We start from the raw sequence: 123,116 nt of genomic DNA on the forward strand, positions 1-123,116 counted from the left end.
ACGATATGTGCTTTAAGTGTATGTAGCTGAGGGAAAAAGTAGTCCCTCATTTGAAAAATTTGATCTTTATACATCCCTTCAAAATACCTAAAATGTATATCTACCATAACAAAGGTGAACATTTTCATAGAATGGGTGGCTTTTCCTCCAAGCTACATACACTTTAAGTACATATCATTAGATTTATAAAGTTTACTTTACTTCGAGGACTGGTAAATGTCAAAAATTGCAATTTTTAATAATTTCCCATAAAATTTGTGAATTTCAAAAAAATCTAAATTATTGAATAGCAGAAGGACATCCCTCCTATTCAGAATACATTTTGATGTGTCAGATGTGCTCTCATGTCCCACAAAAATACTATGAAAATGTTGCTATCCGATCCCTTACTATTGACTTTGAAATTTAAGCAGAAAAAAAAAACACTCCCAAACTGGGCTAAATTTGAGAATACATATTTCTTTGACTTACCTCTTCTATACATCCGTTACACTTTGACGAGACGCAAATCGATATGTGGTCATTGATGTCGGAATCTCTAATACTTCTTAAGAAACTGAAAAGATAATCAATCAATTCATTAAAGCAAATAAAAACGATTCCTTAATTAGAGCAGAATACTCTGGAGGGCGCAATAATGAATCGAATAGAAAAAAATGTAATCATACTCTTTATTCCTAGAAGATTAATCGAGGATAGAGTTTTCAAAAAAATTAATCTTGAACACTTTTTTCGTAAGGAAGCAGATGACATTTTTTAATTACCTGCTGATAGTCCCGTGTTTCCTAACATCAGTTAATAAAGCAACATTGAAACAATTGAATGCAACATGCTGTTTAAATGCATGAAAGCGTTCGTTCAGTGGCACTAAATTTGGAGACATATTCGCCTGTAAATAGAAAAATATTATAAACATTATGACAACGGAAAATTAACTACATTTACTACTTCAGTATATATATTGTTTTTATTATACATCATAAATATTCAGGAGCTATCGCCCAACGACGAGGACCATTGTCCCATACAACCTTACTTATCCACATGGGCAATGCTGAGGTAATACAGTGTATATCAAAAATGATTGGTACCCATCAATATCCAGTGAGTACGCATAACATCCACCTTAACTGTAGGTTTGTGCATTGAAAGGACATAAAACTATACAAAGTTGTCATTTTAAGAGGATCCAATGATGAACTTGGAAGAAGGGTACCAATTATTTTGATACACCTTGTAAAACAGATACTAATGGTTTATATTGGGAACATAAAGCAACTATTTTTCCATTGGTTCTACCCCCACCTCCGATTTGGGGTGATAGGAGTAGTCAGTACCTCAGGAAAAATAGTTTGCGGTCTTTTCCTCCTAACCATGTACAAATGTAATATGTGACCGTCCACGGCGAATGAGCCGTAAATTCTTCCCCGGTCAATTTTGTTTTATTTCGTGTTTAAAAAATAAACATCATGAACTTAAAAATGGTATATCATTTGACTTCAAACGATATCCAGAAGTGGGGTTATGGTTTGTTAAACTTTCCTCCTTCAACAAAATTATAGGTTTTTACGTTTTTTTTTTTTTTGTCTCTTTTCCACATTGTTGGCAATAAATATCAAACAGTCATAATTGGCGGTCATTTCAAATCATCCCCAAGTCAACGAGGTTTAAGAAAGTTCTCTCATTGTTAATTGTTGGTTATGCATACCTGTACAAAATACAATGCCTGGTAACCCACCACTTGAACAGGATTTAGCAATATAAGCAAACAAAGACCAGAGCTATTAAAAGTTCTATAGCCATCTAAGGTAGAAGCTTATTATCCACTTCAACAATAGGATTATCGATTAGTTTTCGACTATCGAAATGAGACGGATGTCGGGACAGCTTAAGTTACCGATGAATATGACCTTCGTACACATTTTACACCGTAACTCAGAATACAATTTAGGGAATTTACGGCTCATTTGTGCTGCCGGGTCACATATGGTTGAGTTTGTCTCTCAAAATTTAGCATTTTCATGCATTTTTGGAGAGAATATATATATATTTTTCTTAAACTTGGTCAAAATTAAAAATGTGTTTGTTATGCTGTTCAAAACTATTTTGGGTCAAAATCATGCTTTTTATCGTTTTCTCCAAAACTGCGTATGTTTAATTACATAAATCCAAGATAGCAGCGGATGGATTAGTCTCTTTTTTTTCATTCCAAATAATAACCTTTATGCACTTTAGGCCAACAATATTACTGTAACATGTGTAATGAGGTGCAAACGTTTCAGTGTTGACACCAACCTTAACTTCCCAAAATCTTCATGCTCTTAGGAAAAGTGTATTTGCAAAACATTTTGTGGAATAGTTATTCTTAAAACCCATATACAACACATTTTTGTAAAATGCTGGAAGATTATGTAGGATAGAATCTGTGTACAAATTGTATCAAACTAAATAAGAGTTATTAATATAGTTTGCACAAATATTAGAGAGAATTTAATTGGCTTAAATGTAACTAACCTCAATAAGATGCACTCCTAGGTTATCATCTATAAGGAAATCCCATCTCATGATTTCATAAAACATGCCGCTGTAGAATCAAAGCACCAACATACATGACAATAAGTACCAGACATGAGTCCAGTTATCATGGATAGTATGTGTAGTTCACTGATTAGAGCATCGGTCGCACAATCCGAAAGTATGGGGTTCACAGGCAGGTATGTCCAGAGTTACCTAGCTATTCATGTTATATATCTTATGTCAAGAACAAGAGATTGATCTTGATTATTGCTTTTGGCAATGTCTTGAACCACGAATCTGGAATCACACACGTCTAAGGACACAGATGAAATATACACGTTACGCAAATTTATACTTAAATCAGTCTTATTCATCAATCAAAATAAACAATACACACAAAAATAAAGATCACTGTTATGTAACATTCTTTTGTTTTTGTTACTATAAAGATTAAACCGGTTTCTTGAATTATTATCAATGTTTCAATCTTAATCATCTGTGCACAGAGAGAATTTGGAATACTAGAAAGTATTTTATGACAAAACATGTACATGTACTAGTTTAGATTTTCACAATCTCACAGTTTGTGGATACAATGTTTTCCTTGTCACACGTTGTCGTCGGATGTAGAATTCAGATGTTGGCTTAATTCAGATGCCACAAGTTCATATGCGTGTCTTGATGTAGACCAGTTAGATCGTCACAGACATCATACTCTCACTGAGAAGAACCATTCAAAGTGCCACACTTTTACGGCTGTATAATAAAAGTACAAATATGAACTTTTAAAATACCAATTCATCTAGTATTATTTTAATTGAAAGCTCAATTAATTAGGAATTGAAAGCTCAATTAATTAGGAATTGCAAGATGCTTCATTAAACAACAAAGTAGTATTTGCTTCATCAAATCCACAGTTCATATCCACAATTAAGAAGAAGTCTATTTGGATAACCAAGATTACTGATCATGCTGAGTAACCAGAAGAATATTGATCGAGTGATTGAGATCATGAGATCATCTCAAATCCATATTAACAATGGGCAATGTTAATTTTCATTACCATATTTCTATTTTAGCAGAAGATTTTTATAATGCCAAAACATATTTAAAATATCACAATTATCGAAATACAACTGTATTCATCTTATGATTAGCATGGATGAGCACAATGTTTGCTTGAATACCTAATCATACATTACTATCAATTTCTAAACAAATTGGAGGAATTAATTTACTAATTTCTGTCTTGCTTTAACTTGCATAAAACCTTTACATAGACAGATGTTAAACCTTTACTACACTTTAATCCTCCACATAATAAATTTGGGTATTTTACACTATTATTTCCTTTACAAATTATTATGAAATAAAATTAACACTTACACGAAATATTTCAATTTGACATCCAAAACAACTACCCAGTAGTTAGGAGGAAAGCTCTGCTTTCATGACACAAACGTCAGCTTATAAAGATGATAACAACTCCAGCACCACTATCCTGGCAAAGTATTTGGCTACAACAAGTTACACTGGCGAGGCAGCGCAGCAGTTGAGAAAGTTCTGTTTTAACTTTCATAAAGAAATGCAAACATGCAGCCCTGTCTATACTATTCCTGCACATGGATTTAGCGCATTAACATGGAGTACAACAAGTTAGGTGTCAACCCTCCTCTGTCTTGTATTTGAATGACCAGACCAGATATCTCCCACTCCTGAACAAGGGACCAACTCATTTGCATAACAATCTGAACCCTATGTGTAGAAGCTAAGAAAATCTGCCTATCAATAAGAAGAATCATGATGCATGACTACTTGTCATAAACAACCAGCTCACTTTAAGGTGAGAAAAACATAAATCCTATTGGCCTAAAGTTATCCAAGAGGGAAAATCCATATACCATCATGACATTTCACTCCCCCCTTAAGATAAATGTTACCTTAACATTTACCACACCTTAAATTTTCACACTTGGAATAAGATCAAAACTACACACCGATCCATGAGTGAAAACTTACTAACCTGTCGACCTGCTCATGTAATCAGCACCAACGTTATCCTTGCCCTTGATCGCTATCATTGTGAAGTGATAAGGTTGCAACGCTAACGCCCATCGCATTATGCGCCCATTTGCTACCTTGGATCGTTGCATGCATAACAATGGCCGATGGTCAGTTTCCAGTTGAAATTTCCGTCCGTACAGAAATGGTTCGAACTTCTGAATAGCCCAAACTATGGCATAACTCTCTTTCTCCATCACAGAATAGTTCTTCTGTGCAGTCAGTAGTTTCTTGCTGGCATACGAAATGGGGAACTTTTCTCCATCAAACTCTTGTAGTAGAACGGCTCCGACACCATCATCAGACGCATCTGTTCGGAGAATGAACGGTCTGTTGATGTCTGGAAGATGAAGAATGGGAGATTCCGACAACTTTGCCTTCAAAGTTCGGAACGCTAATTCCTGGCTGTCACCCCATTCTATCTTGGTTGGTCTTCCTTTCTTAGTCTCATCTGTTAGTGGAACCGCTACAGCAGCAAAGTTTGGTATAAAGGCTCTGTAGTAATTGGCCAAACCAAGGAATGAACGAAGTTGAGTTTTCGTTTGTGGTCTTGGCGCATTCTGAATTGCTTCCAACTTGTTTGAGTTTGGTTGCAGCATACCCTGACCTACGACATGGCCAAGAAATTCTACCTTCTCAAAACCTATGTAGCACTTCGTTGGTCTTGCCGTCAACTTGGCCTTTCTTAATCTCTGCAGCAATTCTCTCAATGTCTCTATGTGTTCTTCCCAAGATGCAGTGTGTACTAAAATGTCGTCAATATAGTTGTCAACACTTTGCAAACCTCTCAACAGTTTCCTCATGATCCTGTTAAACGTAGCTCCACTGTTTACGAGTCCAAAGGCCATACGTGTAAACTGGTAGAGTCCATCATGAGTTATGAATGCTGTTAGGGGTTTGGCATGTTCTGTTAATGGCACCTGCCAATAACCTTTACTAAGGTCGATCTTAGTGAAGAAGTGATCATTTGCTAACTTTGCGAATATTTCACTTTGATCAGGAGTTGGTTCCGCATCGAAGACGGTGACACGATTAATCTTGCGCATGTCACAGCACACGCGATTACTTCCATCTGTCTTCTTTACTATTACCAATGGAGCAGCGTAGGGACTTTCAGATGGTTCAACAACACCCATGTCTATCATGGCTTTCACTTCATCCTTCACAGTTTCACGAAGCGCATGTGGTATGGGGTAAGGTCTGCTACGAATAGGTGTGTTATCTGTGAGCTTGATATCATGATGACCTAAGTTGGTGTCACCTGGAACATCAGTCAACACGTCCTTGTAGTTATTCAGCAGTCTCTTTACCTCATGTTGCTGTTCATCTGACAAGTTGCTACATACCTTGACGTCAGATGCGAACTCCTTCTGTTTGAGTGCGGGAATTTGTAGCAGATTCTCATTTGATTTCAGCTCAACGTTGTCCTCAATCTCAATGACGGATGTACAAGCCACATCAAGAAGTCCTGCAGTCACAACCATTTGTGGCTGATCTTCTTGTCTCCTGTAATACTTCTTCAGAAGATTTGCATGGAAAGTTTTCACATGGTGACCAAAATCTATTTTGTAATCCATAGATCCTACCTTGTCAACAATGGGAAACGGCCCTTTCCAATGCATGAGGAGCTTGTTGCGATCAGTTGGAAGAAGTAAGAGGACTTCATCACCTACTTTGAATTTCCTACACTTGGCTTTCCTATTGTAGTAACTCTTGTACTTACTCTGTGATTTCTGCAATTCTTGTCGTGCCAAATCACAAGTCTTCTCTAGTCTATCTTGTAAATCTAACACATACTGATACGTACTCTTAGTTTCAGGTTCCTCAATCTCACCAGTCCACAGTTCCTTCAACACAGTAAGGGGACCTCTCACCACTCTACCATAAAGCAATTCGAAAGGTGAAAATCCAATACTGGATTGAGGAGTCTCTCTGTATGCGAACAACAATGCATTTAAATACCTGTCCCAGTCAGTTGGACGTTCTTCACACATCTTACGTAACATAAGTTTCAAAGTTCCGTTGAACCTTTCTACAAGTCCATTACAGATCGGATGATAGGGAGAACTGGTTAAATGCTTGATTGAAAGAAGTCGACTTACCTCCTTCATCACATCACTAATGAACTGAGATCCATTGTCTGTCAAAATTTCACGGGGAATACCTACTCTTGAGTAAATGTCTAACAATGCTTCAGCTACAGTTTTTGTGTCTATGTGGGCTAATGCAACAGCTTCCGGATAGCGTGTCGCATAATCCACAATTGTAAGTATGTACCTGTTCTTACGATCAGTGCATGGGTAAATAGGTCCTACCAAATCAATTGCAATGCGCTGAAATGGCGTGTCTATCAATGGCATGCTTCCAAGCGGTACTTTTGTAACGCGTCCTTTCGGTAACGTTCTTTGGCAGCTATCGCATGATTGACAAAATCTAGATATATCTGAAGTCAAACCTGTCCAAAAGAAATTGCTAAGTACCTTGTCTGTCGTCTTTTGGATACCTTGATGACCTCCAAGGATGGATTCGTGCGCCAATTTAATTACCTGATCACGATACTGTCTTGGCACAACAACCTGTTGGAGTTTCTCACCAAATTGGAAAGTTGGGGATTGGAATTCTCGGTAGAGTATTCCTTTCTGTAAAACGAACTTAGACTTACCACCATTACGAGTTACCTTTTCTTCTCCTGAATAAGCCATCTCACGAAGTTTATCTAGGGTAGTATCACCTTCCTGTGCCTGGATAAGCTTCTCAACAGTAACTATCTCACTCATAGCTTTTGGTACCTTAAGTTCTCTTAGAGGCTTTTCCTTAGCTACCTTTTGAGCTCTAGTCTCAACCGCATTAACTAAGTCTGGTGTGTCTAATTCTAACTCACCATGTTGTTCACAATGAACATCTGGTTTCTTCCAAGAAGTATCTGGTTGTGATGGATCACGAACACCTGGAATGTTACCCAATATGAGGTCATAGACAGGATTGTTCATACATAAGGCAGTGATTTCACCAACATAATATGGTGTATTCACATCAATAATGGCAACTGGCACTCTTCTAATAGTCCCATCTATGAGTACACATGTTTTATACTCACCAGTCAATTGGCTATTTGACACTAGGCTTCTACGAACTACTACAGTACTACAACCACTATCACGTAAGACAGTGACTAAGTTATCATCTACCATACCTTGCGTAATTGGCATCTTCTTTACACCGTGTGCACTACACGCAGCACTCATCACAGGTAACCTGTGTCCACAGGACAAAGTGACATAACCATCATCTGCTTCGGAGTCTGTACAATGTGGATCCCTAGTTACCACCATACAAGCACCTAAATCTGTAATACCTTGACACTTGTCACAATCACAATTTGTACAACTTTGATTACCTGCAGAATTTTGGTTTTTCTGTTTACCTGTGTTAGTTTTTGATTTAGCACCCGTCACTAATCCTGCTGCCTTGAGCACTCTGGATCTATCAGGACAGTCTTTCGCCATATGACCAGTCTTATTACATATGTAGCACCGAGGTCGAAATGTACGATTGTCATTTGGCTTACGATTGTCATTTGGCTTACTTGTATTACTATTACTACTATGATTGGGCTGAGTGTGGGATTTCTTACCCGAAGACGATTGTCCTCTCTGACTAGTCTTACTATTGGCTGCTAAGCCCCATCCACCTCTAGCATCAAGAAATTGTGTAGCAATATCAGTCATATCTTTACAAGTCTTAGGATGGCGTTCTTTAATAAAAAGAGCCAAGTCTTTAGAACAAGCACTTAAAAATTGTTCCTTGAGATACAAATCTACAACACCGTCAAATGTTTTGGAGTTTCAGATAATTCTATCCACCTATCTAAATAATCACGAGTACGAGCTAAGAACTGAATAGCACTTTCATTAGACTCTGGTTTAGCTGACCTAAACTTGTCCTTAAAACCTTCTTCAGTGAGTTGATAAGCCTTAAGCAATTCTGGTTTTAAAACATCATACTTGTTAGCTTCAGAAGGAGCTAGCCTATTGTAAGTGGAAACACCTTTCCCTTGCAAAAGCGCACTCAGGTTAACAGCCCACTCTTCTTTTTTCCAATGTCGCGCATCAGCGTAGCGTTCAAAGCGTTGAAGATAAGCGTCCATATCATCTTTATCTTCACAGAATTGAGGTAACTTAGGAGTATTAGCTTTTGGACGGAGTATATCTAAAAGCGAAGGACTAGGAGCCTGCTCAGCTGTCCCTTTCTTCAATTTTTCTAACTCAATTTGCATGCTCAAAACCTCTTTCTCATGATGTTCTTTTTCTTTTTGAAAATCTCTTTGCATAGCCCTCAAATCTCTTTCACTTGCTCTTTCCTCTTGAATAAATTTGTGTAAGTCAGCCCCATCGAGACCTAATTGTTTGCCCACCTCTGTTATCTTTTCTAACTCCATGCTGAGGAATAATATCACACCTAAAATTTGAAATGGCAACGCCTAGCATATGCGACAAATAATAGCACAGTGTAACATGTAACGGAGCAGAATACGAAGCGAGAACAATAGCAATTTGCTGACAAATTAATTAAAAATATCCAAAGATGCAGATCCTTCACTGAACCTACCTACTAGTATTTGTAACAATATACATCATCTATTTCACGAAGAAATGTATGACCCTCATGACAGTGACTCAAAGACATATTCGTTATATTCCTTCTCTAAGAAATATTCATTCCTTTTTCGGAACGTTCCCGGACGAGCCCCCATAAAATGTCAAGAACAAGAGATTGATCTTGATTATTGCTTTTGGCAATGTCTTGAACCACGAATCTGGAATCACACACGTCTAAGGACACAGATGAAATATACACGTTACGCAAATTTATACTTAAATCAGTCTTATTCATCAATCAAAATAAACAATACACACAAAAATAAAGATCACTGTTATGTAACATTCTTTTGTTTTTGTTACTATAAAGATTAAACCGGTTTCTTGAATTATTATCAATGTTTCAATCTTAATCATCTGTGCACAGAGAGAATTTGGAATACTAGAAAGTATTTTATGACAAAACATGTACATGTACTAGTTTAGATTTTCACAATCTCACAGTTTGTGGATACAATGTTTTCCTTGTCACACGTTGTCGTCGGATGTAGAATTCAGATGTTGGCTTAATTCAGATGCCACAAGTTCATATGCGTGTCTTGATGTAGACCAGTTAGATCGTCACAGACATCATACTCTCACTGAGAAGAACCATTCAAAGTGCCACACTTTTACGGCTGTATAATAAAAGTACAAATATGAACATTCAAAAATACCAATTCATCTAGTATTATTTTAATTGAAAGCTCAATTAATTAGGAATTGAAAGCTCAATTAATTAGGAATTGCAAGATGCTTCATTAAACAACAAAGTAGTATTTGCTTCATCAAATCCACAGTTCATATCCACAATTAAGAAGAAGTCTATTTGGATAACCAAGATTACTGATCATGCTGAGTAACCAGAAGAATATTGATCGAGTGATTGAGATCATGAGATCATCTCAAATCCATATTAACAATGGGCAATGTTAATTTTCATTACCATATTTCTATTTTAGCAGAAGATTTTTATAATGCCAAAACATATTTAAAATATCACAATTATCGAAATACAACTGTATTCATCTTATGATTAGCATGGATGAGCACAATGTTTGCTTGAATACCTAATCATACATTACTATCAATTTCTAAACAAATTGGAGGAATTAATTTACTAATTTCTGTCTTGCTTTAACTTGCATAAAACCTTTACATAGACAGATGTTAAACCTTTACTACACTTTAATCCTCCACATAATAAATTTGGGTATTTTACACTATTATTTCCTTTACAAATTATTATGAAATAAAATTAACACTTACACGAAATATTTCAATTTGACATCCAAAACAACTACCCAGTAGTTAGGAGGAAAGCTCTGCTTTCATGACACAAACGTCAGCTTATAAAGATGATAACAACTCCAGCACCACTATCCTGGCAAAGTATTTGGCTACAACAAGTTACACTGGCGAGGCAGCGCAGCAGTTGAGAAAGTTCTGTTTTAACTTTCATAAAGAAATGCAAACATGCAGCCCTGTCTATACTATTCCTGCACATGGATTTAGCGCATTAACATGGAGTACAACAAGTTAGGTGTCAACCCTCCTCTGTCTTGTATTTGAATGACCAGACCAGATATCTCCCACTCCTGAACAAGGGACCAACTCATTTGCATAACAATCTGAACCCTATGTGTAGAAGCTAAGAAAATCTGCCTATCAATAAGAAGAATCATGATGCATGACTACTTGTCATAAACAACCAGCTCACTTTAAGGTGAGAAAAACATAAATCCTATTGGCCTAAAGTTATCCAAGAGGGAAAATCCATATACCATCATGACATCTTATTGTGATTAAATGTTATATTGTGTTAGTTTGCGATACGTGGTCCTTTTCCCCCTATGTTGTTGAGTAACGGTTATAACGAGCTATAACGCTTGGTTATAAACCTCATATAAACCTCCACGAATAAATAGAGTGGTCTAGTTTGACCTACTTAAAGCCGTAAACGTATATGGTCAAATTTGTTTGTTATTCTTTGCCACAAATTATTACATAATATTAGCAACAACTGTCAAGGAGGTTTTTCGGTCATTTAAGCCGAAATAACGAGGTAAAGTAAAAGATAACCACTTAGCCGCTTAACCGTGGACATCTATATGAGAGAATTGATGAATACATCCAGGCATTTTTTAAACTTCTATTTTTATCACAAACGCTTACATTTTACTGTATTTAAAGCCCTTCAGAATTAGCCTTTCACGGGGCATTTAAGTACACACTCGTGCAGAAAGTAGAAATTCGAAAAGTAATTACATCTCTAACACCTGTCTCATTTATTTGCGTTGAACATCATGTGTGCCACAAATCCATGAACATAAAAGTATCGGGGAAAATAAACTGTATATTGTCGAACTTGTCTGAGAAGATCGTGTACATATTGAAGAATAAAACTTACTACAGTTTTAAGTTTCTCCTATCTTTTGGAATTAGTGATGCCAACTTCTCGTCCAAACGCCCCTCTCTTGTAATAAGGATGTCTCGAACCGCTTCGTATATTTGTTGTCTGACATAAGAAGAATTGGCCCCTGAAATATACAATGTATGGAGTATATCGTCTGGTAGTCAAGAAAGTGGCCATTAGTTTCTAAAACCATCTAGAATCCAGGCCCTCGTTATTGCCGCGATAATAAGGCGCTGCTTGTAGTTAACTATAGGCTATATCATGACATAGTCAATATGTTCGTTCGGACATTTGTAATTTTTAAGGTCCTATGCACATTAATTAGGTGAAAAGTGGTAAATAATTTATACTCAAATAATTTACAACTAAAATCATATTTGGGTAATTTTTATTTTTAATAGATGCATTATCTAAATACTGCACATTATGATACCCCATATATATAGAATCCAATGTGACCTCACGAAGTTCCGAGCATTTGATTAGACGCAAGAGACAACACAGATTCTTCAGTCAAACTTGAATTTAAGAAGTTTTTATTTCATTTCTCTCTTTTCTGTACTTTTCACAACTTTTATCTTATCTTACTTTCCAGTTCTTTTGTTTCAGTTTCCCTTTTGCTTTTGTTTTAAATTTAAATTAAAAAAGGGTACGCATAAATTGGTCATCCACCACTCTCAAAAGAGAAGTCTAGTCCGGAAATTTTGAATACGGCTGTTGGTCCCTGGACTGGACTGGACCTTCGTCTGATCAAATGCTTGCAACTTTACTTCTTGAGGTCACATTGCATTCAATGGGTTGTCATAATATCGAGGATAGAAATCTATTAAGAAGATAAATTTACCCCTGGCCAGTATTATCTAGTTTTAAAATTAAGGTATTTTTCGAAGTGTAGGGACACTTTTTTGGCGCAGTGAAGTTCCAAAGACAGTTAAATTGTCGCAGACATGACCGTTCTATGTATATCGAGTAAGATGTTTCGATGGCGCAGACAAGGACTATAGTTTCATTATAATTTCTGTCAGACGCTGCGTAAAAATGTAGCCCATATTATAGCTTTGATTATTTAATGCATTCGTTGAGTCAAGTAAATACGATAAATATACATGTACTATATAATACGATGACTTATTAGTTTCAAGTTGCACTTGAAATAAGAATGTACCGGTAGCATTTAATTTTTTCAATGTTGCTTTATTGAATTTAATGTAAGACATCGCATGAAAAAAGCACAACAAAACTTAACAGATGTTAATAAAAAATAACCAACACCACTTCTCTGGTAGCCAGAGTCAGAATTCATCAACTCAAATTTCTCGGCCATATACTGCGTCTTGAAGAGGACTAGCCTGTGAAAGAATATGTCCTTTATATTCCACCACATGGGAAGAGGAAACCGGGACGACCGCGCACACTGTACTTACAGTATGCCCAGCACCTCCTGGGAGATACTGAAGGTATACTGCATCCAAACAAAATGATGATGATGATGAATAAAAATAAAAAAGAAAATGGAGAAAACAACAACAAAACTTACCCGTTTCCTGAAAACGCATTTCTAACAGTTTATTGTGTTTGTAAGCAAATCGTGTGCGTGGTTCGTCAAATCTAGGTATCTGTCAGCATGGTCAGTGGAGGCAAAATAAATTAAAAATAATCATAATGTGATTTAAAACACCACGGGACATTCAAACCCAGCGCTATTGGTGATTAGATATCGACCACAATGTAAGGGCTGGGTAACTTAATTGGGTTTGTAAAGCACTGGACTCGTACATACATCAGCTGAACATGGTGCGACCAAGTATGTCATAAGGATTTCAACAACAGTGCCTCTGACTATATACTTTTCACTGTGATACTTTTCAAGTTGAAGATGGTAATAATTAACTACGGTGTACCATGAGGGACATGCAGACTTCAATCAGTTTTTGCAGACTTCAATCAGTTTTGCAAACTTCAATCAGTTTTGCAAACTTCAATCAGTTTTGCAAACTTCAATCAGTTTTGCAAACTTCAATCAGTTTTGCAAACTTCAATCAGTTTTGCAAACTTCAATCAGTTTTGCAAACTTCAATCAGTTTTTGCAAACTTCAATCAGTTTTTGCAAACTTCAATCAGTTTTGCAAACTTCAATCAGTTTTTGCAAACTTCAATCAGTAATAACGCGCTTTCAAAGGAGCTTCATTTGGCCGGTCGAATCACATTTAATAACCACGGGTAAGCATCAGTGCAATGGTCCAATAAGGTATTCCATTGAAATCCACAAAACCCTTTGCCATTAGACATGACCTTCATCGTCCACACAGAGCGTGTGAATTTTAAATGGGTTACCTAAATGAGTGACTACATTTTGAAAACTATACACCATATATTTTCTATAAGGGGTGTGTGGATATCAAATGGAAGAGCCCATATTCCTCTAAGTTTTCAGCAGCAGTCTTCTTGACCTCTTTAGTTCTCTTAGAAATTAATAATAATTAACATATGAGGAATCAGTACATTAGATGACTCTGTTTAGTCCAGCTTTCCAGAAAGTGACCTTAACTTGTGGTAATTGGTCGTTGACAATAATTGTCAAAGTAATAGTTTTTTATTAACAGGATTCATGCTGGATTCATTTGTTTTGTACTCATATCTTACCTCGTGTAATAATTTATTGTCGTCGATATCAGTATTATACGTTGTAACATCTGTGTAATTTCCATGTTTATACTTTTCGAACAGAACCGCAGACTACTGGTAGAATCAAGAATGTACGCCCTCAACGGATTGATAGATGTGAGCACAACATAAACACCCATGCTGAATTTGTACCCATCGATCAGAAATGGGTTCGGAACATATTCTTGAATGAGCATCTTTGAATCCAAATTTAAATCTGAAAAGTCGTGCCGAAGTACGGACAAAATAAACTTAAATTATGACGTTGTCAAAAGAATAACAAAAGGCAAAACAAATAAAAAATCAGAGAAATAATCCCAAAATGTCTTTACAAACTCTTGCCAGTGTGATTTCCCGTCTCTCATGGAAGTAATTCTAAATTCTAAACAAAGATAAATAATCAAATTAAATTACTTAGGGCACATCACAGTTTACTGCTCGTGATCATTATATTCTTACCTTTGGTATCAACGACTTGGACTCCTCTGTGATCCGTATTTTTTCTAACCCACTTTCGGTTTTTATTCGTAGTGCTATGTATCTGATACAAACAACATTGATACAATCATAATCTTTAGATTTGACTCGTTAACACAAAACACGTAACATATTATCGGTAAAAATACTTTGGAGAAAATGCCTAAAATAAAATAAAAAATACTTGCCATTGAATATTGCCTGAGTTCTAAAATAAATAATTGGGAGCAAATCTTTGCTTAATTCTATGATTGCATTTTCTCTAAATAGACCATTCCTATAATTGGAACTTTTCTACTGTTGATGGGATGAACATCAACACTCCCTTCTTGCACTCGCTTTCGTTATTTTATAGTATACAAAGCCCAAGGTGATCTCAAAACAATAACTATGCCCGAGCCGTAGCCGATATCACCGCGGGCCTATACTTTTAACCTTGCCCCGAATAGAAAGCAGTCAATATTTGTTTTATATACCAAATCTTAAGATTCTTGTCATCTGTTTGGTTAAAAGCATCGATTTTGGGAAGAGAAAATAATAGTTTCAATGCGAACGCACATATTACAATCTGCGATTTCTGCGTAATTTTCCCGCGCGAAATCATTAACGCGTGCGTAATATCATTATACGCTGGGAACAAGCACACGCAGAAATATGCCCGGGAAATAGTTACTTTTGCGGCCATAGTCAAACTCATGCCCGCGCTTTAAATCTATTACGAGAATCTTTATATGAGGTATATAATGGGTGGCGTGATACCCTTCTTGTCCACGTTTTAGTTATTTCACAATACGTGATGCCGATGTTCTTCTCATCAACGGCAGGAAAGTACAAAATATAGGAATGGCCTGTACCTTGACAAATAATACAATATAACCTGATGTTGTGGGATTGAGTCACGAATACTATAAAGGCAATGATTTAATATCTGTCTATGTTTACGTATGGATTATCATGATTACGTCGCGAGTTTTTAAATAATTAGATAAATAGTTTATAAGACTCACTTCCGTCAGAAATTCATTTTTGTCTTCAGGCAACAGAAAAGCTTGAGGAATAAATTGTCCACCTTCTCTTACCAGTGTTGATTTGCTCCCGATCCACCCAATTCCAGGAAAGTGGTTTATCTGAAAGTTCAAGAATTGTAAATCCATGATACAGACACAAATAACCATCGCAACCAGAAACACATTGAGTCCACGATTGTAGAAATGGTAATAAGAGATTACATGAAATGAGGAAAAAATCATTTGCATAATGATAATTTACTTCCATTGGGCCCAATTCAAAATAAAAAACAATATAATTATTGTACATGTTAACGCGGCTGTGTACTCTAGCCATTGTTTCTTTCTCAAAATTGAGTTTTTATGATATGTTTGTACCTTGTTATGTTTTTTATAAATACAAGGAATGAAAATCCAGATTTGTAAACTCCAACTGCAATATTTTAAGGATTTTATTTCACTATTCCACTCGTGTTTGAAATTGAAAAGGAAAGAAAATCTTTGTTGTACCAGCAAGGTACACGCGCGCAACAACTCATCGCGTTGCGTATCGCGCAATTTGTTAACGCACAAATACGCGACGCATACGCGACGCTTATCTGCATGCGCGGCGCATCTTATGGAAACACCACGGAAGCACTGATTTCACAAAAACCTAGTGGTCAAATATGGCTCCGTTTTAGCTGATAAAATGTGGGTTTTTTGTTTTTTCTTTCCCCGATTTAAATATCAAGTTATGAATGGATTTCGCTCAAACTTCTCAAGGGGCTGTGGATTTACCCGATGTTCACGTAATATAAGTTACAAAAACGAAAACTGTCGCATTCTCATGTGAGATTCGATGAAAGTGCAAAATGTGACCACTTTAAACTTCAACGGCCATTATTTCAATGTTCATTTTCTCGGTAAAATGACGATTTAGGTACACGATAACTCAATAAATACAGCATCTATAGGTAAGCAAATATGATCATCGTAAAAAGCATGATCGACTCAAGAAACGGTTTTCTCATTTTTTATATTTTGGTCTATTTCCGATTTTGGGCATCATTTTGTGCAAATAGGCGTTTTTGAATTTTAAAAAGTTCATTTTGAAGACTTAAATAATAAAAAAATAAAAAAATAAGGCCAATATAAAAAAAATAAAAAAAAACGTTTTTGGAATGGAGCCTCAAGATTGAGCTAAAACCAAATAAAATATTTTGGAAAGAGTGTTTTTTGTTATGATGTACCTAACAAATATTGCCAAAAACTCACTTTTTGTGATTTTCTTCAAAATTGTTGTTTTTACCCCAAATCTGTATTTATATTAAGATTTATTGATGTCTTGCCTTCATAAAAATGTATACTTTTATATGTTTTGCGCGAATAATTACAAAGTTATTGCACTTTTACTACATGCATGTCTGAGAGTACACAGCCACCTTAAATAAAACCAAAAGAATTGATGATTTGTTTCTGATTGATAAACTCCTTACCCGTGTGACCCGCTCTGACAAAACCAGGAACAAGTCGCATTTTTGACATTTCATTATAGTAAGCTTTAAAATGTTACCAAAATTGTATAAATAGGATCAATACTTTTCAAGATATGGATAATTTTGTAAATGATACCTTGATATTTTTGCCAAATCGCTATTCTGAATAATGGACCAATTAGTTTTCTGTCTTAACACAGGATTGAATAGGGATTATCATAGTTAAACAGTTATTTATTGATTAAATAAACGTCTTTTAATAAGTACTTTCAAGGATTTGAAAGTCCGCTTAGTTCCACAGTTAAGAGCTCTTGAACATAATTTTTTAGAAGTGGCTCTATACCTCAAAAAATAGATTTTTCTGATATTTTGTGCAATGATGCATGTTAGGGTGTTGACTACTTGTGTGACTAAAAAAAATTCAAAAATCGGCTCGTTGCCATGGAAACGGCCAAAACCAGATTCTGTCATTTTGGGCCAAATTGGCAGTGAAATTAGTTAAAAAACATGTTATTTCAAGTGTTCGCTGCAACTAAGCCTTATAATGCTGGTACATTACATTAAGTTCTTGTGAAAGGACATCTATTCATCTGATGATCAGCATATTTAGAGGTCAATAAGTTATTCTTAAGGGTACGTGCAGAGCCCATCTGTCAGGTGTATTTTCACTTTTTCATAAAATGTCATTTTAGCACCTAAAATATCATCATGAAAATCAACAACCCGGTGTTGCCAGGATTTTGTCCATTCTAGTGTGGGTAGTACAAGCTAGGTACTTTACATTTTAGTAAAAATCAGCTTGGGCAAATGTTACTTCTAAATACAGTGTTGCCAGAAAAACCGGTATTTTTGCAAATTGACATTTTGTCAAATTACGCTTTTTTGTCACAATTATGTGCATTTTGACAAATACTTTCCTTCAAGGTGAATCCAAACAACACTTTTTTGTCTTTGTAAATATGTAAATACTGAAAATTCAAAATTAGTGTTGCCAGAATTCTTGATAAAACACCCAATATTAGTATTTTACTGATAGTATGATTTGTTGTTGATGGTTTGGTTGGGAAATGATTATTTCTAATTTCCATACATCGAATGTACATAGTATAGATTGTTATATGAATTTTTAAACACCTGAGCACAAAGTAAGTGTTGCCAGAATTCTTGATAAAACACTCAAAATCATAATGCCACGATCCAGTCCTCTCACGCTAAAGTTGACAACGTCAAAATTTGGTTTACTATCATCAATAGCTAATTGTCCTAAAAAGTTTTGAAAACCCCACGGTTCTAGTATTATCTAGTGCAAAGTTATAGTCAGGGTAATTATGGGTATTAATTTTGTTCTTTGTTTTCTATTGAATTTTGAACTGGTCACTCAAGCCTTACTGGACTGGATCAATAATAATCAAAAATATTGATATCAATTTCAGCAATAATTAAAAAATATATAAATATCGTTATCAATAATAAACAAAATTATTATCATCAATATCAAAAATATTAACATCAATAATATCAATAATAATTAAAAATATTAACATCAATATCAATAATAATCAAAAATATTAATATCAATATCAATAATAATCAAAAATATTAATATGAATAATAATCAACAATATTAATATGAATAATAATCAAAAATATAAATATCAATATCAATAATAATCAAAAGTATCAATATCAATAATAATTAAAAATATTGATATCAATTTCAGTAATAATTAAAAAAAATATAAATATCGTTATCAATAATAATCACAAATATTAACATCAATATCAATAATATTATCAAAAATATTAATATTAATATCAAAAATAATCAAAACTATAAATATCAATTTAAATAATAATCAAGAATATTAGTATCAATTTCAATAATAATCCAAAATATTAATAACCATATCAATAATAATCAAAATATTAATATCGATATCAATAATAATGAAAAATATTAATATCAAAATCAATAATGATCAAATATATTAACATCAATATCAATAATAATCTAAAATATTAATATCGATATCAATAATAATCAAAAATATTAATATGAATATGAATAATAATCAAAAATATAAATATCAATATCAATAATAATCAAAAATATATATTAATATCAATAATAATCAAAAATATTAATATAAATATCAATTTTAAAATATTAAGAGAGTTTTGATTATTGTTGATATTGATATTAATATTTTGATTATTATTGATATTAATATTTTGCTTATTATTGATATTAATATTGATATTTTGCTTATTATTGATATTAATATTGATATTTTGCTTATTATTGATATTGATATAAACATTTGTGATTGTTATTGATATTGATGTTAATATTTTTATTATTATTGATATTGATAGTTTTGATTATTAGTGTTATTGATATTGGTATTAATATTTTTTAAATATTATTGATATTGATATGAAAATGTTTTATTATTATCGATATTGATAGTTTTGATTATTAGTGTTATTGATATTAATATTTTTGAATATTATTGATATCGATGTTAATATTTTTGATTATTATTGATATTAACCCTAGAACTACGAAGTACCACCCCAAGATTTCTTATCCGTCATAAAAAAAAAATGTGCGCATTTACGCTCCGACCTAAACTAATAGTAGATCCATTCTTTGCGCTCATATTAGTGTAAAAATGTTTACCAGCACCTTACCTGGGGTAGGACCGACTGTCAAAGATGACAATAGAGAGGGGGTGTGTTGGTGAGGGCCACCAACGGTTTCTACAGTAAAATAAATTATTTTCATTTCGCTCATGTAAAATTATTATAGGCTATTGACTTTTTACTTGTTAGTTTGAGGAGAAAATTCAGTCAAAATCGCATTTTTTGTAGAATTTTTAGCTGAAAATCAATTTTGCCAATACTTTTGTACATAGCTGAAATTTTCCAAATTTGCATGGGCGCCCTCACATTTATGACGTCATAGCGATATTATGAGAGGAATGTTTGTACTGATTGGTATCACTGGGGTAGAGGAGACCCATAGCTATACATTGATTCCAAATATAACGGTATATGACGTTTATAAGTGAAAATTAGGGGGTTGCAACCCCCCTTCGTAGTCCGTGTTACAAAATATGGCTCAGTAGTTCTAGGGTTGATGTTAATATTTTTGTTGATTGTTGATAATGACGTTAATATATTTGATAGTACTCTTAATATTATTGATGATAGTAAACCAAATTGATGCTAATATTTTTGATTATTATTTATATTGATATTAATATTTTTTATTATTACTGATAATGATGTTAATAGGCCAATAGACCTACATTGATATTAATATTAATATTGATGATAGTAAAAAAAAATTGAAGTTGGATCGTGGCACATATAAATATATATATATGATTTTGGGTGTTTTATCAAGAATTCTGGCAACACTTACTTTGTGCTCAGGTGTTTAAACATTCATATAACAATCTATACTATGTACATTCGATGTATGAAAATTAAAAATAAGCATTTCCTAACCAAACCATCAACACAAAATCACTAAAATGCTAATATTGGGTGTTTTATCAAGAATTCTGGCAACACTACTTTTGAATTTTTAGTGTTGAGATATTTACAAAGACAAAAAAGTGTTGTTTGGATTCACCGTGAAGGAAAGTATTTGTCAAAATGCACAAAACTTTGACAAAAAGGCGTAATTTGCAAATTGTCAATTTGCAAAAATACCGGTTTTTCTGGCAACACTGTATTTAGAAGTAACACTTGCCCAAGCTGATTTTTATTAAAATGTAAAGTACCTAGCTTGTACTACCCACACTAGAATGGACAAAATCCTGGCAACACAGGGTTGTTGATTTTCATGATGATATTTTAGGTGCTAAAATGACATTTTATGAAAAAGTGAAAATACACCTGACAGATGGGCTCTGCACGTACCCTTAAGAATAACTTATTGACCTCTAAATATGCTGATCATCAAATGAATAGATGTCCTTTTACAAGAACTTAATGTAATGTTCCAGCATTATATGGCTTAGTTGCAGCGAACACTTGAAATAGCATGTTTTTAAACTAATTTCACTGCCAATTTGGCCCAAAATGACAGAATCTGGGTTTTGGCCGTTTCCATGGCAACGAGCCAATTTTTGAATTTTTTAGTCACACAAGTAGTCAACACCCTAACATGCATCATTGCACAAAATATTAGAAAAATCTATTTTTTGAGGTATAGAGCCACTTCTAAAAAATTATGTTCAAGAGCTCTTAAATACCATAAAATTAAGATTTCAAAAATTTATTTCTTTTATGGGAATGTCATCTTTAAAGGCCTATAACTCCAAAACATGTCTGGTGTGATGTACCCTGTATAATTGTGTATCATGAAATAGGGGAAGTTACCTTTATAATCATGCAATAGTTTGTTTATTATTACATCTAGGGGAAAACCCAGATGAATGCAATAACAACATCATTTATCAAGACTATTTATGTCAAGGGGAAATCCCTGAGACTGTAAAGAAAGATGATGACATCGTGGGAAAAACCCACAGGAAGTGATGTAATGTGAAATGGCAATGTCTATTATTAGAACATTGGGAAAATCCCAGATGGGGGATAAAACACAATGCTAATAGTAATTCTAGGCAGACCTGTGTCGATGTGATTGTAATATGTGGTTGGTGTAGTTATCTCTCAAAAAAGAGATCAATAATAATTAAGCTGGGTACTCAGAGAGTATTACAAAGTGTGGCCATGGAGGATTCCTACAGTGCTACAAGTTCAGCCTTGACTGAAATTATGATTATTATTTCGGAGCTACAAAAATGGACCAAAGTAAGACATCAGGGTCTACTGCGGATTGTAGAGGCGACTTTATGAAATTTTGTTACAATTATTATCATCTGGATACAGATCTGACAGGCTGCAATAGCCTTTATTATTGTCACAGTTGATAGTGTTGATCTGGGCTATGCTTACAGTCCAATTCCTTGAAAGAAAGGAAATTACAAACCAGAAATATTTTATATAGTCAAAGTGCTACTATTTACCAGTGTTGTCGGAGAAGATCTAGAATACGTCAAAGAACGTTATTCTTCCAAGAAAGGAAATATATTCTTCTGTCGACTTGCTGAAGTCTGGTATTTTGATTCAACGCAACTGTCAAAATAAGTGGGGACAACTGCATCGCAGTCCTGCTTCCTGAAGATATTGTGTGAAAGGTGGAAATAGCACCAAGTTTGGAGAAAGCAGCGCAAGGAGTTAAATTTGGAGAACTGCGCAAGGAGTTTAGCATAGGAGAACGGCGCAAGGAGTTTAGCATAGGAGGACGGCGCAAGGAGTTTAGTATAGGAGAATTGCGCAAGGAGTTGTAAACGTGTTTGGAGAACACCAATTTCGTGTAAGGATTTTATACGCAAGGAGTTATCAATGCAAGTGTACAAAGGACTTCGCTGATTGTCGCAGGACAAGTGAATAGGGATATATTACATCAGTCGTCCAGAACATTACAAGAACTTTATGATCACCAAGAAGAAGAAGAATGCTGGCTAAGTACAAAATAGATAAAGAGTGATTATATTTGATTAATGTATATGTGCATTTGTAGTCAATATTGTACCAAACGAAACTTGCTTTCAATTAAAGACTTAGATTTTGTTAGCTTAAACGAACAGTGTATTTGTGTTGTGCATTCGTGTGAGTTCGGGTAAAGGTGATTTTGGCCTTGAGTCAAGTACGACTCGTAACATTGGCTACTTGTACCGAGCTGGTTCCGAGCTGTAGGAGCTGGTCACATAATTATAGAACGTAATAGTTGATTGCGGACAGATTACTTACCTTATGGTACGTTAAAAGCAACTGCCTTGGATAATCCTGTGTCCAAACCAAATCAAAAACGGTGCTTCTTTTGTTAAAATTAGGTACATGTTCATGCCGATATCCGAGACGATTGAAAATCTTTAGAAGAGAGGTGAAATGTTTTACTGGTACCTTTAAACGAGGGTGACAAATTATAAAGATATTTGCAGTTTAGAATAATTGTAGTTAAATTACAATCTGGCAATGAAATAAATACATGCTATTAATACTTTGAAAATAAAAAAAAATGTGCAGCCCATGCAGTTTTCCATTGGTTATTTCTAAACCGGCGTACTTAAAAGATGGCCTACCCCTGTGTTAGATTGCGATGACACTCTTATCATAAATAAATCATAAATATGTTCATATCATTCCCAGTCAAATAAAAAACAAACTACAAAGATTCAAAATGTTTCCCTTGTTCCTGTGTGTTAATTACTTAATGTATAGTATGACTGGCTGTTAAATGCTAAGCTATTTAACAGCGTGGTCTTAAAATAATTATGTATATTAAAGATTAATATAGATAGGTGAGTAACAAATGGCCAATTGCCAATTCATAGTTAATTAAACCATATAATTAAGGACACTTATAGTTTTCTTATTTGCCTAGCACTTACGTTAAAGGGAGTGGATGGGTTCAGCCTCCTGACGAAAGGACTTTCGAACACAGGAGTTCATCGAACCTTTGGGGGGTTTACTTAGAGAAAAGGCTAATGAAGGATATGTTAAAAAGGCCATGAGGCCCGCGCTCTTGCTATACGCCCCTGGTTTTGTCGCTAATTTACCCCCATTTTATCAGACACAATCAATAGTTGATGTTCGTCATTACTTGATGTTGCTATTTAATATACCAATTACACACACGAAAAACCAACCTTTTGTCCTGGGTCTATGAAAACCACTGGCATTGCAGAAGGCTTTTTACACTCGATGTGAACTGACTTTCTGGTGGCGGCATCACAGCCAATTCGAACAACACTGACCATGCTGATGTACGTCGATAGCAACAGAAATACAATTGTAGCGCAAAGTAATAATTCGATAAAAATAAACAGCTTTATGGCATGCATGCACTTCATTTTGACTATATAGCTACCCATCTTTCCTTGCAATATTGATAATAATACTGTATTCCTTTTATGCAGATAGGTATAAGGTCAATGTCAACCTATATAATTATACATGTACAGCTTTTGTCCCTTAGCTTTTGTCCGATGGTGTCATTGGCCCTTTTTTGTTAAGACTAAATCCATAGATAGACGATCTAAATGACCTGCATTGAATATGAAGAGAACAATAGGCAAAATGAAAAGTTCAGGTAACAATAAATTAATAATGCATAGTACTTTACAACAGAAAAGTTCTCAACGTGTTCTACAAACATCTTAAAAATAAACAGAATCTAATGCACAGCCTGATATATAACACAAGATAAGAACAATAAATCATTCAAGACAAAATAAATAAACAAACATGATAAATGCAGCTTTAGAAAACCCACCAACATAATAAGAATATACCCCATACTCCATTTATTGCAATTTTTTTTTTTTTTTTTTGGGGGGGAGGTTAAGAGAATTTAAAAAAATATAATTTATCTGAAAACACCATAACAATAAGAGAATCTTCTTCCATCCCGAGTTTTAAAAAGTCAATTAAGACCTATCTTTTTCCATGATGTGTTTTACTTTGTTTATCTTTATATTTTATGACTTGTATGTACTGTATAATATTTTTGTATCAGCCCTAGGTACCATGTTGTTCGCAAGCTGCACGTGTTATTCGGTAGATTCATGATCTAAAATTTTCCTGGTGTGTTAAGGGATCTAAAATGAGCGTTTCGACAGTATTTTTTGTGGGACATGAGAGCACCTCAGACCTATCGAATTGCATTCTGAATACGAAGCATGTCTTTCTGATATCAAATTTTTTTTTGAAAATCACAATATAATACAAATTTTATGACAAATTATAAAAATTTGATATTTTTCAAATTTTGATATATAACAGTCCTCGAAGTAAATTATATAAATCTAATGATATATTCTTAAAGTGTATGTAGCAGGAGGAAAAAGCCGACGGTCAATTAAAAGTTTGACCTTTCATATTGAAGATATGGATTTTTTCCCAAAAAGGCCTAATTTTTTTTTTTTTGGTGTTTTGGGAAAAAAAATCCATATCTTCAATACGAAAGGTCAAAATGTTCAATTGATCGTCGGCTTTTCATCCCACCTACATACACTTTAAGTATAAATCATCAGTTTTATAAAGTTTACTTCAAGTACTGTTAAATATCAAAAATATCAATTTTTAATGATTTGCCATAAAATGTGTATTACATTGCGAATTTCAAAAAATCAAAATTATTTGATATCAGAATGACATTCTTCGTATTCAGAATGCAATTCGATATGTCTGATGTGCTCTAATGTCCCAAAATAAATACTGTCCAAACGTTCATACCCCCACCCCTTAACTGTCAAGCTACACACCAGTTTATTTTGAACGTGAACGGGTATCTAATTAATGAGAAATTCGTGAAAAAAGCAAACTGGCTTTTAATGAGCACAATGTACATTATTATAGCCCAAATACACCTAAACACTTTGGCATCTTGGACCATTGTTCTATTATAGTTGCCGATATCTCTCTCCAGTGGGTGCATTACCTGCATGCCACGCTTTATAGCAAGATCAGTCATGAAGCGAAGGGGTTTAGACTGTTGGGTTGTTTATTGGGGGGAGATTATTTAACATTGATAGTTATATTCTATACAGTTAGCAACCTGGACAACATATTCTTTTGTTATGCAAGGCTCACTCAGTCATTTAATGTGGCAATACAAACGATCGAATTTGGTGTTGAAACGAGCTAAATTTTGAGTTACACCTTTTCAATGTAAAATTAATTTTCTCGGCCAAATGAAATGCAATCATTTTCATTTTTTCAGTAAATGTCAGGTCAAATTGTAGTGCTTGATACTTATTTTTTTTCAAATCCTAGTGTTAAACTTAGGCGTGAAATTCAGTCATTTCGTGTAAGATTTTCGATTTTGATAGGCTTAAACTCTGCCCGCGAGCCTTTTCTTGGATCAACCTTTTAGCTTTTCAAAGTAATATAGTTCGCTAATGAAGGATTTTTCCCAACTTTCTAAAGCACATCACCGTGAGCGATATATCATAGTTTTGTCAGAATTTACGTTTTGATTTCACCATTTTTCACCGGCTGAATTTTTTCAAAATCAACGCGTGAAATATAAGGCTAATAATACTAGCATTGTGGATCGATATCCCTGGGTTTAATAGGAATACCGGCATGATACAGTGTTGCCAGAACTTCAATATAGCAACGAAATTCCCAGGCCTAATAGCGCTCCTATTATACTGATCATGTTTATAGCACGATGAGGATATTTCATCATCACGTGAGTGATTCGGACCAATGTGTTGAAATTTGCTTCTCCTCAAAACAACTTTGCCCGAAGGCTTACATGCAATTGGGCAATATTTTAAACAAAACTTTTTTTACAAAACATTATATTACGCTGTATGTTTTATGATCAAGCAAACTGTTTGGAACACACTTCCAAAGAAATAACCTTCGTAACGCCCCGGCGTAACGCCCCAGACTTTCTTTATTTAAACGCCAGAAATAGATTATCCTTATAAGAACCATCAGAGATTGTGGCTTATAAGAACCGTTCATTATCATTGTTAACTTAAACAGGTTTTTGTTTTTAAATATCTTTATAAATTGATTGTTTTATGTTTGTTTGTAAATTTCGTGCTTTACGCGCTTTGAGTTCCTCATCAGAGATTGTGCCTTATAAGAACCATTCATTTTCATTGTTAACTTAAACAGGTTTTTGTTTTAAACAAAAACCTGTTCAAGCAATTATTTAAAATTGCTTGCCTAAAACAGAATAACTTGGATGTTAATACTTGACGTAGTGTTTCAATTGTCATGAAGGTGACTGGGTATGGTGCCTTTTGTTTGTGTTTGTTTGAAACTGCTTTTGGAAACCCACCGAAAGTCATAGGCCCTAATGAAGCAGCCCAAACAATACCAGGTTAAACATGGAAGTTTATAAAACTTATTAAATAACCTTAAGGAAAAAAAAAAACATTTGTGGCAACAATAAGCTTTGCATTGAAAGTCATGGTTAAAGTGTGTTGATTACCATACCAAAGTTTCCCTACATACACCCCCACTACCCACCTCACACACCTCTGCACCCACCCCACCCTATAGGCCTACATGTACACGATATTACATAATAATATATAGCATAGCTATACATTTAGGTATAGCGCTTAATTATGACAAATATGGTTAGGCCTATATATAGGCCTACATGTCAAATTAAAATCAAACCCGAACACTGATGAATCTCTACAGAAACCCGAACACAAGTCTGAAGGGTGTAATGAAAATGGCAACCCGCGATGGGGGGGGGGGGCAGGGGTAGGTCATACAAAATTCACATCGGAGATAGGAGGGACAGAAGATTTAAAAAAATTTAGGTTTGGACCGTGGATTTTCATGAACCTCAAGCGTGCGTCTCTTAATACGGACTAACCTAGGTAAACAAACACACAGACAGACAAAATGGTTTTCATAATCATGGAATCCATATAAATTGAAATTGCAGGCTATCACGGGAGCAAATTTTTAAAATTCACCTCATTTACCAGAAAACCCAATTGGGGATTTGGGCTACCAAATCGCTAGTCGGGCAATCTTCATGATCTTTGCTTTTCAATGGAAAATTGCCCTGGATGACAACAATGAAAATATCGACTATTTCTGCTGGTTGCTCACGAGATAAAAGCACCGAGTTTGACATTTTCAGAGCATGAAGGGAAAAAGGGTAAAATAAAAACGGAAATTCTGACAAAACTATAATATATAGACCCACACGATGTGCTTTACAGAGGTGGGAAATATCTTTCTTTAGCAACTATATTAGTTTGAGACGCTAAAAAATCAATTCCGTAAAAAGCTCGCAGGCGAACTCAAGGCCTATAAAAATCAAAAATATCACACTAAAAGATACAATTTGATGCTTAATTTTAACACCAGGATTTTAAAAAAATGTATATCCAAGCACCAAGTTTTTAACTGACATTACTGAAGAAAAAAAAAAATATTGCTTTATATTTGACCGAGAAAATTAATTTCATAGCAAAAGGTGTATCTCTGAATTGTGCTGATTTTAACATGTATCGATCGACTTTTAGCGCGACTAAGCATTTCTAAAGAATCGGTTGTCCAGGTAGGTGACTGTATAATAATAAATTCACTTTAAGGAAAACTTGCGTGTGTCAAGGTCGAATTTTTATGAAAAGAATTAATGAATACTTAGGCCTATATATGAGAGCATGCACCCTAGTAAAACATTACTTAAAATCAGGTACAACAAAAAATCTTAAAAGGTGAAGTGTATGATGATACACTTGTAAATAAAGTAATACTCAAGTGATTGAAGTGAAAGTGAAAAATGTTTATCATGATACCCTTAAAACAAAAATAAAGAAATACTCCGGTACACGACCATGATAATGTGACCTTAAGGGCGTACACCACTAATTATGCATCCCATTGAAATATAACGGAACCTCTCTTGGCAAAGAAAAAAAAAAAGAAAACTTTATAGGCCTACTCCAAGTATTTTAACTCTTATCAAGTTTATCCGGGAATATCGAATATTGACTGCTACGAGGCTGTTAAAATATAGGCTCAAGATTATAATATAAAGCTAGCAGTCAATAAGATATTAAAAATGATTTATTTTATATACCATAGGCCTAAAAAAAGCTTTTATTTTTTCATCTAATTCGTTAAATGAACTTTTTTCCCCGTTATAAGGACCTTAACGCAATTTGTGATGAACAGTTAGTAATTTTACAGGTTTCAAAATGTAAAAAATACGGCCAATTCAGAAAGAAAATCTTATTTATCGTTTTCACTGACGCATGTCTAATATTTTTAAGTTATAGATATTTCATAACGAGGTGCCATGTGGAAAGTTGATAATATACTTCTACTTGCTTTAAACAGAACACAAGTATGGACACAGTATAGACGATTGAATGAAGACAATTTATTTCTACTATGATCTCATTTCATATAACTCAGTATTATATCATTACCTCATACCCAATAAGACAATATTGTAAAGTTCATAAATATGTTCTCGAAGGCCTCGGTCGTTTAATAACCTTTGGAACATTTCACATGCATACTGTTTGTTTCAATGCCTTCGGTACGGTCAGCATATATATACGAGGGGGTATCCAAAAGTTTTTGACATCACCCAGAAGGAAAAGAGATATATCGATGAAATTTTGTCAGTGTATTCACTGGTCCTTATGTACATTATAGTCCAAAAATGGTCTCATAAGTATGTTTACTTTTTTTACAGGTGACGCTAGATGGGCAGTAGGCGCATAACCTTTTCATGATAAGATCCTCCACTTTTTTGAGTTTATTCACTGTGGCCGCATCATCCGTAAGCGATGGACGTCCACTTTTTGGCTCATCTGTGAGGGACATGTGGCCAGTTTGGAATTTTTTTTTCAAAAAACAACAGTGCCATATGATGGGCAATCGTCACCGTAGATAGCTTTCATTTCATCATAGATTTTCTGAGCATTGTAGGCCTAACCCTTCAAATGCAGGAATTTAATCACGCTGTGTGCCTCAATTTTCACCATCTTGCAGGTTATGCGCCTACTGCCCATCTAGCGCCACCTGTAAAAAAGTAAACATACTTATAAGACCATTTTTGGACCATAATGTACATAAGGACCAGTGAATACACTGACAAAATTTCATCGATATAGCTCTTTTCCTTCTGGGTGATGTCAAAATGTTTGGATACCCCTCGTACATGTATATTGAATACAGTTGAATTCCATCGCATCAATTTAGAGCTACACACCTTTTGAAACTTGAAATAAATTTACTCTAACTCCTTGTAAAATGTAGGGTTTATTAAAATTTGGTACATATACTTGTGATTAATATTTTACGAATGGAAGTGTTTAAGGACTCTATCGCCGTAGGTAGATTCTGGAAGAAGGTTATTTTCAAAAGGAACATGTCAACAATAAGTGGGTGTGTAATATAGTCTAAATAATCAGAGCAGTTGGTGACTTCTTTTATTATTGAAAAAAGGAACTTTTTAATTCAGGGTTAGGACTCTTGCGTGTCAATATTCGTCCCGCTTGTGTGTGTTACGTATTTTCAAAGGGAGTTTATTTTTCAGAACGCGAGGCTGTTCAAAAATTTCACTTTTGAAAAAATTGCCGTAACATTTGCAATGTATGGCGATTTAAAAAAATCACAATTAGTTGATAGCTGTTAATGGTGAAAACAATTCCTCGTATTCTGAATGTATTTTGGTATCTCTGATGACCTCACAAGGCCCACCAAAATATTGTGTGCATAGGTGGGCCTGCGAGCTTTAAGAATGAGAATAAAGGTATTTTTAGCCGCTGTCGTGCAAATATCGTCTCACAAAGGCTTAAAAATTACTCCCCATAAAATTACAACCTTTATAACCGACATCGGTTTCTTGACGTATTTTTCCACAAGGACACGAACTTACGAAGACCGTGACAATTACGGCACCGTGATGGAAGGCCAGGTAAAATATCAAAGGTTTACGTGACTTCGAATTCAACTTGTATTTTGTTTATCTCATATCTGTCACTCATTTCCTATATCAAATTAGAAGAATATTTGGAAAATAAATGTCTGCTGCCTGCTAATGGCATCATAGTAGTTTGACCTATTTTCGTATGCCACGACCAGTCGATACCTTACCGGATTTTGTAGACCGCAAAATAACGGATTTCATTCGCATAGGTTTGCGTTGCTAACTTAAGGGATATCAAATAATGTTCAGTTTTTGAAATTCATGATATAATACAAAGTTTATGACAAATTATTAAAAGTTGATATTTTCACATTTTTGATATATAACAGTACTCGAAGTAAATTTTATAAATCTAATGATATATTCTTAAAGTGTATGTAGCTGGGAGGAAAAGCCGACGATCGATTGAAAATTTTGACCTTTCTTATTGAAGATATGGATTTTGTTCCCAAAAAGACCTATTTTTTGGTGTTTTGGGAAAAAAATCCATATCTTCAATACGAAAGATACAAATTTTTCGGCTTTTCATCCCTGAGACGAATATACCTAAAGTTTCATCCCACCTACATACAGTAAGCAAAAGAATTAAGGTAGTAGTTGTGTTCACCCCGTATATCCTAAATGAAGACAAATGTGCTAAAATTAAAACAAGCAGCCGATGTCTGTACTCTTTAGCTCTGATTTAAGATCTTATTTGTTGAAATTGGTTGAGAATTAAAGAAACGGGAGTCCAAAACCTGATGAAGATACGAAATAAAAAGTTGCACTTTTGTATAATCAATTAAAGCACGACGCTAGTTTTTCGCGCTAATCCATGAAAGCACCAGAGCATGCAATGTGGCAAACTGCAACTTTTATATTTGCATCTTCCTTGGGTTTTTGGATCGTCGTGTCTTTATTTCTTGAACAATGTCAACAAATGAGGTCTTAAATTCCAGCTAAAAGATGCAGCTATTGGCTGTTGGTTCCCATTATGACATGTCTGCTGTTGTTTAGGATATATATGGGGTGAACGTATCTGGTACCTTAAGTTTTTAAGGCTTACTGTACAGTACTGTTAAATATTAAAAATATCAATTTTTAATGATTTGCCATAAAATGTGTATTACATTGCGAATTTTAAAAAATCAAAATTATTTGATATCAGAAGGACATTCTTCGTACTCAGTATGCAATTCGATATGTCTGATGTGCTCTAATGTCCCACAATAAATACTGTCCAAACGTTCATACCCCATCCCTTAAAAACGTGAATTAAAAAGTCACCCCAGGTAAACGCCAGAAGTGTGACAATGAGCTCTTGAAGCTTCTTGAGTTGTAAGCAAGGCGTGTCCTGTGAAGTTCAGCTGTACAACCAAGGCTTGGGTTTTAACGGAATGCTGTTTTCAAATATTTGTATTATATTTTAGTTATTAAACGTTAATTTGTTTATTTGTATGAATCTGAACATGGACGGTTCAGGGTTTTCAGACTACTCTGTGCATGAAGCGGAGACAATGTGGCCAATACTAGACCATGGATTCCGCCCGTAAAGTACATTTTGTTTAGTTACAGCAGAGAAACCAAAACCGAAGGCTAGTTGTCTAGCTGCACCAATAAGGGTCGGCAACACATTTTGCACGAAACCACGCCCTGGTGAGGCGGTTGTTTGGCGACATGTGCGAATCCTCTTCTGCATTGTATGACATGGCCGCCTCCATTGTCTGAAGAGAAATAATATCAAAAAGATTAGAATAGTATTTATCCGAATTTGGGGACCATATCTTTTTATAAATAATTATGTTAACCCCAGTTTATAACTAATTTAACGTTGATTTATAAAGAAACTTTGAAAAGACTCACTGATAACAAGAATGTCACATGTTTGACGTGAGAGTGTGCATGGTGTGACTACACATGCAAAATTTATACCAAGCTTTTAGATGATGTCTGATTTGTTGGATTCCTTGTCAAAGACGATGCTCAGTAAAGCCCAATAATTTTAATCCAATCATTTTACACTAAACGTGTCCAGCGAGGAGCGTGTTGTGCAAGTTGAAAGTAAAAGTTGGGCACCGATATATTAGAAGAATCGGTAGGTTGATGTTGTTGTCATATTCCTAAGGGCTTGCAGTGTCCAGCAATTGGCAGAAATGATGGGATGGTACGATAGTATAGACGAATCTACACCACATTTCGCCATACTGCATTTTAGAAACGCTTGCTATTAGAATAAGAGAAATTTTAATTGTAATTATTGCACAGGTCACGGCAGCCCTGTGACCTTTCCGGAAAAAGCCGAGTGGCAGGTTTTTCAAATAAATATTTTCTGTGTAAACACTGTACCATCAGATAGGTAATGGAATATATGAATATTAACTGTACATCTATCATAACAATCGTAACTTGCGTCACAATTGATCTAGTATAGAAGGTAGAGAATTTAATTCAATCTTATATAGGCCTACGCCATTTTTTTTGGAATTAACTGAAAATAAATTCTGTAAAAACGGTAATTTTTTTATGTAAAATTGACATTAGACCCTACAAAAGATTACCGCTTTGTTGTTATGATAATCTAATCTTCTGATTTTGTAAATAAAATTAGGGGTCTAATGTGGATTCTGGATCCAATCCAATGCCTTGTCAAAAGCATTCACTTCAAAATGGAATTCGGATGCAGTTCGTAATACAACTTCCGCCAAGAGCACGTGGCCGAAATCAAAATCGATTTTATGTATTGTGTATGTATCATAGGACGCTCGTATTAATTGTCTATATGCGCTTGAGAATTCAACAATATAAGTAATGGTAGCTCTATTATAATACACATTAATGTTTTAAGCAGATTCCAAATATAATACGTTTTCTGCCTTTGCTTGTCACGTGGTAGGCCTATGTTGAAGTTGAGATCATATGTTCAAATAAGTTTCAAATGGATAACAACAAGACAAGTGGCCGAGTGGTCTAAGGCGCTAGTACTAAGCGGTGCGCCGTGAGTTTGAACCCCGCCTCTGCCACACTTTAAAAGAAGTAAATTAAAATTTTACTTTTTTTAAATTTCATATTTGGGAAATGTGACTGGGAGAATTTATGTATGGCGTGGAGTGGTGTGAGACGAATCTATATGTGATGAATGAGCAGGATGCCAAAACAAAGAGATGGTATGACGGCATATAGTAGGGAATGGGATGTTCACAAACATAACGCGTGATGAGTAAAAATAAACAATGTGTAATCGAGCTTCAGACCTTGGCATATGTGTCGCACTTAAAGTTTGCTCATAGAGTCAGGCAACGTGTGTTTTGTTTTGTTGTGAACGAACGAGGTAACATCTTCTAAGTACACATTCCACCTTTGCTTGACCCTAGCTTCTGGTCAGCCTTTGTCCTAACATGTATGGGTAGGGTAACAGGTTCCATGCCAACATGGCCAAGATAAACAGAGTATTGCTAGTACTAAATGTAATAATTATCAAGTCATTTTGTTTTTGATTTATTGTAAAACCAAGATGGATGACTTTATAATGCTATAACGCGACCAATTTGTGACATGTCAATCTGTTTAGTCCACTGTAAGAACACCGTACAAGTACTAAAATCTGTCAAATTACACGGAAGGGATGCCTGCTGAGTTGAGATGTACAGTTATCATTGAGGTACTGCCAGTACAAAGAGGGTTGGACCTAGGCTGAGCCTTGTGGAACTTCTAATAATAGTAGTGAAGACCAGGAGTGAGTGGCTGAGTGCCACTGACGATAACACATTGCGCCAGAATTCTTGTATCAAATTTGGTGTTTCCCTCTAGAAACGACGGTGGTGCAAGGACAAGGGCATGATACCAAGGGCCCAAGGCGCTAGCTCACCAGGAGCATGAGATACGATGAGATGCGATACCCGGTACATACAATGTATGTCATACACCCCCCCCCCCCCCCCACACACACACACCCACCCCCACATCACACACCCCATTTCATTATATCTATTCATTACTGGATTTGCATTTTTTTGTCTGCTAATGCGGCGAGACATGCAGATGAAAAGTTAAAATATGAGACCTACCGTTTCTTCTGGATACACCCGTCTCATATTTTGTCGATTGATGTGTTCAGCATATGCTAGTTTTAACATATATATTGCATCTCTTGACATACAATGCGTACAAACAGAACAACCCTGTCAGAAAAGAACAATAAAAACATAAACAAAAGAAAACTCACAAAACCATAATAATAAACCATAAAAATAATAAATAGATTTGAATGAGAAGATGCTACTAGTAGGGATGCCCACTGTCGTGCAAATATCGTCTCACAAAGGCTTAAAAATAACTCCCCCATAAAATTACAACCTTTATAACCGTGACAATTACGGCTCCAGGTGCAAGCCCTATAACACAATGCATATGTAATATTCTTTATCTGTGGCAATAATAGAATATTGATTTCAACGGAGTATTGAGCTGTATGGAAAAAATATTTATAATACAGGGTGTTGACACTGTGCACCATTCTGTGCATCGGGTGTTGAAACGCAATTATATCCGAATTTGGATTGATTCAGACAAGCAAACTTACACTCTCATAAAATTCAACTATTTTTGAAGACAAAATGTACAGGATGTTAAGAAATTAAAGAATGCCGAAACCCATCTCAAATTACGAACTCCTGATCACCACGTCCATTTTAGCTATGCTACATCATGGCTTCCATGCACACACAGTATATTGCTCAATGTAGTAAAGATAACCTTTGAGTTGGAGCAAATTTCTCAAAATTGGTAGTGATTAATGTTACCAAACTTATATCATGATGAAATATAATCATTTTTGAAGCTAATATGTGCTGACCTTAAAAGATTGAACAATGTTTAAGACTGCCGCTATTCATTTGAAAGAAGGCACTTATTGTCCAGCTCCTCTATGGAGATATTTTCCATGGCAGCCATATATGATCATACTTGAGATTCCACCAAACAAACCATGGGGTTTGAGGTCTTATATTTTTTGTTGTATGTCAACAAAATCGTTTACATTTTCAGGATGATCTTATTTCATGTGGTTATAAGCAAATATAATGTTCCAGATAACGCTAGTTAATAAATACATTAAGAAAAAGCACCTTAAAATTGTACTTTCTGTTAGTATTCCATTTTGGACTTAAACTTTTTAACATGTTCTAGCAGCCCTATATAAAACTGTGACACTCGAAAGGCCATATCTCTGGAATGAAACGTCCGATTAAAATTATTTAAACGCCAAAAATGTTTCTTTCATCAATTCCCAGCCAATAAGTTAGGTCTGAATCAATTTAAAAGTACTAAAATTTTTAGTGGACATGCCTACTACTAGTTTAGTGGGGAAAACATTGATGTGTTTTAACAACGCATTTATGCGTTTCAGTCCATTTTCATATTTGCATCCAAGGACATTGGCGTGTTAATGCGTATTGTATTATTTTCTTAATATTGACTTTAAAATTTAAACAGGAAAAAAACGCATAGTGGAGTAAATTTCAGAGTGTATTATTGCTCATTTCTTTGATTTACCTCTTCGTTACATCCATTACACTTTGACGAGACGCAGATGGATATGTGGTCATTGATGTCGGAATCTCTAATGCTTCTTAACAAACTGAAAAGATAATAACGCAAATAAAAACGAGAGACAATTGCTGAATGGCAGTAGCTCTAGCCGCCACAATAATAAATTGAACAAGCAAGAACTAGCACAATCTTTACATAATAGCCTACTGCGCCCTATTTTGTAACACGGGCTACGAAGGAGGGGTTGTTGCAACTCCCTTGATTTTCAATTATAAACGTCATTATACTGTTATATTTGATAGCTAATGTATAGCTATGGGTCTCTTCTATCCAGTGATACCAAAATAAGTACAAACATTCCCGCATAATATCGCTATGACGTCATGATGTGAGCGCCCATCAAAATTTGGATATATATACAAAAGTATAGGTAAAATTGATTTCCGCGTAAAATTACTACAAAAAATGCGATTTCACCGAATTTTCTCCTAAATATGAAAGGAAATTACTATCTACAACTAACTAACTAACAAGCAGCTTTTGGAATAATTTCACAAGAGCGAAATAAAAAAAATCACTGGGCCTCACCAACCCCTGGTTATCTTTGATGGCTGGTCCTACCCCCGGGTAAGGTGCTGGGGTAAAAATTGTATCAGCAAAATGAGCGCAAAAGATGGATCTATGGTAGGCTTAGGATTAAACACGTGCGTTTTTGACGACGGATAAAAAACCGTAGGGGGTTGGCCCCCTTCGTAGTTCTAAGGTTAACAAACACTAAAATACAATCTCAAACTTGCCTCAGTAATGAATCAATCAAACCCATAGATGATTATTTTACTCATTGGTCACGGATAGGATTTTTGATTAAATAAATCGCAGTTATAGGCTTAGACAGTATTTTGAATTACCTGCTGACAGAGCCGTGTTTCTTAACATCGTTTAATAAAGCAACATTGAAACAATTGAAAGCCACATGTTGTTTAAATACAATCATTTTTTCGTTCATCGGTACTAAATCTGGAGACATATTCGCCTGTAAATACAAAAGTATTATAAACAATTACAGAACACTATATTTCCTACTAGAGTATAAAGATATTTTTATTATACCTTTAGTACCGCAAATTATGTTACTTAAATTGTAGAAAAGAATGTAATATATGTCATTGATCATGAATTATGCCTCATATTAATACATTGACTTTGTTATACTGTACCGCGATCAATATTAATCCAAAATCTGGTTAATTGTGACTATTTCAAGGGTATAAATATATGCTTTTCATAGGATTTTGGCGATCATTTTGAAAAACGTCTTCAACTGTGACATATTGGTACCTTCCATTTTGGTGCTTTGGTACCTTGACTTATTTATAATTTATAACTGCCAATACTAATACAAAATCTGGTAAATTATACCTCATAAGTGACCTTTTTAACCATATGGATTTTGGCGGCCATTTGGAAAAGCGCCTTAGCTGTAACCTCCAGGTAACGTCCTATTAATACCTTAACATAGTTATACATTACTGCCATAAATACTAATCCAACTTGTATCTATTAGATGACTATTTTAACCGTATAATTGGCTTACACTGGATTTTGGCGGCTATTTTGAGAAAAAAAATCACATTTTTGAACCTGGTCTATAGGCCAATCAAATTAAGGAAAGTCAGGGCTTAACCCACCACTAATTGTAACAGAAATGATTTAATCACCATTCATTTTAGAAAAGTATATTAAAGAAAATATCAAAAGTCTCCAAAAGACCAAGTAGTGGAAAAGTGCCTAATTTGCATAAGTCCAAAGTGGTCGCTTATGCAGCGGTAAAATTTCAAAGTAGGTCAAATCTTGCCAATTACCATGCTATGGTAGATAAATTAGTGTCTTTAATGCTCTGCGTGCTACCATACGCTTCAACGGAAAAAGTTCAAGTTTTGAAATTTTTTCTCGAAATATCAAGAGCTATCTTAAGAACTACTGAACCAATACTAGGCTTGTTTGTACTCATTTTAATGCAATTTTCATTTTGATTCCAAATATGGTCATGTAAATTTACATTTCCGAATTTTTTGAGAAAAAAATTGAAACATGTCGTCTGCAGTCGACACCCGCATGAAGAGAATTAAGAATATTTTTGTATTAAGTGTACGGATACTATTTATGCGCAGTACACGAAAGACCCTATGTACAAATTGTATGAAAAATAAACAAGACTTAATATAATTTGCACAATATCAAAGATAATATAATTAGCATAAATGTAACTAACCTCAATTAGGTGCACTCTTAGGTTTTCATCTATAAGGAAATCCCATCTCATGATTTCAAAAAACATCCCACTGTGGAATCGAAAACACCAACACACCTGATCATAAGTGTTATCAGTGATATGTATAGACCTTTTCAAATCAAGCTCGGAAACGATCGGAAACCACAGTATTTATTCAGTAAGCTAGGGGGTCAAATTGGTGCACAATGAATCAAGCGGACTCACGTACCCCTTCTGAGTGAAAATACAACGTATTTAGCCAAAATCAACATGAGTCATCCCGGAGAAATATTTTCTAAAGGTATTGAACTAAACACTTCCACTATTTGGCACTTCACAGTGTGACAGTAAAAGAAAGAAAAATGCAATGTCGTCTGCGGCAAATTTGATTTGGTCTTCGTGTGGTCTTGCACAAGCCATACCCAACACTTGACCGTGTCTTTCACGCATTATTTGTGTTCAGACGTAATAGTTGCGTTTGCGTTAGCGTCGATGACCCGGAATTGTAAACGGGGTCATCCATAACAAAATTCGGAAAACTTCGATATAAAAAGATCTATAGCTCAGTGGTTAGATCATCAGACGCGAAATCTGAAGACCCGGGGTTCAGCTTATCTTGCTTATGCATGTTATTTTTCCATTGTAACCCTCTTCTCTTGTGTATCAAACAATATACATAGTAATGTAACTTTTATATCAACATGTGAGTGAATAGGCAGAAGATGTTGCTCTTTTAGAATAAACATGGTAAAGTTTGTGACAAATTTGAAATTTTTTCACACATATCAAAAGAAAGAATTCAAAAGTTGTATTGTTTGATGAGACATGTCACAACACAAAGTTCACTTCAACAAAATAAACACGCTGGAAAATGCAGTCAAGCAAGACCGAGCATAACTAGTCAAGCAATACTAGTCAAGCAACACCGACTATGAAAGAGCTATTTGGGCGACTAGTTTAGGCTAGTCGCTAGTCCATCTAACTTGACTAAGTAAAAGCTAGTCCAAATAGGCACCGCCTTGACTAGGGTTTACCTAGTTGGACTTTTCCAGTTTAGGTTTTCAGTGTTGAGCCACAAGTCTGCTATAGGTCCATTGCCACAAATATATCGTACAAATAAACTGCATATTGTCGAATTTGTCTGTAAAGATCGTATGATCGTAAAGAATAAAACTTACTATAGCTTTAAATTTCTCCTATCTTTTGGAATAAGTGATGCCAACTTCTCGTCCAAACGGGCTTCTCTTGTAATAAGGATGTCTCTAACCGCTTCGTATATTTGTTCTTTGACGTAAGAAGGATTGACCCCTGATGTATACAATGTATAGGTAAATAAATTGTTTAAATCGTATCTTATCCCATAGATTTTATGTTTATTTATTCAATCAAGTAATTTCAGTAATATTAGTGTCAAGTTGAACTTTCATATTGATAAAAAAAGGAGTATGGAAAAATCACAACAAAACTTACCCGTTTCCTGAAAACGCAATTCTAACAATTTGTTACGTTTGTATGCAAATCTTTTGAGCATTTCGTCAATTTTAGGTATCTATCAGTAGAGGCAAAATAAATAAATAACATCATAGATTGCAGTATTAACCAGAACGTAATTGCTGGATAGCTCAGTCGGGGTTGGTAGAACACTGGACTCGTCAATAAACTGCGCCAAAAAGTGTCCTTACACTTTAAAAAAAAAAAATCATCACAATTTTAAAAAGAAACCATAAATTATTTTTAATAGATGCACTACTATCTAATCCTGCACATTATGACATTGTCCTTGGCTGGATCACTTTCTTGGAGCCTGATCCTATCAAGACCTAAGCTCGGTTAAGACTGGTTAAGACTGGTTAAACAAACAAACACCAACTAATTTTGTTACACGATTGTTACACGCTGCTGTATTTGCGACATAATCGGTGATTTAAGGTTATATGAGGTATTGTTGGTCGATTTTTATTATCTGAATCAATATATTATTGAAAAATAACACTTTGGTGTTTTGCAAAAGTTCGTTCTACAAATCTTATACTTTGAAAACGTGCTTAATTTATTGTTGTTAATGAGTTATATACGTTTTACAAATGTGATTGATCGGGATCAGGATCGGTATAGTAAACTGGTTAACAAAGTTCTTTGTATCTGATCCAGAATGTTCACTTATACCTTTCAACAACACCTGTACAGTTGTCTTTATCAACACTTGATGGATAGTGACTGCTACTGACAACCGACGCTATAAGTACTTCCAACGTTGATATTGGAGTTGCCAGTTGATTTTCCTCCAAGGGATTTTTTAGATCCCTGTTTCAGAAAGTCATCAAATATGTGAGGTAGTTGGTACTGTCCTTCATCTCTGTTCATGGTGGTGCCAAGGTAGCCTTCCGTTCCTAGATACGCTGATATTGAAAAAAAAAGACGACGGCACTGTAAAGCTACTGGTCTATCGTAAGCCACCACATACAGACCAATACCTGAATTGTCAGTCTCATCACCCGTTACATCAAAAACTTCGTGTGATACGCACATTGTACAACATGAAAGACAGAGAAGAGGAAGACAAAGTGGAAGAAGAAGAGAAAGTCAACGAAGCCCTTAGAACATGCGGATACCCTGATTGGACCTTTAAAAGGTCAAAGACCAGTTACAGTGTGTCAAACCCAAGAAAGTAAACAAAAGACTGATGACAAAACCAGAAGTAAAGGCATGGTTGTGCTTCCCTATGTTAAGGATGTTACAGAAAGAATTTCCAGAGTCATGAAGAGTTACAACATTTCTACTGCGATGAAACCGCACAACATGCTCAGAAAACAGCTGGTACATCCTAAAGACAAACCCGATCCTAGTAACACCACGGACGCGGTATATAAGATCCCCTTTTATGAACTGCGAATTGTCCCACATAGGCGAAACAGGTAGAAAGTTTGGCAAACGACTTGAAAAGCACAGAAGTGAAGCAGAGAAAATGAGCAAAACGGTAACCACCAGAGCAGGTAGAAAGGAATCGCTGTCAACTACACACAAGTCGGCCATTACTGACCACATCGTCGACAAGAATCACATCATTGGATGGGGAAGCTGAGGACATCGGCACTCGCTGGATACAGGAGGCTATAGAAATAAGAAAGAGGAGGGGCACCACCATGAACAGAGATGAAGGACAGTACCAACTATCTCACATATTTGATGACTTTCTGAAACAGGGATCTAAAAATCCCTTGGAGGAAAATCAACGGCAACTCAAGATCAACGCTGGAACTACTTCTAGCGTCGGTTGTCAGTAGCAGTCACTACCCATCAAGTGTTGATAAAGACAACAGGTGTTGTTGAAACGTACACAGGTAAGTGAACATTCTGGATCAGATAAAAAGAACTGTGTTAACCAGTTTTACAAATGTGTTTTTGTTTCAGCCCTCTTTACTACATAACTCAAGAACCACAGGACCTACAAAAGTATATCTGTGATATTTTAATTCTTCTACACGCTCGCTATGAATTCTACCATTCGCAAGATGCTGTGAACTACATTTTTTTGCTGCTTCGACCAACAATACATCGTATACCCTTAATAGGACCCTTTTATCATATTGATTGGAATTCATGAAGGAACATGATATATCTAATATCTCATCAATCACTTTGTGCAAATTTGTCAGACATCTTACAATATGCCTAGTTGCTTTAAATCATTTCTTACCTCGTGTGCTGATTTATGATCATCAATATCAGTATTATACGTAGTAATATCTGTGTAATTTCCATGTTTATATTTTCCTGAACAGAAGCGCACACCGAGGGTAGATTCAAGAATGTACGCCCTCAACGGATTGATAGATGTGAGCACGACATAAACACCCATGTTGAATTTGTACCCATCGATCAGAAATGGGTTTGGAACATATTCTTGAATGAGCATCTTTGAATCCAAATTTAAAGCTGAAAAATCGTGGAATTACGGATAAAGAAAGTGATTAAAATTTAATATTGCCAAAAAGAAAAACAAAAAGCAAAACAAAACAAAAATGCTGAGAATTCAGACAAATATTCGATTTCTTGTCGAGTTGTCGCCATAGGATGTTATTCAGAACTCAAGCTGACCAAAAGAAGTTTGGCAGACCAAAATGAATTTCAGTAATTTCATTGTTGGAATGCATTATATCATGCTATATCATCGTATTATAAATATTTATTAGTAAGTGAACAAAGCATTTTTTTTTATCTTTGTTGATATCGGTCAAAGTTGATATTTCGGGCTGGAATTTCTTACATTTCACACAATACGTTTCCTGGTATAGGATTATATCCGCCTCCCAGTAAACAACGGTGAAAGCACTTTCATTAATTTTACAGGAAATCATCGAACTTTATCAGAATGAAGTTAAATTAACAGTATTAACTGTTATTAACCAATATTAACATATTTCAATTGCAATGAATTGATCTCAATCTCAATTGAGATCAATGCCTTTGTATTGACCCAAAAAGGCTCTCAGAAAATTTGTTGGCAGTCGGACCTTCGTCGCTCTTTGTCTTCATTGCTCTATTTCTTTATGATAATAATAATAATAAATTATCATTATTATTATTTTCATTATCGCTAGGCAGCATGATTAGGCACTTGACTAGGCACTTGACCTGGATGATAATGATATAGAAAGAGCTCATAGAACCCCAACGCATCTTACGGCCCCAGAGCCAATCCCAGGCCAATTCATGTGGCATTCCACGCCTTTACTGTGAGACAGAAAGTGATTAAGGCGGCTCATCTGTTAAAACCAATCCTTATCCCGATGGCGAGGCTCAGCGTAAACTTGTGATTACGGAAGACGTCACCCCCAAGCTGCAAATTGAGCGTGCCAAGTTGTGGAAACTTCGCAGAAAACTTTTGGAGGAGAATCCAGCTAGAAAGGCCTTTGTAAATTACCCATCGTCGCTCAAAGTAATAGAACCAGATGGATCCGTAAGGCGGATAAATGCAAAGAACATCGAGTAATTGTTTCCAATATGATTCGGACTATCCGGATAAATACTGCATGCATGCAGAAAGGTAAACTTTAGGAAAACACAGGATTTGACTTTGTTTACAAACAGTTAACTGTGGTTTCGCGGGTGTTTTTACCATCTTAAGCCTGCATTAATTTGTTTTTTTTTGTGTTTTTGTTTGGTATGTTTTGCAAACTTCTGTTTAAGAATCCTTATCTGTGTGTTTTTTGTTTTTTTTTCAACCCAAACAATTTCAAGATTAAAAATCGTTACCTGATATATGTTTATTTAAAAATATTTTCTGAATTTTTTTCATGATTAATCTAAGATTTTGTACATACAATGCCAAAGGCTTAAGAGATGGTAAGAAACGTTCCACTGTGTTTTCGTGGCTGAAGAACAAAAAACTTAATGTTTACTTTTTGCAAGAAACGCATAGCACTCGTTTTGATGTTAATGCGTGGAGTGCACAATGGAAAGGCAGGCGCGGATCCAGGCATGGGCACACCGGGCCCGTGCCCCCCCCCTTTTCGAGGGTCCTAATTTTTTTTTTTTACAATTTTGTATGAAAAAAATAAATATAACGCCCCGTGTTTTGCTTTTCATTTTTACAGCAACGGCCTCCCATGCCAGTGACGGAGCCATGCAGGGGCACACCCGGACCGTGCCCCTTTCATGGTCCATGAATTGGCTTTAATTCGGCCTTTATTGTTAATTTTTTTCCAAATACTGAGGGGTCGCATCCTCCCTCAGACACCCTCCCTCCGCGTATGGATAAAGAAGTCAGTAGGCTTCTATTTTAGACCAGGTGCGGATCCAGTGTAATATTTAAAAGTTTGCAAATTGAGTTCGGGACCTTTTTTTGTTTTAAGCAATGATAAAAGTGTAAAAATGATGCACCAACTTGAATGACTTAAGACCTTCATTTTGCAAAATTTCTGAGGGGAGATAAACAGGGGACCGTTTTCACTTCTGTTTTGGACATCTGCACACTGTTTTAACATGTTTAAGCAATAATTAGGCCTACAGTAATAGTGAATAATGGTCTATGAGTGGCTTCAATTCAATCGTGCCTTCATTTTCATGTTGCCATTTTCACCGATCTGCTTTGGACACCGGGCCCTTTATTTTTCAAGCATTAATCATGTTAATTGACACAATATTGAAAGTTTGTTGACGAATTACTTCAAATAATAGTAGTATTAAAAATTTTCCACCAAATAGTTTCAATTGGACCTTCATTTTTCAAAATTTTCCAACTTCTCAGAAGGAACATTCCCCATCTGCGTATGCATAAAGAAGAGCTAAGAAGTTGCCATTTTCACTTCTGCTTTGGACACCGGTTTTATGTTTAAAGCAATAATTTACACATTAATAGTGAAAAATTGTCGACGAATAACTTCAATTGGCTTTCATTTCACAAATTTTCGGCTTTTACAAATTAAACTTTACACAAAAATAGTGCCAAGATGATCCACTAAGTGCTTCCAGGAGGGCACATCCCCTCAGCTCAGACACCCCCTGCGTATGCATAAAGAAGTGAACCTTTTTCGCTTGTTTTGGACACCCGACCCTTTATGTTTAAAGCAATAATTTAAACTTCTCGGCAAATGACTTCAATTTTCGCAAATTTTCGGCTTTTTCAAATTAAAATTTTACACAAAAATAGGCCTAGTGCCAAAATAGTCCACCAAATGGCTTCAATTGTGTCTTTATTTTGCAAAAGTCTCTCACTTCTGAGGGTGGCACATCCCCTCAGACACCCCCTGCGTATGCATAAAGAAAAATAACCTTTTCGCTTCTGACACCCGACCCTTTATGTTTAAAGCAATAATTTACACGATAATAGTGAAAGCTTGTCGACAAATGACTTCAACTTTGGACCGTCATTTCGCAAATTTTCGGCTTGTTCAAATAAAAATTTTACACAATAATAATGCCAAAATGGTCCACCAAATAGCTTCAATTACATGTAGGTCTTCATTTTGCAAAAGTTTCTCACTTCTGAGGGGGGCACACCCCCCCTCAGACACCGCAAGCGCGACGTACGTCGCTGTCGCGCCGATGATTCTAAGTTTGTGCCCCCCTTTTCAAAAATCCTGGATCCGCCACTGTGGAAAGGCACATCAATATGGAGTCATGGAACTTCAAATAGCAGAGGTACTGCCATTTTATTTGATGAAAATTATGACTGTGACATTATAAAAAAACTTGTCGACCAAGATGGGCGTTATATAATTGTGGATGTTAAAATTGTTGATGTTATATATACATTGGTCACTGTTTATGGGCCAAATAGAGACTTGCCGCTTTTTTACAGAGAAGTGGACAATGAACTTTATAATTTTTGTTGTGACAATATAATTTATGCCGGTGATTTTAATCTTGTTTTAAATGTGGCTTTTGATAAGAAAGGTGGTCGCAAACAAACAAATTTTAAATCTCAAGAAGAGATTCACAAGTGTATGGCCCAAAGGGATCTGGTTGATATCTGGCGTTTAAATAACCCTGGTAAGATGATGTTTACTTGGAAATCAAATCACCAACCACCTATCATGTGTAGATTGGATTTTTTCCTGATTAGTACAGGTTTAAAGAATAAAGTTAAAGATTCTGGGATTCAACATGGTCTAAGATCAGATCATTCTTTGGTTACGCTTTCTTTATATGGAAACGAAAGCAATCATGGTAAAGGAATGTGGAAGTTTAACACCTCCCTCTTACAGGACACTGAGTATACTAATTTGATACATGACGTAATTAAGGATATTTGCTCAAACAATTCAGAGGCATGTCCTGATATTCTATGGGAAACTATGAAATGTGTTATTAGAGGTGAAACAATTAAATATGCAAGTCAGAAGTACAAAAATATGAATCAAGCTGAAAAAAGTCTTGAAGGTGAAATAAATGATCTTGAGCATGCATATGTTAATAATCCAAGTGTTGATCTTAGGAATAAAATTGAGACCAAGAAACATAACCTGGAATTCATCTACGAAGAAAGAGTTAAAGGAGCAATGGTCAGAAGTAAAGCAGATTGTATTGAATATGGTGAGAAAAGATAGAAGTTCTTTTTCAATCTTGAAAAATCACGTGTTAAGAGGAAATCTGTCGAAAAAATTGTGTTGGATGATGGTTCCATTATTATGGATGATAAAAACATTCTTGATGAATTAAAAAAATTTATTCAAACCTGTTCTCGACAGAGTGTGAGGATGAAAACTATATTGATACAGGTATCTTAGAGTTGGGAATACAGCCTGAGGACATTCCTAAAATCAGTGATGACCAGTGTAATTTATGTGAAGGTATTCTTTCTCTGCATGAATGTTCTGAAGTGTTGAATGATATGCAGAATGGTAAGAGCCCAGGCTCTGATGGTTTTCCAATTGAATTCTTTAAGTATTTTTGGAATGACATCAGCCAAATTGTCGTTAACTGTTTCAATTACTGTTTTGAAAAGGGATGTATGACTGATGAGCAGTGTAGAGGAGTCATCTCATTAATTCCTAAAGAGGGTAAAAATCATGATCAGTTGAAAAATTGGAGGCCGATTAGTCTTCTCAATGTAGACTATAAAATAGCAACCAAAACAATTGCAAATAGGTTGAAGAAAGTACTTCCTTCTGTAATCTCTAATGATCAGACAGGCTTTTTAGCAAATAGGTACATAGGTGAGAATATCAGGCTGGTGTTAGATATTATTGATTATGCTGATATTAAAAATATTCCAGGCCTACTCTTATTTTTAGATTTTGAAAAGGCATATGATAAGTTGGAGTGGAATTTTGTTGAAAAATGTATTAACATGTTTGGGTTTGGTGAGAGTTTGAAAAATGGATTTCTCTTTTTATAAAAATATTCAAAGCTGTGTTATTAATAAGGGTTTTGTCTCGCCATATTTTGAATTAACACGTGGTCTGCGTCAAGGATGTCCCTTGAGTTGTTATGTTTTTATTCTTTGTGCAGAAATTCTTGCAATTGCCATTCGTAAAAATGATAATATAAAAGGAATTCAAGTTAAGGATTCTATTTCTGTCAAATTAACCCAATTCGCAGATGATACTACCCTAATTTTGGACGGATCTGAAAGCTCCCTTCTGAGTTCAGTGGAGACCATCAAAAAATTTGGCAAAATTTCCGGTTTGGTTGTTAATTATTCAAAATCTTCCATTTTAAAAATTGGTTCTTCAAAAATGAAGACGATATCTTGATTCCTGGCACAAAATTTACTTGGACCAAAGGCCCAATAAAATTTCTTGGTGTGAATATTTCTTTGGATAAACAAGAGATGTTTAATTTAAACTATGAAAGTCAATTGCATAAAATGAACACAGTTTTGAATAATAGGCCACAAAAGGGTCTCACCCCAATTGGCAAAGTTGCCATTATTAAGTCGCTTGCAATGTCCCAGCTTACTTACCTTCTTTCAGTGTTACCTAACCCCCCTGATGCTTTTCTTAAGAGAGTTGAGAAACTATTTTTTAAATTTATTTGGAATGGTAAACAAGATAAGATTAAAAGAGAAACAATGTATAATAAAATTGATGATGGTGGTTTGAACATGACTAATATATTTCTTTTTAAAGAGGCAGTTAAAATATCTTGGGTTAAAAGGTTCATGAACCCAGATAATAATGGCAAGTGGAAATTACTTTTTGCTAGAGAACTTGACAAAATTGGTGGGTCCGTCCGCTACATTTATAGGTGCCGGGTCAAGGAAAAGCCTTTGAGCATTTTTGTGTTTACATCGTGGGTCAAAACTTTTGAGAAGTCAGAGAGGTTTATTGCTAATAGAAATAATAAGTTTGCTAAGCACACGAAAAAATGGGAGCCTTTGATAATTTGATTTTGGAGCTGTAACCTTTTATTTTATTAATTCAGGAACTGTACTTTAAAAAAATTATTTTTGGGGCTTTTTGTCATGTGTTGTGTTATTTTGTTGCAAGGTACATGTACATTTTATGTTGCATGAATTATGAAACTCTTGATTTGTAATTACATTTTATGAATACAGTCTATAGTTAAAGTTTGTTTCCTTTATATTATAAAGTGCTTTACTGATTACATGTATGTATCTTGCTTGTTATGTGTGTAGGGTTTGATGGTTTATTTTGTATGTTTTTTCCCCCCATCAAACCCAAGTACAGGGAATAAAATACGAAAGAAAGAAAAAAAATGATTAGGCACTTGGTTAGGTATGGTTATTTGAACCTGATCACATCAGGACCCAAGTTTGTCCCGGCCGCGTAAACAAAAAACATATTCCTTTAATTTAGCATCTTAGCATCATTAAAAGTTCTCTGTTCGTGATCATAATATTCTTACCTTTGGTATCTACGACTTGGACTCCTCTGTGGTTCGTGTTTTTTCTAACCCACGTTCGGTTTGTATTCGTAGTGTTATGTACCTGATCAAAACAACATTGATACAATCATAAGCTTTAAATTTTATGTAACATAATTATCGATAGACATACTTTGGAGAAAAAGCCTGGAATAAATTAGAAACCTTGCCATTAAATATTGCCAGAGCTCTAAACTGTATAATTTTTGAAAGGTTGTTAGATATCAAAGCATGGAGTTATTTTTAAGGTTCAGGTTATTAAGGTTTATAGCAACTATTTTAAACTGTTGCGATTTGGTAGTTCACAGCATCTTGCGAATGGTAGTGAGCAGTGGCAAAAATGCATTGATCATTTCATAGCGAGTGTGTAGAAGAATTCAAATATCACAGAAATACTTTTGTAGGTCATGTGGTTCTTGAGTTATATTGTAAAGAAGCCTGAAACAACAACACTTTTGTAGAACGTACATAACTCATTCACAACAATAAATCAAGAAAGTTTTTAAAGTATATGATTTGTAGAATGAACTTTTGCAAAACATCAAAGTGTTATTTTTCAATTATATATTGATATAAATAATGAAATTGGTTGTTTTTTGGTTGCTGCGACTAACAATGCCTCGTCTACCCTTAAATCAATATTTGCCTGCTGACCTGTCACCTGTTGTTAATTCCTATTAAATACTGTGTAATTTGAGCAAACCTTTGCTTTACTTCTGAGATGACATTGTCACTGACACTTTATTCAAGACTATTAGTGGCTTTTTCATACTGTTGATGGGATGAACATTAATACCACCCTTCTTGTTCTCGCATTCGTTACTTTATATTCTTAGTCATTGGTAATGGTCTATTACCATGATTATGTAGACACATAATCTGATTGGACAATCGAATGATTTTGGGTGTCGTCTATCCGGCAGTTAGACAACCCGACGTCATCATGAGTGTTGATAACGCGTAACACGCTCATAGAGGTGCGGGTATGTATCGCATTGTATGCGTAGACGCAGTGCGGAATACTCGCGCAACAACGATGTGAAGCTGTAAACAAGTTTCGTTCATTTTTTATGACTGTAACTTAATTTTTGCTTTAAAAAATAGTTTAATATTACTTAACTGACTAAGAATGAGAATATAAAAGAAAGGAGTTTCTATTTTGACTATCCTCTGCCTATGATAGACGACAGGCAGATCCAACATTTTTTATCGTAGTGGATACCGGCTGCGCCGGCATTACTCAAAATATTGGACCTGCCTATCGTCTTTCACACGGTAGAGGATAGTCAAAATAAAAATTCCGATCGTTTATTCTCTTAATACGTAATATCGATGTTCATCAAATCAACGACAAGAAATTACCAAATATAGGAATGATCTGAAACGTTAATTAGGGGTTCATTCATATATTTTCATGACTAAACGGTTGTTTATGCCCGAGGGGCCGCTTGGGCATAAACAACCGTTTAGTCATGAAAATATATGAATGAACCCCGTTCATACATACCAGAACATTTTGTGATACTTATTTCATCAAAATAATAACAAAAAATTACAAGTAACATTATTAAAAATCATGATTTTCCTTCATTTTTCCTACCCGGCGATCGCACAACCGGGACACCGGATATAAACGCTGTTTATGCCCGGCTCTCCACCAATCACACGCGCCGTTACATAGCGTGTATATATGAACAAATTGTACTATATTTCTAAAAAAAAAAAAAAAAATTGTGGTACCAAACAGTTTTTACTATGTTCCTGTTGTTGTGGGATTGAGTCACGAATGTTATAATGGCATCGATTTCATTAATCTGTCTATGTTTATGTGTGGATTACCATGATTACGTCGCGGTCGTAGACTGTTAAAATAATTTTAATTTAAAAAAACATACATTAGTTATAAAACTCACTTCAGTCAGAAATTTATCTCTGTCTTCAGGCAACAGAAAAGCTTGAGGAATATATTTTCCACCTTCTCTTGATAGTATTGCTTTTGCCCCGATCCACCCAATTCCAGGAAAATGGTTTATCTGAAAGTCCAAACATTATTAATCCATGATACGCTGAGCTCTAGGTACAATATATTTCCGAAATGTAAGCCTGCAATCTTAGAAACAATTGTTCAAGCACTTTAAAGGTCTAATTGGACATGGTCCGCCTTCTACCACCGTACAATGTTGTAATGCACTATGTGCATTTTCACCATATCGTCTCCCAATATTTATTGTTGGAGAACAAAGGGATGAGTCCGGTATTTGGAAGATGAACGTTGAGACAACACAATTATTATTCTTAGTTTCCACTAACTCATATAGTATACACACAGCGGCAAGAAGAACGTGGAAATTAGAGGCAATATTCAAACATTTTTTTCTAAGATTGTAGATTAACAGATCAATTGTAAGAAATATAGAACAAATCATTTGCGTGAATCAGCGTGATGATAATTTCCTTAGGCATGATAGACGCATCAACATGTGAGATAAGTACATGCATTTATTATTACTCTCTACAATTTTAACTTATGTTTAGCAATTTAAAACCTTTTTACAATTCTGGGTTCATACAAGATGCACCATGATCCTGACAAAAGAGCGTGACGAACCTGGTTTACAATGTAATTGGTTTCAACACGTAATTAGTACACATACATCAATGTTAAGTCACATAAACATACAGATCGAGTGTCCCTGAAAGAACTGTATCGTCAAAAACTGACCATTTTGGGTATTTTAACGTATAAACCAAACATAACTAAATAACGATGTGGTTGAGGAATATATCAGCTATCACATATTTTTTTGATTTTTTACAATTGACCGCTCCGTTTTTGAAGTACAAGAATTTTACGAAACTACCTCTTTTTCATCCCTTTCCACGGAGCCAACTATCTATCAATGATTAGCACTCCGAATACTGATCATCGATTCATATTTGAATCCGTGGAAAGGTTTGAAAATGAGACAGTTTCGTAAAAGTCTTATATTTGACCAACGGTGTAGTCAATTGCCAAAATTCAAAAGTACGTGATTGCTGATGTCTTCCTCAACCACACCAGTTATGTAGTTATGTTTAGTCGTGGTGTTAAAATACGCAAACAATTAAGTTTCCGACGATACAGTTCTTTCAGGGACACCCTGTAAACATAATATAGAACGTAACATTTGATTGAATAATTCGAAAGAATAATCACCTTATGGTAAGTTAAAAGCAATTGTCTTGGATAACCTTGTGTCCAGACCAAATCAAAAACGGTGTTACTTTTCTTAATGTTAGGTACGTGTTCATGGCGATATCCGAGGCGATTGAAAATCTTCAAAAGATGGGTGACATACTTTACTGGTACCTTAAAACGAGAATGACAAAATGTAAAGAAGATACTTCCATTTTAAAATTATAGTTAAATCACAAACTTGCAATTAAATTGCAACTGTTTATAAAGTAACCGCTCGCGCTCTTGTCCTTCCCATGTGGGCTAGGGGAATTGGGCAGCCGAGTTGTGTACTGGCGTAGAGTGGTGTATCTGCTATTTGATATTCAGACGATAGATCTTTGGATTTTCTATTTTTTTTTTTTTGGTTTCTATAAAAACAATTGTAATGCTTGCACTTGAATATATGTGTTGAAAGAACATGATAGTCTTGAGTGTGCGTATTGAAAACCAACTTTGCGTTTTGATTTCGGATTTTATATTTGCTGAACAAAAGATGACTGCTGTCCTCGTCAACCCTCAGGATTACGGAGCATAACACATTACTTCTGGTGGAGTTAGTCTAAAGCAGATTACGTACCAGGCTCACTGACATCTACAGAGGTCAGTGACCAGGCTATTGTCAATAGCTTTAGTCGGAGGTTCCTCTGCCTATAGTCTCAAAACCATTAAACAGGTCAGAACAAAATGGCCATGCGTTGCTGTTGAAGAACTAGTGGATTCGACCTACCAACAATTCGATAAAAATAAACAGCTTCAAAACGTGACTTCATTTTCACTATATAGCTACTCACTGTTTCGGGCAATATTGTATTCATTTTACAAAATGACGGATAAATAGATGAAGGCTAGTTCAACCTATATACAAGGTATAGCATTTGTCATTCAGACCGTGTCAATGGTGTCCTTACACAATTATATTATTTTCTGTTAGGATTGTATCCTTGCCCGATCCATATGACCCTTATTCAATTGATTGTAGAAGAACAAAGGCTAAATGAAAAGTTCAGTGCTGCATATTGATATGAATGCAAAGTACTTTACGACAGAAAAGTTCTCAACGCGCTTCACAAACATCTTTGAAAAAATTAACCCGAATCAAATATACACATAGCAGGATATAACAAGATAAGAACAATACAATAATTCAAGGCAAAACAATTATACAGGCATGATAGCATCGATCTTAGAAAATCTCCCAACATATCGAGAATGCACTCGATACTGGGGAGTAAGGGAATTTCAAATAGTTGTAATGGATTTATCTGAAAAATATTGTGAGGGCATGTGTGAAAAAACTGCAAAAACTAAAAGGGCGAAAAGTAATCCCTTACATCGTGAAGAGGAATGGTATAAGAACATCGGGCAAACGATTGTCTGTGTATGTGCAGCACTGGTATAACAGGGATTGTGTGTCGGACATTTTACCATTAATATCAAATGGGCAAAATAGTGATCTGTCGCTAATTTACCCCATTTTACCAGACACTCAATAGTTGATATTGGTCATGTTACTTTTTAACAACGGCTCACCTAATGTTACTATTTAATACACCAATTACACACACGAAAAACCAACCTTTTGTCCTGGGTCTATGACTACCACTGGCATTGTAGAAGGCTTTTTACACTCGATGTGAACTGACTTTCTGGTGGCGGCATCACAGCTAATTCGACCAACACTGACCATGCTGATGTACGTCGATAGGAACAGAAACACAATCGTAGCGCAAAGTAACAATTCGATACAAATAACCAGCTTCAAAATGTGAGTGGGCTTCATGTTGACTAATAGTAATATCCACCTTTGATGCCAAAAATAATAATTTCACAAAATGCAGATAATACTTGTATAACCTAGTCATGCAGAACTTGTCTTTGCCCTTAAAACCGTGTGCTTGACTGATCCATATTATGCATAGAATACATTACAATAGTATTTTTCCTTCCATATGACCTTTTTTTTTTCACGCCAGTGAACGTTAATATCACTTGCACCCACATCCCATATGCACAGTTTATCCCTTACATACCATGTGTCTTGAATAGCTATTGTAACCACCAACCCTGTGGTTAAGAGGCTAGGAAATAATTCCTAATATCTCATACCCGCGTTTGTGTGCTTTTATCTAATCCTGCTACCCATATCAATGACTATTTAGCACATTTAATCCTAAGTGAGACTGCTCAGCGTAGGATCTTTTTAGCCTTTTTTATTAAACATGTTTACACATGCTGATAATACATATATATAACTGATTGGTTAATAAAAGCCAGCCAGGTCCCTATGTAGCTATAATGTATTTACTTAGTGATTAGGCATATCTCTGTATAGAAACCTCTTCAGCAAGCTGAAATAGGCGATTTACTTCAGAAAATAACTACCCTGCACAAAATTAAGTCCATTCTCTATAGTTAATTGAATGTTTATTGACTCTTGTAATGTGTGTATCAAACATATCCAATGTATATACATTGTATAATATATTTTCTGTTTCAAAATAATAAAATTGGTGTTCATAAAGCTGGGATATGAGACAAATATCCCTGGCAAAATCTAGCAAGACCACAATGCATTGTAATTTGTTTACTTTAGTGATAAGGCATCTAGCAACTGTATAGAAAACTATTCAACAGAATAATTTGACATGCAGTGTTCCTGAAACACATTAGGCGATTTGCTTCCAAATATAACTTCTTTTAAAAAGGAATGAGGCGTCCAACGGGAAATACATCTGATGCATGACGGGCTGATATAGTAGACATTTTCATGTAATTTTCTTCGTATAATAGCCAAATTTGTTTCCTGTAGGTGGCTTAAAAACCTAAATGAAAAATGAGGTTTTTTGAAAATTATTTTCCAGGGTCAAGATGCAAGTATCATTTATACCTCAAATCACTGATTTATTGTCAAATCAATGCAGAGTAGGTTAGTATATGAATATTGAAAGTTAGACCAAATTAGCTCAAGGTACCTGTTCCGTGAACTTTGTCTTTTTAAAGACAAATTCTTGTTTTATAAAATGCTAACTAATGGGCCATCTCTCAATAGCCCATATTTTCTCAGAGCACCCAGCTTCTCTCCTGCTCTGGCTGAGACGTTAGGTCAGCTTGCTGTCGGTTGTGACTCACTGGATCCCCAGCTCTCCTTTCTCAGCCAATTTGGTGGTACCAAACATAAGATTTCGCTTGGTTGGATTCCTCTTTTTTGATATTGTCATTGCTTTACATTTCGATGACTTTCCCCGGGGACTTTCCATCTGCCTGCCCATATCCTCCTTTTCTCCAGGTCTCTGTTCAGGGTAGCAGTTACTGTAACAGCTTCGGGTTTGTCTCTGGACAATTATTGAAAAAGTTTTTTATTACTATTACGCGGTAGACTTGGAATAAATCTTTACTTAGCATACGGGCATAATACACCAAAACAATGGGCCAAAAGTGCAATGGTGGTGAGTAAAACCTGACCCGAAATTAAAAACTAATAACGGTTTTACATGACAAAATGTCCGTTTTAATGGAGAGCTGATTTGGTGATCTTCGCCCTTATCTGAGCTCATGTATAACTGCCGAATTCCTCCGTGGTACAGCTGGCACTTGACCTTGAAAATTACATGTATGGTCATGCGTCTTGAATTTGCCATCCAAAAAAGGAGGCGATGTTACGTTTTTACAAAGTCGAATTAAATCTCTGTCAAGCAAGAAGTTATTGTCATGCTTGTGGTCTCATTTCATTGCTAAATAAAATGCACTTTCAACCCTGTAAAAAGAAATTATTTAGCCTTTTAATACTGACACTGTGCTTCATAGAATTCAGCATGGGCAGGGTGGCGGAGGTGGGGGATGTGGAGGTGGGGGATGTGGTACATGTACACACAAACTCTATGGGATTGATATTTATAGTGTATAATTTGCTTCTGTAAAGGCTGTAAATTTGAGTTTGACTCTATTAAGTATCTAAAAGACTCATGACCTTACAGCTAAACAATTCTACTAATTGTTTTTAATCACTTATGATTGGTTTAGTCTAGAAAATACAAACTTTTCCATACAAAACTACCAGTTTTTATATTAAACACTTTTTTTTCGTACATCATACAATTTGTAAATTTTGACTTTTTCCGTTTTTCATAATCAAACACGGAATAAAGCAAAACTCATTGAAAAAAAATGATTTTAAACGTATGCGTTACAAATAATTATGATGTACGAAAAAAAATAATCGCACCCGGGACTGACCGGGCAGTTGATAACAGACGGGCATGGGCACGCATTTTTTCCCTGGGGTTTCAGTACTCAATTGCCTGGTTAGCTTGGTTTGAGACTATTGGCCGGAGTTTTAAACACAAATACTGCCCTGTCGGTAGGGGAATTGGCCGAGAGTTAGCCGGGGGAGTTTTAACATTTTCAAAATTAAACCCTGTCATAAGTCCCAGTCATGACCCCCCTCCCCCACTGGTAACCTGGCTAGGGGCTGGGAATTGACAGCTACATATTAGCCATAGCATTGATAACATGGATAAAAATTGAAAACATATGAAAAGTCAAAACATTTAAGTCAGAACTTGCTCATACTTTGATTTGCATGAGCGTGGGGCATGAGCCAAAATGTCTATCTTCAACTATACATAACAGCATTCTTGACAAAAAAATATATATTGCAAAACACATTATGCATTTGCTTCTTGTAAAAACAAACAACAACTTTATTTTGTCTGAGGTAATTACAGACTCCAGTCCTCCCATACCCTAACCCTAAACCCTACACCTGTGCCATAACCCTAACCCTGATCATAACCCAGATCTAACCCTTATCCTAGCCCTAACCCTAACATGCCTAACATATCCTAACTGTATCATACCCTATCCCTAATCCTAACCCTAATCATATAGCCTAACCTTTACTGCATGGATGATTTGTAAATTCAATATATTTCACACAATATGAATTTTCTTTAAAATGTGCTAGAAAAGTGGACTTAATTTTGTCCAGAATGAAAGTACACATATTTGAAGTTTAACAAATGCTAAATGAAAAAAAAAAAAAAAAAAAAACCCATTGTATCAAGCATTGTGGTTTTCCTTCTGATATCCTACGGATCCACCGAAGTGACATGAAAGAAAAAAAAATATCTCGGGGTCCGACTTTGTAAGTCGGCGTCCCGAATCTACTGAACAAATAAAAAATTATTGCTTTTCATTTGATGGAAAGGTGTAGCTCACAATTTTACTCACCAAATTCGATCGTTTCTAATGCCTAATTAAATGACTGGGTGATCCAATGAGTGACTAGTTTTCTGAGTGCATGAGCTTGTAAAAACGTCACAAAAAATCATGGAAGAGCTTTCTAGTTTAGTTGGAAGAAAGGGCCTGACTAACCTCGAAAAAATCGACGTCTGCATATCAGAACACGTAAGTAGAAAACGATAAGCTATGTTAAAGAAATTTTAAAGGTGTCCTTAGCGGTCAAAGGAGTCAAACTTCATACAACAGGGTTGAAATTTCAAAATAGCTCTGAGTTTGGGGATTAGTCGACAGAACTGGAAACTAAAATTAAATTTCAACCTTTGGGCGGGTAGGAAATCATTCCTTTATTCGCAGGTTTTTAGATTTTTCAAATCGTGAGCGAAATGTATATCAAGTTATGCAAAGAAATTCTGTGTATTTGTTTTTTTGGGGGGGGGGAGGGGATTTCTTTTGAACCCTGTATTTTGTATACAATTAGTGGGTACGAATAATTTATTCAGTTTAACTCATTTATATTGTTTTAATACCCTTTGACCTATTTTGGCATATATCTCATATACTGGGCATCTTGGAAATATACGACCGTCGACCCTTATATTCCTTGGGACAAAAGGAACTGCATGTCAGATTTTATCATATTAAAGCATTTTAAAATTTTAATCCCCTTAATTGCTCAAGGGTACCCACTTAGCTTCCGGTGGAATCTAAAACTAGATGCTTTCCTTTTTTATTTGAAACAAAATTATTCCAGTAGTACGCAACTTCACGCTTATGGTCTCTACAGTCACCTACCTGGACAACCGATTCTTTAGAAATGCTTAGTCGCGCTAAAAGTCGATCGATACATGTTAAAATCAGCACAATTCAGAGATACACCTTTTTGCTATGAAATTAATTTTCTCGGTCAAATATAAAGCAATATTTTTTTTCTTCAGTAATGTCAGTTAAAACTTGGTGCTTGGATATAAAATTTTTTAAATCCTGGTGTTAAAATTAAGCATCAAATTGTATCTTTTAGTGTGATATTTTTGATTTTTATAGGCCTTGAGTTCGCCTGCGAGCTTTTTACGGAATTGATTTTTAGCGTCTCAAACTAATATAGTTTGCTAAAGAAAGATATTTCCCACCTCTGTAAAGCACATCGTGTGGGTCTATATATTATAGTTTTGTCAGAATTTCCGTTTTATTTTACCCTTTTCCCTTCATGCTCTGAAAATGTCAAACTCGGTGCTTTTATCTCGTGCGCAACCAGCAGAAATAGTCGATATTTTCATTGTTGTCATCCAGGGCAATTTTCCATTGAAAAGCAAAGATCATGAAGATTGCCCGACTAGCGATTTGGTAGCCCAAATCCCCAATTGGTAAATGAGGTGAATTTTAAGAATTTGCTCCCGTGATAGCCTGCAATTTCAATTTATATGGATTCCATGATTATGAAAACCATTTTGTCTGTCTGTGTGTTTGTTTACCTAGGTTAGTCCGTATTAGGAGACGCACGCTTGAGGTTCATGAAAATCCACGGTCCAAACCTAGAAAAATTAGCGTGTTATTATAGGGGATTTTAATCTTCTGTCCCTCCTATCTCCATGTGAATTTTGTATGACCTACCCCCCCCATCGCGGGTTGCCATTTTCATTACACCCTTCAGACTTGTGTTCGGGTTCTGTAGAAATTCATCAGTTTTCGGGTTTGTTTTGAAATATGAACTGTTCCAGTCCATATTTCACCATATTTGTATACTATACACTTAGGGCCTATCGTGAGAGTGATATTATGCATAATGGGTCTATCGTCACGTGGATGTGTGATAGCGTAAGGCCTATCGTGACAGTGGCATACGATATATTTGTGACAGAGTATACACATTGGGTTTATCGTGACAGTCAGTCGTTTCAAATATTTAGTTTTAGTTTATCCATTGTTTCAAAAATAAAGGGATTAAAAACTGGAGCAGAACTGGTCTGTCATCATAACACTTCTGTGCTGGGAGAACAGCAGGGTATATAACCATAAGTATATAATGGTCTATTTTAAGTACATGTATAATTATTATCGGATATCTATCACTGCGGGCGGTAGTTAATTGATGTTCTATCAAATCTGATTTAGTCTTACTTCAGAGACGCTTTTAACGAAGTCTGTCCGATGTGGTAGGCGGTCTACTTTCATGTCACCGTATAATTAATCAGTCCCATAGGTTTTAAGTTGCGTAGAAACGAGATTCTGATTATTATTAATTATCAGTTAGGAGGGGGTAAAACAATCTAAAAACGTTTTGACATACAGGCACCGATGAAAACATACAATTCACTCCGATCATAGGGCAAATTAGTGTAAAATACAATTTTGTGAGCGCTCATATTGTCACAATAAAGTCCTTTCATCTCGATGATGGGCGAAAATAGTGTAAAATACACAATTTTTGCGCACATTGTCCCAATTTAGCCTTTTGGGGAGCTCGAATACATGTACAGTCTCTCTAAAAAACAAAACCGCTGTATAAATTATATGATGCAACTGCAATTTTTTTTTTGTTTTGTGCCCCCGAAATTTTATTTTGCCACCCATGACCAAGAAAGCTGGCCAAGCCCCTGGTTTACAACATTATGGCTACCAAACAAACCCTCTGATTAACGATTATTCTCTTAACGCAGGTTTTGCTGCTTCTCTTTAGTAAGAGGTAACCCTGAGGTTTACAACATTATGGCTACTAAACAATCCCCAACAGGTACGGCATTACCACCAATTACCATAGCACCCTTGAACGACTTTAGAGCTAACCCGCCACAACTATTTTTCCATCGCACTCAGAATGATTCATATGCTCCAGACCCAGAAAAGTCGAATTTTTGCTACACCACCGGAAATAATGAAAGGTAATTTAATATAAGGGGAACAAAAATACTGCTTTTAATTATATAAAATCTTCATTGGCATACGTAAAGAGTTGCTAGAATATTCGAAACCCTAATTTGCACTACCATTATGTCCATACGGTTCCATTTGTGTGCCATGCACTTCTATTATATTGGTGAGTTGAGGTGTTCATCTCACGTTTTTCGCTCGCATTGTCAGCGTTGACATGGTAGCTCCAAGTGAGTGCAATGGAAAATTGACTATTGCAGTCGAACGGAGTACATGAGTCTTTTTGCAGCCGACACTACTAACAGCAAAAATGATCAAAATTAATTGACCACCAAGCAAATGACGAGAATATTTTGTATGAGTTATATAAATCAAACTACAAGATATCTTTTCCTGGTGGAATCCATATCAATGCAATTTGATGTTTTATTTGTTTTGATGATTATCGGTGTAAAGAGAGTGTTTACCCCATCTCCGACTAACACGTGCCAATTAGAAGAATAGTATACAGCATTTTTAACAACGTTAGATAAAGTTTAAAAACGTTCAACTTAATCTAACGCTGTTTCAACTATGTACAACTCGACAGTGTTAATACCTACCGTAAAGCCTCGTCTACAAGCATATATAGTGTTTCTGATAAAAGCTTAATTAATACGAAACAAGCGTAAATATATCAATACAATAGATTGGTCTTACAATAATACTTGTTTGTATATGATTGGATCTGTTATTTATTTGCTCAAACTCCATAATGGCGCCCGGAAAAAATTAGCTTTCATCAGAAGCACTCTATATGCTTGTAGACGAGGTTTTACGGTATTAGCAAACAGACATTCCATTTAATTTACCACAAGATATTTTACCCAATAGTAAAGTTGTTCAACGTTTTAAGAGTGTACAAACTACAGGAATTTTATGTATTATATTTCAGTGTACTTAGAGTAAGCAACGAAGAAGAATTAGAAAAACTGTGCAACAACCTCCTCAACTATCCTATCTTCTTTAATGTCAAATTCGACAAAGAATCGTGGACGGTAATCCCTTGCCCATTTGTGACTTACATTGGAAGAAATTATGTTAAGGGTAAGTAGTATCCTGTTTCCTGTTAGAGGCTGTTCATTAATTATATATAATTATGTACTCCGTGTAAATAGGAAAAATGGTATGCCAAAATATTGCATATCTACCCGTCTTTTACTTCCACCCTCCTTTCGTCTGACAAAAATATTGACTCTGTCCCTCTGGACATGAGAATTGTGCTGAGCCAAACATCCAAACCTCAGATTGTCTAATTATATTATTCGAGTTTCTGAGTATATAATCCCGTATATAATACGAATATTTGATGCGTATTTATATAGACTGTTCTGTTTGAAATTAACACACCCTATGTTGAAGGCTACTCGGTTGTTCATTGCGTGTGTTATAATTTCATCAATCATGTTTCATAGTTGGGGTGTAAATTTAAAATGAAGTGACATAAAAAAAAAAACCTGATTCTTGTAGGAACAATCTTTACATTTATAAAGCTATACCGATGTGAGTAAATTTTCCATGTTAGGGATTTGACCCAAGATACATTACATCAAAATTTAGCTTAAATTCATAGGCGTATAGCTCCCGGGGATTGGGGCAAATATTTTGCCAGAGGGCATGGTCCATACATTCATCCCCCGAATGTTGACGCTTGCGCCTGTATGTGGGTTTCTGACCAAATTAACCATATATTTGCCCATTTTATTCCCAAAAGTACCAACATTTGCGAAAATCGTGCGTAATTAATCCACTTTTGCACCACATTTCATCAGGTTTTTTTTCAACCCCATTCCCCCGCCCCTATGTCAAAAAAGAAATGTACGCAACTGCTTAAATTCCGTATATATACGGCCATGATTTACACGACTGGCCTGGACCTGGATGTTGGAATGATGCTGCAGGCTGCATGGGTCTTTATGTGAAGGAAAACAAATCGTAAATCAAAATGATATAATGATAACCATTTTCAACATCAAAGATATACAAATAATAAATAATAAATTTATGCCCCACTAAGTTTCACCATACTGGTTTTCATCAAGGTACCTTTAATGATGAAAAGGAAGGGGGAAGTGTAAAAAGTAGGCCTGCAATTACGATAAAAGCCTAAAGCCAACTTAAGGGGTGGGTTTGGAATGGCAGGCTGGTCAGGGGTGAAAAACAAATTGTCGCCTTTTTGACAAGAAGACATGTGTATTCATAATGTACAGTAAGAACAACAACATAGTAATACCTCAAAGTATCTTTTTTGGGCCAAATCTATAAATCCCGGTCATGAGGCACCCCCCCTCTGTTGTTAAAAATGACATGCGTTTGTTTATCATCGCTCGGCAACTGTCGCTAGAGAAATTGATTGACAGACACGCAAATGATTGACAGCATATATTATCATAATCATGATAATGGGGTCAAACACACCCCAGACACACCCCCTGCTTTTGGACCAATCAGAATTGGCGATTCCCGAATGTTTGTACCGGGATCGAAGTTTACACGTCACACATCATGGCTGCGGTAAATGCAGGCCGAAGAAATGCCAGGCGGCAAAATATCCAGGTCAAAAGGCAGATTTTTATAGAGGCCATGCGAGAAATAGGGTAAGTTTATGGGGGAAGAGATACACACGTATCCTCCTTTCTATTTTTCCAACATTGAAACCCCTATACAAATGTTTAAGCTTAAGCTTAACAATGACAATGTGTATTCCACATACGCATACGATACGGGACCTGAGTTTGAGATAGTGCGTGATGATAGAATGGGGGTGAGGGGGGTGGGGCAACAAAGCAGTCTTCCTACTACAGATAAGTCAATTATATTTGATATATTTTAAAGAAGTATTTTGTTCTCCTAGCATCCTCTTTGTATGAAATTAATTTTTCCGTGCATATCCACAAACAAATTCCAAAATGATTCTGATTTTGCTTTTGATAGTTATGCATGATTATGTGTATTACACTGCTCCATCATGTCCATAGACAAGTTGTTGTAATTTCGTTCTGGTGTATCAGAACGTAATTCAAATTTGACGATATTTTTGGTAATGAAATTAATTTGTAAGTAATTTTGTGTACATAAACATTATGTAGCCTGAGCTTAATTCCATGGTATAAAAATCTTTTTTGGTTTTTTTTGGTTGAGAAAAGTGGGCCAGGTGTGGATCACGAAATGTCATTTTAAGTAAGATATAAGCAATGCAATATTCTACAATCTGGTAGCATATCTGAGCTTCTGAGGACTCCATGTATGATTGTCATTCTAAATTCATAATGGATCATTTTCTTCATGTTTATACATGTGTGTTCATTAAGGGGGTACTACACCCCTGGCCAATTTTGTGCCTATTTTTGAATTTTTCTCAAAAATTATAGCGCATTGGTGACAAGTAAGATATGTATAAATAGGGGCAAGGACTACAACTACTGCACTTGAAATTTTATTTCAGCACAGACAACAGTTTTGGAGTTACAGTAAAAAATGAGGGAAAACCAATATTTGATCAATAAATCAATAACTACTTCCCTTGAGTTGCTGAATTTTCAGTGCAGTAGTTGTAGTCCTTGCCCCTATAATATACATATCTTACTTGTCACCAATGCGCTATAATTTTTGAAAAAAATGCAAAAATAGGCACAAAATTGGCCAGGGGTGTAGTACCCCCTTAAATACAGCCCGTTGCAATAGTCATCAAAAGTGTATTTCTTTATTGTTCAGATACAACCAAATGCAAATAAATGCATGGCTTCAGGATCTAGTGAACCAAACAGAAAGGCACCGCATGATGGGGCGGTCCCATCGTCAAATAAGATGGGCCCAATATTGTAACTGGGCCCACAAACTAAAGGCAGGTTATATGAAGTAATTAATCAATGACTTCCAACCACAGAGGCACATTGCACAACATACCACTGTAACGTCATGCACTGAAAGTGTGGGATGTAGGGTGTCCACTAACATGTATTACTTACATGACCCCAAGCAATTCTGCGTCATACACAAATATGTGTATGAAATCAGCACTATAAATATTAATATCGCTAGAAGCTTCAGAACCCCATCTCCCATAAAGTGAAGTATTAATTCACTCCGACATTGAATTCAGCATACTCTGCACCTCAGGACCAACTCTTTCTTTTTTAGGTACTTTCTTTCATCATCTTTGCTTTAATCTTGCTTCATCCTTCAATTGCTGTTTTTAATTGGTGTAGCACATTTTCACATCACTGTCACATGTGTTGAAAAATAAATCACTACAATCTTTTCAATAATTGAATCTGTTTTTGTTGGCAACTTGTCTTTCTTTGTCTGAAGCCTCTTAAAGTCTTAGGGGCAGTGATTTCAGTGATTTCGTCAATCAGTGAAGCTAACAAATCACCAACAATTATCACAGTTTGTATATGTTTGTCAAGATATTGTGTGCTAACATATAATCTCTATTCAAATACAAACATAATGTTAACATGACACATTTGACTGAAGAATGTTTTGGGAGTTTGTCAGTAGCCACAATCAATGTGTGACCATCCAGCACAACTGAGCCCTGAAGTCGCCAATCATCATTTTTGGGATATTCAACCAAAATATTCTGCTTGAAATTAGCTTTAAAATGATGTATATCATGTCTGTAGTACTTGACATTTAAGTAGTGAAAAATCAATAAAACAGTCAATCAATCCTTTGTTTCCTATTGTTTATTGTTAACATCAATGGAGCATATCTCAATAGTGGCACTGGCGACATCCGGGCTCAGTTGTGGTGGATAGTCACATATAACTTCATATTTATTAACACTGGCATTTTTCCTTCTTGCCAATTATTCAGTTACATCAAAAAGTACCTTAATGCTTAACGACATATGTTTTTCTCTTTTATCTCTAGGATGCACACGTGGGAGACGTGAACGATTACTTTGGATTTCCAGCTATTATTTTGGATTTAATTAGGGCTATGTTTCATTTGAACATTGTGGGGGAGATTCGTGAAGGTGCCCTCCCCATTTCGTTTCCTTTATTCTGCCAGGTCGTTGTTGGGCCCATTATACCCTGATTTTAACATATTTAATTTGTGACCTGGCAGTTGTTTCTTCCATTTCAGTGAATTTATCTTCATACACTTATGTCATAATTTCTGTATGATTTAATTTTATATACATGTCCTGGTGTGTACGTCCATATCAAAACTGCTACATCAAGGCTGGTACATGTGTCTCATTTCACATAATAGTTAGGAATAAATACCAGACTCATCTCCGGAATGGAGGTCATTTCAAATCATCCCAAATCACATGGTTTAAGAATACAGAGAACATTCCTAAACCATGTAACTTGGGGATGATTTGAAGTGACCTCCATTTCGGAGATGAGTCTGGTATTTATTCCTAACTATTATGTGAAATGAGACACATGTACCACCTGATAAGTGCATCATTTTGATATGGACGTACACATATATGATTTATCGAAGTAAGTCAAAAGTGGAAAGAGATATGACAGCCAAAAAACATTTACTGGACCACAGTTTATTGTAAAATGTATTTGGTTTTATTTACACACATATTACAGTGAACACATTTTTTCAATACACAACATAATATTTCAGTAATTGGTATCATAATAATAATAAAGTACTTTTTTAAACATGTAGTCCGGCAGCCCGGCCCTGATTTGGTAAAACGATCTAACTTGAAATTTGGACATTTTGAGATAAATCCATATCATGGGTAATGTGAGGGTGCTCTTTCCATTGGTGACATCCTAAAATCACCACCATGCCACCAAATAATGAGATTTTTATGTTTTCTAAGACATTAGATCTGTTAAATAATTTATTTTATTCAAAAAAGAAAAACGTCAAGTGTTCAAACTTTAAAGCTCTTTTTCTCGAAACAGCGATTTTCATTTCAAGTTAGATCATTTTACCAAATCAGGGCCGGGCTGCAAGCCATTGCTTCATGTGCAGATGGTTTTAAGTTTTTAGTTTTCAATTCAGCATAGGCTTTAACAAAATGTGACCATCTTTTAATTTTCACCCTTGTAAAACTTTCACCTTGGATATCTGAAATTGGTTTACAATTGACATCCCCTGAAAATATGTTTTTGCAACACCCATAGAATTCTAACAACAAAGACTACAATTTTAATTAGCAAAAACAGCCTGTACACCTTTTTCGTAATTGACCACTTTGTTGTCGTTGCCTATAATTAGGCTGTAGTTAGCGAAGCGGAAAACTGAAAGCGAGGCTACAGATTTCAAATGAGACTGGGTACATGTGTAGTACAAGTACAATAAAAGTATATTGTGTTTAGCATGTCCCCAATTTTAATGTGTATAATTAATTAGGGTTAATTTCTTGAAAATAATTAAATGAACTCTAATAGCCTTTAATTACTTATGCAGATTAAAATGAGCAAAACGCTACACATACAATTTTCCTTGTACTACACATACCAAGTGTCACCTAGATAGTCCTTATAGTTACTTATGTAATTTGTATGTAACTTACATGTACATCTTTAGCCTTTAGTATGTAACTTACATGTACATTTTCTGCTTCACGAACTCCGTCCTAATTGGAGTCAGCACCGCCAGTTAGCATAGCCAAATGCCGCCAATGGCAGCAAAGTGGTCAATTACGAAAAGGGTGATTGCTTTGCCATCGGACTATTGGGCTATTCCACTTGAAATTCATGTTACCCATATAGAACATTTTTGAAATATCATAGGGGCAGAATGTTTTCAAATTTAACTTGTCAGGCTTAATCATTTGCAAACTCATACTTCCCTGTATTCTGGCTATATCTTCCACAACTGGAGTGGGTATTACAAATTTATGGAATTTACCCAATTGTTGATTATATTCAAAACTCATACTCCCTCTGTGGAAAACTTTAGCTAAATCTTTAGGGGTAGTGTGGATTTTAAATGGAATAACCGAATGGTTGTCAATATGTCATCAAAATGTGTTGATGGAGATAAACTGTTTTCAATGCCTTTCATTCATCTAATAATTCGCAGCACTCAGATCAAAACTTCAGTATCATAATGAACATATTGAAATGGCAACTGAATGCAAATATATGATGTGATCAAAGAAAATCAGTCACAACTCTGAAATTTGACATTTTAACTTTCTTATAGGTAACAAGCATTTATAAAGCTGCATTTTGCGCAAAATTCCAATCAAATTCAATGACCAGTTCCAAAGATATGAGTATTAAAGAATTTCCAAAACAAGAGACTGATTGTGCTTGATCGCATCACATATTACCACACATCGTCACAGGAAGTTCCAAGTCTATCATGTACTGTCATGCAGTCATTATCCATTTCATGAAAAGTATCCAAAGTATTGAATTGTAAGTTATCGCATACCAAAGTGAATAGAAATTGACCAAATGACACAAAAATGATAGACAATATGCATTCATGAAGTTTGATAAGAAATGGTTTGTACTTTTAAGCGAACCCTATTGCATTTACTCATAAACAATAACAGGAGTTATGTACTGTTTCAATGACTTCTTGTAATACAGCATGTATCGCCTAAAAATGTTCAAATTTCTAAATAATTGTTTTCATCTGTTTAAAATGTGATACACAAAATGAGTTTTTATTATGAAACTATCATGTCACTAATCTATAAGCAATCCTTAATTGAAGTTCTTCTTTCAAAGTAACAACTGATTAAATGAAACATGTTCAACTGTATCAAATTTCAACTGTATGACTATGTATATAAATTGCCCAATAGGCCTAGGCAATGTAACAATTATTGATCATCCCATAGCAAACATACATGATATGGCCCAATTTGGATTCTTTACATTAAATGAGCGTAACTTTCGATGGACTATGCTAAAATGATAATGATAAATAACATGACGGTAATTGCCATAAAGGGACAGGCATGCAGGCAGTGGTAGCATTAAGGCCCGAAAGTTGGGGGGGGGGGGGTGTTTTTCACTCCCGAGCTTGCAGAAAATCCAAATACATATATGGGGTGAAAATTAAATCTCGGGGTGATAAATATTTTGCAGTGTAGTCAGGGGTAGGAAGGAGTAAGGTCCAAAAGTAGAGGATCAGAGTTCACCCCCGAGCTTGCACATTCCCAATATATGGAGGGTGAAAATTAATATTTGTTCAATTTAGGGGCTCATTCACCCCCGATCGGGGGTTAATGCTACCCCTGCATGCAGGGTCACTGTAAATGGGAATCTGTATACATGGTTAATTGCATAGTAATTCATCAAAAGTAATGCTGCTAAGCACATACAAGTATACATTTTCAAAACGAAAATACTCTAGTGCTGGCAATATACATAGTATCTCCACACGGAAAACAAATTGGCATAGAAAATCTAAAGTAGGAGTTTTTTTAAACAACTGCTCATTTCGGAAACTCGTTTTTTGAGAAAAGTCCCAGATTTAATTTTCCATGCAAATTTTTCCATGTAGGGTAGATATTCTGTATTTTGCACACACTATTACCTTATGAAATTTGTATGACATTTATCTTCAGGCCTACTCATTGATGGTTTCCTACTGATATTTATTATTGGATTTTACATTTACAAGCTGTAATTGCAAAGTTAAAGCCTGAAATTATTTCCTTTCAAAATTTTGTCCAGGTATGCTAAAAAGTAATGACTGCACAAAAGTAATGCAGTGCAGTCCATTCAATCAAATGTTGTCATCAACCTATTTGATCGTAGTGCAGGGTTATGTGTGTGAGACGAACTGTCACGGTAGATTGCAATAATGCTTTTGTTGAATGCATTTGAGTAGTCCGGCATATTTACGGGATGATACGTCACATGCAAGGCCTCTATTGCTTTTCAAATGTCAATACATGAGTTGTTACCCTTGATTTGGTTGAAAAAAGAGGTGAAAGGACTGCAACTTAATAAACCCAGCAAAATTCAAAAAGTCTCCACTAGTTCCGTCCCCATTTAATCAGAGTCTGATGAGTTTATGGCAAAATAATTTATATAATAGTTTTCTATACACTTTCATTCGAAAGTTGATACCAAATTTGATATCAAAAGTTTAATCATCGGGACCATAGGAGCGGTTCTTTGGAAATTCGTGCAATTTGAAAAATTTCAAATTACGAATTGACCACGCAAAAGCCAATGCATTGTATAGCCTTATCATGTGGCCTGAAGCAACCCGTACAGGGATCATTGTACACATGCCTGTGCACAATTGAAAGAGCGTGGTATTTGATTTGGATTTTGACATGCATGGGTACACCTTTAACCTGCCGGCCTATTTAGGCGACGTAATTGTTGGCACTCACGCTAGCTCCGCTACATGATACAGTTACCTATGTTTTTCAAATTGCACAAATTTCCAAACAGCGGTTCCTATGCTCCCGATGATTTAACTTTTTATATCAAATTTGGTGTCAACCTTCGAAGGAAAGTGTATATGAAATTATGATATGAATTATTTTGCCATAAACTCATCAGACTTTGATTAAATGGGGATGGAACTAGTGGAGCCTTTTTACTTTGACTGTGTTTAGTTTCTAATCACATAATTAACACAACTCCTACATGTAGAGTACAACAAAACTACTCATGGTATATTGTAATACTGCTCTGGGTATCAGTGTGAATAAAATTATGTTTATGTTTTTTATACATGTACATTACAGTGTGTTTTCTTTAGAGTACCATATTACCGGTAATACATTTTCAAATATCTTCATAATAATTATTTTTATTGTCGCATTACATTATGTGATGGTGCTTGCTAAACACCTCTACCCTGCAGTCATACACTGTAATGAAATGGGGTGATACTAAGTCATAAAGTAATAGAGGATAGTTTGGTACATGGATTTTCAATCTACTTCAGCAAGGTTGTGTCCTGTATCGAACAACCTGCATAAAGAAACAGTCATGAACAATATTAAGGGGGCACTACACCCATGTGGTAAATTTGTGACTATTTTTGCATTTTTCTCAAAAATAAAAGGAATCCAATTACTACACTGAAATTTCATTGACTCAAGACAAGCGGTTCAGTATATATGGTAGGAAATGAGGTACATCCTAGCGGTACCTTATTTCTGATCATAAATAACAAACCGCTTGTCTGAAATTCCAGTGTAGTAATTGGATTCCTTGCCCCTATATATACATAACTTTTGTTACCACTGTGTTATTACTTTTTGAGAAAAATGCAAAAATAGACACAAATTTATCGAGGGGTGTAGTACTGTGACACATTTCAGTGGTCCCAACACAGAATGCCGTATATGAAGGACAAAATATGTTTCTGAGAAAAACGTTTTTGAAGGATGTTACTATAAATATTGGAGTCGACTCCACTGTTACCTCTCAGTCAATTCCATTTGAAATAGACGTTAAAGATTCCAACTATTAAACTGTATCTTCAAGAAAAACTTTAGATATCACTAGCTCTACAGTTATGTCACATCACATGTGAAATGGAAATATTTTGAACAATCACTCTACGCCACTATATATGTTGCGACAGATGATTTGTTGTGCATCTGTGGAAACCCTGAACAAATAGAATGATTACTTAGGGGTACTACACCCTCGATAAATTTATGTCTATTTTGCATTTTTCTAAAAACTAATAACACAGTGGTAACAAAAGTTATGTATATTATAGGGCAAGAAATCGAATTACTACACTGGAATTTCAGTGACCCAAAACAAGCGGTTCGTTATTTATGATAGGAAAAGAGGTACCGCTAGAATGTACCTTATTTCCTATCATATATACTGAACTGCTTGTCTTGAGTCACTGAAATTTCAGTGTAGTAATTGCATTTCTTGCCCCTATAATATACATAAGTTTTGTTACCACTGTGTTATTATTTTGTGAGAAAAATGCAAAAATAGTCACGAATTTACCACAGGGGTGTAGTACCCCCAAAAATAACAAATAATGAAAATAGCAATTACTAATAATCATTAATTACATATACCATGTCCACATCACTTTGATTATTACTCGCCATTTTATGGAAGACTTTAATTTGTCAACCGTCAGATGTACTCAGCTACTGATGTTGTACTGGCTACCTGATGAATACTCGTGATAGTACAACTTCAACTTATGCATCAAAAGGAAGATGCTTTTACACTTCCAGATATGCTATAGACCATTCCTATAATTGTACTTTCCTGCTGTTGATGGAGTGCACATCAATATCACATATTACAAAATAAGAAAAGCAAGGTGAAGGATATTACATCAATATTTCTGTATTTTATAAACGCATGATACCCTTATTGACCATGCTTTGTTTCTATATAATTATGTGATTTTGATGTTCATCCAATCAATGGCAGGAAAGTGCTAGTTATAAGAATGGTGTATAATGAGTTATAGCCATTTTAATAGCAAGTACAACATCAGTAGGTTTGGATATCTGATCCAAGTAATCCAAGTTATGTAGACAAAGGTTCTTTTGACTTTACCATTATATAAAATTATATATTTACATAGTAATGGGAAACATTCATTTTGAGGCAATGTGGTTGCTGATGTGAGTATCCAAGTATGGCATGGTAGAAGAAAAAAGTAATTGCCCTCAAGGCACACACAATATATACAGATCATTTGCAAGTATGGATTTCAACTGAAATAGTCCATTACAAAAAAATCACACAACATACTAGTGTATGTAGTATAAAAACCTTAGTTAACAGAAAGCCAACATAAGCAGTATTTTGTGATGGTTGCATGCATTTACTTCTTCCCTTAACCTTCTATATATAATTATTAATACACATCTTGTATGTTTACATAATAATAACTTGAAACTGATATAAACGAAGGTAATGCTACTCCCTATTCCAGAGAAATACAAAGCTAATTTTTTACGATTAAACAAATATTATTGAGTTCTGCCAATTTGGTACTAACTGGAGATAAAAGAAACAGTGCACTATTTTGCTAATTTCATGCAAAAAGAGCCAAAACATTACATTTTAAATTATACTTTGTACAAGTCTTTAGACTTGATTGTCACAGGATGTGAAAACACCCCAAAAATGCATGTTTTTGGCCCTTCATTCATAAATTTGGCCAAATAGTGAATTTTAACTTTTATTGCCAGTTAGGACTAACTAAAGCATTACTGAGGATAATATTTTGTAATTCAAAAACTTAGTGCTGTAATGTTCTGGAATAGGGAGTAGTCACTCTCATCTTCCTACTTGGAAAACTAGAATGCAAGGGCCAGTAAGTCAGAGACATGGAGGACGAGGCTGTTGATGAGTTGGTAGCTTCTCTTTGAGGTGCCCTCAATTGATGGCACATGGAAGAACCGGGGTTTAAAGAATATTAATGAATTGCATAGAACTAAATTAAGTGTTTGTTTAATGCAAATAATGATAATAACATATCAATATAATTTTATTTTGTTGTTATTTACATTTAAAAGCAATGCAAGTAAGTCTAAGTTTTGGTGTTTTGTTAAAGGACCTAGCCAGGCAATGGAGGCATTTGGACTTACAATGAATCTGACTTATAGTAGATACATGATAGAGTATTTCTCCAACCTTTAATAACAGAATTCGTTAAAGAGGAATGTGTCGGCCACATCATGTCCCAAATATAACATGGGGGGATATTAAACAATTGTATAGTGTTGTACAACAATATTGTACTTCACATGATATGTATATATATAATAGGATATTTTGTACCAGAGTAGATGCGCTGCAAAGATTTTATGGCAAAGGAACCTGAAGCAGCGTCAGCTGCTTTTGTGACTCATCTATACCTATGCTGGGGACCACAGTCACTGCCCTGTCTGGAGACACCAAGTTGTTATTAGGGGCATAACCAGAGGAGGGGGTGCACTGAATAATCAGAAGGCCTAATTTTGGTGCTGTGAGTTGCAATGGCTCACTTCCAGCAGAATCCCTAAACAAAATATTTCCTGGTTATGCCCCTGTTTGCATTGACGTACAGATGGTCACATTTGCAATCGAAGGTTAATTTCATAGTCTAATTTTGATGGACATAATTGTGTACATCCATATCAAAATTATGCACTTGTCAGCTGCTGCATGAATCTTATTTCTTTATAATAATTAGGAATAAATTACCAGACTCATCTAAAGTGCAGATAAATTCAAATCATCCCCAAGTCCCATGCTTTTAGGATTTTCTCTGTATTCTAAACCATGTGATTTCAGGGATGATTTGAAGTCAACACCACTTTAGATGAGTCTGGTATTTATTCCTAGCTATTATGTTAAAAGAGACACATGTGGCAGCCTACAAATGCATCCTTTTGGTATGGATGTACATAATTAGTTGGGTGTGATACAGAATAGGCCCAAATTCAGTTGAAATGGAAAATGGCTCCAAAAGAGCAATACAGCTCTGCAACACTTTCATTCATTCATACATAAAACCATTCCTTCATTCACTTGTTCAGTCAATACCTAAAGAAAAAAATCTTCATTCATTGAAGAAGTAGTAAATGAATGACATAGCAAGTGAATGAATGAGTGAGTAAATTAATGAATGAATGAATGAATGAAAGTAAGAAAGAATTATGAACTAAAAGCAAGTAAGAATTTGCAAATAAAATGTTATAACATTTGAAAATAACCTTTGATTGCTTCTGTTGCAAGGTTGGAGAATGATCAGAAGACACTCTTGGACTGAATTTGTGTAAGGGATGGGGTGATTTTCACCTTAGGATTGATTGAAATAAAATCTGAAAACTATATTTCTCTATCATGTAGCTGCTCAAATCACCTGCAGATTAAGTAGCTGTAATGAATTATGCAGAATGAACATAAATATATTTCTCTTGTTAGATGTGAAGTAATGTCAAATGTTACAGATGTAAACTGTCTGCATTGAATTATCATTAGGAATGGAAGATGTTATTTCCGCAAGTCATAAATTCTTCACCAGGAGGTGAACATATCGGCATGGAAGATCGGCAGCATTCACCCTAGGCTACTTAATCTGTCAATGACCTTATTTGCTGCATGTATACAATGCACAAGTTTTCCAAGTACACCTATATAAAGTATTCACCCAGTTTTATAAGCTGCCAATGTTCACAAGTTGTTCATGCACTACAACAAAAATCCTATACCTTTTGTTACAGGATACGTTTTCTTGAATATGACACCTGAAATCTGCATTCAGAAAGTTTGTTATTATCCAAATCAAAAGTGACACTTGATAAGATTCCCAATAGCATATCACAGCAAAGCTATTCTGGGTAAAATGATTACATGCATGAATGTAGACCCATTTTCTGTTGTATAATTAAGAGGCTAATAACTGTGCATGGGTTATTCGAAGGGCATTGTAACAAATTTAACATTTTGCCTTTGGAACCGAGGAATATCCCGAGGGGCACATCCCCTAAGGGTATTCCGAGTTCCAAAACAAAATGTTTAGATTTGTCACAATCCCCTCGTAACAACTAATGCGCAGTTATTAACCCATAATTGATAATTTGCTGAAGCATCCTTTTGGATTTGGACAATAACAGGCTTTGGGGAGAGATCTCCTTTGCATCCTGCTCAATTTCATAAATGGTGTGTAAAATTATGTAGACATCTTCTGTATCTAAATTTACTTGTCTTAATTGTTGTTTCCTTGAAGGACTTACGAACAATGGCAACTGAGGAAGAGTTGTTACTTAGTATCCTAGGTGTAGAAGAGAATAAGCGGGGGTGACTTTGCTTTAAAAATTGACATGATCATGGTGCTATAAATTACAGATTTCTTAACAAGCAAACCATCATGATTTTCAATGTGCTGACAGGAAAATTGGCAGACACATTATGGGACATTTCAATGCAAGTGAAAGACAATATCAGCAGAAACCCACAAAGCCGAGAAACTACCCATTTTTGGGGAGAAATGGTGTGGCTAGGCGAGAAAGGACCAGGAAAGGCAAGAAAGCCTATTTAAAAATGTGAGGAATGGAGATGTTAAGATAACTAAATTAAGTCTTGCTCAGATCATGGGCAAGGTTAGTTATCCAGCAGGTAAGGCGAGGTACAACCACCTGCCACAGACATTTTGTCTGGAATACGACGCAATTAACACCCATTGTTATCATGTTGACTCAATTGGTCATAACCAATTTATTACACTCAACCAGAAAGCCCAGGAAGATGACCAATTGAGTCAACATGATAACAATGGTGTTAATTGGGTGCTACTTCAATTCCGGATAAAATGTCTGTGGCAGGTCTGGATGTGCTGGATGTACCTCCCCTTTCCTTGCCATTTCCTGCCTTTTCTCGCCAAACTTGACCAGGATCTAAGCAAGACTTAGTTATCTTAAACTTGTCATTCCTCACCTTTTTTTAACAGACTACCTCGCCTTTCCTCACCCTTTCTCGCCTAGACTCGCCACTTCTTGCCAAAATGGGTACTTTCTCGCCTTTGTGGGTTTCTATTGATAAGAGCAGCAGAAATTTAAGCATTACAGGACTTACCATGACCTTTCATTGGGGCCCCGCATGTGCGGCATGTTGGCATCTTGCGTGGTCGCTTAGATGTAGAGCCAACATGATAGCCACCAGACAAGTATTGGCTATGGTCCGAATGGCGGAAAGCGTGAGCGGTTCGCTCTAAACGCTTCAAGACACGCTTTCTCTTATTTGTCAGTAATGCTTGGGCTTGAGCTGCTCTTATCCTGAGTTTGTCTTTACTTGCTAAAGTAAGCTGGGAAGAAGTAATGCACTCATTTCCTACTACCTCTGCCATAACTCGTTTACCTGCATCTAGCCAACCAACATTAAAAGAAATAGTTGACAAGCACATTGCTGTCCGAATCTGTGTTGCAGAGCTGTATTGCTCTTTTGGAGCCATTTTCCAGAGCAAGCTGTTGTAGGACTCATTGGCGTTCTGTGTCAGACACTGACTGCAATGCGATAGTAAGTCAACATCAGATAGGTCCTGTTGAAAAATACACAGTTTCACATTCCATTATTAAGTAATGTCCATAATGTGTGATCACTTTGCGATTCATGTTTAATATCAATACTGTCAACATTATTAACATTCACTTGTTGCGATGAAGGTAATTTGTGGTGATATGAGTGGTATAAACTGCACTGAAGGTTATGATGAATACATCTCATGTCAAATATTTTTGATATACAATCCTTTCTTGGTATATACTGCAAAAGATTATTAGTGCTGTTAATAGTCACACATCCATTGAGGAACAGAATATTGAAACTTTCACTCCATTTAAAGCTTATTTATAACTTTGCTTCAGTGCTGTGCTGAAATGAATGGGAGATATGTTGTAATGATCTTACAGAAGATGCCTAGATTTTATATAGTTTTGTGTAAATTAAAAGGAAATTTGATTTAGTTGCTTGGTGCTGTGGTGAAGCTACAAAGTTGCACTATCACATATATATCCTTACATCATATATGGGCTTCATTACTGCTACCATGGCTGGTGTAAATGGATCATCAACTGGTTCAGAGTTGTTAGTACCACTAAGCTCATCTTTCTTAAAATTGCACCAGGTGTCATTTCTTGTCGGGCAGTAACTGTGGTCCCCAGCATAGTGATACAGGCCAGCCATGGTTTCTGCTGACGCTGCTTCAGGATTCCCTTTGTTGGTCCTCAAAGCCTTGCCATAAAATGCTTGCAGCGCATCTACTCTTTTACGGTGGAGACGACCCTTCCCGTCCAATGTCTTCCCGTCAGCAAGTTTCACTCCTTTCACCACACAAAAGAAAAGGAATCAATGAAATCAGCTCGCTTTATGTAATAAATTGAGGTTTTATCTTATTTACATCTGTTTTATGATGTGTCCTGTCAAAATTTAATGACGTTTTAAAAACCACATATGATAAGCTTTTACACTTGTATAAAACTGTATGATACTCCATAGGTAGTTATTGCTACATGATCCTATGGCTGTGGAGCAGGCGTCTACAGGATTTCTCTATGCACAGCAATCATTGTGAAGTACGACTCTGGTCTCCAGCTATATACTGTCCTCTGATGGATGACCAGTGAAAAGGTTAAATACAAACTTTAATTATTAATACCTTTTTCTTCTCTACAAGCTTTCTGAGTCTGCATCCCATCCTCTTCTGTATGTGGCCGACACATTCCTCTTTAACGGTTGTAACATCTGGCCCATATGGCTGCTCCTGTGTAATTCTTGAAAATGAAGACGAATCGCCATCCCCTACATAAGTTGTGTATCTCAGTCCAAGAGTGTCTTCTGATCTGTAAAATGAGTTTCAAATTAACGTCTATGTGAATACACAATATAAAATATAGGACGGAGTACCATCAAATTCCATCAATACAAAAGTTAATCACTTTGTGCATTGCAAGTTGACAACAGCAGAGTGTACAACAGACATTTTGACCCCAAACTGACATCACTGAAATTAAAAGAAGAAACAAATGTTGTACACATCATACAGAAAAATCAAACCAAATGGTGCTTGAGAAATAAATTCATGATTGGTAATAACCTGTTAAACAACCGAGAAATGCCTTCTGCCTCCATTGCCTGGCTAGATCCATCGAAGTTCTTAGGGCACACATCTGAGTGCCCTACAAACCAATCTAAATATTCTTTTGAGCTATGCTCTTCCTCTTTGTGTTTGCTACATTCTCTGTGTGAAAAACAATATGAAGCAAATCAAAATGTAAAAATTAAATCCATGTGAGCAACTACATTGACTCATGATCAGTGTGAAGAGTGTTTATAGTGTTTGTTGAGGTTGTGGAAACTTGCTTGCCAGATTAAATGAAAGCAGTCACTCTGCATGAAGTTCCACAAAACAAAATTGAAGGTATACATGTTGCTCATGAGATGCACAATAATCATGGTTCATACTGTAACAGAGACACATTCAATGTTTGTTATCAAATTGTACATGACTACAATAATACAATTTCCTGACACTTTTCTTGTTAAAATAGAAAATGCTTGATAAGGGAATGTGATGGTTACTTACGAACATAAATTTGAGATATACTCCATGTCCAAAATTTCCCCTGTATCTACACTAATGGCTGTCACCACACAATGGTGTGATGACAGACCCCGGTTCTTCCATGTGCCATCAAAAGATGCGGCACAGTCTACTACCAACTCATCAACAGCCTCGTCCTCCAGGATGGTCTCAGGTGCCACATCTGGCACACTATCATCCAGGATTAGAAATCTTTTTAGCCGCCGCGTTGCTTGTACTTTCATTTCCTGAGTTACTGATATAAGCTGTTGTAAATAACATTTTGTCATGGATTAAGGAACACATTTTTCACATAGAAATGCACTTAGCATTATTATTACACCCCAAAACATTGAAATATATTGTGCAGTTTGTGAGTTACCAACATCATTTTACACTGTTGTCAATGTGATATACAACAATAATGTGATGGTTTAACCAGACCTATGTGATAACTTAGCTACGACACATTATCTTCATGCCTGTGTTCATCGTGGTTTCTGTAAGTTGCAAAGGTATTGTTTTGCTGCAATTTGCTCTTGCGTCCATCATCGTGGAACCTACAGGGTGTGACATGGGTTAAGGCTAGGTTAGAAGTATTTGACCTATCAAAGCATGTGTAAAATGTCTGATTATTTATTTTTTTAAACAAAGAAAGATTACATACACTGAAAAAAAAGGCCAAGTGAATGGCTTTGCAAAATAATACACATGAACCCATTAAATAGTGTAAACTGATATAAATTGGGACCATGCAACATAATCACAATGCTCATAGCTCACCAATATAACATTAACTGAAGAAGGAATATTGACATTTAGTGCACTGTTGACATCCATCACCTTTGCATTTGTGGCTGACATTTAGTGCACTGTTGACATCCATCCCCTTTGCATTTGTGGCTGACATTTAGTGCACTGTTGACATCCATCCCCTTTGCATTTGTGGCTGACATTTAGTGCACTGTTGACATCCATCACCTTTGCATTTGTGGCTGACATTTAGTGCACTGTTGACATCCATCACCTTTGCATTTGTGGCCGACATTTAGTGCACTGTTGACATCCATCACCTTTGCCGTTGTGGCTGTGCAAAAATGATGAAGGGGAGGGGGATTTGCAAATCGCATAGCAAAAATTGCCCAGCCCATCCCGTTTGAATTTTTCCAAAATTTTTTTTCTTTCAATGTTACCCTCTCACAGGGCTCATTATTATTGCACAGCCTCGGGCTAAAATTATGACTAATACATTACTAAATTTACAATGTACATGTAGTAGCAATACGAAATGACAAATTCTGCATGCAAATCAATACCAACTAAATGTGGTAAAATACTGCTCTGAAATTCTGTGGAAGTCTGATGATACATAATACAAATCAAATAAAAAAGTCAATATGATTAGTAATCCAAGTGATGCCATCCTTTGCCATTTTATGTATTAGTTTGACTATTATTATTTCTTAGAGACATTAACACCATGTTACTTCTTCATTGTTGGGCATATATAACCTACACTTTCTGCCATGCTGGCCTCATGTGACCGCCAATGAGATCGCACAAGTGGCTGCGGCAAACTCAGGAAGGCACTTAAGGTGACTGCTGCACTTCTCCCCTTCCCGATACTCCTCATGCCTAAAATAAGGCTCCTTTATACAAAGAAATAGAGGTATGGTACAGCACATAAAACAACAGTATATTAATGTAACAGTAAATGAGGAACTTCAACTTATGGGAAGTTGACATGATGACCATGAAGCATACTTTGCTATTACATTACTGCTGAACAGATTTCCAAGTAACAGATGAAATTTGTGTTTAAAACATATGCAAGGATCATTTCAAACAATCTAACCTGTATCTTTATAGTTAATATTGCACAGTCTAATAGACATGTAGATATGCAAGTGACATTAGTGAATGTGGACTATTTATTATTCCCTCTTTACCGATTAATTTCTTCAGAGTTATGGAGTTTCTCAACAGGCTTTGTGGAGTGATTAAACATATCCGCTTCGGTGTATTTGCGGCACCTAGAATTAGTGCACTGCAGCCCCAGGCGTGTAGCCCATCCGTGATCCTGTTCCACCCAGAGCTGCAGTGCACATCCTGTAGAGAGGCAAAACTTGCACACGCAAGTGTTCTTTATGAATGTTTCCAGCAGATCCACGTCCACAAGACGATTTCCACATTTGCCATCGTCTTCTATTTGAGGCTCTGGTATCTGGGAAATTAAGGACCAAATCAAAATCAATTACACAAAACACAGTAAAGTTTCAGAACAATAACAACTTTGAATATTTATTGTATATCCAATGATGCAACATTCACAGCATACAGTGAATTAAAAAAAACCAAAAAAAACCCACAGCAGCACTCAATCTGGTGAGATTAAACAAATTATATGAACCTGTTGGGCTAAATAAAAAAAGGTGGAATATAATATCTTCTTGTAACTGTAACTACCAACATATATTGAATTGTGCAATTTGATAAAATATGGGCTAAAACATGCACTTTCAGTCACAAACTCAAATACTTAACACAGGTCTATAACCATTCACAATATTGAGCAAGACCCAAAGCTGTAAGAAAGTACTTGTAATCTTACTATTTTATGCTGTGATGATTGCAATACACGTTGTGTGAAGTGAAAAAACACATAGCAGTTCCTAAATCTAAAAGACAATCACATACAAATTAGCTATTTGTTATTACACATTCTGTAATCAAGAGTACCTCTGTTGATATACATGGAGGATTAACATCACATCCTGGATGTAGGATTGGGATGTAGGGTTGTGATGTACATCTTTTCAATGCTCAGTATAGATGACAGACAAGTGTAAATGTTAAGCTCTTCACTATGTCCCTATGATGTGAAACATGGAGATTATGAACTCACAACCAAGATATTATTATTATATATAATGGTATAACTTGTATTTTTATACATACTATTCTAACCAGATATGTTGGCCTCATACTATAATGAACCAATTGTTTTGTCAACCGGGTATTGAACCAGGAACCTTCTGTGAGTCAGGTATTGAGGCCTTGATAACTTGTTGGTAACAGCATCCGCTAAAACAACTGGAAGATCCTGGGTTCAATTAGCGGTCAAGAAATTGACCATCTCAAAAGAAAGATTAGTTATTGCACAATGATTACATAAATAATGAGAAAGGGTATGTATACAAGTGGATATTCATACATGTATGTACTGGTAAATAAAATTGAGCAAGGCTTAGTACATACCCCATTTGAGCCCTAACCCCCCCCGACATTAGCGTACCTGTGTGTGATACATACAAGACTGTGTATCTGTATGGAGCAGTGACTTTGCACAATGGTGCTCTCTGCAGATGCACTGCTTTTAATCTGTCTCAAAAATGTAAACACACAGGAAAGTAACTTGCTGTGAGGAATGTCATACAACATACTGAAATGTTTTGTTGCAAATATTTCCGTCTCCATAACAAATTGTACATTGTGTTGCAAAGTTAAAATGACACTGAAGATTTGCACTGTATTGCAAATTAATAGCAATGCACATGGTGTTCTAAGTTATAGTTGTAAATTAAAATGAAATATCAGTTCTGTCTTAGTGTCTTTTAATGTTGAAGAAATCTTCAGCATTTCAATAGCATGCTTACCTTGGTTTCTGCACGAATAGTGGTGGGTGTGGATCTGCTGGAAACACCTTTATGTGATGGTGGTTGATTCTGCAATTATAAGTTTAATTCATTGTTATTAAATGTATTCCCAATTTCAGTTGGCACTTTACAATATTTACAACATACAAAATTTTGGTGGGTATGTTCCCCCAGAATTTTGAAGTGGTGGGTCTTTACGAGCTGAGAGCGTACCGGTAAAAGGGAAGTCTTTTGGACCTGTTAGTGTTAACAGTCAAAATCATTGGTCTTTTTTGGGTTTCTGGTTGAAAATCACCTGAAAAACATAAATACAAGGAATGAGCAATTTTGGGGTCTTTTAGAGCTGAAATTATCAAAATCAAGGGTGTTTTGGAGCTCTATTTTGGTCACTTTCAGAGCTGCAAAATCCAAAAAGGGGGGTCTTTCCGTGGGAGCATACTTGTATGGCCATTTGTGTTAAATGCCCCCCCCCCCTTGCTGATTGTTTGGCACTACTCAAAAAACTTGGCAACTTGCCGAAAATTGGGCTAGTTTACAAGAGTCAGGTCTACTTTAGCCAGGCTCGTAGCAAGCGGGGGGACAGGGTGGACGAAGTCCATGGGCCCCGGGGGTTCAGGGGCCCCAAGCACAAAGACGAAAATTAAATAAGAGCTGATAATGGAGAGCAGGGTCGGATTTTTATACCCCTCAAATTTTGGGGCCCCAAAATTGGCATATGCATCTTTCTTTTAACCTCAATAACGGCATGTTTTCTGGTCAAAATAGGGCAAAATTGTTCAATTTTCCATGCTTTGCGCGCTTTCAAATAGCAGAATTCATGTTGATCTTGGGCCAAAATAGTCTGAAATTGAATTGAACAAAATATGATAGTCCCCCTTTAGTTAAACCAAAAATTGACAACTGACTTGAGTGCACATGCTTTCCTCGGCACGTGAGTTCGGGGCCTCAAAATTTTGGCCTGGCCCAGGGCCCCCATAAGGTAGGCTAAATCTCGCCTGGTTAAAAGGGCCTGTACTGCTACTTGTCCATGGCCCCTGAGGCTCTTGCTACGCCCCTGACTTTAGCGCTGAAAACATTTGGCAACACTCCACAGAACTCAGTCATCCAAGAAACGTGACTGATCTGAAACTCAAATCATGTGGACAAATCAGGGGATGTGTGTGTACAATAGAAAATAAATTATCAAACAATGATGACAGTCACATGAAGTATGACCATGCTGGCTTTACCTTTTTGGAGGCACTGGGCCAGGCCAAAATTTGGAGGCCCAAACTCACCGTAAGGAAGGATATGCACTTAAGTGGACAAGTTTGGTTTAGGTATAAGATCCATAATGGCAGCGGAACCATTACAATTTAGAGACAGACACGCATATATTTAACCAGGATATTTGCGCCAGAAGAGCACAAAAATGAAGTGAAATTTGCTATGGGCCAGTGCCCAAGAAGCACTCAAAATTGTGCAATTTGCCCTATTTTGGCCAAAAACATGGTAATTTTGGGCCACAAAGCAAGATCCATAACTCAATTGTAGAGGCCCCAAAATTATGGGGCCATGGAACAAGGTCCATGGGTAATAGCCAAAAATGTGTCTTTACCTTGCTAGTATTCCTCTTCTCTGGAACAAACCCACTACTTGTTGATGGTTCATTTTCCATTCTAGCTGACTTGCCCAGTGGGCACACCCGACGTTGAAATCACGTTGAAATCAGGTTGACGTTTCGACGTTGAAATCACGTTGTATTTGCAAATCGACTCTAACCTGATTTCAACCCGATTTCAACGTTGATTCAACGTCGAAATTTCAACCTAATTTCAACCTGAATTTCATGTTGTATTAAACGCCGAAATATCAACCTGAATTTAATCCGATTTTAACCTGATATTTATTTAAATATAATTATTATATAGTAATAAATTTATACGTACCCACTTGTAGAACCTCACCGCTGTGGTCCGTCTGGGAGAATATTATCATGAATTCATGATTATAGGCTAGGATTGGTATCGCCCTGGGTAACTGGTATCGCCGTCGTTGTCGGTGCAGAGGGCCGGTGCAGTCGGCACCCATACGCGGGATGCAACCGGGTGTGGAGTCGTGGTGAGCCGCGCGCAGTGGTCGGTGCAGAGGGCCGGTGCAGTCGGCATCCATACGCGGGAGTCTACCGGGTGTGGTGTCAGTTGGCCTCGTGCAGTGGAGCATGCGTCGGAGTCGGAGGGCCGGTGCAGTCGGCACCGCAACGCGGGAGGCCATCGGGTGCGCGGGCCCGTGCCCGCGCGCGTGCGCGGCGGTCATGTTTTGACCAAAAATCACATTTTTGACCAAAAATCACATTTTGGACCAAAATCACATTTTGACCAAAAATCACATTTTGACCAAAAATCACATTTTGACCAAAAATCACATTTTGAACAAATAACACATTTTTGACCGAAAATCCTATTTTTGACCAAATATCACATTTTAGACCAAAAATCACATTTTGACCAAGAGTACATTTTAAACCAAAAATCACATTTTGACCATGAATCACATTTTTTTTATTATAAATCACATTTTTGACCCCTGACCAAAAATCACGTTTTGAAAAAAAAAACATATTTGACCAAAAATCACATTTATGACCAAAAATGACATTTTTACCAAAAAACACATTTTGTCAAAAATCAAATTTTTGCCCAAAAATCACATTTTTTTTCAAGATGGCCACCACTGAGTAAACATGCAACTTGGGCAATCTTCTTAGTATTCGATTTTGCTAATTTCTCACCTTTTTATCGTAAAAGCCTCAATTAAAACCTATTTTTAACCTTCAAATCCTAAATAGCTTTCCAAAGATTTTACGTGCAAAGTAAGCGTCGCGTTTTAGGCCATAAGTCGAGTTACCTTGAACTTTGAAATTTATTTTTGATATCATCATCATATAAATTTGTCAACGTCGTCGTAGCAAACACAAAACATTTTACAGATAACGTTTTATTGTTGGTTAAATATAAAGGGTATAAAAACGTTTTAATAACGTTCTAAAACACTTTTGAAAAATAGATGCACGATATATTAACATGTTATTATAGAGTTGACAAAGCATTTTTTGTACCTTTATAATGCAAGTAATCTATACTATTAAAGAGGAACTTGCCGATAATCGATACTTTGAAGAGGAACTGATCGATTCATTGGTATCATGTCAGAGATTATAGATGACAAATAAATTAATAAATAGATAAATAAATAAGTTCTAGCATTTCCAGATGAATGGTAATTGCATAGATAAATAGATAAATTAATAAATACAAATAATTATTTGGATTTATTTGGTGGATCAACCAATGGTGGCCCGTCATTTCGTTGCCATGCTATAGGCCTACGCACATTAATACGCACACACGCATAGCAACCCAGCGAGCGAGCACGCGTCAACCTCAAGATGCAAAAATGGCAGAGACGGTACGAAAATTGCGACAGTAAAATTTACTGTGCTCGGGGCTATTACCGTGTAATGCTGTTACCGTTAGAAGATTTTAAAGAGTTATGTCATCATATTGAGGGGGGTCACCGACCATGGGGGTGGGGCTTGATGGCCGCAGTTTTTCGGCAATTTTCCTGTGGAATTTTCTAAATTTTCAGATCGATCGGAGGCACACGCCTGTCCATATCACGCTACACGCAACTGATTTAAAGGTATGTAAATTTGTAATTTGAAAATAAATTTTGAGTTTTGATGCGTTTGACTATAACTTGAGTAGGCCTAGCTAGAGAGGAAGAAAGACAGAGTAGGAGAAAGGGAAAGAAAAACCTAACGTAAGAGATATAGATAGAAGGAAAAATACAGAGAGGGAAAATGAGAAAGAAGTAAAGAAATGATGTGAGCATGAAAGTAAAGAGAGATAGAAGGACTGAGAACGAAGGAAAATAAGAAAGAAAGAAATGAAAGGAAAGAAAGGTTTAATGACAAGGAGCCCTGGCGAGAAATAAATAAATAAATGGTGGGAAAGGGTAGGAATGAAAGAAAGTGAGGACGGAAGGATGTGTCGAAAAGAAAGAAAGGAAGGTATGCGGGTACCCGTTTATTCAGAGGATAATGTCCAGAGATCCAGGGGAAGTGACAAATGGAAAGAAAGAAGTCAAAAAAAGGTATGGCCTACCAAAAATACGCAAAATGGATTTGTGTTTTGGTCAAATTCTAATATGCAAATACGTGTTATTGGGCTGGTAAAAGCAATACTAATTGCCATAATTACCATTTCCCCCACCCCACCACCTGAAGTTACGCCTATGTAACTCAACCTTCTTGAAACCCAATGTTGCTATAGTATAGGCCTACTTGATGAAACAGAAACAAATTTAAAAGAAAGAACGAACGAACGAAAGAAAGAAACGGCCACATACATGCGTGCAAAACTGGAACAAATTCGCACGAAGACCGCAAAAATGGACAGACAGAAAGAAAGACAAAAGAAAAGCAGACAGACAGACAGAAAGAAAGAAAGACAACGACAGAAAGACAGAAAGAAAGACAGACAGAAAGAAAGAAAGAAAGAAAGACAAAGAAAGAAAGACAGAAAGAAAGAAAGACAGAAAGAAAGAAAGAAAAAAAGAAAGAATGAAAGAAAGAATGAAAGAAAGAAAGAAAGCAAGAAAGAGAAAGGGTGAGAGAAACGAAAAGAAAGAATGGGAAAGACAAAAAAAGACAGGCAGACAGAAAGAAAGAAAGAAAGAAAGAGCTAGAGAGAGAGAGAGAGAGAAAGAAAGGGAACAAGTAAAGGGGGGGGCAGGCGGGCAATTCCCTCCCCACACTTTTGTTGGTCATTCAGGGGATTCTGCGGGAAAACAATTTGCCCTTCACACTCCTAATCAGACTCCATGCTCCATGCGGGGGAACTGAACAACCTCCCCCCTTTCAATGTGCTGCGCACGCGCGCCACTACGGAAAAGTAAGAAATGGAAAAAGATAGAGAGAGAAACTGAACGAGCTGGTAAAAGCAATACTAATTGCCATAATTACCATTTCCCCCACCCCACCACCTGAAGTTACGCCTATGTAACTCAACCTTCTTGAAACCCAATGTTGCTATAGTATAGGCCTATAATGAAACAGAAACAAATTTAAAAGAAAGAACGAACGAACGAAAGAAAGAAACGGCCACATACATGCGTGCAAAAGTGGAACAAATTCGCACGAAGACCGCAAAAATGGACAGACAGAAAGAAAGACAAAAGAAAAGCAGACAGACAGACAGACAGAAAGAAAGAAAGACAACGACAGAAAGACAGAACGAAAGACAGACAGAAAGAAAGAAAGAAAGACAAAGAAAGAAAGACAGAAAGAAAGAAAGACAGAAAGAAAAAAAGAAAGAATGAAAGAAAGAATGAAAGAAAGAAAGCAAGAAAGAGAAAGGGTGAGAGAAACGAAAAGAAAAAGAATGGGAAAGACAAAAAAGACAGGCAGACAGAAAGAAAGAAAGAAAGAAAGAGCTAGAGAGAGAGAGAGAAAGAAAGGGAACAAGTAAAGGGGGGGGGGGGGGGCAGGCGGGCAATTCCCCTCCCCCCCCCGCACTTTTGTTGGTCATTCGGGGGATTCGTGGGAAAAAATTTGCCCCTTCACACTCCTAATCAGACTCCATGCTCCATGCGGGGGAACTGAACAACCTCCCCCTCCCCTTTCAATGTGCTGCGCACGCCACTACGGAAAAGTAAGAAATGGAAAAAGATAGAGAGAGAAACTGAACGAAAAAAAGGAAAGACAAAGAAAAAATAAGTCATATGGGTGTTTGATACAAAAATTACGCAAAAGATTATGCTAAAGGAAATCGTTTGCAAAATGGAGGCAACAAATTGTACCACATCACTGACCGAGTAGGCCCTAATAATTGAGCTGTTAAATCGATACCAATTGTCATGATTACCATTTTCCATCGTTTATGCTAACCGCTCCCGTTTACTAACCGCTCCCGTTTACTCATCTAGCGGGGGCCCGCGCGAAGCGCGGGTACCCGCTAGTAGTAATAAATGGCAACTGCCTTAGCTGAAAACAACAACAAACACATGTACATACAGGACACTTCTTTCACCTATTATTGGTATAAAATCAACCAGGAATATTATAGTGCTCTAGCTGCAGAACAAGGTAATCCATTATTTTTTTTTTAAGATGGTATAGCCACGTTCATAGTGGCTGCCGCCTTAGCTGGAAAACACCAAAAACACTTAAATAGTTTTGTGTGTCTTAAAAAAACCTGCATGTTCTAAAGACACAAAACTAGAAACAGTTCTCTCAATAATTTTTTATTAATCAAAAATATGGGTCAAAATTTTTGACCAAAATTTGGGATATTTTAAGGTCCTTATTCAAGAAATTGAGAAAATTGTTTCTAATTTTATTTTGTGTCTTTAGAACATAATATACAATTTTAAGGGATCTGGAATGAATATTTTTTGTGGGACATGAGAGCACATCAGACATATCGAATTGCATTCTGAATACGGAGAATGTCTTTCTGATATCAAATAATTTTCATTTTTTTAAATTCACGATACAATACAAATTTTATGACAAATTATTAAAATTTGATATTTTTCACATTTTTGATATATAACAGTCCTCGAAGTAAATTTTATAAATCTAATGATATATTCTTAAAGTGTATGTAGCTGGGAGGAAAAGCCGACGATCAATTGAAAAATTTGACCTTTCATATTGAAGATAAAAAAATAGATTTTTTCCCCAAAAGACCTAATTTTTTTGGTGTTTTGGGGAAAAAATCATCAGATTTATGAAGTTTACTTCGAGTACTGTTAAATATTAAAAATATCAGTTTTTAATGATTTGCTCAAATGTGTATTACATTGCGAATTAAAAAAAATCAAAATTATTTAATATCAGAAGGACATTCTTCGTATTCAGACTGCAATTAGATATGTCTGATGTGCTCTAATGTCCCACAATAAATACTGTCCAAACGTGCATACTCCATCCCTTAAGAGAGTTTGAATTCAGGGTAAGTTATGGTTTCATATTTTGAAACATATTCTCCTATACATCGCAAATCCAAAATAAAATCAGCTCCGTCCTTTTGATTTTCAAGTTACGTTACCATGGTTACATGTATCATACTTTGATACAATTTGTATCTAAACGCATCCTGAACACTTATATCCCGTCTTCAACACTGTTATTACGTTTGGCTAAGTGACATGCATGTTTAGATACATGTACATGTATGTAACAAGTAACAACATCATAGGACTTCCTACCATGAAGATGTGTGTCACACATCGAAAATTCAAGGTTGCTTGGAATTTTGGGCTGAAAGTCATTTTAAACTTTTAGAAATTAGATATGTAAGCTTTTTATTTGTGATTTGTGATGTTTAGGAGTTGGAGTTGCCAAAAATACCTATCGTTTCGTGAAAATGTGGAAAACAATATTTTCTTTTATTCCTAAGCACTTCGTCTCCGGCAATCATAACATCATGCCTTATAAATTTATGTTAGAAAAATAATAATCAAGCACGAATCACATGGTCGCCATGAGTTTGTTTTAGATAAAACCACGTGATTCGTGCTTGATAATTATTTTTCTTACATATAATAGGGCATAATGTTGTGATAGGCGGAGCCTTCCTAAAACGTGTGTATTTGTTTAAAAAGTGTTAGAGCTGGACATTTAGAGCCTAAATACATTAGATTTAGTTATGGTTCTCAAAAGAACTCGTGAATTTTCAGAAAGCTGTTTGTGTTAAAGTGCGAGGGTTATCCATAGGCCTATGTATGTACTAGGAGGACACTTTAGAACTTGACCCTTTTGGAACCTTTTAAGAATGTACTGGATGCAATGTGCCCATTATACTTAATGTTAATATAGGGTTTCCCCTGGCTTGCGTAAAAATCTTGAGTAAAATCAAGTTTTTCTTCTTTTCACGTTACAACTTACTTAAAACTTCTGATACCATGTAAGATATCTTTAACATAATTATGGTTTCTAAGTCCTGACTTTTACACGTATAACTAAACTTGAAATTGTTGACAGATTATACAACTGAATACTTCTATTTTTCTCATCGAAGAACTTCACAGAACTTTCTTAGACTGATGATCAGATCATATACAGATAGTGTGATCAATAGCTTTGGAAGTGTTCTGCGTTTGCAATCCACCCTTCAACGTATTCAAAGGATCCTTGTCGTGCTCAGTTTAAGCTGAAGGAGATAAGCATCGAAAACGTCAACCCTATCAGTAGGCTTATATCGCATTGATGATGTCATCAATACCAATATTAAGAAAATCTAGACCAGAATCTGTATTTGCTTGCTTAGTTCTTTCTATGTCAAGACACATATCAAGGCAATAACAGCTGTTATCATTAAGCTGATGGGTTTGCACATTTTTTGACCAAAAATCACATTTTTGACCAAAACACTTCAGTGAAGCTGGTCCATTTCACAGTTCCTGGAATGTGAGGCGTGAGTTCATTCCATCTGCGGGCTATATGGAATGAATGATGACTAACAACCCCGGGGGGGGCACTCACATTTCCCAGCTATACGGGTATGTGCCGCGGCGACGACCCCCTTTTTCAGAGCCGCTAGCCGTTCCTTAGACCCTCTGAATTCATTGATTGCCCGCTCTGAAGCCCCGAAAATTTTCTAGCCGTTCCATAGACCCTCAGATCATCGATTTCCGCTCTCATTGGCATCTTGACAGGCGTGTTTTCTGTCCTACTATTTCAAGCCCAAAAGCTACTTTTGCGAGCTCAAAAACTTCAAATGGGAATTTTCCATAAATTTCTTCCCCATTGAAACACATTGTATTAGGAGTAAGGTGAACTTTGGGCGGGATTTTGGGCTCCTTTAGTAGTGGCAACACTGGTTTGTTGTTAAACAGCACTGCACTGTCGAGTGCCTGCCGCGATGCCGATGCCTTCAGCTGATGAACATTTTGCTAGAAATAAATGATTTTGAGATCTCTTTTGGGAATAAAATTGCCAAATACGAGGAAAAGTACCTGAAATAATTGTGTGCACATCCTTGCAGCTGGCCATAACAGTGAATTAAAAGGTAATTTACGATCTACTGGTCTAGTGGAATGGTGTCAAATTCTGCACACTTCACTCAATCATCTCATGCAGTTCAATGTAGTCAATGTTTTACTTTTCGGCACTGAAAAAAATATTTTTGTGGGTTTGTTTTTATGGTGGGCGTTTTATGTAGTGCTGCTAGCTGCTGCTATAATTATCAGTAGGCTAATAGCATAGATTGTAGGTCTGCAGGGTCTAGTAATTTGATTCGAATGCTGTTTTGCTTTGCTGAGATTTTCATCGTAATAGGCCAAACAGACCTATTTTGCATTAATGGTTTTCCTGATTTAATAATTTAATGCACAATTCAAAGTGAAATCAATTCCTTCAAAAATCTGTGGCAAAAACGCAACAAAATTGAACCCTGGTTTGGCCTGCATGGTTTAGTTGCCGAGATTTTTCAGATTTTGGCGGCTGATCAGTTCCCAAGACCCCCCTTTTGCCGGTCAAACAGTTCCCAAGACCCCCCTTTTTGACCGGCCGATCAGTTCCCTAGACCCCCCTTTTTGGCCTGCCGATCAGTTCCTTAGACCTCAAGTTCGAAACTGGCGGTGGCACACCCCTACCCAAAAAAAATTGAGTGCCCCCCCCGGGCTAACAACTTAAGTTAGATCTTGAACGGATGAGTAGTATGTGGCAGCAACTGCTCAACAATGGACTTTATTCAGTGTAGGAGTTGGTCCATGCCATGCCGTGCCAGTTTACTCCATCTTTGATTTGACCGTGCTCTTATGTATTAAAATTATGGCTCTCTCAAGTTGTCAGTTCATCCGAAATCTTTGGCTGCATCTAAACTTTCTAAGTTAAGTCAATTTTCTTGATGCTTTATACATTGTACATTGTCATGGACTATAGTCTGTCTATTGCATGGCCAATCTTGTTTTGATTCCATTGTCACGTGGCACAACAACAGGTCAGCTGTAACGACAAAAATAACAATTTAGGGATTTAAAAATACAATTATTTCCATAATTTACACATACAAAAACATTATATTTGACATAGACTTACAGTACGATTAATATGCTTAATGTAAAATAGGCATAGGCCAGGCCTACTGAAGGTAGACCTGTTACTCCTGACTGTTTAGGGTAATTCTGCTGAACAATTCTTAGGGCCATTCTTGGGACCAAAAAGAGGGAAAGTATAACTTATCTTTGCTCCTTTAGACACATGCTTTAGACTAGAGAAATTATTTGGGGATGTGAAATCTTCTGCCTAAAAAAATCTGCCTAAAGAGTGTTCAACACTAATTGGCTCATGCTTGCACATGTTTAAAGTAGGCATACTCAGAGAACATGATATTTTTGACATAGAGCAGTGATAAGTTTTAATGAAAAATTAAAAATAGCCTCACTTTCTTTCTAGAGAACTGCAGATTGCACCTTAATGTTGAATCTATTTGAGGAAGATCTTTACGACCTTTAATAACTTGGAAGGTATAGGCCTATTATAATAGCTTTAAGGGCCTAAATCTCGTGAATACAAATACTGAATAAAGTTCATAATTCATTTAGCCTATTAAAAACGAAGATAAGTAGATTATTAATATTAGGGTCATATGATGTATATTTGTAATTTAACCTTAAGTCTCTCAGAAAAGATTAGATATAGGCCTACCCGTTATGTTTACTAAACGGTTGCAACTAGGCCTACCAAGGAAGCACAAACGAACATTAACATGATTAATTTTGAATAGGGGATGCCCTCCTGATATATTTACTAATTGAAATTTTTTGAAATTCGCGATGCAATAAAATTTTGGGGCAAATTATTAAAATGGCAATTTTGACATTTAACAGTTCTCATCAAAGTAAACTTAATAAATCGAATGATATCTACTTGAAGTGTATGTAGCTGGGATGAAAAGCCAACTATCAATTGACAAATTTGACCTTTCATATATAGATTTTTCCCCAAAAGACCTAAATTTTGTTGGGGAACAATCTATATCTTCAATAGGAAAGGTCAAAATGTTCATATGATTGACGGCCGCTCGTCCCAGTTACATACACTTTAAGTATATCATTAGATTTATAGAATTTACTTCGAGGACTGTTTCAAAAATATCAATTTTTAATCTCGAATTTCAAAAAATTATTTGATACCGTACTAGAAGGACATTCCTCGTATTCAAATCAAAATGCAATTAGATATGTCTGATGTGCTCTCAGGTCCCACACAAAATACGTGAAAACGTTGCTATCCGAGCTCTTAAGCTCTATCTATTTGAAAAGAACTTTATTCCACAAATTCCACTAGCCTAGTCTAACTAAATATTACTGGTACTACTATTTACGCCTAGCCATATTTATAGGCCTGGGCCATGTATGCTTCATAATTCTGCGCTTATTAAAATATCATTTTGTCAGTGGGATGTGGACTTCCACGAACTTGGTATCACTATCACTCAGTTTATTATTTTAAAAAATAATTGTCATTTTGACATTGAAATTCATGTCAAATCATCAAAGACACATCTAGTCTGCCCTACCAGTAACTTAATGTCTAAAAAATACACTAGAGATAATGATTTGCGCTTACAGAGCGCAGACAATCGCAAGGCATGTAACTCTTTAATGACCATTTGACCTGACCTTTGACCTTAATGTTTCCCGGGCCACGAAGTTTGTTGTCACCGAAATTGAGCCCCATATCCATTACAGAAAATGAAATTACGGTATAAGATTTGACCCCAGTTAACCTTTGACCTGACCCCTGCAAAGTGTTCCAACATATCCCCCCTGGTCATTAATTTTGTTGTCACCGAGTTTGAGCCTCATACCCCTTACAGATGTCCAAAAAATTCATTTCTAAAATTTGACCCCTGCATGACCTTTGAACTCACTGACTCCTGCAAAATGTTTCCCTGGTCATGAGATTTGCTGTCACTGAGTTTGAGTCCAGAAGAAGAAATTATAAGATTTGACCCAAGATAACCTTTGACCTGACCCCTGCAAAGTGTTCAATATATTCCCCTGGTCAGTTTGTTGTCACAGAGTTTGAGTCCCGTACCCCTTACAGAAAATGCATTTCTAAAATTTGACCTTTGACCTGACCCCTGTAAAATGTCCCCGGCCCTGGTCATGAGATTTGTTGTCACCGAGTTTGAGCCCCATACCCATTACGGATGTCGAGATAATGCAATTGTGAGATCCCCCCTCTTAATGACCTTTGACCCCAATTCTTTGTACAACTTTTAGACATTGGCTAAGGCGATGCAGGTATGCAAGTGACGTCATTGTATTATGTAATTTGTGGAAGATGAAGCATTTTTAGTGAAAATCACATTTTGGCCATAAATGACATATGACCTTTGACCCCCCGAGTTGGACACTGGCCTAGAGCATATGGCTACGATGACTCGTTATAGGTTTGACAGAAGAAAGAAAGAAAGAAGAACTGACCAAAAACAGTACAATCGCAAATTGAAAATGTGCGATTGTAATGACCTAGCAGTAGCACATGAGCATTACTGCATGATATGACTAGGGCTAGGCTCTAGGGGCCTAGTTTCTTAATTATACAACAAACATTTGCATTTCCCCAGGCCCGTAGCCAGCACCCCCCCCCCCCCCAAATGCCAAAGGCCCAAAAAGTTCCCCTTTTTTTAACCCAAAAAGTCCCATTTGCGAGCGCATTTTATGCCTTCTGTAATCTTGGTCCGTCCAAAAATGTCGAAATCCGCCCAGTCCAAAAAGTTCCAAATTTTGAAAAAAGTCCACTTTTTCAAAATCAATACCCCCCCCAATCAATCCAGACTACGGGCCTGATTGCCCCCAGCAAATATTCCAAACTGGCATGACTGGGTCTTGTACAAGTACAAGTCATTAAGCATGTCAACTTCAAGGCACTGTTTCGTGTCTCGAATGGTGCATTCATGATTGTACAGCATGCATGGCATGTGCAGCAGGCATGTAATTTAACTGCTCAGTAAGCTTAACTATTTTAACATATCCTGATGATACAAAATGGAAAACCAAGTTGAAATATAAATCCAGCAATGTGTCCAAAAGTCAAGTAGACCTTTAAAGAAAATTTAAATGTTTACTAACCTGTTTTATTTGCAAATTTAGGCCTCAAGTTTATGTTCGTCACACGTACGCGTACAACTCCTTTTGCTTACTGATGTACGTACATACATTGGGCAATATCCGTTCTGGAAAAGTGTTGGGCGAAAGCGATACTACTACAATTTTAATCCAAAATTTTTTAAACTTTTGAATGTCCAAACATGGTGATCTAGGATTAGAAACATGTTTATAGGTAAAAATGCGACCAGAACTAACGAATATCCAAAAATTTGAAATTGTTTTTCAACATGTTTCATAGGCCTAGGCCGACTAGCCTACAACTCTAGCGTGATGCAGAATTCACTGCTTGCCTATCCAGATCCAAATCCAGATCCTACATCAAGTTCAAACAAACGGACACATTCAAGGCATTATGTCATTGATTGATGCGCCGTCCCGCTCGTGGCAGTGGCATCAGTTTTGCACTCGCGTGTGCGTAGGCCTACCCATAAACACTTGTGTGCGTACTCACAAACACTTGTGCACGCGCGTACGTATACCTTCAATAATTTGCAAATGTGCATGCGTACCTAGGCCTATAAACACTTGTGAACGCGAGTGTGCACTTGCAAACACTTGCGAACTCGCATGCGTACCCGTAATAACTTTCGCGTACCCATAAACACTTGCGAACGGGCATTCGTACTCGAAAACACTTGCAAACTCGATTGCGTAACGTACGCGCGTGCGTACCCGCAATAACTTTCGAACACAAGTGCGTACCCATCAACACTTGCGCATGCGTGTGCGTACCCGTAAACACTTGCGCATACGCTTGCGTACTTGCAAACACTTGCGAACGTGCATGCGTACGCATAAACACTTGAGAACGAGTGTATTCACGCAAACACTTGCGAACGTGCATGCGTATACTCCCAAACACTTGAGAACGTGCGTTTGTACTTGCAAACACTTGTGTATGCATTATGTGTATACTTGCAAACACTTGCGAACGCGCGTGCATACCCGCAATAACTTGCAAACGCATGTGCGTACCTATAAAGACTTGAACATGTGCATGCGTACCCATAAACAATTACGCACGCGCATGCGTATTCGCAAACACTTGCGAACGTGCGTGCGTACCGGCAATGTACGCAAGCGTACCCATGAACACTTGTAAACATGAGTGCGTACTCGCAAACATTTGCGAACGCTTGTTAACACAATTGTGCACGCGTGTACATACCCACCCACAATATCTTGCAAACGTGCGGTATAGGCCTACCTATAAACACTTGCCGTCCCCATGAAAAAAAAAAAATAGAGAGGGCGTCCCCCATAACACTCCCCTGCTTTCTCCGACTATGATCGACAACATAGGCCTATGATGCGGCCGGCCCACCCACTCCCACACCCGGTTGCCTCCCGCGTATGGGTGCCGACCTCGATACGCCGACCTTGTAGCTACACCGGCTATGCCGCCGTGGCGATACCCGGGCAATTCCCCGGGGCGATATGATCGGGAGTAAAATAGTTTGAAGATATGCGAATAGGCATATTAGGGACCGCTCACAAACACTTGTTAGGGGGGCTGATGCAAAAAAAAATCATCGCGAAAGTTTTCCGCCCCTTTCAGATCTCTAAAAATTCAGCCTCCCCTTTGACATGAAAATTATGGGTCAATCCCATAGAAAATCATATAAACTCAATTTTCCTGGGAAAATTTTTGGTCATTTTTTCAAGGCCCTCCTCTACCCCTAGGAGGGTCAAAACTAAAGCCCCTCCCCACCCTTTTGCATCAGCCCCCCCTAACAAGTGTTTGTGAACGTCTCTTGCACCAACTTCACCATGTTGTAGGAATTCCCATATCAACATCAGCCCGCCAATTGAACGGCGACGGGGCCGTATAGCATACCCCGTAGGCCTTCCACCCGGTGTTTTCGCGTAAGTATTTGAGGTAGTGCACGCCGCGCGCGCCACTTGAAGAAGGGAACGGAAGTTCGGTTAAAATCGTTAGATCATGCGGCCTGGATATATAGAAAAACTTGGGTAAAATTTCAATGCTATCGACCTTTAAACATGTATTATACTAGGCATATGCATATTTCGTCCTAATAATATTTTATGTAACGTCATTAAGTTGTGCATTGAAACATTGGTTGAAATCAGGTTGAAATTTCAACGTTGTATCAACGTTGAAGTTTCAACCTGATTTCAACCTCCTTAATTTTTGCATTGAAAGTTTGTTGAAACATGGTTGAAATCAGGTTGAAATTTCAACGTTGTATCGACGTTGAAATTTCAACCTGATTTCAACCAATCTCTAGGTTGAAATCGGGTTGAAATCAGGTTAGGTTATATTTCGACGTTGTATCAACGTTGATACAACGTCGAAATCCTAACCTGTGCCCACTGGGTTGATTATCTGGCATATTCAGAGAAAAACATAAGATAAATAACAGAATTAAATATGTACTAGACCAGTTGAATGTCAAAAAAAATAAGCCAATAATTATGTATGAGATAAGAAACCAAACACAAGATGCAATCCACATGCCAACATTGACAAGTTTAGATTTGTGACTGAAAACCAGTGAATATGAAACTGAATGACATTGACTACGGTACATAGTACAGCGTCAAGCACCCTATGTTTGAACATAGCCTCTCAAATGATGTCATTGCAAATTCAGTCCTGAAATAGTTGGTGTACTTTTACCCACTGGTGTAATTATAACTGGATCAGGTTTTACATAACATTTGTAAGTGCAGGGGAATGACCTTTTTTTCGTTCCCATTAATAACTGCAAGTTCTACATGCGATGCCCTCCCCCCCCCCAAAAAAAATAACCTTTTTTTTTAATATGGGTTGAAGGACATTTGAAGTAGGGTCAATTTGGGATTATTGTGGTATTTTTGATGAAATTTCTTTCCTGAAGGCTAAATATTACCCTATATGTGACCCCTCGGCACAACTGAGCCCTGAAGTCGCCAATCATCATTTTTGAGATATTGAACCAAAATATTCTGCTTGAAATTAGCTTTAAAATGATGTATATCATGTATATAGTACTTGACATTTAAGTAGTGAAAAATCAATAAAACAGTCAATAAAGCCTTTGTTTTCTATTGTTTACTGTTAAGTTTGATGGAGCATATCTCAATAGTGGCACTGGCGACATCCGGCCTCAGTTGTGCCGAGGGGTCACATATTATCACCGAAAGCTTGAAAATTGTGCAAATGTAATGATTTTTTGGCTAACATATCAATTTTGAACATGTACAGAGTATTTGTGAAAAAGTAATTTCTAAAAATCAATTAAATGTTAGCCCCAAAATGGCTTATTTGACCTGATTTTAGCCAAAACTTGTTAAAAACTTTTTTTTAAAATCTGGGTTGGTCACTCCCGTAAAACCGAGGGTTTTTTTCATTGCCTAATGGAATCTGATGCATCCGGCTGATGCGACTCATCATTTTGTGCAACAAAGGTTTGAAATAAAATATTATTCAAAATCTGACAAATTATAATTTTTAAACGTACATTCGTATCAGTTGCTCCCCACTGCAGTTCTATGGGATAACGCAAAAAGATGACACGCTGAAAAGGATTGGAAAGATTTGGCATTAATAAAAGTGCAACCTTCCCTGACCCCTATTTTAGAACCAAAAATTTGATTACCCCCTACCACCGATACACCTTACCCTCTAAACAGGCAACAATTGAATTGAAATTGATCAGTTATTTGAAATAAAATAAACACACTATCTGTAGTCATCTTGTGACTGAATGCCTACATTTTGGTCATCAAACATGTGATGACCCTCCTATTTTTCTGTGCAAATATTAAACCCCCTCCAGTATATTTGGGAGTGGGGACCCACCCCCTTCCAAAGAAAATGCCAGCCCCTTAGGTTGACAGCTAGTTATAAAAATATACTACTTAGGACTCAGCTTTCAATGCTTGTTGTGAGTTGAATTCAAAGCTAGACACTTCTCGATAATAATTATGTACCGTACTGATGCCTGCTCAACATGATCATTCGGACATTCAATCAAATTCAACTAGTATGCATATATGCAATGATGATGCATGCCACGTGTACATGCATCTGAAAACATTTTATGTATCAGCAGTTTATTCAACACGTATGATATGTACTATACTACGTCTTCATACATGTATTGACAACTGACTGGTTCATTGATTGCGCATATTCCAAATTTGTAGTTACTACAAAGTACAACTGCTTCATAAGGCCAATGAAAGTCAATTCCTTGTTTCCCGTTACACAATTTTTCATGACTGTGTAGGTGACCATTTCATTTTTCATTATTCATTATTTTATGCCATTTAATTATTGCATCTGTACGTTACAGGTGAAAACCAATAACTACCCATGTATGTGATAAATCACAGTTTGTAGTTAACTGATGTAGTTTACAACCACATGAAGGTGATTGTACAACTATTATCCAAAGTTTCACAATATTTTTTACGGAATAAGATCAGAGCAGATAAAAAAGTGCGGGACATACGACATAGAAGTGAGTAGGTATTCATGATTAATATTATTAATTATTTTACCATACTGCAAAGAAAATCCGTGAAAATCAACAGAAAGATATTTATGATATATTTCAAACCACAATTATTTATTGGTTTGTTAGAAATCAACATTATATTCAAAAGAATGAAATATTTGGCCAGCAATTGGTTTTGAGCGGAGTAGGGTAACGGGAAACTAGGAATCGACTTTCATTAGCCTAACTAGGCATGTTCATAATATTTTGAAATTGAATAAATTCATCTAAAATTGCTTTCATTAAAAAGAGAATCATTTAACTTAAAAAATGAGGGGTCAATCATGTATGTAGGCCTACTATTGGCAATGTTATGAGGAAAAGTATGCTCGCCTGAATGTCCCAAATTTGGTGTCCCAGCATTATAATTATATCAGTAGCTTCCTATGTCTTATTGGGTGTATATATTTTATGGCTAAATTTTTGAGCACGAAGGGCCATTTTACAAAAATGCACTAATGTTTCATGAAATGTGGCTTCTCCTTCTACTGCAATACTTGGCATAGTCCATCAGCTTGGATTTCCCGCCAAGGCTTTCACTACTTGAATAGTATAGTATTCCACAAATGCATTTTCACTAAAATTTATGCAGATTGGAATTTTTAGGGTCAAAATCCAAATTTTCTTCATTTCCCTATAGAGGCCGTCAGCGTGACGTCATATGCCGCCATCTTGTGGGTACACGCTGCGATGGTCGTTCGATCTCCATGCGTGAACAGCAAAATCGCCGTGTCGATGCGCGATAACAGCTGCGTGGCAAGCTGCGCCTTGCGCGTAGTGTCCGACGCATACACACGCGTATCATTTGTACCCACAAGATGGCGAAAGGCTGACGGCCTCTATTGGATTACACAGTTAAGGCAGGATCTTGGATCACAAGATGCTTCCCAGACAAACAAGAACCTAGACCAGTGACTTTGACTCGCGTAGCCGTAGTGAAGCTGACACTGCTTAGCAACGAATTTGACAAGGTCAAGGATGCATACTCGTACGCAAACAAGCAGACATGTCCGCGTCTACGGAACATGCTGCATTTGACGCGGGCGACAACGGCGCAGTAATCACGCAAACGAGCGCGTCAAACATGTATGCAATATTTCTCCGTGCCTAGCCCTAACCCTGTCAATCCGTCAATATCACCTTGGATACGGGCCGGGCTTTGACCCCCCGCTGTGGTAAAGGATGGGCAGTCATAGGTCTAGGTATGTCTATGAGATGCTTAATGACGCCCGCCCTCACATGTTAGAGAATGTGATCATGCCTAGCCTAACAGGCTAGCAGTGCAAAATTCGACACACATAAGATCAAGTTTGGCGGTTTTTAGGTCGGTCTGATTTTTTAGGGCAAAACTGAACTCTTTCGACAATTCTTAATTTATAGTTCATATTGTTTTTCTTACCTTAAAAGTTACCTTTGAGCTTGTAAATATTATAACCCACGACGCGATGACTTTACATGTATTTACTTTGGCAGCTATACGTACGTAGACAGTAGTAGTAGGTTTACCGAGTAAACTGTGTGGCGATCAGCTGTTCCACGACCACGTCAATAATTTACATAATTATTAGCAGGTCAACTAATTTCAATATGAATAGTATTACTGATCCGCCCACTAAATGGCTATAAATCAAAAGTATATCATGAAAATAATAGTTTGTAAGATATATACGTATCAGAAGTCAAATAAAATAATAATGAAAACAAAATGAAACCTAACAAATAAGAAATATGAAAATAAAAACGGGAAATTGTGAATAGCTCCGCCTCTTTGTCACGCCTATTTTGGGCACCTTTCCATGTCGTAACTTCCGGTAGCTCGCACAATTTATAGTTTTATAAAGCGATTTTGAAGAAACCTATTATGAATGACATCTCATGATGTGACGTTGTGTTCCCATTGTTCATTGCCTGGGAGCATGCGTAATCATTGTGCTCATTTTTTTTTCATTTAGGGCCTGTGCTTTGTAAAGTCCACCACAGTAAAATAAAGCTGTGACCATGATGGCAGTGTCAATGGTTGTATGTACACACCAGTCCCTTTGCCTTGTATCTAGACCTGGTCGCGCCGGAGTCGCGAGGTAAAGCGACCAGTCATCGGCATCCCCTAGGTCAATTAGAGTTTCATCGTTTGTAATGTTGGTTCACAATGTGAACTTAATGTGAACCGAACTTAGTCTTTAGGTTGATATTGAGCTATGTTGTATTTCAAGTATTTTTTCCACTGAATGACATGTGTTTGTCAGATATGGGATGTTGGATTTAACTTTTGCAGGAAAAACCTGAAATAATCAACAGAAGATGATAATCGTGAGTATAAATCAAACCACAGAGCAAAGCATGTCTTGGCTTTGAAACGTGTCCAATTTCGGGTCGATACGTTCAATAAGTAAGCTTATATTCAAGGATTTTTTCCTCAAAAACTGCGTAGCACGAATTCGGCAGATTTGACATAAATGAGCTGAACGTAGCACTAAACGGAACGATTTAGACAGGAAAGAACTACTGAATGCACGTAAATTTACTTTTCCTCGCTCCAACCAATGCTGCAGAACTCTTTTTCGTTGAAAAGTGGGAACATTCGTGAATTTTCATTGACAAAATAGCATGTACACATGATCGTTTTCCCAAGATGCAAAATCACATGAATTTTCTGTCTTGACGAGACTAATTTAGGCATTTGTTGAACTCCGAAGTTCGAAATAAGTATCATAATTCTTTCTTTGGAGTTTTCAACATTTTATACCGAAATGATGCGGAAATCGGTAAAAGGGAAAGATATGAAATCTGGGGTGAAATAAAAAGTGCGTGAGCCGATGTGGAACATTATATATACAGACATATTTACATAATTTCCTAGGACCTTGCACAAGTGATCATGCTCAAATAATAAACTAGAGAGGTTGGTGATTGATATGCACCATAAATTTTGAACCTATGATCAGTATTGCTAGGCAAAAATTAACAGCAAACATGGCCGATTTTTCCATTTTGGACCAATTTGAAACCAAGCTTGGCCCGAGCCCTTAATATCTATAGAAAGAGGAACTGAAATGTGATAAGATAAATCGAAACCTTCGTAGTGATTCTGATAACCACAATTTTCACTCACACTGAGAAAATTGTCCATGGTTTTCATTTAATAATAAAAAGAGGAAGTGCACAGTACTATTAGCTCAAAGCCAACTTATTATAGACAATCATCACTTTAAGGTTGGGAATAGAACTTCGCATTAGGTACAGGGTGTCCTACAAAAAGCGGTCGTGTCACTGTGTGATCTACACAGTAGTAAACAAAATAAGAATGGATTTTTGCGTCGCAATTTACCTTTACCTGGTTCTCTAACCTTAAAACTAATAATACAAATATATTGAAAAATATAAAAAGAAAGACAAGAGAAGAGGTTTCCCTCTTAAGATACCGCAAACTAAGTTGCGATGCTAATAACCTTTCTTATGGTTACTTCAATTGGGTAAATTTTACTCAACATTGGGTAAAATCCCTACCTAACCAATAAGGACAATTCATATGGTATCCAGCGCTTGGGACAAATAGCGCTTTTACCCAACTTGGGTAAAAAAAATTGCAAAATGACACTAAGTTAAGTACAAGTGCAATATTACCAGCCGGTGTTTACGATATGAACAACCCTCGTGGGTTGGGTAAGGTTTAAAATTTAGCCAACATTGAGTAAATTGCTGAAAATAACCCAATGTACCTAATTTCGGGTAAATGTTTTACCTAAAAAGTGTTCTAACAGTATAGTTTGGGAACAGGTCCATCTTAGAAAGTCCCCAAACGCTTTCCTCATAATTTCAAGGTCTGGAAATTGCAGTATCTTCTCCCAAAATATAGCCGCAACTTCGGTTCGCCCGTCATAAAAGGTATGTCTGGTTAACAGTCCAGATTTAAAAATCAACATACCAAGGTAAATGAAAGCCTACATAGTTTAATACATGTTGCGACTGAATGTTTCACACCATCTTCTTTCCACAATTTGACCTTCTACACCCAGGAGTCTTATCTAGAGAATGATTTCTGTAAGACACAAATCCCTGTGTTTTCAAGACAATTCAGTTCTTGCGTTTAGAAATACTACTTGCAAACTTAGTGTTAAGGTTAGCAACTATTTAAAACTGTTGCGATTTGGTGTTCAGAGCACCTTGCGAATGGCAGTTAGCTTTGGCAAAAAATGCATGGGTCATTTCATAGCGAGTGTGTAGAATAATTCTTATATGGCAGATATTCTTTTGTAGGTCCTTTGGTTCTTGAGTTATGTTGTAAAAAAGGCTAAAACAACAACACTTTTGTAAAACGTACAGACCTCATTCAGAACAGTAAATCAAGCAAGTTTTCAAAGTATATGATATGTAGAATGAACTTTTGCAAAACATCAAAGTGCTATTTTTCAATAATATATTGATTTATATAATAACAATTATACCTGCTTCAACCAACAACACACCGTGTACCCTTAAGGTACAATGTAGCCACTGTGACACTGTTGCCTGATAAGGATACCATTGAATTACTATACTCAAGCACTCAATATATATGTATATTGTTAGGTAACTGAATTGGCAACGACCTTTAGTAGCAATGAACCCATTCGCTGCCGATTGTATTCTACACGGGTCAATGGAATATTATGGTGAAATCACAGAGAAGAGAGAAAACAGAGCCCGTACCACCAGTCAAAGTATCCGCATCATCCGATAATGAGGGCCGATTGTTCCATGAAATGCGACAGGCGAGACTGCTACGCAATTACCGTGTATTTTCATAGTCTATCGCGTAATCGCGAAAGAACGCAACGCTCTATCGCGTATACGCGAAGGCACGCAGCGCTGGCGTGATTGTTTGACACGGCACGATCGAACAATCGGCCCTCGTGAATATGCGAGAGCTCACCGTATACAATACACGGGGACTTTGACTGGTGGTACGCTCTCTGTTTTTATCTCCTCTGTCATGTCTATGGGTGAAATAAAACGTAATTGTTTGTATCACCAAGCAGTACCCGTAATATTTTTGTTAACATGATAAATTTTGTATGTTGAGAGAATTGGTGTGGTAGATTGGGGGAGCAGAACGTCCAGCCAAACCAATTAAGGTCCAAATCGGTATTTTATCTCTCTATCTAATCAAGTGGCATAAGGTAACCGTAGGTTTATAAACATACTGTAACAATAACAATTGTACAATTATTGTAATTTCGCTATAAAAGAGATCAGGTAACATCTTGGCTAACAGAAACAAACTTTACTTGGTTTCTTTACTAGTTCGGGTACACGAGAAGAAAAACACGTGACTTTTGCTGTTTTTATAACAAAATTATCACTGAAAATGATGGAAAATAGAACAAAATATTGATGCATCACCCGATCTGTGATCGCGTGAGAAATCTATGATCCGGCACAGATTTTTCACGTCTGGCTACGCGTGAGTTCGGCTCTATCTGATTAGCTTCTGAATCCCAAGATAGAGACTGTGGTGAATAAAACTCATCTTTGTTCGTTTTGAACGGTTGCATTTGATTCAACTTTGGAGTACCTATTAGGCATGTGAGATACTGGACAAATTTACTTATTCAAATTGGACGTAAGTGTTATTATGTCCAAGCATGAAAAACAATTTATTCGATTCATTTCATTTCATATCATAACATGATAATGTTATTGTTTTTCACAGGAGAGTACGTTGTCACTTTATGGCCGCAACATCCAGTTATACAACCACAGCTTCTTGCCGCGCTGAATACGGCAAGACAAGAAATGGCTGCCGACAAACAATTCGCCATCGATGTAAGATTTCATTCTCATAAAATAGGGCTTAAACTAATGAAGTTCCCTCTGTCAGGTTAATAATAATTATTCCACTCCTAGAATATTGCTGGCGAATATATATACCACTAGCTGTAATTGTGTATTGTGGGATGTGGTGGGAAAACGTATGCGTAAATCACATTTTGAATATCCGGACAGCGACTGCGACTGTGTTCTATTCGTTGCTTAAGGAGCTCATTAAGGGGGTACTACACCCATCACATTTTTTTGCAGGTTTTTTGCATTTTGCGAAGAAATGAGAAAAAAAAAATTGGTCAAAGTGGTATGCAAAATGAAGGGGCAAATCTTCTCGTTCTATTGGTGGTATTGATAATAATGTAGCTTACATGCTTTTAATTGTACAAGCCAAAGAGAGGTACATGATGACCCCATCACAATTTTGATCATATTTGAAATTTCAGAACTGCCAACGTGAATCCACTTACACACACTTCTTTATCAGCAATGGCAGACCCTAATAGTACCAAAATATTTTTTTTATTTTGGAAATGCATTAATTATGCACAGCTTTGAAAACACAAATATGCATCAATTTCATGTTATCAATGAAATTCAACTTATTTTCCCCCTTCCAGTGACAATGATATGCAAAATTTGTGTTCGCAAGGCAGCACATTTGTTTCAGGTTTGATAAGGTTGAAATTAAAGAACAGTCAAAACAGTCAATTTTCAGTATTAGGTGAATTTTTGCTCAGTTTTCTGAGAAAATAGAAAGCTTACGAAACACGATTTATAATGTGAATCGGTATGTTCACAATGGTAAAACCTCAATATTAAACTGTTGGACACACCCTAAAACTTCATGTGTGGTAACGGTTTCGTCACTTACCTGTAGCGGGTGTGTATTCCTTCCACTTTGAGAAAATGATGTATTAATTTATGAAAACTGATCAAATCACTGCTCGCTTCGAAGACAAGCCGCCGACGAAACGCCATATTTTCATAATTGGTTTTGACCTTTGACTAAGGTTGAGCGATACGCGATACCGCGGATTCTCTGATACCGGTACGCGTATGATACCGTACTTTACAGACATGACAGAATAGGCCTAAAGAATTATTTAATGGAACGTATTGAAAAAAATATTAGAAAATTGAAAACAAATATAAACAAATATTCTAATCTCTCATTCTCTATTAGCGACTTCAGGTAGCGAATAAATTGTGTGGTAGGTCTAGACTATCTCCAACTCTAGTGTGATGCAGAATCCCGGGTGCAGAATTCACTGCTTTTATTGGAGTATATGCTCGTAAATGATCCAGATCCAAATCTCGCAGCCCGGGCTCACAGCTAGGCTTAGGCCTACATTGTACAGTGTTTTGAATAATCCAGTGGATTGTCTATGGGATATGCACTCAGCAGCACATCATGGCGGGTATTGGCGGGGCATGTACACGATAAAACATTTCAGGGTGTGTTTGTTATGTTATATTTATTACAATTAGGTAAAAATCTTTAAATAACATTGTTGTTTTCCTAATGTAGGCCTACATGTAACGTCACAAAACACTTTTCAGCGACCTACCGTATCATTCACATTTAAAAGTGTATAGAAACTAGTTTACGCTGAGGGATGATTTCATACAATTTTTAACAATAGGATTTTTCATACATCTGAGTTTTCGTGACCTTGAGCATTGTAAAGTAATTGCAAATCTTTTACAAAATATTTTCAGTACAAAAAACACGGTTTAAAATATGTTACGAAAGATTTGAAACTGACTAGCCAATTGTAGGCCTATTGGTTTTGTTTACAATTATTTTCAACATACAAATTGTGTTAATAATGTTTTAAACTGAAATTGTCAACAGAAAGAGTCAGCTGATCATCAGGTTTTATGTCTTCTTTTAACAAGAGTGGAAACAAAGGAACCCGAAGAATGTGCAAAGTTATTGACTTCGGCTAGCATCTTAAAATTAAACTCTGAGTCAAAAATAAGCTTTGTTTCATTAATTTAAAAGAAAGTTGTTGCATCTTGTTGGTAAAGTGATCGATGTTTGCTACTTTTTATTTGGTTTTGTTTGCTGGTTTTATTATCACCTGTGTTTTTACGGTGTTTACGATTCGTAATCCCACGAAGAGTAAGTTTAGTTCGTTAATGTGGTACGGTAGGCCTACAGCCACACGTACCCCGCACCCCCTGAACAAACACATCAGGCGCGGATTCAGGGTGGAGAGCGCCGACTGGCCCGCTACCCCCCCCCCCCCAACCCAAAAAAAGAGGAAAGGAGAGAAGAGAAGAGAAAGGGGGGGAAGGAGAAGAGAAAATGGAGAAAAGGTGGAGAGAAAAGGTTAAATTTCACGTAATTGAGTAGGCCCATGCTTTTAAAAAACCCGCAGTCGGGTCGATCGGAAGTAGGTCCTATAATAATGGCCTCACCGCCGTCACCAGGCAGCGGATGACATGATCGAGCCGGCAACTTGTGAAACCGCCCGGCCGTGTGGCATTTCCAATAGTCGGTTAGTTTTGTGGGGTTCATTATCTAACCCCAACGGTTTTAGCTTGTAGGGGAAGGTGGGGCATAACGGAACACTTAACTTTGAGGATGCTCTGTGACGTCACCATAAGGCCGTGTAAAATTAATATTTTGGTTCTCGTCCCCCCCCCCTCCTCAATTTCTGGGATTTGTCAGATTTTTTTTTTTTTTTTTAGATTTTTCAATTTTTTTAGACTTTGGAATGATTTATGAAATCTGCATACATATAAATAAGTTTATTAGAGTACAAGCATCACTTCCAAGTCTTTTTGTGGTACTCTAGGGGTTTATCCTCAGAATCTCACATTTGAAAAAAAAAAAAAAAGGGCCTCATCGTTTCCTCGAGCACTGTTGGAGAAGGCCGAAAACTACTGACAATGCTAATTTTACATTGAAAAAAAAAAAAAAAAAAAAAAACACCTCCTCCCTCATCAATTCATGAAAATCCTCTGGACGAGAACCAAAACATTAATTTTATACGGCCTAAGTAATATGACTGTAAAAATTACATGTTCAGTTGAAGTTTGTATTTACCTTTAATATACCATTAACCAATATAACTTGAATCTTAGAATTTTTTATAAAAATGAAGAAATATTTTCAACAAAAAAAAACCGTTTTGCCCCACTATCGGGGCAAAACGGAACCCCTATGGGGCAAAACGGCACCCTGGGTGTAAACTTATATCAGTTGTGCCATCAGTAGGCCCTAGGCCTAGTTATATGTAGGCCTATATTCAGTTACAATATTAAGTGGGCCTACCATCTCTGTGGAGTGAGTGGTTAACTTCTTATAGGCCTAGTAGGCCTATAATATGTATGACCAATATTTGATCAGAAAGAAATATTCAGTAGGCCTACCATCTCTGTGGAGTAAGTGGTTAACTTTTAATCATTAATTCTATCTGTAGGTCTAGTTATATGTCTATGTTCCAGCGAAGTGTTTACCATGTTCGAGTAGGCCCCTAGATAACGCCTACATTTCCTTGAGTGAAGACAAGTTATGTCCAATTGGGGCAAAACGGAACCCATCTGTGGGACAAAACGCCCGGGGCAAAACGGAACCCTGTTCCGTTATGCCCCACACCTAGGGTTCCGTTTTGCCCCATACCCGATTTTTTAGAAATAGATTGCATGCATAATACATCGTAGCATATAGGCCATACACTTAATACAGCTCATGGGTAGTACCTTCGTGTTTACAATATACACAATTATTTGGGAATCCGATATTAATGAAGTAAAATTTCAGCGCATTAAACATCTACATATCTTACACCAGGTGGGTAGTAATTTTTTGACTCGATCTTGCTCGAATGTCAGTGGATTGTTTCAGATAAAATTTTTGTTGTAAATCCTCGTAGCCATACTTGTGTTCCTCAATATAATTTGCATAGACGGCAGTATCGCGAAGGCCTATTTTTCCAGGTGGTTCCGTTTTGCCCCGGGGGTCCGTTATGCCCCACCTTCCCCTATTTATATTATTTATCAACATAGGCCTATTTGTTTGTGACGGTTTTAAAATTTCAAAATAATCCCATTCAATTACACGGTTGACGATGAAAATTTACTGAATTTAGAGAATGCAATGCGGCCACCACCTGGCCGTCACCGTGTTGCTTGAAGGCGGGTCCGCTTCGTAAAAGCATGTGAAAATTACTATACACCAATCCGAGAAGCATTTACTGTATTTGGCCCTCTATTGACGGCAACACGGATGTACCAGAGCGGGAGATTTAATTCGTAATTCAATACTCATGATTGTGTATTGAATATCACTGTTGTGTACAATTCCCGGGTACAATTCTGTATAGCACACAATAAATAATGGATGGAACCCCCGACCTCGGGACACCGCAGTTTTACATCGGGGACACCGCAGTAATGGCGAAGTCGGATAGGTGTATACGGGCCCGCCGATATGCAGGGTCCGTCACATTTTGCCACCGTGACCAAAGTCATTATTAAGACGGACTCCATACCGACTTCATCGATTTATGCATGTTTTTACCATGTTTACGAATCTCGAATTTTGCAAATTGACTTCGGGCCCTTTTTTTTTTTGGATTGATTGATTGATTTGATTGGTGTAAAAATGATGCACCAAATGGCTTGAATTGGACCTCAAATTTTTCAAACTTCTCAGGAGGGAACATCTGTCCTCAGACAGGCCCCCTTGCGTAGTAGATAAACATATGGCCATTTTCGCTCTTCTTTCGACTTTTGCAAATTTCCTATGTTGACAATTTATAGGGAAAACTTGTCCACGGAAGGTTTCATGGACCGGTACCCCCTGACTGCTCTAGATCGACAATACCAAAAGCTGGTATCGCCCATCCCTATGGAGATTGACCGTACTCTCGCTAAATAAAAAAATCCCTTAAAAAGGGATGAATAAGCGTCCTTATCAACCAATCAACTTTAAGACAAATAGGTGAAAAAGGACACTTTTTCATAATTTTTTATATTTCACATGATCCGTGCATATATCGCCTAGCTATAAATGAACAAATATTTTTTTAGACCAATCAAACCAATATATGGGTGTAGTACGCCCTTAACTCTTTTTGTCTTCTAATTTGTTTTGTCTTACAGTTGAGTTTCAGGAAAATTCTGAAAGATTGGTTTGAGGATCACGTTGTGGACAAAGCACAAGGATGTTTTTCATGCCATTACGGCAAAAAACTCCGCATATGCATTACAAACAAGAAGATGTACAATAATGCGTATCGATGCATCTGCCCAGAAAATTGTTTGTATTGGACATTCTGCTGCCCGTGTTGGTTTCTTGCAAGTCCAATATACAGAGTAAGACACCATAAGAAACTTATTCTAAGGGACACATTGGCGATCAAAATCAATCAATCAAGGGACGAGCTTTCCTTATATTCATAAGTATTTCAAACATTCGTATATGTAATAACTTACTACTAAAATTTAATGTAGATAATTATTGTGATCTCACACCACCAAATCAGAGTCCCATATGTGCTAAATTTGCCTTAAGAAAACGTCATTTTTTCTTCACAGGAGCGACTCAGTTTTAAGCGACAGCTATGATGGTTGAAATCAGCCCTTGCCTGATCCCTCTGGCTGGGAAAAAATATAGGTTGACCGTCATTATTTATTACGACTGGCCCTCGAAGTCTACGATGTTCGGGAATTGCCTATTTTACAGGCAAAACCATGCCAGTGTTTCTGTAAAGAAAAGGCTGCTTAAAATCATTAAAAGTTATTCGATCTCTCCCATCTGTGGTACACTTGCAGGAATTAATATTACTAATCATTACCAATCCAAATTTGGCTAAAATTATGCAAATTTCTGTTCATTTTAATTCTTAAAATGGGCATTCATGGGGTTTTTCTGAGAAGTGAAATTAAGGGCGCACAACCATATAATTCTATCTGGTGGTGTAAAATCTTGTATATCAAAAGTTTCTTTTGAGGTTTCTGATAACACTTGAGATATTCAAAGGTGTTATCTTGCCATTCACCGCAGAAGTAGTGATGTGACATGATTAATTATTATAGTTTACACTATTTTTTTGAATGTATTACGCTGCCCTAGATGTTACGCCATTCCTCAGTATTCCTCACAAATGAAATAACAGGGATAAAGATTTGGATCGTAATTCTATAGAATTGTCACATCATGCAGATTATTTGTACCTGTAAGATTAGTGTCTTTAAAAAGAGCGGTATCGTAGTCAATCTATCATTGCATACATACACAGGTGATGAGTACATCCCGCTTATCAGTCCGGTCCGACTGCGTGATCAGGAAGTACTGCCGAATCAGGCAGTATGTTGCCGAGTCAGGCAGTATGGTATCCCACAATGCAATGTTCTATTTCAAATAGAGCATCGTTTAATATACCGTTATTTCTTGGTTTAGAGTAAAGAAGTAGGTAAAATATATAAAAATATCAATGAATGTACAATTAGTAGTAATTTTTCATAAATTTTAGTTAAAATACAGTTAATTTGCATATTTAAATCAAATTTTTAAAAACCGTTAGAAATTGTTTTGTTATATAAATAATTTTTCTCCCGGTGGAATTTTTTTCGCCCGGTGAAAAATTGTCAACTTACATGAAGCTCATGTGTATCAAAGTAAAATGTCCACCGATCTTTTATAAAGTCCCCAGCAAACACAAAACGTTTTCGACATCATTCGCAAAAGGTTATACAAGGTTGTCAGAAAACGTTTTAATGTCGGGTTATATAAAGGGTATATTAAGAGAGATTTTCTGAGAAATACCGATGAAATGGGAAAAAGGCGGAAGATGGGGGTCAGCAAATTTCAACCATATTTTGGCAATTTAGTAAGTTTGGATAAGTGTTCACAGTAATCAGGTTTAAAAATCTGGTATGCCCCTCCTAGGAAATATGGGACCCCCTAAAATATGCCCCTAACACATATTTCCCTGACTTGTAAAATACCGTTTTATACCATTTTTGAGCAATATTTTGGCGCCTAAGACGACCATTAATGAAAATAAATTTTTTTACACAAAAGCTTTCATCCTTCGTCTTCTTGAAAAAATATAAAACAACAAATATTTATATTGGGATGTTCCATTTATTTACAGGGGAGGGGGCCCATATTTCACATTTTACAACTTTTGAAAAAAACTGAAATATCCCTCTACTTTGTGACGTCATTGTAAGAGTTCCCCAGTCTTTTTCAAATTGTTCATTACAGGAGAGAAGCTCTGTACATAGGTTATTCATATAATGCAATAAAAATCATGGAGACTTCTTTACTTTTCAGAAAACACAAACATGTATTTCCCCAATATATGGCATTGGTATAATGATGCTGTATATTACACCAACATCAAACGTATGATCTTTTCACTGTATCTGTCCCTTATCTTGAGTCAATAGTCAGTTATTGCTTTGAAGAGGTGAGCACCACATTTAAGAATACAAACCAAGTATATGGGTGCTTCTCTTTTACAGCACATTGGTAAAATCGCCAGTAAATAATGCTCCATGAACTCCCAAACGCGTATTTCCCTGACTTTTAAAATGCGGTTTTATACCATTTTTGAACAATATTTTTGCACCTAAGACGAGCATTTATGAACGTAAATTTTTGTACACAAAATCTTTCATCCTTCGTCTTCTTGTAAAAATATAAAACAACAAATATTTATATCGGGATGTTCCATTTATTTACAGGGGAGGGGCCATATTTCACATTTTACAACTTTTGAAAAACGAAGTGAAATATCCCTCTACTTTGTGACGTCATTGTAAGAGTTACCCAATTTTTTTCATATTGTTCATTACAGGAGAGAAGCTCTGTACATAGGTTATTTATATCATCCAATGAAAATTGTGAGGCTTCTTTACTTTTCAGAGAACACAAACATATATTTCCCCATAAACCGGTATGGCATTGGTATAATGATGCACCAACATCAAACGTATGATCTTTTCACTGTTGATCAGTCCCTTATCTCGAGTCAGTTATCTTGAGTCAGTTACTGCTTTGATGAGTTGAGCACCACATTTAAGAATACAAACCAAGTACATGTGTATGTGGGCTTCTTTTTTTTTACAGCATATTGGTAAAATCACCAGTAAATAATGCTCCATGAACATATAGGCCTATATGTTAGCGTTCTCACGATTATTATGGTGATCACAAGCACCTATTCTGACTTTTAATCATCCAATTTGACGGGCATAGACCAACTTTGAGAAATTTGCACCAAAAATGGTCAAAAAATGCAACATTTAAAAAAAAATCATAAAAAAGCCTGATTTTCGCCCAAATTTCAAATATTTTTGGTGAAGTTGGTCAAAATTCAAAAAAATGAAAAAGCGTCCCTAGATATTTTTATCTAGTTTTTAAAAATTAATAAAAAAAATTTTTTGCCAAACAATTTTTTTGTTACTTTGCGCGAAAAAATTTGGGCCAAAAAACAGTTTTTTGTGATTTTCTCCAAAAATTAGCATTTTAGCCCAAATTGGACCTCACAAATGAATTCATCAAGTCATTTTCATTCTAAAAATGTATACTTTTATATTCTTTAGACTAATAATTTTGCAGTTATGAGGCCCGAAAGTTTCCATAATTCCAGGGTTCAGACCACCCTTAATCTGATATAGATTTTTTTCCAAAACACCAAAGCAGGTTAGGTCTTTTTGGGACAAATCCGAACCCTTAAATGAAAATGTATTCTTTATTAATAATACAACTAGTAACAATTGAAAAATATTGCCACGCATGGTAGAAAATGCCACTTAAAAATGTTGATTTTTACATGCTTTGCAATATGATGGAGCATGGAGAGAGAGAGGAGGGGAGAGAGAGAGAGAGAGAGAGAGCAGAGCACGGTTCATAGGAACCTCAATACAAATCCCAAAATCAATTGAATGTCAACAGCATGATTGGTATTTCAAAAATTAGGAATCATAGACAGATAAGCATTTTTATGTTTATCATAATAACACCCCTACTTGATGAATGTATCATTCCAATATTACTATTGTCTTTGTTGTTCACTACATGTGATAGAAAATAATAATTGTAGGCTATATATACCTTGGAAGAAAGAGATAATATTCATTTGAGGATGCATATAAGCATGATGCAATTTTTAAATCAAAACAGAGGGAATTTTAGTACTGACATGGGGTATTGACACCCAACACATAATGGAATAGTCCTTTTCTAAGCATTTCTACAGCATAATTTAGGCCCCAAACTAATTATGCAACAGTAGGCCTATTGTTGATGTTGTTTACTTCTAATATGCTCACTTTTTATCCAATTTCTTTTCAAACATGGAAAATCACCGAAAATGAGTTTATAGCTTAGAAATGTCGCGGTTGCATTTTCTGAAAAAGGGCATGAAATAAGATGTGCTCATTTTAAAACAGAAAAAGTCTCCATGATTTTTATTTGCTCAATTGTTTGGCCTATATTTACTTTATCTAACATATCAATAACTTTTACAAAAATATTGGGGAACTCTCACAATCATCTTGTAAACTTGGCTTCAAAATTGGGATTTTTAACATTTATAAAATTGCTGAAAAGGCCATTACACCCCTCTCTAAAGAATTTGTAATTGCTCTGTCGAGACAAAATGTGCATAATTACTGTGAAGTATAAATAAATTGCCTGCAAATTGGTGTTATTACGTGGCTCTAGTCGAAAGTTAGCGCATATTTCGAAAATTTTGTGTCTGAGAAGTCAATCATAGGGGTTCATTTTGAGGGGGTTCCAGTATCTCCCAGTGGGGGGTCCTCAAATTTTTTTAATACCTCCACTGTAAATACTCATGGACACATGTTTGATTGACAAAATATGAACAAAATTTGCTGACCCCCATCTTCCACCTACCATCTGAGTCTATCGGATAAACTCTCTTAAGAGTATAAAACGTTTTCATAACCTTAAAAAACATTTTCTGATAATCTACTGCTCAGTAAAAAAAATGTTTTACAGAAAACGTTTAAATGTCGGGTTATATAAAGGGTATAAAAACGTTTTAATAACTTTCCAAAAACATTCTTGAAAACTTGATACATAACATATTAAACAGAATGTTATTTTGGGGTTGAAAAAATATTTTGCGAAAAATGTTTGCCCAAAATATTTTCAATAACGTTTTAAAAACGTTTTCATGACCTTTATATAACCCGACATTTAAATGTTATTAAAAGGTTTTGAAAAAACATTTTAAGAACATTTCTGTGTTTGCTGGGTTCAAATATTTTAACATAATGTTATTTAAGTATTGACACAATATTTGGCAAAAATGTTTGCAAAAATAGTTTACAATAACATTTTTTGAAAACATTTAAAAATATTGTTGTAGTGTGTTTTCATACAAAACGTTTTAAAACGTTATTATGACCTTTATATAACCCGACATTTTAATGTTATTAAAACGTTTTTACCTAAACCAAAAGCCAACATATAACTTATTTAAAACGTTTTTGTGTTTGCTGGGTCACCATGAACAATTTAGTCCTTAGTCTGTCGAATTCGGAAGGGTTACCAAAGTCTGTGTTGCCTAACCCGGCAATATGCTGCCTGATTCGGCAGTACTTCCTGATCAGGCAGTCGGACCGGACTGCTTATAGTGCATACTGCAGTTACTGTCCGTTTTCCTATACACAATACACAGTGCTCTCACCATTGACGCGTGACCTCTACAAATGATGTATGTTGGAAGAATGGACACTTGCCTAGTTAACATCACTGTGTGAAAAATAACCAGCCAATATTTAATTTATTCTCCAAACTTCTAGCAAATATATTTTTCTAACATGACCTAAAATTACAGCTAGGTTAGATGTTCAGAAATGGTCGCACTTTTGTAAAATATGAGTGAGGGCAGGGCATAGCTAGCCAACTCCCCGTGTTAATTGAATGGAGATTTGACCGAAAATATTGGTATCGGACCGCTCGCTTCTGAAGGATGCCAAAAAAAACGGTACAAGCTACATTTAAATTATTCTATGAAATTCTAGAAAATATAGTTTTGTAACATGTCCTAAATTTTAGCTAATTTAAGTGTTTGGAGAGGGTCGCACTTTTGTGTTTTAGGAAGGATATGTAAACGACAGATAACACCAAAAATATGAAGAAATTATTTCCAAACCGTGTTAAGTCAACAATCATTATGTTGCTCATTTTCAAGAATGCTGGTTTACAAAAAGCACGCCATTGTCTCATTTCGTGAACAAAGGTACACATACCATTGTTTCCTTTCGTTTCCTTTATAATCGGTTACCCAACTATAATACCAGCTTTATTGCGATATCGCACATTTAAAACAGACACTTGTGCACGACCAGAGAAGATCCGATTTAATCAGTTGAGCTGTTTCAATGAGTGTTATCTTGGTTTAATAGCTTTTAATGGGGTTTAAGTCCTGCAAAGGTCGAGATGAATTCTACTGTAGACATGACTGCATCATGGCGGGGTAATACAGTCAAAAATAGTGAAAAGCAATTGTATGGTAACTATTCGAGTTACATCTGAACTTCTATGGCGAATCAATTGTCAGTGCACAATAGCTGACATATTCAGGGATACCAAAATAACTATTTTAATAATGTTAATTTGGGATCCCTGGATATGTCCGCTTAAAAGCTTCTAGCACTCAAACACTATACGTGGCCACGAAAGTCAGTGGCCAGTAGTACATGTAAGGATATACACTTCCACGCCCACTAACCTGGTCTCCTAACTAAACTGCCGTATATAGGCAATTTACATTATGGATTTTAACTGACTAAATAGAGCAATTTAGGATGACTATATTCACGCCCTCTATTGGTAAACATTACATAAAGGTTACGCATTGCTTTAATATATTGGAGCTCCATTAGTTGCAAGTCATTAGTAGCAAGTCCTTAATATGGACGTCTCCGGCCTCAGCCCTGTTGGGGTTGCAGCCTTCGGTCCTTAATTTCCCTCATTATAAGCTTGATCGCTATTGTTTTTGAGCGCTAATTGATGTTTTTTAGCCCTGTGGGCAACTTTGAACAGTTTTGGTTTTGAGCTATTGTTTGTTACGATGGGCTTGGAACTCTCCTCTCTCACTCCTCCTCTTTCCCTTTGACATGCTTGATAAGAGTTTTTAAATTCTTGAATGATTAGATTGGTGTTATTGTGGCAAAATGACAAAAGGTGTTTTTTAACCACTTGCTATCAATATAATGCAGGTGTGTCGCTCAAATGTGTCGGATCATGAGTTCGAAATAGAAGGCAATGTCGGAACTTTGGTACGAATTAAAGCCACAACCCAGCGCGGTCAAATGTATGATAAATACATGATCACAACTCAAGATGGTCGCCAGATTGAAGACATTCGATACACAAACCAGCAAACAGGTAATACGGAATTAAAATACTTCGTGTTTGCTTACAAATTTCCTACTTCATAAAAAGGTTACCTGTTGAGCTGGTATTGCAAGACAATCCTTATGGGCATGGATGAGACCTTACCAGTTTTATAGGTACATGTACTGCGATGTTCGCACGAGGATTCAAAAATTGATTCAATCGCTTGAGAGAAACATGTAGAAATACAAGATTACGATACGTTTTGTTGACTTTTGGAAAACGATTTAATAACTTTTTCATAAATGGGCATCCCTACTTTTGTAACGTTTCAAAATGGATTAAATATTATAAATTGTCTAATCGATGAGATCAATTTGATGCTACCTTAATGGTCTAATCCAGTTTGAAACGGATTTGTTATGCCCATTTCTATACCATTTTTAACCCTGATGTGGCAGTGACATCAACGTGTTGAGGCAGGTGATTCTCGTGCGCATTTATGCGGCGTCTTTAAGCACGTACGTGACTGTGTACGTCACACAGTGTCATCGCCCTGATATCTTCATGGCAGAAAATGCCATGGTAGGTTGAATCCACAGCCACACATGGCCATTGTGTTCCCACCTGTTTAATAGTTTTTAAATGCATAGTGGGCTGAAGGACATCCGACTAAGGCTAATGACATTAGCCTGTGACTGACCTCTGTACGGTCAGCGAGCATACATTCGCCATTGTCATCTGCTTATAGACTGCCTCTACGATAGTCTCCTACACAGCCAGTTTGTGTCAGTCGGTCTGACACGCGTCGATCCTGTATGTTCGTGATAGCCACATACAGGCTGGCCCGAGACTATATACCTCCACGAGGGTCTACGCTGCGCTATTTAAAATCTTGAATTTTGGTCACTTTTTCAGCTCAAGACGCAAGCTACTCTCTCAAAGCGCAAACTAACGACTATCATATCTGTTCAAAATATATATTCAAGTGCAAGGAACCACATCTGGTTTCTTTATACGAAATCATTTACGGAAGATATTCATCATTTTCCACCCCGGTATCCAAAGATTTATCGTCTGAATATCAATCGTGCATAGCACATTTACGTGTATCGATCCCGTGTATTCATTTCAGTGTCTCTGGTTGTATAATGTAATTATTAACCGGGCGATGTCGGTGTGCGTCACCGCTTTGAAGAACACTGGCGATGTGAAGGTGCGCCCAATGCACACTGAAGTCATTGCCACATCAGGTTCAAAATGGTATATGCGGCATTGGTTAATCTTCGTCCGATGCTGAATAGTTACAGGGAAAATCTTGTGACCAACATGTGTCTATGGACTATGCAATGCATGCATACACAATTGAAGACCTGAGCGCAAGAAGACCTAAGTCCACTTGGCTTCTCAACATGTATACACTAAAGTTACGTAACGTTAGTGTATACATGTTGAGGGGCCAAGTGGACTTCCGGTCTTCTTGCGCCCAGGTCTTCAATTGCACATTGAACCGAATAAGCGATAAACAAGAAAATACAGGGAAGGTTATTTAAGACACATTTCACTTACTTATTCCAATAGGAATTGTTACTGTATCCCAACAACCGGGAAATTCTCCGGAACCAAGAGATGTCGATCAAGGAGCTACCGCTACTAACAAGGAAGATGATAACGGACATGCAGCTGCAACTTCTACTTCTCCCGCAACCATCATTACTTCCTATATCGGAGTAGAAACCATGGAGGACAGTGTCCCAGAAACAACCGCTGACAAAGCCAATCTTCTTTAAATCATAATTAATTAAGCATCATTTCATTCAGAAAAGTGTTTACTAGTAAACATTTACTCAAGCATTTAATAGGGCAGGTGGTTTTCTTCGGAATGGGTTTCATAAAATGTGAGTCACTTGCACACTATCAAATAAAGGGTTATATTTTTTTTCACACAAACAGAGTGTGGGTTATTAAATTATCCAGGCGTTTATGGCTAAATGTCTTTATGAATGTTGACCATTTACACTAAAACCAAAAATTCGCGCAAAATCTCGGATTTTGACAAAACTAAAGAAACTAGGGTCTTGATTTTTGCAGGGTATGTTGGTTTGATAAAGTACAATATAATCTGTTAAAAAACAGAATTAAAAAAAATATTGAGCGCGTCCTCCTCAGCAAATGTTATAACATGGCTTTAATATAACAATACGCTGTTTTAATAATAAAAAATAAATGCTTATTAGTTTTTGGTCACAAAATCCTTTGACACCTGGACAGGTCCCTCAAAAATGGAAATGATGCAGAGTCAAAGAGGGGTGCAGGGATGATGTCAACAACTACCGTCGAATTTCTGTTATTCTTGTTGTCAAGAAAACTTTATGAACGCCTAATTCAGTTGTATGCCTTTTAAGTTATCATAATGTGCTCTCTTCACATCAATACGGATTCAGACCCAAATATTCCACACTTAACACTTTGATCGATGTTTCATAATACATCCTCCAGAACATTGTTGCTGGTCATTTTGTTGGACGGGGTCTTTATTGACATAAAAAGGCATTCGACACGGTCAATCATGCCATTCTTCTTCAAAACTTACATCTTTTTGAAGTATGCGTCTAGAGTTTAAATCTTATCTTAGTGATAGAGAGCAGGCAACTAAGATTGCTAATACTATTTCTGCATTCAAATGTGTCAACTTTGGTATTCCTTAAGGGACAATTTTGAGTCCACTTCTATTCACGATGTACATCATTGCTCTGCCTTCAACTGTATCCAGAGATACAAAAATCACCCTTTATGTTAGTGACACTGCCATTTATCGTTCATCAAAAGATATTAATGAGATCAATGAGCATCTTAAGGGTGATCTTAAAAGAATTACATCGTGGATGAAAGTGAACAAATTTACCTGAAATGCTAAGAAGACGAAAGTCATGCTTTTCTATACAAATCTTTTTCATAAAATGGTTGATGAGCAAAGTCTTTACATGAGTAATGAACAGCTTGAAAATGTCAATCAATGCAAATACCTGGAATTCATCATCGACCAAAATCTAAAATGGGAAACGCATGTTAACCATATTTGTCTAACAGTTTCTAAATATATTGCATGTTATACAGAATAAGGAAATGGCTATCTAATCTGCTAACCACATGAATTCAATTTACAAAACTCTTATTCTTCCAAGATTGACTTATTGTGATCCCTTCTGGATAGTATTGAGCGTCTCCAGAACAGGGCTGGGGGGGTCATTCTTAAAGTTGCAGTCAGGATACCGTCTTCTTTAATCAGGGAAAAACTAACTTAAGGTTAGCAACTATTTTAAACTATTTGGTAGTTCGAATGGTAGTGAGCTTTAGCAAAAAATGGCATTGATCATTTCATAGCGAGCGTGTAGAAGAATATTCAAATATCACATATATTCTTTTGTAGGTCCTGTGGTTCTTGAGTTATGCTGAAACAACAACACTTTTGTAAAACGTACATAACTCATTAACAGCAATAAATCAAGTTAAGGTTTTGAATTATATCATTTGTGGAGTGAACTTTTGTAAAATATTAAAATGTTATTTTTCAAGAATATATTGATTTAGATCATGAAAATCGGTTTTCTTCCAAACTATATGCAAACAATGTGTACTTCTGTGAAAACCAATCATCGTCACAATACACGTGGTAGTGCCCAACGCACTGAAGGGTCTATTGTTCTATTGTGTCCGATTTGAGCGCTGACATATTGGAAAATGTTGCCAATCAATATTCATGAAGTCGTGCGATCGACACCTATAGCTGTTCAATTGGGCGACTTTATTGTTAGGTGCTTTTATTCATACATTGGGCGTATCGAGCTGTATCGGTTGGTCCGCAATTATATTTAATATACTGTCTGTTCAATTAGCTTAGATTCTTGAATTTTTAAGATATTTGAAAAAAATAAAAAATGTGGTCAAAGTCATCAAAGAAAAGTGATAGCACCTAACGTGATTTATACTTTTCAAATTCTAATGTTCAATTTAAAACCCCATTTCTTTTCAATTTTGGTCTTTTCCCGCGATATTTTTTATAAAAAACCGTACCACGTCGGGTACCATAAACTTTTTTGAATCAATCCATTTAGAGCAATGGGGACGAATGTCACAATGCGCAGAGATAGTATTTGTTCGACCATCCGCATCAGAAAGTATTGTCCAGCAAAATATTTGCCAGTATGCCTAATTTATGTTGAAACCCTACTGTTGAAACATTACGTTATTATTTATGAACTATTCTGAAATAGGCCCAGCTTATATAAATACATTCCTTGCGTATTTATTTATTTATTTATTTATTTATTTATTTATTTATTTATTGTGCGAATGGGTCTGAGAAAACTACACAATTATTTTCAATTTGTTATTTCGTTTTGTTTGTTGAATTCAAACTATGAGAAGGACATTTGGAAACAAAAGAACTTTTGTACAAGAAAATATAATTTAAAACAATCATGTTACAGAAAACAATTCTTGTAAAGTCACTGTATCTGAAAATGTCAAACGAATGCTGTTATTCTTGGGAAGGAATAATGGTATTAAACAAAACTCAATTTGCATTGTAAACCAGTTGAAATAAAAACGAAATCCATAATTTTAATGTCATTGTTTAGGAAAAAAAATTGCTCAGAATAATGTTATGCATAAAACGTAATCGCGCCATAAAATTTCGTGTAACAAAAACCGGTGGACCATCATCACCTATAGAACCTATCCAATAACCGGAACGGTAAACAATTGAAATGGCAGGACACAGATTGTTTTGCTAAATTGGATAGGGTCTATGCCCTTAGTGGATTGGACCGTCCCACTCGATTTGTAAAAAGGTCGCGAACCCTTTTGGTGGACCCAAGTAACTGCCTAAAATGAGGCAAAATTGAAAAGAAATGGGGTTTTAAATTGAACTTTGGAATTTGAAAAGTATAAATCACGTTAGGTCTAAGGCTGTGCTAACACTTTTCTTTGATGACTTTGGCCACAATTTTTTATTTTTTCACATATCTTAAAAATTCAAGAATCTAAGCTAATTGAACAGACAGTAGTATTGTAGGCCTACAAGTATGATTTGCTTTGCTTTATTGATTGATTCAGAAATAGTATGGCTATATGCTTCTTGAGTTATTAGCAAATATATCACATTTGAGGTCCAGGGTAGACTCCTATATACGCGATGCTCATGTAAAATATTATGGTAGGCATATAAATAATAAAACACGATGTGGACCGCTTATATCCGCCACACACAGCGCACACTTTGCCTATGCTGCTGAACTGTCCGTAGCGAAATGGTAGAGCAAAGCGTGTTCACTGAGTATAATCAAATGAGCGCCCAAACCAATTTGGGCGCTGCAATAGGTTTGTATTGTAGGCGAACC

General features: G+C 36.2%; 5 protein-coding genes and 1 long non-coding RNA gene across 6 annotated transcripts in view; 1 reads left to right on the top strand and 5 right to left on the bottom strand.

The window, feature by feature from the left end:
* Nucleotides 1-2,578, bottom strand: part of LOC140149706 (probable tubulin polyglutamylase ttll-15) — a 4,569-nt gene extending 1,991 nt beyond the window's left edge. Inside the window, exons 1-3 of the mRNA XM_072171773.1 lie at nucleotides 2,515-2,578; nucleotides 765-889; nucleotides 472-556 (exon numbers count right to left, since the gene is read on the bottom strand). Coding sequence (XP_072027874.1) covers nucleotides 472-556; nucleotides 765-889; nucleotides 2,515-2,565 — 261 coding nt within the window. The 5' untranslated portion in view covers nucleotides 2,566-2,578. The remainder of the gene's footprint in view (nucleotides 1-471; nucleotides 557-764; nucleotides 890-2,514) is intronic.
* A 1,957-nt stretch (nucleotides 2,579-4,535) lies between these two features.
* LOC140150025 (uncharacterized) lies at nucleotides 4,536-9,128 on the bottom strand. Its single transcript, XM_072172030.1, is given in 2 exon segments — nucleotides 4,536-8,422; nucleotides 8,425-9,128. Coding segments are annotated over 2 exon segments (4,479 nt in total). The 5' UTR covers nucleotides 9,017-9,128.
* Nucleotides 9,129-11,631: 2,503 nt separating this feature from the next.
* Nucleotides 11,632-14,507, bottom strand: LOC140149707 (uncharacterized). Its single transcript, XR_011858709.1, has 3 exons — nucleotides 14,275-14,507; nucleotides 13,169-13,247; nucleotides 11,632-11,755 (listed from the first exon to the last, which is right to left on the bottom strand). It is a non-coding gene; the product is annotated as an uncharacterized lncRNA (long non-coding RNA).
* A 16,793-nt stretch (nucleotides 14,508-31,300) lies between these two features.
* Nucleotides 31,301-53,960, bottom strand: LOC140149708 (probable tubulin polyglutamylase ttll-15). Its single transcript, XM_072171774.1, has 12 exons — nucleotides 53,700-53,960; nucleotides 52,103-52,255; nucleotides 50,820-50,939; nucleotides 48,889-48,970; nucleotides 42,272-42,510; nucleotides 40,045-40,123; nucleotides 39,753-39,882; nucleotides 38,575-38,644; nucleotides 37,211-37,335; nucleotides 36,306-36,390; nucleotides 34,820-34,933; nucleotides 31,301-32,479 (listed from the first exon to the last, which is right to left on the bottom strand). Exons 1-12 carry the CDS (start codon nucleotides 53,901-53,903, stop codon nucleotides 32,360-32,362), a joined length of 1,521 nt encoding a protein of 506 aa, XP_072027875.1. The 5' UTR covers nucleotides 53,904-53,960; the 3' UTR covers nucleotides 31,301-32,359.
* Nucleotides 53,961-60,023: 6,063 nt separating this feature from the next.
* Nucleotides 60,024-119,520, top strand: LOC140150644 (uncharacterized). Its single transcript, XM_072172706.1, has 6 exons — nucleotides 60,024-60,240; nucleotides 61,164-61,315; nucleotides 105,265-105,377; nucleotides 110,493-110,705; nucleotides 117,597-117,765; nucleotides 119,296-119,520. The coding sequence occupies exons 1-6, from the start codon at nucleotides 60,068-60,070 to the stop codon at nucleotides 119,502-119,504; spliced, it is 1,029 nt and encodes a 342-aa protein (XP_072028807.1). The 5' UTR covers nucleotides 60,024-60,067; the 3' UTR covers nucleotides 119,505-119,520.
* On the bottom strand, nucleotides 74,037-78,561 carry LOC140149536 (uncharacterized). The gene is made up of 5 exons (XM_072171615.1): nucleotides 78,248-78,561; nucleotides 77,302-77,504; nucleotides 76,684-76,982; nucleotides 75,742-76,204; nucleotides 74,037-74,044 (listed from the first exon to the last, which is right to left on the bottom strand). Exons 1-5 carry the CDS (start codon nucleotides 78,532-78,534, stop codon nucleotides 74,037-74,039), a joined length of 1,260 nt encoding a protein of 419 aa, XP_072027716.1. The 5' UTR covers nucleotides 78,535-78,561.
* Nucleotides 119,521-123,116: the final 3,596 nt, after the last annotated feature.

The sequence above is a fragment of the Amphiura filiformis genome, chromosome 4 (genome assembly GCF_039555335.1).
Source record: "Amphiura filiformis chromosome 4, Afil_fr2py, whole genome shotgun sequence".
Lineage (NCBI taxonomy): Eukaryota > Metazoa > Echinodermata > Ophiuroidea > Amphilepidida > Amphiuridae > Amphiura > Amphiura filiformis.

Bases quoted from the DNA above. Each gene is read 5' to 3' on its own strand.
- LOC140149708 (XM_072171774.1), bottom strand. From the start codon at position 53,903: ATGAAGCCCACTCACATTTTGAAGCTGGTTATTTGTATCGAATTGTTA. The intron at 40,124-42,271 runs GTAAGAAATGAT...CTCTACTGATAG, and splicing joins ATCATAAATCAGCACACGAG to ATACCTAAAATTGACGAAAT. The intron at 37,336-38,574 runs GTTAGTTACATT...TTGTATTTACAG, and splicing joins TAAGAGTGCACCTAATTGAG to GCGAATATGTCTCCAGATTT.
- LOC140150644 (XM_072172706.1), top strand. From the start codon at position 60,068: ATGGCTACTAAACAATCCCCAACAGGTACGGCATTACCACCAATTACC. The intron at 105,378-110,492 runs GTAAGATTTCAT...TTTGTCTTACAG, and splicing joins ACAAACAATTCGCCATCGAT to TTGAGTTTCAGGAAAATTCT. The intron at 117,766-119,295 runs GTAATACGGAAT...TTATTCCAATAG, and splicing joins ATACACAAACCAGCAAACAG to GAATTGTTACTGTATCCCAA.
- LOC140149536 (XM_072171615.1), bottom strand. From the start codon at position 78,534: ATGACAAAATGTTATTTACAACAGCTTATATCAGTAACTCAGGAAATG. The intron at 77,505-78,247 runs GTAAGTAACCAT...CTCATTTTACAG, and splicing joins TATATCTCAAATTTATGTTC to ATCAGAAGACACTCTTGGAC. The intron at 76,983-77,301 runs GTATTTAACCTT...TGGTGAAAGGAG, and splicing joins GGTATTAATAATTAAAGTTT to TGAAACTTGCTGACGGGAAG.